Source organism: Camelus ferus, chromosome 14 (assembly GCF_009834535.1).
Source record: "Camelus ferus isolate YT-003-E chromosome 14, BCGSAC_Cfer_1.0, whole genome shotgun sequence".
NCBI lineage: Eukaryota > Metazoa > Chordata > Mammalia > Artiodactyla > Camelidae > Camelus > Camelus ferus.
The window spans coordinates 44,382,615-44,526,793 of record NC_045709.1 but is presented as its reverse complement, the minus strand read 5'-3'; positions in this window follow the sequence as shown (position 1 = coordinate 44,526,793).

Here is a 144,179-nt window from a genome sequence, read left to right as displayed (position 1 = left end):
CCTAATATAAAAACTTATGAAGTCTGGCCATAACAACAACAGTATTACCATCCATTCCATGAGCTATCCAGGACCTAACTTCAGACTCTTGAATTAATTGGCATACTTTCTCTTTTTTACACCATATCAATGGCTTTCATTATCTCCTTAGGGGAACCCGCTGGTCACATACTTGAGTGATAACGTCTCTTCCTTGCCAATCAAGCAATGATACCAGCTTTCTCTAGGAACTTATTTGTTGGTTTTATTTTTGACTAACTGTATTAGTTTTATATATTGAAAATCTTGGTAACAAAACAATCCACATTTGTTATCTCACAGTTACTATAATCAGGAATCCAAGGGTTTATTAGATGGGTCATTGCTTAAAGTCTCACAAGGATGAAATCAAGGTGTTTTCCAGAGTTGGTTTATAACCTGGAGGCTCAATCAGGGAAGAATCTGCTTCCCAGATCCCTTAGGGAAAAGAGATGGCAGAATTTATCATTTTTATGGATGTAGGAATCCTGTCAGTTTGCTTCTTTAAACCCAACCATACACAGGTAGAAACTACTATGAGTCAGCTAGCAAAATAGTCTTGTATAATGCAATCACAGGAGTGACATACCTTTATCATATCCTATTGATTAGAAGCAAGTCACAGATCTTTCTCACAATGGAGGGAAATAGATTACAGAAACGCATAAACAACAAAAGGCTGGTATCATGAGAGCCGCATTTTAGATCACCATACCAGTTAATAGCTTTTAGTGCTAAGTAACAATTACATCTCTTTGTTGCTGTCAGGAATCTTCTTTTAATTATTCCCTCTGAGTAATCAATGTTAAATCTTAAGGTACAATGATGAATTCACACTTCATAGTATGGCTGTAGCTGAGATATAATAATAATAATGTTAATAATGATAATTTATTGTTTTAATAAATCTTATTTTTTGTCTATTTTTATGTTTATATTTATTATAATAAATCTATATATTCCTGCTTTGGAGAAGAATGTACTTGATGGCTATTTTTTCTATGCTACACATTTTGAAATTCTTAACATGTTTATGTTTGGTTATATCATAAGTACAAAAACACAATTAATAGTTTATGTTGAAAACTTCAGGACAGGTATCATGTCATTTATTTTTCTAAAATGGCAGTATAGAATTACTCCTGCCTTGATAAAAAGCTAGCTCAGTTATTGACATTGTTAGAACAGAAGCTTTAATCAATATCCTAAGATATATGTGTATTCATTTTAGAATACTATACCTCATAGATCATTAAATATGAAAAATTTTCAATGTTTTCTAATCTAAGTAATATTCCATATTGTTTGATAATTTCAGCATTTGGTGTAGGCTTCAAACAATATATCTACATAAATTAGAAATAGTTATCAAAAGCCCATTAAGCTAATTTTTTTTAATTTAACTGTTTATTGGTTTTCCATGTATTTTTGTATTTTTCAGAAAATATTTATTTTCTATACTACCCAAATATAGCTATACATATAATATCAGTGAAATTAGATTTCTCATCTATGATCATAATTTTGGGAAAGTATTTATATAGTTTTGCTCTCTGCAAAGCTCATAAATGTTGATGCATTTATTAGAACTATTTCATGTATTTAAGTTTAGCAAATATTTGAAAGTCAAAAAGATTTCAGTATTTTAACTATCAAATAGGTCAACACACCCGCATGCCTATATTAAGAGAGAAGGGATCAATCATTCAGTATCATGCAATGATCAATGTTCCCATGTTTATTTACCACACTTATTCCCTATTTGTCTGGTTAAGTTGGATTTTGACAATTTCATATTTTTAATATTTCTCAAATAGTATTTCACCATAAAATTTTTCCATTTTGTTTGTTTGACAGGGCCAAAATTTAGCCTTTCAATTTACACCTAATTGAATGTGAATCTTGATTTAATATTGTCTTGCAAATAAATTAAATTGACTTTTATTTTACTCTTTAAAAGATAAGATGTTCATAAGGTTGCCAAATAATATATCACATACATTACTGCATTAGTCTTAAAGACAGTTAGATTTAATATTCTGAACTAGATTGGAAGTCATAGTTCACTAGAATTATAAGGCAGAATATTTAATACTTGCCTTCTCTTTTTCCATAAAGATCTGGTAATGAGCTTGGCCTATAAAAGAAAAATGATGCAATCCTGATGGTCTGAAAAATACAAATGAATCCTAACACTCCATTACATGTATTTTAGGTTGTTTTATATAAATTACGATAAATTTTCCTAGCTTTTAAAGTTTAATGTATCTATCTCCACACAAGCTGAAGAAAATAATGTTCAGTAATATGCATAGGACTGGAAAATTTAAAAAATCGTTACAGACAGTGTGACTTCTCTATTTATAAATTTGGAACAAGTCAAAATAATTGCTCTATGTTAGAGAGAAAAACATCTTTATAAAGATAATATGACTGGCTTTCTATTCAAATCAACACCCTGCTGATGTTGTTCCTTCGCTCTTCAAATGAATGTATTTCATATAGCCCCAGAGTGGAAAATGTATCAATGCATCAATATGACAGGATTGGATGCCAGCATTTTACCAAAATTTACTTTCAAACAAAAGACTTTTTATCATATTGTACCATAATCTGGATGCTAAACTAGTAAGTAATAAATAAAGCAAATTTTTTCTTTTTCAGTTGTATCATACCAATAACATTTATACCATTACCAGCAATATGATTACTTTATTAATTCTAAGAATTTTTGTTATTTTCTGCAATTTTACCTCAAATTATAGTACCTTTAAACACATATAGTCAAATTTTTGTCTTTTAAAGTGAATGAGAGTTATTTTTCCTCAGTTTTGTGTATGTGTGTATATATATACACATATAAATAGAATCTATCCTGTCTTCTAATTATATATATATATATGTATATACACACAATAGATTTTTCATCTTTAAATGTTCATTTTATAACATTATTTTACTCAATTCTTAAACTTTTTCATTGACTATTTTGGTTTCCCATATATGCAACCATCTCATAAAGATTAAATAAAGTTTTGTTTAATCCTTACCAGTTCTTATGCCTCTAATTCCTTTATTTTGTCCAACAGAATAAGCTAGTACCTCTAGCTCAATGTTAAATATTATTGAGGATTTAAAACAATTTAGTATTCTTCCTAACTTTACTTAACTTTAGTCACATAATGTGCGCTTGTGTTTCCCCATACAAAGCAATAATGACTTTGGGAGAGATATATATCTATATATAGATACAGAGATATATATCTATATATATGTATAACTACTAATGATGTAAGATACTATTCTTCAATCTTTATTATATTGAGGATTTTAATATGGATGTTTACTGAATTATATTGGATTATTTTTCTTTATTCTTATATATTCTATCATATAATTTTTTTCTTAGTCATAGTAATATGATGAATTATAATAATACAGAATGGGAATCAATCACAATTGGTCCTAAACTCATCAAATTTGAATGAAATGTTCTTGACTTTTTCCTATTAAGATTTTGCATGCATAAACATATATGTGTCTGTATGTGTATATGTGTGATCATGTGTGTCATAAATTTTATGAACGATACTTTATAGATTTTGTACTTTATAAATCTCTCTGATTTTTTTGTGATAATCCTCAGAATCTTTACTGTTGTGTTTCAATTTGTTGTCAGGATGATAACTTACATTTGGATTATGCTTTTTGTTTATTCAGAGTATGTGTGACAATGTTTTCTTATCCCTTAATTAGGAAAAAATGCAATCTTGAAAAAATAAGCATATGTCATAGGATATGCTTTTTTGTTAATGGCAGTAATCTTAGAGTGAAATAAAATAATGACAAGATAGCCAATTTGTAGAAAGATAGTCACCATAAGTTTGGAGAATGTGTATGTTTTAGGAAAAAAAATTAAGGTCTGGGCTATACAGATAATTTGGTTTATAATTCAGGTTGAATTAACAGTCTTAACTAATGGACACAATTTGTATTATTTTATTAATGGAGCAGTGACAAATTTGTCCTTATACTGATAGGGAAACAAGAATGTCTATGGTCTACTTTTCAAACATTGTTTTAATGAGTGCAAATATCTATAAATAAATTTGTTTCTGCTGTGAAAGTTATATATTAGAAAAGAGTCAATAAATACTATCTTTATAGTTATATGTTTTGATAAAATTCACTTTCTTTCACTTTAAAGAAAATAAAACCAATTTCTAATATGCTGCTTTGACTGCAGTCTAGGATATAATTTCAAAAAGTATTGAAAATGTTTTATAATAGTTGACTTGTTGGCATTCCTTAAGTTTTAATGTATTACTCACTTATCTTTCCTAAGCCCTTCTGTGTTATCTTCTTTAATTTTCATGCTACTAGTCATGGTTAGTGGGACAAATTAAATTTCAAATAAAAGTGGAAATAAAAGGAGATTTTAAAATCATAAATCTGAAGAATTAAAAATTTTGGCTTAAGCAAGTTAGTCTAAATCCATCTATTTTAACATAGAGAAGCACAGTATTTTGAATCTATATCTATGTTTAGATGTAATATATTTGTGAAGAACATATCTGTTTTTTCCCTAAATAATTCCATTTGCAACAGGCTCAACATTTAAACAATTTTTGATAATATATTTTATTTACATACTATATCCAATGTGTCATTTGACATTGTAATCAACATAAAAATCATTAAAAACGTATTTTGTATTTTTATGTACTATCTTTAAAATTCAGTGTGTATTTTGTACTTCCAGCATATCTCAATTCAGGCTAAATATATATATATTTTTTTTTTTTAAATTTCAGCTTTATTGAGGTGCAACTGATAAATAAAATTTTATATATTTAAACTGTATGATGTTATGTTTTGATATACATATACATTGTGAAATAATCACCATAATCAAGCTAATTAATATAGCCATCACTCCACATAAGTACCGTTTTCTTTTTTGGTTTTGTTCTTTTTTTTTTGTACTGAGTGTAATTAAGATTTGCCCCTCTAACAAATTTCAAGTATGCAATAGAATATTGTTAATTAAATGCACCAAGCTGTATGGTAACTTATTCATCCTCAATATCTTATTCATCCTGCCTAACTAAAACTTTGTATCCTTTGATCAACAATTTTCCACTTCCCCTATTCCCTAGCATCTGGAAACCACCATTATACTCTATCATTCTATGAATTTGACTCTTTTAGATTCCACATGTAAGTAAGATCATTTAGTATTTCTCTTTACATGTCTGACTTACTTTAGTTAGCCTGAGGCCCTCCAGGTTCATCCATGATGTCACAAATGGCAGAATTTCCTTTTTTTAAAAGGTTGAATAATATTCCATTATGTATGCAATGGACTATTATATTCATTATATATAATATGTCACATATTATATATACAGCATATCATTATATATGTGTGTGTGTATTATATATGTGTATATATATTTATATACTTCACATTTTCTTTATCCATTCATCATTTGAGACATTTAACTTATTTCCATATCTTGGCTACTATGAATAATGGTGCAATAAACAATGAACATGGGTTTGCATATATCTCTTTGAGAGACTGACTTTATATCCTTTGGATCTATATCCAGAAGTGAAATTGCTGGACCATGGACTAAGAATTATTAATTTATCTTGTTTTCTAGAGGTAAGCAATATAAATACATACGACTGCTGAAGAGAGCTACAATTAATGTTTATTTCTGTATGTTCTGTGTATGTATAAATGTTTTGGGGGAATCATTCATTCTCTAATTATTGAGTAACCACATCTAAAAAATGTAAGGAATATTGGGAATTACAAAATATTGAAATTTGTGAAGGTGAGGACATGGACATTAGGAATTGTGTCTTTTTTTTTTTTGGTATTCTCACTACCCAGGCTGAAAATGAATGCTCATTGGTTGTGATGTGAATTGATTTGAATAATTTGATCACTCAATTCAATCTGATCACGTAAGATAAGAAGAAATGTCATTTTTAATATTATTTCTAAATCTAAATCTATTTGAATATTATTTTATTTAATCAGAATTCTTAATTCTTGAACTAAAGGTTAAAAAATAATTTTATTGATGCTATTCTGAAAGTAAGATTTAGCCCATCAATCAGTCTATGATAGAAAAACATTTCCACATTTTGGAGAAAGGAGTTAATTCCAGATACTCATGACTGTGCAGTTTAAGCACTGTTAAAGATCTGCTTCCCAGAGCACCGACAGAATATAATTTTATTTCTGTTTTCATTTGGCAAGGAATTCTAGTAATTAAAATGGCAAATTACAAGTAAAAATCTTTTTTTAAACTTTGAAGTTTCTAGTAATTCAGGCTACAATTTTAATTCACTGTGAAACAGCTGGACCTGCCTGATTCTAGTTTTCAAATTAGTATCCTTGTTCAAAAAACAAAAAGCCAGGGTAGATTTTTTTTTAATGAGCATCTTATTTGTAATAATTAATGTTATTATATTTTCTTAAATTAGTCTGGGAAATAAGTAAAATATCTCATAAAAAGATATAGTTAGTTGCCTGACATATTTTTAATGCCATGTTTATAGAGGTTTTTATTCACCAGAATTTCTTATGACAAAAGTAGAAAAAGAAATGGATTTAATCCCCAGGGGAATGTTCATGGAGGGCAGCATCACATTAAAAGTGTGGACTTTTCTTTGAAAGCAGCTCGTAGCCAGAACAGGCGAAAGAGAATAAGAGTGATGTTAAAAGTGCTTTGAAAAGTGAAATGAAAAGGGAACATATTTGTATCAACTGTCATGGCTGTAATACTCTAAGAAAAGGACAGGAGACTGGAGAGGAATGTTATGAAAGGGGACTAGATGATGACCTGCTTTTCACTGTGCCTGCCATCCTTTCAAAACTCGACACGCTAATAATCTACAATAGTTATCTAAGCTTTTGTGACAGGATTTTCTGTTTAATTTCATGCGATGTTGAGGAAAATCAGTTTCAAAGGAATAACATTCAGGTACACATCATCTTGAACATTGAAATTAATGTGCCGTAATCACCTAGAATCTTATCATTAATACAGACCTGTAGTGTCCAATATGTTAGGCACTAGTCACATAGTTATTGGGTATTTAAAATGTAACTAGTGTAAACTGAAATGTAAAGTACACACTGGATTTTGAGGACAATATAAAAAAGTACAAACTCTCATTATTTCATATTGATTACATGTTGAAATTGTAATATTTTGGATAATGAGGTTACTTCACCTATTTCTTTTTAGCTTTTTAATATGACTACTAGCAAAGTTTAAACTGTATATTTGGATCAGTTATATTTCTATTCTCTTGTCCTGATCAAGATTTTAGCAGATGTAACCTCCCTGGTATGTTCTGACAATTGGATGCATAATACAAATGAGGGTTTATGATGAGACTTACGATATTATCATTCATTCAATAGCCTCTCAAAACAAAAAGATGATGAAGCTTGCTGAGATTAAAAGTGTAATTCAGTGAGCATAACCAGTTGGAAACTGACCATACCAAACTGAGAAATAAATCAATGCACTTAAAGAGTACTCACTAAAAAGAGGAAGCTCAAGAAACAGCCAAATGAAGTTGCTAATTAATTAGTAAACTCATCTGCCATAGATAACTATTTTCTTTAAAAAGGAAAGTCATTTATTGATGGAGAGACATGTTTAATAGTATACATTATTGGCTAAATGAAGGTTTTGGCCCTCTTCCATTAGTAGTGATTACAAAGCCTAGTCTTGGTAGCTGTTGTGGAATTTAAAATTCTCATGGTTTTAGAACAAACTTTGGTGTCTGTTTGTAACCAGAAACATGTAATACTTGCTGGTGGGTCTCAAGTTAAGGAAGACTATCTATCTATCTATTTATTTATGTATTTATTTAGGAAGATTATTAATCCTTACTGGATTCCACTAAAATACTGCAAGACTAGTAATTTGAGACATGTCATTTGTGTGAGATTATAAGTGATGTCCTTCATATGAATTCAGAACCAACAGAAGTGTTATCACCCTGCCCGTGTAACAGTTGAAGTTTGAGAATCAATTATTTGCACTCAAAAATTAAGGCTCAGTTGTTAAATACTGTTTTTTATAACTTTTATAAAACATCTCTCTTTTTCTTCATTAGTTACTTCCATTCCCTAAAAAGCTAAAAGCCAAAAAAAAAAAAAAAATTCTTGAAGTAATGTACTTTGGAGTAGAAAGTTTTACTCAATATTGAAAAAGTGATTTTTCACTTAGTATTTATAAGCAAACTCAAAAGAAAACATCATACAGTGGAAAATCATGAGGCTAAAAGTCCAATGAGTTAATTATGTCCTTGGCTTTACCACAAGCTAGCATGTGATATTTTGTATCAAACATATTTCTAAAAAACAATTGTCAGCTGAGGGAGGCTGACGTGGGGTTCTAGGAGGTGAGCGGCCCAAACAAAAAAATTCACGAGGAGTTGCCATACCGCCGGACAGACTTCAGCTGGAGACACCATGGGGTTAACAACACTTTATTGCCACAGGGAGGTGCGCACCTATGATGCACCTGTCCTGCTGTTTATCTGTTCTCTGCCAGCACATGCACAATCTGAGTTTCTTTGTTCATTAGGCTTACAGAATATCTCTAGCACATGCGTACTTCTATTTTCTTTGTTCTAAGTCTTAGATAGTTGATGCATGCGTATAGCAATTATTTACTGCATACAATAAACATGCTCTGATCGTGGCCTTGGGTCCCACAGCCTTAACTCAAGACCAGCTCACGACAATAAAAACAGAAAACAAATTCTATAAGGATAAATTTCTTCTACCTTTATAGTAAAGAAAGAAAGGAGAAATATTTAGGAAAACATATAATTAACTCAAACCAAAAACACAATGTATGCAGGCCTAATCATTGACCCAATTTCAAAAAAGGGAGTTGTGTTTATAGATATAAACAATTGCACAGGATTGTTTATCCTCATAATTTATCATAGTACTTTAGCCACATGAAATATAAAACTTATACATGTAGTTTTAGAATGCCCTTGACTGTCAATATTGAAATAATTTAAAAAACTCTAAAATAAGGGGAAAACTAGACAAACAAAAATAAACAATGACTAACAATAAAATTAAAGCAAAGCAAAAACATATGAATAAGAAGCAAAAAGTGTAAAGCAATGGCTTTCCTCAAAATGTCTGAGTAAAAACAAGAAACAGAATTCTTACTTCCAAGGATATATCAATCTAATTTTCTAAAGATTTAAATAACAAGCTGATTAAAATAATGTAATTTTCCCCATCGTATAATCATATTTAAAACTTCATTCCATCATGAATATATTTTATTTATGGAATTTTGACATCAGTATAAAAAAATGCATAGTTGGAAATGACTTTTTAAGTAAGAAAATTAATTCAAGTTAAATTTTAGAGGAGAGAATTGAATCTTGTTGTTATATTCGTTGCTTATTTCTCAGATAGCATTCATTAAATGATACATTTAAAAACTAAGAGACATTTACAGCTGAAAAGTCATTTAATATAATTTATGTTCATTACTTGATTTTATACATGAGGAGACTACTGCCCATACAGGTAAGTGTTTTGCATGAGATTTTGCTGTGTTTTCCCGTTGCATAAAGAGAATAATTTTCTCCACAATAATTCAAAATAGCCAATAATGGAAACAACCTATTTTTTGTGGGTGCTAGAACAGCTCACAGAACTTAGAGAAATATTTGACTTATTGTATTACTGGTTTATTATAAAAGGATATAATACAGATGACCATACAATGAAAGAGATTCATGTATTCGTCTTAATTTAGTGTTTGTACAGCTTCCATTTTTAAGTGCTTAGATGAATACTCTATTGCAATAAAAACATCACCATATAATTAACCAGCTATTAAAAACTCTACAGATTAAAAAAAAAAATGCACAGGGCAAAGTATGGGGAAAAGGCATAGAGCTTCCAAGCTCTTTCCAAGTTTGTCGCTCTCCCCGAATCTCCTTGTTTATATGAACCCAGAAACTCTCAGAACCCTGTCCTATTGGTCTTGTATGGAAGCTTCATTACATAAGCATGATTGAAAAAAAAATCATTGTCTTTGGCACTTGATTTAGCCTCCAACCTCTCTCCTTCCCCAGAGGTTAAGTATGGGACTGAAAGTTTTACCTCTCTAATCATCAGGGTACTTTTTTTTTTTCTTGTATTAGTTTGGCACCATAGACCAAATGTTTTTGTCGCCTCAAAATTTACATCTTGAGAACTAATCCCTAATGTGTTGGTATTAGAAGAAAGGATATTTGGTAAGTTTTTAGCTCATGGGGATGGAGCCTTCATGAATGGGATTAATGCCATTATAAACAATGCCATAGAGACCTCCCTGACTTCTGCTTGTGAGGACACAGTAAAAAGACAGTCCTCTGTGAACAATGAAGCAGGCTCTCACCAGACATCAAATGTGCCAGTGACTTAATCTGGGACTTCCCAGCTTCCAGAACTGTGAAAAATACATTTCTGTTGTTTATAAATCCCCTAGCCTACGTTATTTTGCTATAGTGGCCTTAACAGACATCATCATTATTATTATTATTATTATTATTATTATTATTATTATTATTATTATTATTATTATTATACTCTTATTATTGATCTCAAAGAATGTTTATGAGTCTTCAAATTTTCAGTGAAATAGCTACGCAAATTTGAAAACTGCAGGAAGAACATAGTTTAATAATGTATGTCTCTTCACACAGACTGAATTCAGTAAACATGATGTGCATAATAAAATAGTCTGGTTTGTGCATTTGTTAAAAGTGTCAAATAACAGTTTTACTGGTATTTTGAGTGTTCAGCTGCTTATTTTAGCATCCTCTATACGTTGTCAAAGTTTTAGATCATTTTGATATATTCTAATTCAGGATATCTCAAGTAGTTAGAACTTAGAGGCACCCATCATATTGATGTTCATACAAAGAGGCTTTTGCCTCTTTATATGAATGTTTAAGAATACCTTCAAGACCTATGAGAAGGTGAAAAATAAAGAACTAACTCTGTCAGCTTGACAATTTCAGAAATCCATTCTGCAAAGTAACCTTATACAAGAGACTGAACCAATTAGCCCTGTCACTCACAGACAGCTAAGTACAAAATGGATTTAAGGTTAGAACTCTGAGATATCAGATTTAATGCATGACTAAAACAGTATGTCTTGTGGCACAATGCTCCACAAGTGACTCTGGTGTCTTTGACACATTTCTGACAATGTGACTGATGATTGGCAATGAGCTATAAGAGGAACTTTGGGCATGGTAGAAATGGGTCAATGTTCAGTTTTGTTCCTCCACTCAAATAGAAAGAAACTCTAGAAAATTGTCGGAACTTAATTTTATTTTATTTTATTTCTCTTTTATAACTAAATCTTAGTTAAACCATATAGTAGCCATTTGATACTGATAAAGCTAGAAGAATGTGGTCTTCCAGGTAAAATGTCAAGACACAACTTTTCTTAAAAACTATAATGAAACAAAACATTTAATAAGGTCAGAATATCCTCACAGTCATAAACATGACAAACTACCTGTGTGCTGTGAAATGAGCAATAGTCATTATGTTCCCCATTTACAGAAATAGAAAAAGAAAATGACTAATCTCAAAGTTTCTTCCAATTAAAAAACAAAAATAAACAAACAAAAACTATTCATCATCTTAGTTGCCTGCTTCTGCAACTCCTGTTACTATAATACAAAGTGAACTTTCAACAAAGTATTTCATTTAGCTTAGTTTTAATTTATGTTTAAACCCATGAGCTGATTAGAGGGAATAATACAAACAATGAAAATATGATACATTAAAATGTTTATTTTCTTTGAGAACACAATAGCAAAGGTTTTTGTTTTTGTTTTTGTTTTAGAAAATGAAGATAAGTCATTATAAGTTTTCATGAGTTAGAGAATCTATTATAATATTTCACTTCTGAGAACTATCTCGAATTGTAATGAGAATTGTCCTTACAGTAAAAAAAACAAAAGTTAAAATATAAAATATATGAGCAGAATATATTTTCTTTTCATTCACAAGTAGTTTTACATAGTAAATTGAATTTTCAAGAACAACAGTCAGAATATACCAAAACACTAATTCACCTTAAGTTAAAGTGTAATGGTTTTCTTTAATCACAAGGGATCTGAATAGTTATTTATAAAACCTAATGGATTGGAAATCCACTCTAGATGAGGATGTTTAGACAACCCTTTCACCATAAAAATGAAAGTAATTGTTTTTGAAATTTAGATGTTCTGACTTAATCAAGTTTTAAATGAACTGTGACATGATTAAAGTATTGTAAAAATTGAAATAAAATTATATCATCTAGATATGCTACATGATTGAGGAGAAAATGTTATAATAATGATCAAATACAAAATTTATGTTATCAGCCAATAAGATACAACCTTTTGAGATTCAGAGATAATGAATTTTTACAGAGGATGATATAGTCAAATATGTATATATACACACACTATGTACAACTGAAAAGAATTCCTGTATGTTTAAATTAGGTAAAAATTAGAAGAGATTTTCAAAGGTAACATACAGAAGGGTCAATGATGATATAATGATAAGTGGAATATGGTCATTTATCATTTTATAATGAATTAACCACTACTTAGATTTAAAGTGTTATCATTTTTCTTTCTTTATATTTGTTTATTTGTTTTTCTGGGTACCTCCAAGCCCTTCTAATTTGTTTTGATATCCATCTTGTACATACTCAATTTCATACCTTGAATTTTTTTTGTAACTGTAATCACTTGGCTGTAGAAATCACTTTTTTTTTTTTTTGGCTTGAGTATTGTACACCATTGCACACAAAATAAAAATCAAACTCCTGTATCCTTGTTCATCATCAGTCTCCTACTTATCTTTTTAATCTTATCTCTTAACCATGTCCATACTCTAAGATATAACTATATTGAACTATTTTCAGTTCCCTGCCTACTATATATACTATATCTCTATTCTGTGTGGGTAATTACTTGCCTGTAAGATTTATTGACCCTGCATCTTTCTTAGATAAAATTTCCACTGTTGGTCTTAATTCCTCTAGAAGTACTCTCCAAATCGCCATTATCTTTCTTCTATAAAACTTACAACCAGCCCTATCAAATCAGTTGTTAAACACTGAATGTGAATTGACTGTTTTAGACTTCATAATTTGGAAGCATGTTTGCATATCTTTTCCCATTATCTACCCTAATGCTTCAGTCATAATAGGTGATAATAATATCAACTGGATATATATTAATGCTAGTCATTCACTACCTTCTGATATCGTGTATGTCAATGTCATCATACATAAAATGAGGAGAAGTTAATGCACAAGCAGTGATTGTAATGAAATAGATAATATACAAGAAAATATTTTTCCTGTTATAGAGCAATATATAGTTTGTTAGATTAATTGCTCAGATAGGTATAAATGTAAATATATACGACACACAGACATTTGTGTGTGTATTTAGTATATTAGGTTCTTTACCGTCAAGCATGACTGAAACATGTCTATATAATACTCTAAATTCTTATAGTAAATTCCTTCCCTAAGCTCTATCAAAGTGAGGGTTCCTGATATTGGAGCATTTTACAGGCCTTACTTTATTGAATCTATATGCTAATTTGATTAAGTGCCCCACAGTTCCAGTACAACAAACCATCCTAACTTATCATTTAACTCTTTTAGTCACTGATTTTGTCTGTGTGGCTACAAGCAGAATTTGAGTTTTACTGGAAATATTGGAGATCTAATCTTGATCCAAGAAATAATAGAATTATGAGTTTTCATTCAGATGTAACTACAAAAAAAAGCTTCAGCAAACTAGGAATAAGTTTTTCCTCTTTTTTATGAGCTTATACATCTTTGAATGTCCAGAAGATGTTGAACTTATGATCCTTGAAGTATAAAGACAGCAACTCATACTGATTTTACTATACACTGTCTTCTTGTTTTGAAGAAAACTTGTCTTAAAATACGAATATTAAATGTTTCTCACATGTGTCTTATAATTTTTATTTATCTGATAAACTTTCACTTAATTGTTCTATATCTTCTATATTGAGGTAAAAACAATATGTGAATTAATATTTTGACAAAAATGAGACAAAAACTACCCATTTCATTATTTCACTAAAAAACTTTTTAGCCAATGGTGTATGAAAATCATTTGAACAAGAAATGAAGAATAGGAAGCTTGATTTAATAATTTATATATCCATGGCACAGTTAAATAAAGTAAGTATATTCATTTGAAAAACACTTAGGGTATGAAATTCAGTTGTGAAATCAATTAAAAATGTACTCAAGAATTCTTGTTTTTGGTATAGGAGCTCAGAGGTCATCATCCTAATCTTCACAAGAGAAACACTAAAAACTGAAAGTCAGCAACTCGTAGATCCCTCAAAGAATTGAATAGTGGCCACAGGGAAAACTGCTGCCCCTAAATGTGAAGAGCTAGTCAGGCAAATACAGAGAATCACAGTTTACAAGAACAGAAACCCAGGAACAGAAACCATCTTTGGGGCAATTATGAGGGTAGGAAAACTTGAAATGTAATTGATGAAAATTTAAAGGCTTAGTGTGGACAAGCCTGAAAGTTAAAATTTCCAAGGGACTCAGTATTAGGTGAAGTCCCCTCAGTTTCATGAGTTTCACATCCAGGAGTCCAACCAGGGTCTCACAGTGAACATCCAGGGAAAATCTCATGCTCCTGGCTCGGGGAGGAGAAAATAGTCATCTTGAAATATATCCAGAGCACTCTTTTCCTCTTAATAAGGCCATCATTCAAGGGAGACTATTTACCAAAGCCCAGCATCCTGAGGAAGGGATATACCCAACTTTACTTCCCTCTAGCCTTCCTTGAGGAGAACTGGAAAAACGCAATTCCAGGTCCTTCTAGTCTTACTATCCAACATTAGGGAGGAACATAACTGAGAAAAGTACGTGAAAGGATAATAACTTAGGGGCACAGGCACAATAAAAGAATGAGAATAAATCATAGGACTATGTCTTGCACATCTCAGACTTCATTTAAGATGTCTTCAGGAAAACCCAAGGTCAAAAGGAAAGACAGAAACAGACACCAGAAACAATTTTAGCCTTTGACACCTACAACTATAGCAAACAGTAAACATAGCATAACTCCTAGCTAGCTAAATATAAAACCCTAGTGTAAAGGTCTGTTTACCTCAGTTCCTTTCACTGAGTATGTTTGGCTTTCAACAACAAATTACAGGGTATGCTAGAAAACAAACAAAACAAAAAAATCACAATTTGAAGACACAGAACAGCAGCAAAACTAGATCAGATATGGCAGAAATTTTATAATTTTTAGACTCGATATTTAAAATAACTATGGTTAATATGCTAAAATCTGAAATGGGGAAACTAAGTTGTCTTTAGAGTTATGCTTCAGGATTAGCTAAATAGGTTGCACATAACAACTATATTCATTCCAACACTTCTATTTCCTTGAGCTTTCGGACTCCTCCCTGTATGGCAAGTCAGGGAAGTTTCAGCATTGCAATTCTATTGTCCCTAGACCATCACTGAGTCCCATTTACCAACTTAGTAGACTATTAATATTCTTCTCAGTCAAATATTATATCTGGGTAAGTTCTCCTTAATCAGTGCACTTATACTAATCAAATACTTTGCATTTCATCCTTCTTGATCTAATATACTCAGAATGTGTTTGCATATTCTCTATGCCTTTGCCAACATAAATTGGTGACATCTTGCAGTATGTTCAGTGTCAGGCTATGTCCTCCTAGATGAGGTCTTAAGTGTCTCTATCTGGGATGTGCTGGAATGTAACTATTATTATCTGTATGGAGGACATGAATCGTGATCTGTTATGGGTTCTGAGGACACTCATTATCCTTAGTCATGCACTTGGTGTAGTTATTGAAGAGTTTATAAAAGAGAAGGCTGGTCTCTTAACAGAGTGGCTGCCTCTGTTGGTGAAAGAGAAGGATTTGGAGATTTAAAATTCTCAAATTCATCCATAAGTGTGCAAAATTTCCCAACCATTTGTCTGGATTTCATGTCCTACCCTCAGATGCCTTTACCTGACACCAAAACCACATTCAATCATGTTCTGGGCTTAATTTTCAACCTATCTTTTCTACAAATATGAGTTGAGGTACTTGTTTTAAAGTTTCCAGAAAGGATTTCTGATTTTCCAGTTGTGCTTTCTATTGGATATTTAAGCCCTTCATTTTTTTTTTTTTTGACCATATAAGCTTACAGTCACTATGGTTACCATAGCAATTATGTTCCACAGCTATGTGATACACACATGTCTTGCCCTAAACCTGCCCTTCATCCATTGCATTAGGAACTATACATCAATAATTTATTATTCTATCTTCCTTAGAATTCTAGTATTTTATTTCTTCAAACAAGAAAGAAATTTTTCTTTGCCTTAAATATGTGGATAACTTGAGCTCAGAATCCCATGTTCAGAGGCTGTTTCTGGAGCTACATTACCAATTACTGTGGTGGGTTTTTTTCTGTTGTTGGTGGTGGTTTTGGCCAGAAACAAGTGGCATAATCACACAGGAGAAGTTTAATAAAAAGACTGTCTTGAAAATTGCTGAGATGGTCAGGAATAATGTTGAAGCATCCCTGAACTAGCCACAGGGAGGGGCAAAGAGAAGGAAAATTTACTGGAATACAAAGAGAGTGTTTCTATTTGCAAGAGACTATTCCTGACCAGAACTATGGGTTTTGGTAGAGAGAGGCTACTAACCTGCAGAAGTGCTGAAAGGCAGGAGCTAGAGGAATAAATACTCCAGAATTACTTTCCTCATATCTTCTAATTTCAAAATCACATATGTAAGCCCTTTGGGGCAATAGATACAGGTTAGAACACATGGGGACACAGCAGGTTACTAAAACATAAGAGGAACTATGGACTGAAAAGTGAAAAAAATATATCGTATTTACCATTGTCTTCCATTATCAACTACTAGAACAGTACAAGATAGATATGCTATTTCTAGTTGATTAAGGTAATCTGAATATATAATAACTTTGTAAATTATATCAAATTTGGCCTATAATTCAGATTCAGTTATATAATCATTAGGGTATAAGCATGACTTCATTAATTTAAATGCATAAATGAACCATAAAGGAAGCAGAGAATTTTGACTGATAATAAAAATAGTTTATCATATATCTAAGTAGGATGTTTCTAGATTTTGACCTTTAAAGCTATAAAATTGTTATATTTAACATAACTTTACCAGATTCAAAAATGCCTACCTGATGGGATCTGAAACATAAGTTTCTCCAACTTGCTTAAGGCTGTAAAAATGAACATCACAGGTTGTTCAAATAACTATAAAATAAGCATTGTTAATCAATTACTTTATTCCCATTGCATTCACATTAAAAGTACAATTAGTTTTCTGAAATTCAGGCTACTTGTCTCCTAAATACACAGGTCAACATTTTATATATATATATATATATATATATTACTTCTTATCTTTGACAGAAAATGTTAATTACAGAAAATGTTAATTAAATAGTTATTACAATTTGTATCTTACCTGATAAGATGCTTGATACTTCTTATAATTTATATTAAAAGAAAATTCACAGTGCTTTTATCCTACTGTACTTGTTTCTTACGCGTTCATGAAACTTTGCTTGACCTTTAGATATGTCAACTAAATAATTTTATGCCAAAATTTCAGGTAGATGTTCTGACATATTTATAAAGTCTAGCTTGCCTATGTTTCATGCTAGCTTGTTAGTCAACATGCCTCCAAATGTGCATTCCTGCGATGTAAGAGAAGATGACATAGATACCATCAAATTCATTCATGACTGCAGAAGTGAAGGATTGTTCTCATGCTGTTAAGGAGTGACATCGAAAATATACAGTATTCATCCCTCACACTGAGCAGATTTAATTATATATTTTGATTCAACATTTCAAATGGATTAAAGTGGAACAGTCTTCCTTAAGTATGGGATTTAGCCTTGAAAATCCTGATGTGATGAACTCACTTCATTATATGTGAACACATTCTTAATACATAATCTCTAATTCTCCTGTTTTAAAAAGAAATGAAAAAGTCTAAAACAACCCTTCAAAAATCCACATCAATACATGTAAATAAATTTGTTATTATGTGAGTATGTAGGTTCATGCTCTTTATATTGCCTTTTGTTTTGAGCCAGTAGGTGAAAAGCTGCATTTTTATTACCACTGTACAATGTGCGTCACTGAATCTGATTTAAGTTGTTAAATATACCAGCAAATCTAAAAATAGAAAAGGGCTTCTTTCTTCTTTTAGAATATGGGAGAAAATTATTGGAAAGGTTCTAGCCTTTCAATGAAACAGGGTTATAGAAATCAAGGTTTTCTATCACTGTCGTAACTGATGTTTCCCTTTCTCTTCTTGAAAACCATAATTTAAGGCTTCTTAAAAAGTTAACATGATTGCACACAGTCTAACTGGATTTTATTTTGAAAATTAGAAAATCTACCTCTAAATTCGGAATTCAGTTATTTGATTGACACATTTTAAAATCGTGCAAACCTTGATGTATGTATGTAAACACAAATACAGCAGGAGAAACACACTGAAATATTTTTATTTAAAAGATTATCAATTTTCCCTCTCAAATGTAAACCCACATGGAAATATCCCTGAATACAAATATACAGTCATTCTTCATTACTAGAACTATATTTTAAAATTTTGTTTCATCAATAGCTTAGACTATTTTTCCATATCATTATGTTAATAGTGTTCTTTAATGGTTAGCATATATATTATTTTGTTTTTGTATTACTATTAATATTGTCTTTATTATTATTAGAGTCGTGATGTTTGTTAGCTATATTTGTTTAATCTTGGTAACATCCACTTCAAGCATTATCATCAATATTTTAAGACAAGTCTGGAAGTTTGGTGCCAATTATATTGTACAATAATTGCATATATAAGTAAATGGGGTAATACATGCACATACACACATTTTGTTTGTGTTATATATCATAAACTATTATAAGCAAGTTTTTTCCATAAATGTATAGATACACTCATTAATTGAAAGTACAGAATATTCTATTGCAACTTTTAAAATATTTTATATATTTACTCACTGATTTAAAATACTGTTTTTTAAGAAAAAATGCAGATTGTCTAATAACATAGGTTTTTAAAAAATTACAATACTTTTCTTCATGTTTTAAATCTTTCAAGATTTTCTACTCCCACATTTCCTTTTGTAACCAATATTGTTGTAACAATGTTAACAGGAGCAGAGTTAGTGATAAGAGAATGAATCCCTGAGAAAAACATGACTCAATTTCATGCATGAATGTTTACCTGAGAACTAACTTATTAAACCAGAATAGGTTAAAAAAACATTTTAAATGTTAAAGAAAAATAATTTAAAGGAAAAGATAAGATAAAAGGCAAATGTCTTCTCCTTAATAAGGTTTTTGGTGGGATAAATTAATCCCTTTGTGAAAATAATTTCAGTGAATAGAATTCTAAATGTTTAAATGGGGTAGATCCAGAGTATCATTTTCCTCTCCTATTATTTTCTAATATAACATAGTTAAGTTTTGACATTTGCATTTGAGTATTGTTTGGTTTGCATTATTTTGTTTGTTGCTGGGTTGGTTAGCTTTGTACTTTGATAAGATTTAATTACTTGTACTCCTCTGTTCATTGCAGTCATCATCAGTCTGGGCAAAGCCCCTCATAATTCCCATCCCCTCACAATGTTCCTTCTGATTGGCATACGCTTTTACGTGTTTTAACTAAGTCCTTGCATACATATTCATTTTAAAGAATGTAATGTTCATTTATGCATGTATGTGTTTTTAATTTACGTATATATTTTATGTAACTTCTCATTCTTACTCCTACGTTAAGCATCATATATTCTGAGAGATATCCAAGTTGCCATATTCATGTTTACTTCATTAATTCTGACTGCCACAAGTGATTCCAATGTGTGGAGTAGCCTCATTCCTCTTATCTATTCCCTAGTGATGACACCTAGATTCCTCTAGCTCCCTGTCTTTGTAAACATAATGTGAGAAGAATCCTTACACATATGTTTGTGAACTTTATATGAGTTTCTCTGGGAACATATATATCCAGAAATGATTTTATAGGATAATAAAGAATCAAGAATTTTCACATAGCGTAAGATTATTTTTTAGAACTGTGATTACACCTTCCATTTGTCTTGAACTGTATTTGAAAATGTCATCTTTCCCACTTACCTGCTTAATTTGGACTTATTTTCATATTGTAGAAATTAATTGCCATCTTTATGACATGGCATCAACCAACCCAGGACTGAATATGTCTCTCAATTTATTTATGACTTCTTTAACACAAATGATTAAAATTTCACAGTTTTCAAAAAATAGCTAGAGCATTCAGTAGTAGATGATTGATACTGTCTAAATTTTTTATGACATTGACAACCCACTTTTCTTAATATTATCTTCCCCAATTTGTTATTGTTGCAGGAGATGAGCTCCATCTTTTAAGTTGGTACTTTCTGCAGGTTAAGATCTCTGGAAACAGACAGATAGAGATGAGATGTGCAAGATGTTTGCTCAGTATCAACACCTGTGAAAGAAAGAAGGAGAAGGCAACATTGGGCAGAGGAAGAAGTAAAAGTGTGCTTCAGGACCCATAACGCCTTAGCCAACTTGGTGAAAAGCTGCAGTTTGAGTGCGCCCAAGAGATTTTTCAGTGTAGGGCCAAATGTCTAGGACTTTATATCCTTGCCTCCCTCAGTCAGCAAATTCCAGTTATCCTGGGAAAGTAGTCGTTCTGTACCAGTTCCCAACTTCAGGACTTAAAAGATCAATATTAATTTTTAAAACTTTTTCTCTGGGAGGCCCAAGGAACCATGTAAGAGATCCAACAACCTGAGTTTACCGTGCTGAAAATTCTATATGTAGGCCCTCTTATCAGAGAGAACTAAGTTCAGTTTTCCTGCCTTCTCTGCCGAGGTAGCAGACAGGCAAGGGGAACAATTTCAGACCTATTAGGCTAGTCCTTCTTCCAGCTGATTACCATTGAAAATGTCTTTATTTAATGCCATATGGAGCAAAAAATGGCTCACAGTTGACCATTGCTGAGTCTAGCCGTAAAAAGAAATTAGATATAATAAAATGGTTGCTTCAAGCCTCTAGAAGTGGGGACAATTTATGTAATGATAGACTATATCCACTCTATTCAAACATGTCCTGTTCATTTTTTCTGCTCCTATACCTACTGTTTCACTATAAGCACCACTTGTTCAACTTTGTCAGGTGCAAAGCTATTGTGTACAAATTTGTGTGTATTTACGTGTGTATGTGTCTCGTTAATCCATTTTTAAGCACAAATTTCAAGTACATTTTATAGTAAGAGAAACATTGACAAATACAGCACCAGATAAAGTATAAAATATCATGAATTTAAGAGAATTAAAAATACAAATTATGTTACTAGCACTTGAATAAATTAGGGATAATGAAAATTATATGTATAAATTTATTAAATAGATCACGTCACTTCACATGAGGAATGCTATTATAATAAATATTATATTTATTTTGCATGATTTTGGAGTGAACAGACTAGTACCAAAAATACGTATATCAAAATATTTCAAAGAAATGGAGCTGCGCCAAAGCAAATCAAGTTGCTTTGGGACCAGGGCATTCCTGACCAAAAGAGAAACAGATACTTTATCAAGTTTTGCAGAGTTGATACAATAACTTTATAGACTTGTCTAGTCTAACAATAATGTGCTTTGATAGTTTAAAAATAAATTTTTAATTTTGTTATATTACACATGAGCTCTACAGAGATGGGTTCCAACTGTACGTGTGTGTGTGTGCACGCACCTGCAGTGATATCACAGTGTAATATAAATGAGAAACTTTCTCTGCTGTACATTTCCCTATTTCCCCAGAACTAAATAACTGAATATCATTTAAAGACTGTCACCAGTCTTTCCATTTTGAAGGCAAAAAAATCGTGTGTCCTTATGTGTATGGATATCCTAGTTTTATGTGATGTGAAAATGTCTGATTGTGGCCCTCACTAATGTAGATAGACATATGAGTTGGATGAATACAAATCAAGCTGCCCTACACTGGACTATGACATTCTGCACTCTCAATTCTAGAGTATGAACAGCGAGTAAGTTTGATATTAGGCTCTTTTGCCTAGACTCAGATTGGAAAGGCAGATTGGAAAACAAAGAATAGACTCTCTGCTGCTTCTATTTTGAGGATATGATGTGTCATCTCTGCTTAGATATTCAAATAATATGAGGTTACAGTGTCTCCTTTCTTATCAAATAGCAATGGAACAGATAGAAGACAGACTTTCATCTTCTTTAAGAATTATGTGTATGTGAGTTCTCCATTTTCGTTTTCCCATTCCCCATTTCTTCATTTTTCATTTTAGCTTCTGGACCAGTTACATTTGTCTCATGTACCTTCATGTAAGAATGATAAAGAGGCCACTACAAAACTGTTACATATACGTGTGATGTTTATATATACTAACAAATTCTTCATTTACTATGCCAATGAAATATAAAATTAATTTTATATAAAATTAACTCATGCCTGTGATGATAAAATATTCAAATAGTAATACAATGTATACAATTTAAATATTCATAACAATTTCTATTCAATACTAAATCTACACATGCAGTATTTTTCTCTCTTCCTTCACTTTCTCTTCCCCCACGAGCCCCACACACAGAATGTTAGCACTCCTGAATAACATGGTGAAACTCTTAATGAATTGATGTTTTCCTCCATAATTTCTTTTTAAACTATTTCAAACACTTGCAAACCATATGTACAGGTCAGTGATCATGTACATAATGTCAAAAGTTTGAATGATATAACTCAAATGTAATAGGCTAGGAACTGGAAATTACTTCAGTTCACTTTTGACTTGTAAAAAGCATGATATTTAAAATATGCTACCATTAATGGAAATTGAAATACAAATCTGAGATACTTATTTACCAGTATGTGGCTTCTTTTTGGGCTTTCAGTGAATATGTATTTAATAATCTTAACATAACTTAATACTACAAAATATGTCAGAATGGTTTGATGGTTACATTGATAAATTACATTTTAATAATGGCACTTTAATTAGAGTAAGAGCTGTGTTGAATATGTTCACTGTATTAAATGTAAGTAGTTAAATATGTTAGAATTTATGATATAAGGAAGCATGAGTTTTTACATAGCAAAACAAATTTAAAAGGAAAGATATGCTTAGCCATTATTGTAATGACTATAATTTGTCATAGTAAAATAAAATAAAATAAAAATATGCTTTGTAGTGGCTGCAATTTGATACATTCAGACTGAATTAAGCATGTATATTAGGCAGTTGAATGTGGTAATACAAGGGGATGGATTTAGAATCAAGGTTAGTTTAGTTAAAAGTAGGATTTATAGCCATATATTGGCTATGTGAGTTTGGGAAACTTTATTTGATATCCTATATACATATACTAGACAGGATTGAGAATATAGGAAATAATGTTCTAAAGTTCATACATAATTACACCTCTTATTCAGTAAAATTACTTCTAAAAAAGAGGGTTTTTTTAATTCTTAAAATTTGCAATTACATTTTTCTCCATGGAATAAAAAAATATACTATAGAACTTTAAAGAAACATTCATTTCAGAAGTCTTCATGGAGGATTTCTCTCTTTATATGAGCTTTGAGAGATTAACAAAATCTTTCTCGGTAGGAAAATATTGCTTAATGCACAAAAGTAATTATGAACTTAGGCTGCATACCATAGTTTAATCAGTTAAGTGAAAATTATGACAAATAAAACTAATCCATCTCTTTCAAATCACGTATAAGACAATTGTAAGGTTTCTCAATTTGCAGTTATTGGCTTTAATATTGTGAGTCACAACCTTTTGTTAATGAGACTCGAGCGAGTTTTCCTTGTCTGTCTGGGTATCATCACAGATAGTTTATACTCCTAAATGGAAAGTAAAATGTAGAATAATAATGTAGTTAAACAAACATAGTCAAAATAGAATTGATCTTGTAAAGAAAGACATTATTTAGAAACGTTTTTTGTAATTTCTTTTAAACAATAATAAATTCAACAGTGAACCCACTCTGTTTTGTTATGTACCTTCCAAATCTTTTTTTCCTATATATTTTGTCTGTCAGGCTATATTTGACTTTTATTAATTTTTACCCTAACTCTTTCCAATTGTTTGAGTCCTGGAATAATTTTGGTAACATGTTTCATTTTCTGTATGATTTTGCACAGTAAAATTGTTAAAACACTGGCAAACTTGTCTGCCTGCTAAAGCTGGAAACTGTCACCCAGAATTGACATTCAGACAAGATTTTGTGAGTACTTACAGTATTGGGAAAAATTTTAAAGTATGCATAATAATACGATAAATTTCTCAAAATCAGCCCTGAATTCAGGACCTTTTATTCAGAACATTTTTTCTCTCAAAAATAGACTTTTAATAATTTTGGATGACAATTATCCTAAAATCTGTTTGAAACTACACTCACATTGCTGACTTGTACAGTCATAACTATACAATACCCATTTAGTAATACAACTTCTTCTATAAACAATTCATGGTATAGTTATATTCTATATACATATAGAATTTTACAGTTATTGAATAAATGAATTATTAGTATACCATATATTGAAAAATGGATAAGGAGTTTATTTTTTTAAATCCTAATAAACTGATAAACTCCAGAACAAGAAAACTTTAATCATAATATCAGAACCTGTTCACTTTTCAATTTTTTAATCATGGGCTATGCTTATTAATCTTTGTATGTATTTAATAAATTTTGGTTATAATAAATAACATAAAATGTAAAAAATACTTAATTTATGACATTTATTATTTTGTTTTAAAATCGTATATTCATTTTTAGAGTTAAAATAAATTTAATTGTAAAAAAAACTATGTAAAAGTGAGTTTAAAAGTAATGATTACTTGTAACTTAGCTGAATCAATTAAAACATAAATGCACAGAAAACAAAATGAAAATAGGAAAAAATAATCTTCCATCCAGTTTCGACTATGTGAAGACAATTACCCTGATGCCTGAATTTCTGGACTATTTTCCATTCATGTCTGTGTAACAGACAAATACAATTAGTAGAGAAGAAAAATGTTTCAAATATACTTATTGGATTGAAAAACATCTTTTGAAAATACACAGTGAGAGTTCACACTATGAAAAAGATAAATGCAACGCTATTTCCTTTAGATAGAGATAATATTGTTTAGTCCTGTGTGATATTAATGAATAAATGAAAATTAATCATATATTAAATGTATGGTTCCAAAACCTAACTCATATATGTATAATTATTTACAGATTTTACCACATTGTAGAAGAAAACAGATGCTAAATAATTATAAGGAAACTAAATATTTATAATAGATGCATAGAAAATAAGAAATCTCAGGATTCATATTTCTAAAAAGACATGCATACTTATCTCATTCTGAGGTTTCATGTTGAGTCTAGATTTAGAAGTTTCATCAAATCATTTATGGGAATAATTAAGAAGGTTACTATGGCCACATGATATTTTTTAAATATTTACTTAGTACTGATATAGATTTACTTCTCAGAATATGGTCAATTCTGGCCTATTCCTAAGAACAAATGACTAGAAACAGGGCATTTAATTATCCCTAGGCTTGGTTCAATTTCTAAATGTCATCAATTTCAAGAACTATCAATGTTATTTCCAGACAAGATGGCTGCCAAACCACATCATTATCAAATACATTGCATCTTGTAACTTTGTGTAAAAATACTTCACTTCTTCATTTATTAAACAAATATTTCTTTGTGCCAGCATTATGAATTACTTGTTATATTTAGCAATGAAAAAAGGCCTATGCTTTTATGGCAGAGGAGATAAGATAAATAATTTACAAACCTGAGTAGGTGGCTGAATATAATAAGTAATTTATCTGCAAATCTAGAAATAAGGTCTAGAAACTTGAATATAAAATATTTGATAACATATTTCTTTCCAGTACTCCATCACTTGGATCTATAAGAGTACCAGGCCTGATGAGTATGTGATGATATAATGTCATACATGTGTGATTAAAAAAAAATCCCAGTATAATAAAGAAGCAAAATAGTACTAACGGAGTAATCATTTGATTTTTTACATGTATAAAAAGATTCTAACAAATATATTTGTAATATAAAGTCCAGTTCAGGTAAGGAGAATATTAAAACTTTTAACAATGTAGAATAATTGTTTAGTCAAACTATTAAAACTATAGACATTTCAAATCCTTGAAATAAAATGTTATTAAGCAAAAGTTCAGAAAATTTAATTCACTGTTGTTATTAATTCTTAAACAAATCCAAAGGATATGTTTATTTAGATTATATTTTAATCCTGGAATATGCTTAATATTAGGGCTCTGAATAATTTCATATTCATTTGTTCATCTGGCTAGAGATATGTCTATAAAATGTAGTCCTCTCTTAATAATAATCAAACAATAATAATAATGCCAATAATAATCATAACTTTTATTTATATAAGTTTATTTATAAATTATTTCACTAATGTAGAGATTTTTACTTTGCTGTCAAGAAACTGAAAATCAAGGAAGTTATGTGGTAATTTAAGATCCCATGGCTACATGGAAGCAAACATGGACTCATAATCCACTGGTCACATTGAAGAAGTAATTTTTAAGGGGGCATTAGAACATTAGTCATATGCACTATTAAGGGATATTTTATTAGCCATCACAGTCACAACCATATTTGGAAATATGGCCTTATCATTATTCAAATCCAATTAAGTGAATTATAATTAGGTGCAGCCTTTGAGTACTTAGAAAGGATTCAAGTCCTTGGTGACTACATACACAGGGAGAGGGGCAGCCTTTACTGGTTTCTCTGAGTCTTTTTAGCCATGTTTTGTCTAGAACTTTTGCCTGGATCCTTACGCTCTTGCTTACTCCTCGAGTCAGCAAATCCCCTAGGGGAAAAGGCCACTGCAACTCATTGTTCTGTGGTGCTACTTTTCCAGAATTTTGTCCCATTAAATTCAGGTTGCTTCAGTGGTTCTCTGATGGCATGAAACAGTATATTTTCTGTCAAAATTTGATAGTTATCTTCTGCAGTAGATAAAAATCTGCTCGATTCAAGCAAATAAAAAAAATAGTAAAGTGGTAAATTGAAATGCTAATGTGAAACTCTCAGTGATTGTAGAATTACAATTATGTGCGTTGTCTTTCTTCATAAGGCAATGCAACTGGGAATATAAGGTTTAAATGTAGAGAGAAGATCAGTAAAATTTAAAGCAAATAAACACTACCAATCAAAATTTGGGAAATTCTATTTTTTTTAATTATTCAACATTTCTTTTAAAGCACATTTATAAAATTTAGAGCATCCTGTGTATGTGCCCAGACATACATTTCAACTTTTTTTTTTTTTAACTCAACGTATTTTTAACTAAGAAAACAAACATGGCCATACAGTTTCTATGAATGAACAGTTTAAGATCAATTACATAAAATGTTACAAAAATGAAGAATTTAAAAAAATTAATCATGATCTTTTCATCTAAATATGCGAGCACTTCCCATATCTTTTGCATGACCTCAGCTGAAAAATCTGTGTTAGCAAATATGCTAATTAGAGTTAGGAAAGAATTGAAGCATTATTCTTCATCCTTTTTTTTAATGGAGGTACTGGGGATTGACTTCAGGGCCTCGTGCATGCTAAGCATAAGATCCACTACTGAGCTGTACCTTCTGCCTTCTTCATATATTTTTTTTAATGACAAAAATAGACTAGAGGATTAAACAAATACCTTACTCAAAGTATTTAGTGCCCCTCCTCATCTTTTCTTTCTCCATTTCTGTCTCTGTCTTTGTCTCTCTCTGCTACTTGACTCACAAATAAACACAATCTGATAGAAAAACCAAGATATTTAATTTTGGTTTTACTAAGAATAATTTATGGAAAAGTTCTCTATGAATGTTTTTAAAAACTCAATATAGATGACTTCTGAACATCAAAATGAGTTTTTATTAATAGCATTCAGGAAAAGGATACTTTTGTTAAGTAAAATTGTTACTTCTTGATGTATAAATAAAAATTAATGTATTATAATTAAAAAGAGAGGGACTCACATACTCTTCAACGGTCCAAAACTTGTTTGTGTTGAGAAACACATTATTGGTTGATATACCTCTGAAATGGATAAACACATATGTATACTTCTTCACAGGAGATGAAATTCTGCTCCTTTTAGGATAGCATTTTTTAACATGTATGGCATATCTGCTAGGTACTAGACTTTAAAAATATGAAATAAGTAGATATGGCAAAAAGGGACAATTTTGATGTGTTCAACCTCAAATTTCTGGGTTGTTTTTAATAGTTGACCAATCCTGAAATTTATAGAACCCATGAGTTCCAATTTGTGACATCAACAGTATTATGAACTATATTACTTAATGGAAACCATAGTCAAAATTCTATTTAATATTAATAGTAAAAATTTATGAGTTGCTTTTCTATGCATTTGAAAGGAAGCTAAAGTTAAAGAATGCCATTTTCAGAAAAAAAAAGTCATTATTTTTAAAGTCAAAGATATCTCACTCTTCTCTATGTCTGGTTAAAATCATTTTTTTATGTTAAGAAAAAAACTATGTAGACAATGATTTAAAAAGGGAATAGTTCAAAATTGGCACTTTTTTGATGAAGTATGAGTCATACTTTAATTTGATATTAAAAGAATTTGTCTTTATGCCAATGCTATTTCAAAGAAGCTAAGTGGATATACTTAGCACATTTCAAAAAGGTATTTCACAAAATAAAGTTTATTTTGTACCGTGGTTTGACTTGAATCCAATTAAAATCATTTAGATTTTCATGCATAAAATCCAGCCATTTGTCTTTGAGGATGTTCTAGTACCTGTGTTCTTTCAGCTACTGTTTCTTTGGAGAACTTCTAAACTCATTTAACAATGAAAAATGTCATTTAACAGGAAGCACATGAATGAAGACATGCAAAGGCAAGTTTAGTACCTCTGCTTTTTCTCCATTTATGTTGATTTTATGTTACTTTAAAACATTTTATGAAGTTTTCTTATTGAAAAAATTAAAAATAATCTAGCATATTCTTAAAATAGTAAGTCAATGGAAAGCTCCTTTTTAAAAAAAAAAAAAAGCATAAAATCCCTCTGTATTATAGCCCAAAGAAATTAGGTATTTGAATATATTTTCCAGGAAAGCTATATATTGTACATCATCTTATCTGAAATAAAGAAAAAAAATCCTAACATTCTGAAAATCACAAAAGATAATTTAGGAATTAATTAATGAAGATAAGACTACATTTACTTTAAGTAAGTCATGTTCAAAATATTTCTTCAAATAAAGATAAATAACATATGCACAACTATAGAAAAAGTATATTGTGTTTTTCCACATAGATCACTAGTCTAGCCATCGCAATAGTATGTACTTAGGATAAAAAGCTGAATTTTATGTTATGACACCATGGATAAGTAATGTAATTCTCTCTTTGCATTGTCTAAACTTCAAAAATGATACACAGGCACTTAGCTCCCAGGATTAGGGAAAGTAAGTGAAATACTATACCTAGAGTATCTCTCAAAATATTTGGTATTTAAAGCACTATTATGTTATCTTTCTGGACAGAAATCACTTTATTTTTGTCTTTTTAATGCCAAAACTCTAAAACATACAATTTTCTCAATAAATATTTGTTAAATAAGGAATGCTGAATGTCCAAAATGTGTAAAACAATGTAATTCCATGAGAATATGAGATTGTAATTTACATAGTACTGCTCCACCATAGTTGACAGTTATGGTGAAGTAAGACTGATACAAATATAACCAAGACAAAGTATACTATATAAATAGAGAACAAGTGATACTATCCAAAAATGACAACAGTATTTAGGTGAACAAGATAGCCCAGTGTATAAATCACATCAGAGAATATTTTAAATGTGAGGGAACATTCAGACTTACAAACTGTGGATTTTGATGTGTAGAAAATTCAAGGGAGGTGTTGGGAATTGGTCTGAACAAAAGAAAGGAAATGGAGTTCAGAAACTGCCTCCCCTGCTCATCAAAATACTTTTCACACATGCCCCTCTATAGATGACAAAGTTATTCTCAGTAATAATTATGAAAGAAAATGAACAATAATGGTGGTCAGAAAAGAAATGTACGTAATAAAAAATATCACTGATGCTGTTTTGCATTGCTGGTGCATAGGATGATATCCAGGAGGCTGAATTTTAGTCTATTTCATTATTATTTAACATTTTCTACAGAAGTTCACCTTTTATTGCCTGACCTTGAGGCAGACCACTCCTGCAGTTTGCCCCGTGGCACATCACTGGCCTTGAGGATTCATAAGTGCAGAGGGAAAGTTTTCAGTTAATTTAATCTGATAAATATGTTCCATTCTATTTTTCCTAAACACATGCTCTATATCTCAATAAAAATAATGCATATTTCTCAGATTACTGAAGGAATAGCTCCTTGTTCTTTAAGAATGGAAAACTAGACAAGGAGCTAAAATCTCCTGATGATTGATTTTATACTTGGTACAATATTTTTGTTCATATATTATTTTGTATGTCTGTCACATATCTTCATATGATTTAATATTTGAGAAAGTAAAGAACTTCCTTTTTCTGCATACCTTATACAAAATCAATTTTATGGGTAACAGTAGGTTTATCACCATACTTAATCAAATTCATGCTAATGTAGACAAATAAAATATTCCTGTAGGAAGTAATCTGGATTATTCTTATATTGTTGGCTTTGAAGTTAGTTATAGCAAATAGAAGATGCTCAGTTGAACTAGGGAATCTTTAAGACACTTTCCTACTGTAAGATTATATATATTTTTTTTCATAATTAAGTGTCAACCTGATGTAAACATTACAAAGAAATAGATTATCGGCCCTCTTAAAACTATATCTATGCAATTATTTACTAGTATAAACAAATGATCTTTGTATATAGACTCATCAACATATAAATATGTATATTTCCTTATATAGTATATTAAAAATAAATACATGCTGTTATTTGATGGAAAATGGGAATATTTCTTTTGATAACTATTAAGATGAAATAAGGAGAGCAGAAAGCTGTGTGTCAGTGTATTTTTAAATGAAATTCTTCACATAGCCTCACATAACTGTGAATAACTCATATAACTTTAATAAAGACTTTTTTATTTACCAAAGCACTGTTAAAATTTCCATTAGGTTTACTTAATATATTTATTCCGAAGTTTACATGGCTGTTCTGTCCAAATCTTCTCTCTCCCACTGTATGTATGGTGTTTTTTCTTGAAGATAGGAGCTTCATCAGAAAATTGTAGGTTTGTTTTTGCCTTGGGCAAATTTTAATCACCTGCTAACAGTTGTACTCATTACATAGGTGTGTGAGTATGTGTGTATTCAGACATTCTGATGCTTTTATCTCTCAAAGTATAAATATACTCATTTAGAGCAGAATCTCAATGACTATAATAGATGATATACAGCAGATAGGTGGGTAGGTAGGTAGATGATAGGAATATATACTTAAGTTTAGAGGCACCAAAAAAGGGGGAAAGCTAGTAATTTTGAGTGTCATTTGATGAGACTTTGGGCATACACATAAACTGGCTTCTAGAAACTGTATTTTTATTCATGAACTTACATTCTGAAAGATTCAGGATACAAATGCTAGGATCAGATAAGAAAGGAAGACCCCATACACATAGCGCAAATGTGTATGGGGTTTTCACAGTAAACTGTAAGTGCAGCAGTACATGTTTGAATTGGGATAGCAACAGTACAACTGAATGAAAAAATGCATTTGGTTTAAAAAGTCTAATTTTCAATGGAGTATCACTAGAAGTAATTGGTAAAATTGTGAAACAGTTTTGCTGAAATTCTTCTAAAATATATTTTGTTCTTAAATGGCTGTATATTGTCTGAGTTTCCATATAATCAAACTCAAATGTTTCCTTGTAACATTCAGGACTTCAGAAAGGAAAAAAAAAAAATGTGTACTTTCATCAATTAGGACAAATAATCCTTATTCAAATGAAAAGATGCACATCTATATACTATATTAATGTTCTGTGAGTTTGACAATATACTAAATATCTCATCATATTTTTTCTATTTAGTTCCATCATACACTTCTGAATTAAAAGGTCCCGAGTTATATAACAATTTGTAATTCTCTAATTCAAAGGCAGATTTTCGTCTATAAATATTTTTTTGCTTAGTTTCTCTATTGTTAATAGCGTTTTTAAATTGACAAGGAAAAATCTACATTTGTAATTCTCATACAAGAAATAATTTCTCTTTACAACTTCTATTATTAAAAATAAATATATGGAATATTATATAGAGAAAATTGTTCTGTATAATATTTAATACCAAAAAATCCATATTGTGAAGCCTAACATGAATTTCATTCAAAAGCTACAAAACACAGGTAAAGATAAAGATTTTATAGTAATATATATTTTTATTTTCCAGTGTACATGATTTAAATGGAATTCACATTCACTGCGGCATATATTTTGAGTAGGAGTATTTTTAAACATATACAGAAGACTTAAAAATCAGTTTGAAATAAATCAATGGAGGCTAATTATCTCTAAGACCCCAAAACATGGTAAGAAAATACTAATATTTTTCCCTACATCTTCCAACATCATGAAGTGAAGCTGTTCTCACTCAGTGGAAGGTTCAAATACCTTCTTTCACTTCAAGAAGAAAAAATTAAAGTGAATAGGACTGGAAGCATGACACTGAAACTGAGAGACAGGGATCTCTAAAGTTGAGAAATTCAGGTGGCATAATGTCTCTATGCATTAACTTCAATTTAATCCAGCCTACATAATGGAAGCTATAGCAGAATGTATGCTTCCACATAGGAAAAAAAAAAGGTGTACTAGAAAAATAAAGGCTTCTAAGAGGAAAATTTTATGTTTTATATAAGATTATGAAGATGTATCCTCAAACTGGTTCTTAGTATATATTTAAATGGCTATGAACTACATTAATTGAAAATAAAATTCTAATATAACCAATCATTTCAATTTATTAATCATAAAACTATGTTCACACCATATACACTTTCTCTCACATAGAAAACCCCACATTTCAGGTGAAATCCAATTCATCAGATAACAATTTGCACATATATAGGAACATACATAAAAATACAAACACAGACACACAAAACTCTGAAGAATTCTATTAAATAAAAGCATGGAGTATTATTGGGAGATGGAAAAATCTCATATTTGGTAGTGCAGACTATAATTTATTTGTTATCAAATAATTAATGAACACTAGGATCCAAGGCATTTAAAAATCTTATTTAAAAGTATGTCATTATATTAAAGTTTATAGTTCCAAAGATTAATATAGAATTAAATAAAGAACTAATTTAGTAATATGTACCATATAATCATAGAATGAAAAAAAAAGATAGTGTTAATTCATTTTTTGAAAACAGTACCTATGCATATAAAAATAATTTTAAGTAGTATTAAAATGACATAATTATACCCATCTGGGTGGATCTGGTTGTTAATTGTATCTTAATTTTGTTCATCAGAAGTTTATTATTATATAGCAAACATTACCTTACATTTTCTTAAAGGAAAAGTATGCCTGCTTTTGATTATAGTCAACTGAATCTAATTCAAGTTTTGAAAAGTTTAAATATCGCTATAATTAATTATTTAGGTACAGTATTTGACAAATTGTTTCTTTATCTTACAGCCTAAAGTGCTATTCCTATGACTTCATAACTGTGTCTAAGAAAGAATACTTTTTTATTAGGAACATATTTTATGTCAATGCATATGCCCATTTGCTAATGTGATACTTTAGCGTTTGTCAGCTATTAGTGAAATGTTAATAGAACATGGGTGTAAACCAATGAGAGTTATGCAGATTTGTTTCCAAAATGCTATCTTCAGTCGAACACTTCTATTTTCTATTCATTTCAATTTATAACTGTCCACAATATTCAGTTGAAATGCATTTAGTAAATCGGTAATCACTATGTTTCAATTTCATATATTTTACATATTCTCTCAATTTCATTATTTATTAGGATAAATCAGCATTACTCCAGGAACCATAAAATAAATATTTCCCCTTTAAATAGTTGAGAATATTTACTTTTCTACTATTTCATTTATCTAAATTTAGTTATTATAATTATAAATTCCCAATATATTTTATAAACACTGTATATTTATACATTTTGAATTAAACTCAGTTTTATCCATAAATGGTTAAGGATAGGGAAATGCATTATTCTAATCACTCTTCTTTTAACCAGCATATTTGATTTAAGGAGAAAAGCTAGCCCTCTTTCTTTGGGGAAAAAGAAGAGAATATAAAGTTTTACTTTACTGCTTATATTTGCTTAGACCATGGTTTCTCAATTTCACCACTACTGAGCTTTTGGATCAGATAGTTCTTTGTTGTGAGGATTGTTCTGTTCATTGTTGGATATTTAGCAATGTCCCTGGCCTCAACCCACTAGATGAAGTCTAAATCCCTGTCGTAATCAAAACGTCTCCAAACATTTCTTAGGTCCCCTGGGGGCAAAATCGCCTCTTTAGCTTGAGAACCACTGGTTTAGACTCTTCAGTTTATAAGTAAATACAAGACCTCATTAATAAAAACACTATAATGTAATTAGCCCACTGCTTTATCCAGCCAGACGGTACATATCCAAAAACTCACATGCTGCATGAAAATAAAATAATGTAAATCAGATGTTATTTTAATAAGCCCCATGGGTGGTGTGTAGCCTGAGAACAGTCTGATTCTTATCTTTACTCTAAAAGATCAAAGTAAGTGAAAAAAACAAAAGGGAGGAAAGTTAAAAGTAGATATTTCCTTTCCTTTCTTAAAGATTTTTTTATTCTGTGTTAAAAATAAGAATTTATATACTTTAAAGGCTGATTGTTTAGAATGAGCTACATTTTCCTGCTCATTAATTACACAGGCTCCCCTATCCTCTAAATTGTGACTACTTTTGACTAGTTTAGCTTGATAGGTTAGAGTAGTTGATGCTTCCAAATTCATAAGACACTTTTCTGGTTAGAGTTTTAAAAGCCTTTGAAGTTTTAAGAAGTTGTTAATGCTTTGCCATAATATATTATTTATTCTCAAAGTCTTTTTGAAAGGTAGTAAACAGATTTAAATGGTGACTGTGATTAGTCTAATTTGGTTATGAATGAAGATTCCTGGTAAATATGTTTGCCTATACTTTTAAGAATCTTGATCTGTTAAGTTTCATCCATACCATGAACAGACATGGAGGACAGAGGTAACTGATAAACAGAAGACAGGTCCTCCAAAGCTGAGAAAAGCCTCTGATTATTTCCAAATTAAGACCTTTTTTTCCTGAGAAATTGAACATACCTTATCCATTATAGCTGAGTCCTCTAGCCTAAGAGATTGAAAATAGCAGTAGTTTCCTGGTCAATATAAAAGATTCATTCCCACCCTCTCTCTCTAAGAAGACACACACACACATATACACATTTATACATATATTTATATGTATAATAATACATGGACATATTAATGTATGTTATATATACTATAGATTAATATAGCCATATGTGTATATAAATATATATTTTATATATATGCATATACATATATGAAGAGAGTAAATACTTAATTGTTGATATGGTAATTATGAATTCTTTGCTAGGAATGACCTAAGTGCCTGAGCACAAACAACTTTGAGGTACTGCCTCTCAATACCTATAGAACACCTTCCTTTTGCATCTTTCATTTTAATACCTAGAATTCTAACAAGAGATTTCAACCTGAGCAAGAAGTGGAATCTTATGAGAACTTCAGCCTTGGGATGTAATCTGTAAATTTAATATTTAAATCTCATATTTATGAACCAAAGTCATATCATCTCCATTTATTAAATTTCTCAGAAAATATTGTATTTGAAAGGGAAAATCAGGCCATAAATCTTGCCTACTTTATTTAACAAATATTCTTCAGACTACTTCAGAAATGAGGGTGAGATATTACACTGAAAGTAATATTCCTAAATAATCACTCTAGTCAGTTCAAGAAAAGGAAATGATTGATTCGTTGAAAGGCTTATAAAGAACATATGTTCTAACATTGAAAATACATGTGTAAGTACACACCCATTTTTTTCTAAAGTTAAATCAGATTATAGAGACAACAACTTCAACTTTTACCAGAATATCTCAATGTGGTACTTGTATATATATATATATATATACAAAGAAAGATTTTTGAGATTAAATTGTATGATTTGAATAGGGAATGGTTCCCCTGCTGAAAAAAAAAAATTGTTGTCTTTCTTTCTTCTTTTTAGCCTGCAGAAGCTAATGGCATTCAAACTTTAGGGGTTTGAATCAAGGAAATTCTATTAAAATATTGGTGTAGTAAAAGCATAATTAAATCTTTAAATTTTATCATACACCAGATTATCTGGAATGAACTAGGTTATCACCTAGAAAAATCCCGTAGGAAAAGAATTTAGAAGATACCAATGGGGTGAGTTGGGAGGAAGGATGGGGACAGTAAGATCAAGAGCACATACTGGGAGAGCACCAGTGGTTTGAACATCAGTGGGAAACTTTGGTGACTGAGTGTGGCATGAGAGTAACAAATGCCTTTGATTCTGGTAATTCAGGGGAAGTTTATGAACAGTACTGGAGAGGGCAAAAAAGCCAATTTCAAAAATGTAACTCGAGTTGGCTCTGCTGCAGAAACAAATACCAGATGTAAAAACGTAATATGCGGCTCTTCAAAACTCATTTCTCAAATACAAATCAGGCCCCCTTTCTAAAAATAAAAAACACATTCTGTATTCAGCAGATACCTGAGACTTAGTTGGAATATATTTTTCATGTAGTGAGAAACCAAAGTATGGTAAACAACCAAAAATTCAGAGCAGAAAATTCTTTGTTTATGTGACATCAATAGCTTTGGTCTCATAGTTTGTGCTTTACAGAAACATTGTCTCTAATATAATATAAAAATTAAATTTAGTGGCAAAACCTTTAGTTTCCAATTAAAGTCTTACTAGGATGCATATTTCTGAAATACTCAATTCCTCCGCCTTAAAATAAACTAAACAGGAAATACTTAAACAGTCATCATGATTTTTAAAAATTAGTGTCAGGAAGACTGTACATAATTTCTGTCAACTGAAAAACGATAATATATATTAGAACACATTTAAAAAACTAATTATTCCCTTCAAATATCTGGTATTCACTACATTACAAATAAGTTACATACCACACTATGCAAGCAAGTTAAAACTAGTAAAGTAATAAATAGGACCAATATATCAGAATGTTACATAAGAATCAAAAGAAAAAATAATGCTTCAATAGGTACGTCTCATTTGAACATTTTTAAGCAAATTAAAATATACATTAATTGGTTGAATAGATATCTTTGCAACATTATTATGTGCCAGGTATTTTTCTAGGTACTGAACAAATAATAATAGAACATACAAAACATTACATAATGAAGTTTTTATTATAGTAGTAGAGGTCATAATACAAGCTAAAAGAAAGCTATAAGGCACAGAGCAGGGAAGGAGGATAAGAAATGTTTAAATGGGATGCTGAAAGTTTTCATAAGATTGTTAGGGAGTGCCTCTCTGCATGGCCACATTATGTGTTTGTGGGTTCAAAGCACTTTTCACTTAGGGACCCCTTTCTTTGTTAAATAGGCAAACACACACATCTATTTATGAGTATGTATATAATTTTATGACTGTTGCATAAAATCATAGTGTAAATATTACATGTTAAGATTTTACTTGACATAAAATTTTATTTTTTTCTCTTAGTTTTAAAATTAATTAAAATATTTTTGAGGAACCTTGAAAGTACTGTGTACATTTAGTATTGCACTTACTGGGCTTAGTGGATGCATTGGTCCTATCTCACTGAGAAGATGTCTTCTGGGGGAAAAAAGATAAATAAACTAATCAGAGATATCTGGGGGAAAGCATTAGAAAGAACAACCATTAAAATGTCTGCATGTGGGACCTTGCTTGTCATATGCAAGGAACAGCAGTAAGTCCAATGTGACTGGAGGCGAACAAGAAAAAGAAAATGTGAGGCCAAGTAGGAGATACAATGAGACGGTTGACAGAGGGTCCTTTGGTAGGGCCTTTAACTCATTCACTAAAGGCTTTGGGCTTCATCCTGAGCAAGAAGTGAAGCCATTGGTGGAGGTATTCAGCAGAGAAATGAAATGATCATAATTTCACTTTAACAGAATTACTTGGGGTGAAGGAGTTAAGGGCAGGTCTTCAGCTTCTTAAGACAGTGTCCAGGGTGTTCCTATTAAAATGTAAAGAGGAATATGTTACTATTCTTTTAAGCTGATGGTGTCTGGGACTGGGGTGATGCTTGGAGGTGGTAATATGTGAAATCAAGGCAAAGCTAAAAGTATTTGCTAGAAGGCCTTATGTAGAGTTAAGAGGAAAACAAAGGACCATAGGAATCTACAAGAATTTATTGTTGAGCAAATGAAATAATAGTATTAGCATTTATTGAAATGAGGAAGACTACAAGAGGAGTTGATATTGGAGTGAATATCTATAATTCAGTTTGGCATATGTTACATTTGTAAAAACTATCAGCTATACAAGTAGAAAACTCAAGCAGACATAGGATATTTGAACGTAGAGGTCAAAAGAGAACTAGGTTGAAGATTCAAATCCAGGAGGTAGCATTTATATGATATTTAAATCATCAGACTACATGAGATAGTTTAGCGAGTTAGGCTAGATAATTAAAGTAATGTCAAAGAGTCCAGGGGAACTTCCAAATTTAAGAATAATAGTGGTGTAGAGGAACTCAGGCGAAGGAAGTGTTTCAAGAAAAATAGTGATACACTGTATGAAATCCTCCTAAATAGCTGAAATAAGATTAATGAAATTTGGTCATTGAAATTGCCAACATGAAATTTATTGATGAGTTTGGAAAGAGGAATTTTAGTAGAATTTGTGGACAAGAACCAGTGGAAGGGGCCAGTATGTTCCAGCAATTACATTCTACACTTTCAAGAACCTGTTCTGTAGAGAGGAAATAAATGAAGCAGAAGCTAGAGGGGGAAATAGGATCAAACCAGGGACTTTATTAAGATGGAATAATTAGTTTATTTCTGTGCTGGCATGAATAACGCAAAGAGAGAATTAGTAATGGAAGAGGGGGGAGAATCAATGTAGCAATGCCCTTGAGCATGTGTGAGGGACTAAGATGTAAAGGCAAGGAGAGGTGTTGGCCTTAGCTAGGAGCATGACAGTCCATCTATTGTTATTCTTTATGCATAAAGAGTAAATTAGTTAATATAAATTTTCCTTAAGAATTCAACAAATAGAAACTAAAATAATTTTACTTTATATTCTTCATATCACAGGTCTATAAATATCTCTGGGCACTGGAATAGTTATAAATAGATGTTTTCTATTTTACTTTCCACCTGATCTTTATGGAGATTCTGTGGAGAATAAGAGAGATAGATATAGGTAGATAGATATGCATATACATATATAACAATGATTATATTAAAATATATTGTATTCATTTTTAACTGAAATTGAATAAGAATAAAGAGTAAATGATTAAAAATATATACTTTTTAAAAATTCTGTGAGGTGCTCTAAAAGTAAAACAGAACCCAGAGTGGCATGAAAACATAACATACTCTGATACTGAAAGCTCACACTCTGAGCTTTCAGCAAAGTGTCTGTTTATTTCTTTTTGGTTATAGGTATGAATATTTGTGGTATAACAGATTTTTTGTGTCTACCCACATGATATATCCCAGCCTCTTTATTTTCTGACCCAATTATTTGGGAACTTAGGCTCCTAATCCATCAAATTTAGGATTTTTCAATTACAACATGATTTTTAAGTAAATGAATAAAATGTGAATACATAATTTAGAAAAAAACTGTTACAATATTTGTCTCATTCAATATTTAAATGTGTTACTGATATTGAATTCTATTCAAACAGGGACAAACTATTGGAAAGTTTTAAAAAAATCTATAATCTAATCAAGAGTGTTCAAATTTGTTTAAAATTATATATACGCAAATGACAATAATACCTTAAACACTAAATGCAAAATAAGCTCAGTATGTTACTGCTGACCCCCATGTAGGGTTTGATCATTTTGTTGCATTGCTATTAAAATTCGGCAAAATTATAAGCAAATACATTACTTGTGCTTGAAATTCCATTTACACACACACATATACTATGTATATGTACACAAACACAATGTGTAAAACAAATTTTATAGATAGAAAGATATCCCCTATGCATAACTCATAAGATTCTACTTAATTTCCTTTGGCTAGTGTGTAAAGGAAGAAATACAAAAATGTACTTGTGTTTTAATAAGGCATCATAAATATATTGATATTCTTACAAAATAAATCTATTCATGAATAGTTATAGCCATATTTTGTCTGCACTTCTATGAATGCTCAGCTATTTCATGGCATAAGTTTTGAGCATATGGATACAAAGACTAAAAATGTCCGTTCAGGATTGGGATACAGACTCTAAGAAAGTGGAAGGAGTACTGGTAGATATTATTTGAAAATAGTAAGGACATTGTTAGAGGTTATAGCCTTGTACACAAAATTAGATAAAACTGCTTCCACACCCACCTGTCCCCAGTAAAATGTGAGGAGTAAACAAATTATTTGAAAATTTGACTGTGTTTCCAAATGGAAAACAACTTAAAGACATGAACTCATCTACCTAAGAACTCAAAGAAGATAAAAACAGAAGTAAATAAAAAATCCCAACATAGAGAGAAGTGGCATTATTAATGGTGAATCAATCAAAATCAGAAAGGAATAGAATTTGAATTAGCAACAGGAAAATAATATAAGAAAACCACAGGAAATACAGATAAAATATTTCATGACAGATTGCAACATTGGTCTGATCCGTTTGTCTTGTATTCACTCCTGAATTTGCAATTCCTCCCACTAAAGAGGCAGAAATTGTTTCCTACTCCTTGACTCAGAGGCAGGTTTAAGCACGTTTTCCCTTATCTTGCATGTTTAAAGTGTTTTGCTTATTTTGTATACCCTCTTGGGCTTCTTGACACCACCATAAACAGAAGATGGTTCATGTCCAACTAGTCTCAGGAGCAGGATAAGATGACTCAACCCAGACAAATGAACCTCCAGGCAACTCACAGAAGTATGAGCTAAAATGAACACTATTATATTTAATTAAGTTTTTATGGATCTCTTTAATGCAATAACAGGTAATAAATACACATTAAAATGCTAAATAGTATCAGAAAGACTATACTACATGTGGAGAAAAAAAACATGATCAAGGATAAGAATAACTAGTATTCTCACTTGAATTAGGCAACTTGATAAATAGAACAGATAATTTCCAAAGTTATAATACAAGAATATGATCCAGAGGTGTGGGTACAGATAGCTCAGTGGTAGAGCACATATTTAGCATGCATGAGGTCCTGGGTTCAATCCTCAGTACCTCCACTAAAAATAAATAAAAATTAAGACATTTAAAAAAATTTTTTAAGTAAAAAGTAAAAGTATCTAAAAAAAGCATGATTCAGATATGAAGTTTGTAATAATCCTAAAGATTGTGTGTGTGAATATATACAAATAATAATAAAAGTGGTGAGATGAAAGGATGCAGGAAGAAGTATGAGTGCCCTAAATCAGATTAACCATAAGTATCATATAAATTATATTTTATATGAATATTCAACAACATGGAATTCTTAGCTAAATTATTGGAATTCAAGAATGAAGAAAATATTGTTCAGCCATCCAGGAAAAATCATACAAACAGCTTGGGAAGGAGGGAAATTAGATTGGCATTACATTTCTTGCAAGTAACTTGAGTGCCAGAAACCATAGATACATATTTTCTTTTGATCTTCTAAAGAAAAGAATTGATTGTACAAAAATATAATATAAACCCTCCAGAATATTAGGCAATATGTTAAGGGACAGACATAAGGAAACATATTTAAACTTAGGAATACATCTCTCAGAAGCACTTCTTGGGAAAAGTCTGGGTAAAATGATAAGTTAAAAGGCAATGCCATTAATGTAAATGAATATTAATGGACAATTATGGGTATTATGCTAATTGTACAGAATGTAAATGTTGTCAAATTGTATTGTATAATAATATTAATATAGTTAACAATAGTGAAATTGAGAAAAGGGGGCTTAGGGGAATTAGGAAGAAATATGAGAGTATTAATGACCTCATCTTTTATATTATGTTTGTACTTGAATTCATCTAAAACTGAAACATTATTTATAAAATATAATGACTCTGTACTAATGTTGTTATTATCTCTGCTCTTAACCTGAGAGTGAGCTATTAAAAAACAATGTTTCTAGTTTTTAAAATGCATTTTTAAATTTTAGTAAATTTTTCAATACTATCACCCCATCAATTTGTTTCATTGAATGTAAGTAATATTTGTTCTAAATTGCATTTCATAAAAAGTGTTTCTTGGTTTATATCTGCATCTTTGGGCATGGTTACATGGGAATATGCCAAATAAAATTCTCTTAACTACATATTTAAGATTTTGTATTTCATTCTGTCTAATGTTTTCCTCAATATAAAAGTTTTAAAAAGTTATTATATCTTTTAAAAATATTTATCCTAATTGTACATTCATTTAATGTTTATGATTGTTAATCCTATGTAGATGGTTGTTAATTCTGAGTAGAGAGATTGTTTTTTTCTCCTTTTATTTTTGTTGTTTTCTGCATTCCCTAAACTTTTTGTTATAGACATGTCTTTTACACAACCGATAATGTACTTTGCATCTCAAGTATAGACATAAATAATGATAATAACTTGAACTGACAGTAAGACAGTAAAATAATGGTCACAGGAGTGACATGTTATGGAGTATCAAACAAAAAATAGATGACCATAAGTCAAATAGGAAAGACTGAACAGACAGTGATATCTTTAAGAGAATGGAAAAATGGTTCAGAATTTTATGAACATAAATATCAGGGAGATTATCTGAGTGAAGAGAGTTACACTATTTGTGAGTTCTTTAACAGAATAAAAATAGGTTTTTTGATCATATTGTGCTCAAAACTCTGTGGTGAGTAAACAGAAATATAAAATAATATATGCCCTAAAACTCCAAACTAAAGGTGATAGGGAAAGCCAGAGAGCCTCCATGAGAATATAGTTACTTCTTGAAACCAGAGGACAAAAGTAGCTGAGAATCAGTCCTATGACTCAATTACATGGTTAGCAGAGCTCCAAAAAAGGTTGAATTTTAACTCTAGCAAGTCACCTACACCGATGTTAGTGCCATGACTGAGAAGGAGTAGGACCCTGAGATTTGGGATGGGACATTTGAGTTGATTCATTTGGAAAATCTGAATCCTGATATTCCCCTAAACCCTCTGGATCTGCAGAGATATCTCCTACTCCTACCTATAAGAATTTAGAAACCACTTCTCCACTCAGGCGTGAAAACAATGCAGAGATCTTTACTTCCCAGGAAAGCATTTAACCTCCTCAGAGTCTCCTTTGTCATTTCTCTGGGACAATAGATTATATCATAACATAATCAAGTTTTGAAAGTGCTCGCTCTTGTAAAAAGGAAAGTAACTATATGCCAAAGGAGCTGCATAACTTACAAAACAAATGAACTTGCAAAGAGCCAAGGGAATGTATATGGAACTGGATATTAAGGAGATGAAAGAAGACAGACACAAATTTGAATAAGACAGTTTATCTATATTGGAGCATCCTATCTTGATACAAGATTTTAAACTCTGGGAGGGTCCTGGGGGATAGTGCTAAACTTGAGTGACTTTTGGAAGATTGAGTCATGGTCCACATAATGTGAAGTAGACAGGCCAGGATTTCAATCGGAAAGACTGGAGAAAGAAATCATAAGGTTTGAGAATTGGACATGTTAGGACAACGTAAATTCAGAAAACCTATCTGCTTACTATATTCTGTGGGAAGGTGCATTTACCAAAACAATATGGAATGCACCAATGCAAGCATCTTCGAGAAGTTCAGTGGTGGATATCTTTCGTAGGTATGAGCTGATCTCAAGTGATGTTGTGTTCATACTGCTATCCTGATAGTACTGACGTTAAGAGGATTACAAATCGTAGAAGCCAGGTAGCATTTAAAAATCAGAATAAAAATGTGGCAATTATAACGTGCAGCAGGTTCTCCCCGACATCCAGAAAGAGTCTGAACCTCCAAAAAACGAAAAGATAGGACAGAGGTGAAGGGCACCAACGAGAGTACTTGCTTAATTCATACAATCAAAACAAAATTCATGATGGATTATGAGAAGGCTGAGAGAAGCCATTCCAAGAAAAAGTGGCAATTTACTGTCCAATTTCTAGATGTGAGCCAGCTTTCAGATCTGATGTGCTAAAGGAGAGGCTAGTATTCAAGAAAGCATTACAAGTAAACATATTTATTATCAAAAAATACTTTAAAATATGAATAGATAAATATAGGCAAGTGATTGTCCAGCAAGTCTATTACCCTGTACCAAAGGGATTAACAGGGTTCCTTTTGAGGGGTATTAGAATCACCTGAGAGATCCTTGATACTGTTAACATACATTTTAGTTCATTCGAATTGCTATAAAATAGCACAGGCCAGGTAGCTTACAAACAGCATAAATGTATTGATTACAGTTCTGGAGGCTGGAAGTCTGAGACCAGGGTGCTGGGATTGGTTGGGTGATGATTTTCTTACTGGTGGAGGACTTTTTGTTCTATCCTCCTGTGGTGGAAGGGGCAAAAGAGCTCTCTTGGGGCTTCTTTTATAAAGACATTAATCTTATTCATGGAGGCTCTACTGTCCTGACCTAAGCACTTTCCAAAGCCCTACCTCCTAATACTGTTGAACATTTGAACTTTAACATATGAACTTTGGGGGACACAAACATTTACATCATAGCAGTGTTCCTTTGAGGGCTCTACTCTACATGACCAGGAAATCTTTATTTACTTTACTCCTGAAAGTAATAAAAAATGTCACAGAGAAACACGATAGAAGTGGCCAAAGAAATGGAACAAAAGAAATCCCAGGTGAAGCTGAACATTGCATATTACTACTACACTTTGAACAAGGGAAGCAAGCGAAAAGCTTAGGCTTTGCCACAGTCTCAGAAGAGCAACCTTGGCACAAACTTTTCATAGTAAGGATTCTAAATTTTCACTTGAGATACAGTGTTTGCTGATAACTAGGGAGATACCCTGAATCCCAGGGGTGAGCCAGAGACACAAAAGAAATAATGTAGAGTAAAATCTCAACAATAGCCCTCAGATAGCTGTAAGATTTCATCAACCTTCTTTGGGGAAAGACTAGTGGTTAGAAAGTACTATGCGTTAATATGGTAAAGAAGGAGGTTTTAGTGTAAATATACTGGGTTTTGAAACTCTGTCCCATCAATAAAGGGTGTGACCTTAAACAAGATAGTCTCATTTATGAAATATGATAATAACAATACATATCTGTAGAGGGCAGTTTTGAATGCCTACACAGCATCCAGTCACTCTTACCACTTTTCCAGTCAAACTTCAGGTTGAGTCTTCAGGGCCCATGGCCAATAGGGCAACTTGCTCATTCCCATCCCCAGGAGGATACAGTTTATTGGTTTAAGGATAATGTGATCTTTCTTGTTAACGATTAGTTGAGGATGGGGCATCAGACACAGTGTAGATGAAGAAATCAAGATGAGAAGCTTGTTGGATATGCCAGAATAAGAAAGACTCTCCTGGAATTCCTTGAAAAACTCTCCACCAAATCTCATTTCTCCTCTTATTTTCAGGATATATGATACTGAATTCACCTGAAGACATTTTGATATCAAGCTGACTTATGGAAAAGGACAAAATACCTGCACCTGTAAGCGGAGCTGAGAGCCTGGATTAATCCAATTCTGAAATATCTGGACTTTCAGATTTGTGAGTAAATGAATTTTCTTCTTGTTTAAGCCAGTTTGAAGGTTTTTTTTTTTCTTTTTCTTCTTGCAAGCAGCCAAAAATATCCTAAGGTAGCTTACAGGGTTATGAGTACCAAATGGGATAATGAATGTAGAAGAATTAGTGCCAGACACAAATTGGCACTCAATATGGGACAATCATGTATGTGTGTTCATCTCAGTCCAGTCACTAAACATGATACTTGCCTTTTACTTAACTTTAATTAAACTAACTATATTCTTATTAAACATTCAGAGTTATTTTTATTCATGTTGCCTTCAACATTTTTATTTTCCTATTGATTATTTTTGTACTAATGCATAGATTTGTATTATTCTAATATATTCACAGGGTTATGAGGACCAAAAATTATAATTAATTTAAAAGACTTTTAATAGTACTTGGTTCTTAATGAGTCCACAAGAAATTGAATATTATATAAATTAATGGATATATCCTATGATTTCCTCTCTTAATCAAATTTATTTAGAACTTTATTTTTTATTTTAAACTTATTTTGATGGACATTTTATGTTTTTTATTTCTAATTAATTTATTTATAACTAGTAAAATAGTATTTAGTAATATAATTATTTTTAATAATATAATTGTTGCAAATTTTAGAATTGCCTTGTGGTTGAGGAAAATCTCTCTTTTCATAACTATTTCACTGGTTTTTTAAAAAGTGAGTATTTTTTAAAGGGGTATTAAATTGTAATGTGTGTGTTCCCTCGTTAAGCCTTGAATTACTTTTTAATATTCATTTTATAGTTTCCATTCTACATCTAGATTCTGTACAGTCAAAATCTGCTACTTGTTATATTTATCACTCATTTTCAGTACCGTGAGTTTACTGAAGCATTTTGTAATTTTTGGTTAATATCATAAATCTCATTGAAAATTTCTCTTTGGGAACACTGTGCAGCCTGATATTAGGGCACACTGCTCTAGAATTTGAACACAATATATACATATAGCACTCTGAGAATAAAGAGTGAATCGGCACTTGATGATTCTTGTCACAGAAGCACCTACAAGTGGACTATAATGGGAAACTGGTTCCTAGATAATGTAAGAAAACTGCCTTTTAGAGATGGGGTCACCAGAAAAAAAGATAATTCATGGTTGTTGGGGTGTGTTGGGAAACACTGAACAATGGAAGTAGCCCATCTATCAATACTGGGGAAAGAGAGATAAAAATAATTTTCCTCAGGTAAGTGAACTCTTCTCTTTATTAACTTGCCATTTCATGATAAAGTATATACCTGATTATATGTATGTGTGTGTGTATACATACATTTGTATAAAGTGTACAATTCAGTGGTTTGTATTGTATTGACATAATTGGGTAGCCATCATCAGTTTCCAATTTTAGAATATTTTCATCCCCCCCCCCAAAAAAAGCCCGTACCCTTTAGCAGTCACTTTCAATTCCTCTCTATCTCTAGACCTCAGTAATCATGAATCTGCTTTCTGTCTCTACGGATTTGCTTATTCTAGAAATTTCATATAAATAGAATCATACAATATGTATTTTGGTGACTTAATTATTTCACCTATCATAATATTTTCAAGGTTCAAACACAATTTTAGAATTCATTAGCACTTTATTTCCCCTTTAATTCCTGAATAATATTCCATTGTATGGATATACCACATTTGTATATCTATTCACCAGTTGATAAACATCTGGATTTTTACCATTTTGGGGGGTATTATGAATAATTCTACGATAACTATTCATGTTCAAACTTTTGTGTGGATATATGCTTTGAACTATTTTGAGTATATCCTTTATATTGGAAGTGCTGGGTCATATGGTAACACAATATTTAACTTAGCAAATTATCAAACTGTTTTCTAAAGTGATTGCATCAATTTACATCTCCACCAGTAGTGTATGAATGTTCAAATATGTGTACCATTTTTTATATTTTTCTCTTTATCATTGATATGCAAGAATTTTTTTTGTATATTCTGTATACAACTTCCTTATCAGATATAGGACTTACAAATACTTCCTCCCATTCTGGGTTAATCCTTTCACTTTTTTTATGGTGTTCTTTAAAACACAAATTATTTAATTTTGATAAAGTCTAATTGATCTATTATACATATTTTCTCACTTGTGCTTTTGATGTCATATCTAAGAAACCATCATGTAACCTAAGATTATAAAAATTTATTTGTAAGTTTTCTTCTAAGAATTTAAAGGTTTTAGCTCTTACATTAACGCCTTAATCCCTTTTAAGTTAATTTTGGCATGTGGTATTAGAGAGAAATACAATTTCACTTTTTCAATTGTGTATATCAAATTGTCCTAGTACATTTTTTGAAAAGAATATAACTTCCCCAATGAGTTGTCTTGATATCCCTGATAAAATCAATTAATCATAAATGTAAAATTTTTTTTTGAACTCTCAGTTTTATTCCATTCATCTATATGTTTATTGGTATGCCAGTATAACACTCTTCCTAATTACTGTAGCTTTGTAATATGTTTTGAAATAACAAAGTATAAGTTTTCCAACTTTGTGTTTTTGTTTTTGTTTTTTCAAGATTGTTTGGCTATTGCATTTACATATAAATTTTAGAATCAGCTTGCCAATTTCTGCAAAATCAGCTGCTGAGTTTTTGAAAGGAGTTGTGGTCAATCTATAAATTTATTTGAGGAATAGTGCAATCTTATCAATACTAAGTCTTTTGTTCCATGAACTTGGGCAATTTCTATTTATTTAGTTTTGTAATTCCTTACAGCAATGATTTGGACTTTTCAGTGCATAAAAGTCAATATATTTTGTTAAATTTATTCCTAACATTTTAATATGTTTAATGCTATTATAAATGGAAATGTTTTCTAAATTTTGCCTTCGAAATGTTTATTACCAATCAATTGATACTTGTATATTGATACTGTGATTAACAATGGTGAACTTGTTTACTAATTCTAAAAGCTTTCCAATGGATTCTTTCCAATTTTCTACATATGTGATTGTCATTTAAAATTAGAGATATATTTACTTCTTCCTTTCCAGTTTAGGTGTGTTTTATTTCTTTCCCTTTTCTAATTGTTCTGGCTAGTACCTGAAGTACAATGTTCAATAGAAGTGGCAAACGTAGATCATTCTTGGCTTGTTCCTGATATTAAGGAGAGAGTTTTCAGTTCATTACCATTAAGTATGATGTTAACTGTGGGTTTTGAATAGATACCTTTTATCAAGTTGATGAAAGTCTCTGATATTCCTAGTTTGTTGAATTATTTCTCATAATAGTTTGATATTGTCAAAAGTTTTTCCTTCATGCATTGAAATGATTATGTGGTTGCTTTTATTCTAAATGTTATGTATTACATTGATTGGTTTTCATATATTAAACTAACCTTGCATTCCTGGGGTAGATTCAAATTGATCATAGTGTATAACTGTTTTCATATATTGCTGGATTTGCTTTGCTGGTAATTTATTAAGAACTTATTTTTTCATCTATTCATAAGTGATATTTTTCTTTAGTTTTCTTTTCTTGTGATGTTATTGTCTGGCTTTGATATGAAAGTAATGCTGGCCTCATAGGATGAGTTAGAAAATATTCTCTCCTGTTCTTTTCTTGAGGGGGGAAATTTTGAAAAGGACTGGCAGTACTTCGTTTTAAATCATCTTGTAGAATTTACCAATGAAGCAATATTACCCTGGAATTTTCTTTTAGGAAGTTTAAAAATTATTATTTTGTCTTCTTCAGTAGTTACAAGTCTATCCAAATGTTATATCGCTTCTTAGGTAGTTTCAGTACTTTTTGTCTTTCTGGAAATGCGTTCATTAAATCTGGATTATCTCATTTAGTGTTGTAAAACTATTCTTTTACATTATTAAATTAGAATTAGACCACTCTGGAAATCAGATCCCCCACAAGGCTTGTTATTGCTGTTTACTTTTATTTCTGTTGTTATGATTGTTGCTGCTGCTGCTGCTCTTTGCTATTTTAGTGACTTCCCTGAACTAACTCTACAGTCTGTATTCTTTGTCATGTATGGCTAGTAAAGTCTCTAACTCAGCTAATAATTGGTCAGAGATTTCCTTGAATGCTTTAAATTAATGTCTCCCACCCTTTGCCTAGAGTCTCTGGGTATTTGTTGAGGCAAACTTCAGTGCTCAGGCAGTTTCCAAATCTGCCTTATCACTTCACTTTCTGCTAGTACAGAACTTCAGTGTCTGTCAGAAGTGAGAAAATAGGGCCTCCTCAAGTCTTTCTGGATGTGCACACAACCCACCACATGCTTGTGATCTTCTGTATTCCCAGGAATATGTCAGAGCTTTTCATATCATTCTTCAGAATTTCCTTTATTTATTTATTTATTTATTTATTTATTTATTTATTTATTTATTTATTTATTTATTTATTTATTTTTGGCCAGCCTCTTGAGTACCACAACTGGTAATGCTGCCTTAGATAGCTGCAATGTTTAACAATGGCTGCTGATAATTTTATAAAAAAAGTCCTATAAATATGATTTTGCTCACTGAGTAGACTCTGAGTCAGATTTAATAAAGAACAAACTCTGTTAATTGGGCTATTCCCTAGAGCTTCTAGGCAAGTAGAAGGAAACATTATTTGGAAAATTCAGAAAACGTTCCAAACCTATTTTGGCTTCTTCAGTGGTCCTAGGTTGCTGGTTTTCAAGGATACTAAGGAACTCAGGGTGAAAGTGGGATGGACATATATCAAATTAAAATATCACAAAGCTTGCTGTAATTACTGAGGATTAACTGACATTGCTGTTATTATTAAGAATTAGCCATTGCCTTGAATGAATGTTCCTCAGGTTGTTAGAAACATGTGGTTAGTTCCCAAAATTCTGTAACAGTTGGATTTGATAGTATTTGCCAATGTTTTTACTGTTTTTACTGCTTTTATAGAAGACAAGATTTTGGAGGTCCTTACTCTTGACAATCCAGAAATTCTCCCCTTTCCTAAATTCTTTGAGATTTATAACAACAAGCTATGGTCTCTATGACTTCTAATTTATCAATAGTTAATAAAATTAGAAATGTGCTAGTTAAACAAGAAAAGATTCACAATTTTATAAATGCAAATAGGCTAAATAGTGACAGTTATATCACTACAATGAAGATCATCCAAATTAATATTTATAGATTAAAACTTCATGGTATAAAGGAACATGAAGCACTAGCAACCTTATTGGCTACTGGTTACTGAAGAGGAATATATCAATTTCTAGGGTTGGCCAAGATAAGAGATTTAAGTAAGAAATTTATTCTCATTTACTGCATTTGCTGCATATTTTCTCCTGGTGGCATTCAGACAGAGATTGAATTATTAATAATCTAATTAAGCACATGCTTAGGTCATCGTAACAAGATATAAAGCAATGGGCTATTAATCCTAGTGAGAACTGATACTTTTCTTTGCTTTTTGTAGACCTAGTTTATCATTTTGCATTATTTTCAACTACAAATGGAGAGTTTGTGAAGTATACAGTGTTTTCACTATGCAGTCCTCTGAATAGCTTCTTCCAGGCCTGCTCAAATAACTTAACAGATATTTATAATTTGGAGCTTATTCCTGAGAGAATGAGATAGATTGATCCTGACTTCATTAGCAGTTTTCTATACACCTATATTCTCTATCAGTGTCATCTGAAATACTCTGTTTCCAGTCTATATGAAACTAATGTCTTTGATCAGAGCATTTTTCAATTTTAAAAGTATAAAATACTTGAAAATATACATGTAAAAAATGAGCATTGTATGTTTGTTCTCCTAAAACTAGAGTTACAGTTGATTATTACATAAAGAAATAAATAGATAAATAATTAGGTTAAAATAAAAAGGAAAGGAAAACAATGTATTTTAGAAAACAACCAGTAACATAATTCTGTCTTCCAAAGAAAGCCATATGTCTGTTAAAAAAAGAAAATGCGTATATTTTATGTTAGAAGTAGAAAATGTATGCAGTTAGAAGGTGCTCTAACATAGATCACAGAAAATGTTTTACATTATGTGTAATGAAGGCTTGGAATCAATATAAAATTTTCTAAAAGAAAAATAACTATTTTATAACTCTAGCACATTTTGTAATTCCATAAGTGCGCACATACACAAAATGTATTTACAAAGATAGGCTTCTATTAAAACAATGAGAGCTCATGAAACATTTTAAATATCAAATTACCTGAGTAGGATTATCTTAATAATACTTTGTTGAGTATGTTGTTTTCTAATTCATAATGATTGTGATTTAAGTGCAATATGAAATGAAACAATTAACAGTTTGGTTTTTTATTAATAGTATGTTAATTTCTTGATTTTTAAAAGAATAATACACATATTGCATTTGAAAAGTAAATCCATGCTAATAAGAAAGCAAATATATACTTTTTTTGAAAATTAGTTGAAATATTTATAAACGAATAGGCATCTCCTTCTTTTGTCCATGTTAAAATATTTTCTGATCCATGTTAGATTTCTTTTTTGTTTCTTCCCATTATTAATATGTCTACACATGTAATTTGTATTCTATGAGTTGGTGACACTGTCATTGAAAATAAAATTTCAAATCCTATGATACAGAAAACTAAATATTGAATAAATCAGGTTAAATGATTAAACTTGTATAAATACAAGTCTACATTCACTGTTTAAACAACCCTAAATCAATCAATTGGAAACAAAATTTAAGTCAAATACACACAGATTTTGATCTGTCTTTTTATGACAGAAACCATCTAAGATATTGGCATAGTATGGATAATGGTTCACATTTTCCGTTTTCATCCAGATGCTTGCAATTGTAAATGCACAGCCTATGGGTGTTCAGCAAGTTACAGTTGTAGAAACAGTGTTAAATTTGTTATCCACTCCTGAATAAATTTACTCACCTTTTGTTGACTTACGTAGTATTTCAGAAGTGTGAAATCATTTAAAAATGTTTTAAAGAAAGTTATAAACCAGCTATACTCAAGTTCATATCCTGCATAGCATACTCAATATTTTATGGTTGTCAGTTCCTACCAATAGAGATTAACACTCTAAAGTTATAGTTTTATTACAGATTCCCCATTTTTCAGTTAATTTCAGCATGACAAACTGAGACATAGCTAGTCAGATCCCACTGGGCTCATTATTCATTTTGTTCAGCAGCCCTGCAGGACTGATTTGAACATAAAGATCACACTGGCTTTAAATAGAATTCCATGGAAGGCAAAATGAAATGAAAGCACATTGTATGCGTGGTGCTCAAAGGAAAATATTTTTTTATTATACCAAAATATTGTTTCTATTCCAATATCTTAAATAACAAAATATATATTTTCCAGGCTTAATCTGGATGGTTAAATTTATAAATTGGCAACTGCCCCATTTTATATAGTTTACTATTTAATATGGGGAGAGTGGGGGAGATTTGCACAAATAGATTTAAAACTTCAATTATTTTTTAAAAGATTAACTATTATGGAATAGTTTTAGCATATTAGAAAAGCTTTAAAAATAAACTTTTCTAATCCTGACATTTAGAAGGAGAGAAAACTGTGATACACGTATTTTAAATAATTTACATTTCAATGGCAACAATTTTTGTAGATATTTCTTTTATGGCCCCTCTGAAACATTTTATACATTTTATATCGTGTTCTATGATTCATATTATGTTCATTTTTTAGACATAAGAAAAAATTGTCTAATCCACAATACATTTTAATTTTTAGTTGTCTTTGCAAAACAAAGAATAATTTCTGTTTGAATTCCCTTATTATTTTTTGGGTATTTTCCCATTAGGAAAACAAAATAATTTTCAATATTGGCTTGAGGTTGATCTATTACAAATGCAAGTTGGATGTGAAAATCTATTTCAAGGATGTCCAGGTAAACATGAGAAAAATAATTGTTTAGAAAAATGATTACTTTAGCCTAGTTTTCTATCTATAATAGTAAATTGAATGAAGAGAAGAGACTGTGTACATTAAACTTAATTATATAACCCCAAAATAGCACATAATTACTCCCTTTCCCCCAAATTTCCTATTACAGTTCTTCCAACAATCACTTTTCCATTCATGCTATATTTTTTTGAATTATTTTTTCATAAATATACTGTCACTGGTGTTCAATTATGTCCACAATTTTGCATTACTGTTCACCTTTATGTCTTTTAAAATATATATGTAAAACTTCACATCTGAAAAACATGCAATAAAGTTTGAGTATCTTATCACATAATATAGGTTGATGGATTTCATATTAACTTGCAGGAACAGACAGGAAATATTTATGGATTATATTGAAAAGGCATTATACCTAGGAATGTATAAATGACTCCTCATTGGTAGACACATTCTATATTTGTAAGCTTGGGTCACCATTACAGGTTACCACAGACTGGGTGGCTAACAGAGTAGAAAATTATTTTCTCACAATCCTGGAGGATAGAAGTCCAGGAAGAAAGTAACAGAAGTTTCTGGTGAGGCATCTCACCAAGTTTCCGCCATTTTACTGTGTTCTCATATGACCTTTTCCTCTATGTATTTTCCTGGGATCTCTTCCTTTTCTGGGTAACTACCTCAGTCTTCTGAGATTAGGGCTTCTCCCTTATGACTTCATTTAACTTTAATTACTGCCTTAAAAATCCTGTCTTCAAATACGGGAACCTTGGGGATTAGAGCTTCAACATAAGAATTTTGGGAGGACACAATTCTGTCTATAACATCCTCCCTCCTCTAAAGAGGTATTAGCAATACTATCCAAAGTAGAAGAAATTCAGAAGTTTCTAAATTCATAAAGTCACTGTAGTGAAAGTAGGACTAATACATATTTGAAAAAGGTATAATTCTAACCAGAGTTTACAGTTTCTGTTTTATTCAACAAAAATGTAAGCATTTCAAATATGATGAGGTGAATTCTAAAGACTGCAAAGGATACTGAGTCTAAATATATAATACAAAAGATATATAGAAGTTATTGGCTTTAGGCAATATTCTGCATTGTCTTGATATTTTATTATTTATTATATAGGTTTCATAAAATTACCTTCATATTCCATATTTAATATTTGGTGTTATTTTCTCAGAATTATAAAGAAGTATTTGCATTTATTTATCCAGATATTTCCTGATTTTCCAAATATTTTCATTGGTTCAATTTTATTGATTACAAACTTAAAAAAAAACAATTCATAGTTGAATTCTAAACAAGATGGTAGTATCATCAACTTCTTAGAACATGGGTCATTTAATAAAAATGAGTAGATTAGAAAAAAAATTGACATCAACAGTACAATATTAGCCACAGGGCTAGATGCAGCTCTGATATTCAGGGCTATAAGAAGTAGAATCCATTTTTATTTTCTTTTGTTTGTTAGTTTGAAAGCTACCTCTAATGAGCCAGTGAAAAATAAACTAGAACTTGTCAAGCATGGAAAACTGAAGGCTTTTGAGCCATACACATATCAGGTAGTAATTCTAAGTAACATATTTTTCAGCTATTTTGAAGTTATGTAACCATCTAAAACTTCCACTTAGGTCTTTTAAGGAGCTAGTTACTGTCAATATTATTTCAAACGTCAGTCTATTTTGATATTCATTCAACAGTTAGGAAATTCTGGATTAATATTAGAAGTTGCTTATGAAATATATTTCTAGTTCATGCTTAAAACATAGCCATAAAGAAACTGTTATTTAATGTATACAAATTTTTAAGAACCCACAAATGCATCAAATGCCCTACAAAAATATTGAGACATGAAAAAAATCACTGACTGCACAACTAACAAAAACTGCAAAAGTGAAAATTAATAATGATTGCAATTGAAAAAAAATTAACATGCCTTCAACATTTTAATACTAAATATAGATTGAAATAGATTAATATTTTAATGAATGATGTAGTTTGGAGCATGTCACTTAAATAGATGATAGGGAGCATATCAAACACTATCAGCTATTTACAAATCAGTGTGAATTTGTCTATCAATATTTATGAATCCTAAATAAAAGAGAGCGTGACTAACTAAAAAGGAAATAGACATGCATTAAGAACACTAATGCCTCAGAGGAGGAAAGTGTCAATGACAAAACTATTGAAGGGAAGCTGGTAGGAAGACAAAAAAATCACAACCCTGCTAAAGGGTAGAGCCAAATCTGATGACAATATATCCTTCCAAATATTAATTTTACAAAATCAAAGTGCATCTTCTCTAAAAGAGTCAACAAGGAAGTGGTAGTTACCTGTATTTTTCAAAAGTTCTAAAAGAAAATTTAGAGATAAAAAAGGCTTTGACAACATAGGAATATGATATTTACATATTTTGCCATCAGCCAGCTGACTTAGATCACAGAATTGATACTAACAGAAAAAAATTTTACAAAAAGAAAGACATTTACAGATTGTGAAAATATTTTAAATAATCCAAGTAATGTGTTCAGAAATGAAATACTATTTGGGATAAATATATACTTACCTGTATATTAGACATTGTGCTTCTTCAAAAGAGGAAGAAAAAAACCAGGTCCTATTATCAGAAAAAAATAACTTAAATTGTAGTGTTAGGTCTCTCTCCTACTAAAACTATTTAAAGAACTCCACAAACATGATACTAATTTGAAACATTACTTGCTTTTAGATTACTCAATGAAGAGATTATTGTAGTGCATTATTTTGTCAGATGTGTGAGAAAAATAAGTTATTGTAGTGATGTAACTCAGTAAGTTGTATAATGATTTGTTGCACATCAACACATAACTGAATTATGTTTTCCTATTTTTCTACTATTATTTTATCTCCTACCAAAATAACTGCAATATCAATTTATTGAATCATGAAATATTATATACATTGATGCTTCAATTGTTAAATGTTTAACAATTATATTTACAACAAAAATAAAATAGTGAAATTGCTCAATTAATACCCATGATTTTTCTCATTTTATCTTATTTAAGTCTGTATACATTTATAATCCTCTCCTACCACTGAGGTACCACTTAGTCTTCAATCTTTTATTTTAATGGATCAGAAAAAAATTTTAAAAATAATACAAAGATATAGAAGGAAGCAGGAGTTGGGGGATTTTCTGGAACTTGTAGTCTTTGGAAGACCCAATATGAACATAAAGTGGAAACAGATTTTATGGAACGCAATGTTTAAAATTCAGAGATTGTAAGTAGAAGGAAAAAGTCTTCTCTCAAGGTGATTCTTTCTGCATGTGTGCCTTGGACGGTTTCCCAGAAAGGAGGAGCTAAAACACCCCATACTGCTCCAACGGTGTTGCATTTACTGATGGTGGAAAGGCTAAATGTCATGCACCAGCTGTGAAACAATGTTTTTCTGGACAATTATAAAGAGTTTTATAGTGCAGACAATAAAGCCTAAACTCAAAAACAGTTTCAGAGTGAAATTTTACTGAAGAGTAAGAGTAATGAAATATCAGTGATTCCAAATTAAGTGAATTTGTTACATTGAAGGATTCAGATTCTACAAGCAGAAGCTTTTTAATATATAATTTATGTTTTACATGGTATCTTATTATTATGGAATATTAAAATGAACATTTTGATTTTTTAGTATTATATTTTATATATCCAATGAAATCCTGGAAATTGAATTTCTTACAAAGTAGGAAAAATAAATTGCAAGTAAAGTAAAATATTTTATTTGATTAGCAAGTGATACTTCTCAAATAATTTTTTGTAAAAGTTAGTTTTATCATCTGCATTTTATACAGAGCAAATTGAGACTCAGAGATAAAATTATTTGAGTTCAGTAGCTTTCTATTTATTTTTTTAGTTATTGTTCTTTTTTAACTTATGTGGAGAATATCATATTCACATATATGGTCATTTTCTTTTTAATGAAAGATAAATAAACTTAATTAGAGTAGTTTTCCTCTTTATTTTACTTAACTCTTTTAATTCTTTAAAAATTCACTCAGTATTTCCTCCTGTTAAATAATTTGTACATATTAATTTTTTTCATAAGTGAAAAATATGAGTTTCCTTTTGGCATTTTGTCTTAATTTTGGCCTCTGCTATATAGGTTATTTAACTTTCTTTGCTCTAAACACTTTAAATTTCTCTCTAAACACTTTAAGATGTTATATAAATGACTACTCTTTGCAATTCCCCAATATTTAGTTATTCAAAGACTTGTCATATACATTCTAAATGTTAGACAAATAATAGTGTCCTTTACACAAAGAATAGACATTTTCACAGCTGATTGGATAACAAAAGAAGGAAGCATTGGAATAGAGATGGTTTTAAATCATAAACACAAACCCTCACCTCTCTAGATTTTACTTTCTATGTCCTTAGGGAAATTACTTACCATCTTGTAGCTTCAGTTTCCTCATCTATAGGTGGCAAAAAACAAACAACAACAAAATAGTGCCTACCTCAAAGAGTCTAGTAAGAGTAAGAGAGAGTGAATGTTAATTTACTTAAAACAAAGCACACTAACATAATGCTAAGCGGCAAAACTTAGTATGTATTACTTCATTGAATCTTCAGATTTCACGAAGTTGGTTCTATTATTATATTTCTTTTGCAGATGATGAAATAACTATATTGAGAACTTAAGTACATGGTCCAAGATTATACAAATAAGAGGTTGCCAAAACACAATTTGAACTCAGGCAATTTATATTCACAGTTTAAGCTCTTAATAATTTTTATAGCCTCAATAACTAGATGCATTATTATTATTATATTACTATACTTCTGAATATGACTGTGGAAGAATATAATTATTAGTACCATGGAATTCATGCACTGACTTCAGAGATTGGGTGAGAAAGAAATATTGAAGATTTTCCCTTTTCTATGGAACAATGAGATACAATTACCTCTATTGTTCAACTATAGATTTTATGAGAACATGCTGTAACACTAGGTCATATTATCTTATTAACATTGGTAGAGTTCCATCTCCTGCCTCCTCTTCTAAATTCTTCGTCTTCTCATTGAAAATTTATATGAAAATAAATGGAGAACACTCACAAAGTAGACTTATGCTGGCCTTATCAAATAGTTTCACCCTGATATCAAACAAGTTTCTTTTATGCTAAATGTAACTAGGTCAAGTTTGAATATGTGAGCCACTTTAGCATTAGAAATTAAGATAATCAACTAAGAAAATCAGGTCAGTGTGCATTCCTAAGCAGGACTGACGAAAGCTAAAATAGTTGTAAAGATCAAGAGATTATAGACTTAGATTTTAGCTTGTCTATGAAAATGGATACATGGATTGCAACTATAACTTCTCTGTAGTTTTTGATGTAACTTTCACTCCACAAATCAATTTGGCAGCATTTTTCTATTAATATTAATTGAAGAAGGAAATCTCCGATCTTCAGCTTTATGTGCTAAACAAAATTAAATAATACATAGAAAATGCATTCAATACTAACTGGCATCAAGAAAGAAACATTATTGGACCAAAGAAGCAATTATTTATTTAAAAAATATTTTATTTATAAGAAAAGTATTATTTAACATATTTATAATAACTGAAGAATAGACTTTATTATTGGAAGCCTTAATACATTGTTTTCAAACTACTGAAACACCATTCTGTAGAAACCAAATTTATTCAGATGTTGTGTTAATCCTTATCCTCGCCTAATACTTTAAGCAAGGAAAGCTAATCTGGATTTATGTCATCTAAATAATGTCCTATATTCAAACATGATGTAATCTCTTATTCTTTCTACTTGAAATCCCTATTTCCTTTTACTTTTGCTTTCAACTGTGTTCTTTTGTCTTTCTATGGATTCCATTAACTGCAGCCAAATAACCAGAAAATCAGGCAAAGAGGTTAAAAAACTAAAAGCACAGCAAATGAAATCATACTGGTTTCATCAGTGAACATTCATCAGAAAGCCCCTCCTGTTGGATTTTTACAGCCTTGTTTCGCATTCTATGCAAGAAATTACTGAAAGATAGTACAGTAAATACTTTCTTCCTTTAGCTGTAACACTTAAAAATTTAAAGACAAAATCATCTTGAATAATATTAAGCAATACCATGTGTTTTAGTCACATCAATTCTGAGCTGTGCATTTTCACAGGGTTTAGCTATTTAGCTATTGGTGGAAGTGGGGGGGATGAACTTTTGAGAAGTTATTATTATTATTACTAATTTGGCTTAAACTGAAAAGAACCATAATAAGTCTGTTAGTGGATACAATAAGGTTTTTGTTGATAGCAGAGGGTTAATACTACTACTTCATGACCAACAATCCTATGCTATTTTTTTGAAAGATTCCATAGAAGGGTTGGTGTCTGGGTCACAAATTACATTGGCTTATTACTAAATGTGCTATCAGTTTAGATAAAGTCAGAGAGATCTGTGTTCTGTCTGGTTAACTATGAATTGTAGTTCATTCCTTTTTAATGAATATTTTTTTTTATTTTTTAACATTCTATACAAATTTTCTGGGTATAGAAAGAGCAAATTACATTTGAGAGTTATATAATCTCAATTTTTTTACTATATGAATTTCCACTCATGTAGTGGAAAAATATTTCCATGCTTTTATCCCGTAATTATTATAATCTACGTTTTTTTGGAGGGGAGGAAAGTATTAAATACCATGGTCTAGAAATTCCTGTTGTCTGTTAAGAGACAATTATAATAGGACCTTAAGTGTTAGAAGCCACCAATGAAGCTGAATAAGGAACATAATTAAAATAAAACAGAACAAAATTAAGTCTCTTGTAAATTGCTTCACCCAACATATACTGAGTACTTTGATCAGTAACTCCTCAAGGTGCATAGATTAAGTATGTGTAATATTTTTGTATGTCAGTAATACCTCCACAAATCTAAAAAGTAAAATAAAATATAACAAAATCTGCATTGCAATTAGATATTAACAAAAAACACATGTTGAGCAATAAGTAAGTTATCCCTTTGTAAATCTTGGTTTAGTGGTACACTCCATTTTGGTCAATGAAATTTGAGAGATGTTTGTTCTTGGTTTTGAGAAGGTTATATTCAATCTCAAGGAAGAAGGACAAAAAGCAGAGATCCACTGACCTCCAGAATTGAATGATGAAGCTCACAACTTAGTAACTATTATAAACATTGAATTATAAACATGAAACTAGTGTATTACATAAATAAATTAATCCAATGAAAGACAGAAGAAAGAAATCTAAATAATCTTGTTTCCTTCTAAAGTTAATGACATTCTTAATTTATTTATTTTTTTCCTTGTTTTTTGCTTGTTTTCTGAGGAGTGAGTATTAAAAGTTTTATTCTAGGAGTTTCCATTATCTATGGGAGTTGCCCACTTTAGCCCCTAAAGTATTGGAAGCCACAAATAAAACTGAGTATGGTCCAACTCAAAGACATAATTCAACAAAATAGAACAAAATAAAAATACATAGTTTTTTAAAAATCCAACTTCATGTGATCAATTTCATCATGCTAAAATTTCAGTAGAGTTTCATAGGAAAAAAATTTAAAAAATAAAAGCTATAGTTTTACAAACTAAAAAATAGTATTTGCTTTAATAATAATAAAAAACTAATTATCAAATATGACATGTACAATGCTTAGGTTTAATTTTACTTACAATTATTTTATAAGTTAGTATGCTATGAACTTACACTTTGAAAAAATGATTAAAAGCCTCTAAAGGAAAGACCTTATAGAAATTGTTGCAACCAGTTTAGAAAATAATTTACCATTTTCTTCCAAATGTATATGAAGATATTATTCAAACTTTAAGTTTCTTTCCAGGTATCCAGTATGACAAGAAGTTTAAGGAAGATACCAAAGTTGAGGAAAGACATAAATGTGACAGACATAGATTTCAATTCTGTATTAAGTGCAAATATGTAAATTGATTTAAAGTGCAATGTAAAAATATAAACACAAGGGTAGATTTGTATACCTAACATTCTCATAACTTAAAACGTAGTGGTTGTCCAAATTTGAGACTACTTATAGTTTACAGAAGGATTAGTCACATCATCTGGTTTAAAACGGGACATGCCACAAGTAGAAACATATATTGGCCAGAAGTAGGTTCAATTAGATGGATTTATGAGTGTGAAGAAGATCATACCCTGTGAGAGTTGATTCAACAAATATCCAAACGCTACCAATATTAGATTGTTTTCAATTTTTTACTGTTTTTATTGGCTTTATTCTTTCCATTTGTGTTCTTCGACTTCTAGAAACCTATAGCTTGCTCAAGTTCCTATAGTAAATACTTTTCTATATCCCAATATGCCTTAACTTGGTAAAATATTATTCAGCTCATGTGAAAGTTTATACTGCATTGCCACATATTAGTTAATTTTGTACTTAATTTGCCAGTTGTATGTACAATGATATATATGCTCTTGCCTTTTAATTTCATAAACTGTTTATTTTGTACATATTTCAGATCTCTTTAGATTACATTGCTAAAAACTGAAGAAAAAGAACATTATTATTTTATTGGTTGTAGTTAATAGGAATTTTTGTACTATAATGGAAGAAAACTATACTTATAAATTAATTTTATAGTTAGGAGGGAAGAATCTGAGAAACATTTTAAAAAACATTCAAACAAGTCTACTACAGTTTATGTACATGGATGATATATTGTTAATGTTTTAAAAACAAAAGGTTCTATGAATTATTAGCTTAAATATCTGTGTTTTAAGTGAAATTTTGCATAATGTAGTTTTCTAAAATTTGAAAATATGCAAAGAACTTCAACAGCAGAAAAAAAAGTTTTGATTGAGTAGAGATTTCTGTTCTTAAAAATTTGAAATGAATCTTTTTTATGTATACTCTTAATAACACATTATATTGCATTATGCAGGTCCTGTTGTCTATTTATTTTTATTTATGTCAGCATCTTGAATCCAGGCAGGTAAATTCCAAAAATTTCAAGTAAAACATGATCTAGTTTTTGTTTTTGAGTGCCTCTGGGTATGACAATTACAAAACCTCTATAATACACAAACTCTTGGATTTTGAATATTTTATCATACATAACACAGAACTCTGTTAGAACCATGTTAGTCTAAATTTTCCCTAAGTTGAATTTAAATTTTTTATTCTAGATCAATTTTTCTAAGAATAGAAAAATTACTAAACTATTTATAACAATTCTTTATGTGTTAAAGACTTCTGCTAATTTTTTATTACCTAATTTTACAGATTTCTTAATGCTTCTCTGAAATGTTATTTGCCTTTTGTACTCTTCTGAAATAATAATTCATAACCTTTTAAACCTCTGGCCTATGTAGAAATGACTTAAGCCGAGTTTTTAGGGAATACTCTGTGAAGATTAAGAAAGGAAACCTCAACAAATTGGAGTTGGGAAGGCCTGTAGAGGGGCCTTTCATGCCCTGCAACTCAAGGTTAATTATCCCAAACAAGAAAATGTCAATTACCCCCATAAGAAAATATCAGTTACTGGCCCCAATTGGAAAAGATGTACCTTGTGCTCCCAAACAGGAAGTGCAACTACTTTACTATCCCAGCAAGAGGCAGAAAGTCTTCCTTCTTGCCCAGCAATACATCCAATCAATGTAAAGTGTCACAGCTCAGCTAAAGAGAAGCCATTGTCCCCTGAATTTTAACCTTCCTCCAGTAAACTTTTATTTTTTCCTTCCTGATGACTTTCATTCCCTGTCCCACCCTCCTCACTATAAAAGCCCTCTGTGTTGTCTAATCCCTCAGGAAATCAGTTTGCCAGATGAGATGCTGCCTGTTTCATTAATTGTTTAATAAAGCCAGCTAGATCTTAAAATTTACTCAGGCCTTAGTAAAAGATACACACAAACACATATGCACAATGGGTTTAGAAAAAAATTAACGAACTGCCCAAAACACTAGATAACTTGGGTTAAAAGTGGTAAACTCAATGATAGAAATTTAAAAATGTATCATTAAATGACACAAAATTGTAAGTTGACACATTTTACAACTTCTAATTATGACATATTAATCTACTAGTAATATTTTGATTTTTTATGTTGATATTAAATCAATATTTACCCAAACTGATGTTATAAAAATATAGGTTGGGCATCAACCTGAAGAAGAAACTGCAAGGTAAGGACATAGTATGTCTTTACTTTAAGCAAAAATGTCATTAATGATTAACAGAAATGGAAGAGTTTAAAAATACATGAATCAATCTCACCTCTTTTGATGGAAAGCTCTGTGTGTATGTGTTTTCTGCAGAATGGATTTTTCTTCTGATATTACCCTTAGAAGTAATGTTTGTCATGTAAAATTTTCTCAAAAAGATTTGACAAATACAGACAGGGGAAGTCATACATTGTTCCACTTTCTGTCACATGTTCAGCAACCTCATAAATCACAGAAGATAGATTTGACAAATTTTTCTGCATATTTATCTGCTTTTTAATATTATTCTATTTTTACTGATGTTATTTCTAAAACTATCCATAAAGTTAGTTACATTCCATACAGTTTACAGCTGTATAATTAATATGCTTATATAGTTATTTTAAGACTGTATGCATTCACATTCATATCCTTTGGTATTATTACCATAAAAATATATTTTGTTAACTAAATTTCTTCTGTGTTCAGAATATCTGCAAAATATTTTCTGTATCACTTTTGTCTTTGTTTTAAATACTTTTAATGATAAATTTTCTTTAAGAGCTCTTTTGTCTTTTAACTCTCTGTGTGCCATCTCTAATTGATTCCATTATTAAGTCCCATATGGCTAATTTAGAAAATATTTGTCTTCTTCCTGGTAAGCATATTAAGAAATAAGTTATTGTTAATGTATACTAATTTACCTATATTAAAATATTATTATATTTCAAACACAGATTTATGTTCATCGATAATGTAACACAAAATATATCTAAAATATTAGTTTGAATTTCTTATTCTGTTTTGGTATTTGGGGTAATCAACAATATTCATCATGTAATTTACAAAGATTATTGTTTATTTTGGATTCCCTTTCAAACACTTTGTGTCTCATTTTATGTTGCTAGCATTAGGCTACAGTTTCCAGCAAGCAAATTTGATTACAATACTTTACAAAGTTGCAGGTAATGTCTAGAAAAGAGAATTACAAACATGAGCAGCCTGATTCTAGAGTATGTGGCCATAATAACTGTATACTTTATATTGCCTCAACTTAAATGCATATTCCTGCTTGACAGGAAAGTAAGTTGTCTCTTCATTAAGTTGTTTTAATGTCATACATTAAGAAGAGGTACATATTAATACCATTGTATTCAGGTTTTTTGGACATAAAGCTCTAATTATCTTTGTGGGTTGACAAATTATGCCTCTGCTGGCCAAATGTTGCCTACAACCAATTTTGGTTTAAAAAAAAAAAAAAGAGGGACTGCAGGTCACACTCATTTATTTATTATTATTTACTATTCTTTATGCCTGCTTTCATGCTTCAATAATAGATTGGAGTGGTATCCAAAAAATATCATACAGCCATCAAAACTTAACATATTTACTGTCCAGTTTTCTTACTAGAAAAGTTTGCAAACCTCTGAGGTCTAAATTAACTGACTTATTAAAAACAAAAAAGCAATATACTAGGTTACTGAGAAAATGTCCATTTTTATTCCAACCATAAATAGATTTTTGCTTATATCTTGAATCCTTTAGTTAATTATGTGATTTATCAAAGTTTAATTGTTATTGTTGATCTAAAATAAATAGACTTCCAATTATTTCTCTGGAAAAATTTGCCTTATTCATGATCAGCAGATTTGCAATTCAGTGTCTGCAACCATGACAGGCCATGTTCAAATCCCTGTGCAGCAAGGGAAAGAGAACTCTTCTATAAAGGATAAAAGGAAGTTAGTTGAGAGGGCTATGGTTAAAAAAAGAAAAGGAGAAACAGAGAGAGAAAGTCCACAAGTTTTCATTGGTTGAGTTGTTACCAGGAAGAAGAGTAGTCTTTCTTCCTCTTATTGGGCATCCTGTGACTCTCTCAAAGTGTAAAAGTTTATGAATTCTAAATGGGGTGGATCTGAGATTTAGAAGAACTCATGGCAATGATTTTGGCCAAGATATTTGAAAGGTCTCTACAAATTTTGTCAACTGAGTTTTGATATGGTCTTAGTGTGTTTGTCTAAACCAGAGTATTGAGGGTGGGAAGCACCGTAAAAGTATTGTAGAACAGTCAAATAGCACAGGCTTGTTGAATTATCTGGCTAGTAAAATGGGTTCCTCAATCATTAAGAAGTTCAATGGAAATTCCTCAGGTAGGGATAATCTTTTCCAAAAGGACTCTAGTCACAGAAGAGGCACTAGCCTCTCTGCAAAGGAAGTCTTCAGTCTAGTATGAAAACATAGACCATGACTGAAATATTTCTATACCCATGAGACAGAGGAAGCTGTATAAAATCCATTTGCCTGACCTTGAATGGTCCATTGGACAGTTTAAAATCTCCAGTACAAACAAACTTCCCTGGGCTGTAGTTTGGACAAGTGAGACAAGTAAGGTAGGCACTTTCTGCGGTCTTAATAATGTTTCCCCACTAGTATTGATTCATGAAGGCTATAATTTTGTCAGTAGCCCAATGACTTAAAGCATGTACAGTGATGAGGAGTGGGTATTATAAACTCTCCAGTAGGACTGGGTTGTTATTTAGTTCAAATTAGAGCATTCTTTTTTTATTACACCAATAACTGTTGAATTTCCAGTCTTGTTTCTCTTTTTCTAAGGCCAATCATTGGGCATTGGGCTTGTCTAGCCAATTTTTCTAATTTTTCATTTGGGTAAATATTCCTTTGGACCATAACAGAGGTTTGGCTGCTACTAGTTCCTTTAAGAGCAGAGTATCTTGTGGAAATTTCAGCAAAGTGATTTTCCTTAGCTTCTAAAGAGTCAGGTTCAGAATATCTCAGAATCTTAATGATAGATAAGTGGCAGGTAAGATTATTGCATTTAATAATTCCTGAACATAGGGGCTATTTTAAATTTTATTTCTACTGAAAGTAAGGAAGCCGTGTTGTTTCCACAATATACCAAAATCATGAGCTACCCTGAAAGTATATTACTGTCATATAAATATTGACAGTCTTAACTCAGCCTGTTGTGCCAAAGTAGCCATAGGTAAAGATGCTAACTCAGCAACATCAAAAGAAGTTGTAATAGCATCCCCAGGACAATATTTGCCATCATCCACTTTTAAATAAGAATAGTCAGCAAACCATGAGATGCCATTATTACCCACTGGGATTTCCTGTAGGTTATCTTGAGGAATCAGAAGGTCGTCTGTCAGTGTAAGGCAGTCTTGAAGGCCTTCATTGGTGACTGACAGGACAAGAGTTATAGAGTTAAGATTATTACAGTAAAAAAAGAATTTTGTGAGGAGTTAACAAAAAGACTTCAAAGGAGGGGAGGTGGCTGACTGAAACATGTTGAGAATGAAAAGAATTCAGGAGGACTTCTGCTGCATAAGGTGCAAAAGTGGTTAAAGGGGATTCCACAACAGTTTCCTCAGTAGACTTAATGAAAAGGGCAGAGGCCATAATGGCTCTAAGGCAAGGGTTATGTCCTCATGCAATAGAGTCCTGTAGCTGGCTATAATATCCTGTGGGTTGATAATGATCCCTGTATTTGGGGGTGAGTACCCCAAGGACATGCCCTTCCTTTTCATATACAAAAAGGAAAAAGGGAATCTGATAATTGTGATTCCTAAGGAAAGTTGGGTTCAACAAACTCTTCTTTAAGACCTTGAAGGCTGTATTGTTTGGTTTTTCCCATAAAACCAGGGAAGGGGTTGTTGTTGCTCAGTTAAACAAACAGAAGTTTGGCCATAAGAGAGGAATTTGGAAACTAATTTTGGCAAGAACCAAATAGCTTAGGAAATCTCACAGTTGGCATTTAGTTTGGTGTTTTGAGAAACTTAGGACACCATGAAGTCTGCCTAGATCTAGGTATAACCCTTGCTCTGATATCAGATGCCCTAAATATTAATCCTGATTTTGGGCAAACTGCATATTTTCTTTGGCAATCTTATATCCCTTTAAGTCTAAAAGCTTTAGCAAGTGGATGCTGTTTTCCTGTGAGAAGATCAAAGAAGCAAATAATCCACACATTGCAATGAAGTAGAACCTCTTGGGAACTTTCTATCATCCAGATCAGCCATCAGGATTTGTGAGAAATTATCAGGACTCAGTAAAACCCTCAGGCATTACTATCCAGGTGAATTATTTTTCTTCCCAAGTGAAGGAAAAAAAAAAAAAGTATTGGCTGGCTTCATTAACTTGAGTACTAAAGAATGTACTGGATAATTTAATTAAATAAAAAGATTTGCTTCCAGTGTAAGTGGATGTTAGTAAAGTATGACGGTTAGGAACAAAAATGTGTCAAGGAATAACAGTGTTGTTTACTGCTTGGAGGTCCTAGACAGATCTCCCCCATTGGCCTTTAGATTTTCTCACCAGTAAAATGGGAGTGTTACAAGGACTAGACCAAGGGATAATGAAGCCTTAAGCTTTGCGGTCACTTATTATCCTAGAAGGGCTTCTTTACTTAGGGATATTGATTAATTCTGGAAAGAGGTTTTCAGGAGTCTACTTGAATCTTGATGAGAGGTATGCTGTAAACTTTGCTAACATCAGTTGGAGATTTTGCCTATAAGGAGGTATCTGATTCAACAGAGACAAATGATCAGTGTTTCCAGAATGGAACAATGGAACAGTGTTTCAGAGATGGAACAATTAAAACAATTCAGCAGGTTATTTATTTCACGTAGTTGGTTACTTTAATGGCTACTACCAAACTGAGGATTGGGAGGATGTTGGTAAACTGGTTACAAGGTTGAAGGTATCTGAAGTGCTTAAATTTGTAACAAACTCTTTTCCAATGTCCTGGTTCTTTGCAGTAATAGCAGAAACCAGGAGGGTTTTGGTTTCATTTAGGCACCTTCATTTGCTGGAGTTGAAGATTAAGGCTTTTTGCAGTCTTCCTTTTAGCTGTCTCATCTAGAAGTGTGAGGCAGCTGGTTTGCAGATTAACTAAATCTAGAGTGGACACAGTTTCCCGTTACTTTATGGTCCATTTTACTAGAAGGGAAAGGTTCAGCTCACTAAAAAACACGGAATTAAAAGCTACCTAGGTGGAATCAATATCTGAAGCAAAAACATAATTTCTTTAAAAATAATCAGATTCAGTTCTGGAAATCTTGGAGGTATTGTAGTCCAATACACAGTATTAAGAAAATTAAGTTTGGGGATTTTAGAAGTTCCTTATAATGGCCATAGTTATTCTAAACTGCCTTTGGTCAGGTCATTTCATTTAGTTAGTAGCATACATAAGGAAAGCCAGAGGTTTTTATACATAAAATTGGCCAGACTCCCCTGTGTGGGGCAATGCCCTCAAAATATTTAGATAACTGGGTTCCCATTTCTCAGAGGTTTTCCTCTAAAGTAAAATAACAATTTTCAAATAGCCTAAACAGCTTACGATTCAAACAGCTCTATTCAGGCAGCTTGCAACTCAAACAGCTTGCAGGCCTAATACCAGCCCATTCTAAGGGGACAGCTTGGCCCTGGAGGAGCCAGACTGGCTTGTCAGCCAGTTTCAGTTAAAACGGTCTGATCTCAAAATCAAACCAAAGTGTCGAAGGAGTACCTCTATACAGAACAAAGCCTTAACTAGGAAGGACAAAACCTTAAAATAGACCCTGAGTAAAGCCTGGGAGCTTCAAACTCAAAGGGTGAGGATTTGGATCTAGGAGAAATACGAATCCAAACTCCAGGTTTGGTGAGAAAAGCAGTGAGCAACAATGGGCTCAGTTGTGGGTTTCTCACCTCTTCGCTCATCAGCCCTGGAGCCGTGGTGGGCGAGTTTTCTCTGGTCCCCAAATGCGCGACAAAAAACATTGACCTAAAACAGATAGACTGGTACTTATTTCTCCAGCAAAAGATGAGTTTATTCATGATCAGCAGAGAACTGCAGTCTGGGGTCTGCAACCATGCCGAGCCATGGGCAAGTCTCTGCACTGCAAGGAAAGGAGAACTCTTATTATAGAGGGGAAAAGAAAATTGGGAGGACCATAGTAAACAAAGAGTAAATGACTTTTCATTAGCTGAGTTGCTCCCTCACCAAAAAAAAAAAAAAGTCTTTTTTGGTCACAGGATGAGAGAGTTCCTCTTTCTGGTCTCCTGACTATTTAATTGAGGTTTCTATTTATTAACTTTTTACAGTATACATTCTCCACCCACCCCCAAATATAGGATTTCCCCGTGACCTTTTAAATTGTGATTATTTAGTATTTTAATAATTGCTTTTTTTACTCATCCTTTTTTTTTTCTGTTTCGCTTCATTTTGATATCAGGGAGTTTTATTATGGTTAATGTGTATATGTGCCTTGACTTGCATTGTGGGTTTGTATTTCAAACAAAAATAATAATGATGAATTAAATGGATGTTATTTCCAAGGATAGAAATAGGATATTTTAAGCAATTTTCCAGAGAGTCCAAAAACTGTACAAAATTAGTTTATTTTTAAGCATTTCATTTAGACCAACTTAAAAAAATTGACAAGAAAACACATAAAAAGTTTAACATGTCATAAAATAAGAGTACATTAACTTCTTCTATAGGAAAAGACAAATATACACACACCATGCAGGAAGGCCTATCATAGTCCTTTGAGAATAACCTACAGTAGAAGTTATAGTTTACACAAGTAGAACAAATGTGTGATTTTTGGAAAATCTTGGCTACTCAGCAATCGCGTACACTTTTCTCATACTCACAATACCAAATATTAGCATCATTCAGCTATCTAACATATAGTTATTAATTCTTTCACTACTAGCACAACTGATGATTGTCTATCAAAAATGGATAGATTGAGTTTATTTAGGAAAATTCAAGAGGGAATAAAATATTTGGCAGAAATATGAAAGAAAACTTTTGAATAGTTTTTGGTTATTACAGTAAAAACCCAAGTAAAGACATTATTTGATTGGATATTGGGGTTGAGATTTTCCAAGAAAGATCATGTTTGACAGAACCATGTTATAAATCATCAACTGATATATATATATGTTAAATCTTTGCTAAAGACTTTTTTTTTTAAAGGAATATGAGTAAAGTAAGGAAGAAAACCAAGGGTCAATATTCAACATATTTTTAATTTATTTTACAAAAATGTTAGTAGCCTAAATTATGTTTACATTAATTTACATCATAATTTTCATTAACTACAGGTAGTGATCTTTGTAAAAGATATTAACATTTCACTTGGGTGTATGGTTTAGAAGAAACAACCATCTTCTCAGTGTCCCATAAAGGTGGTCCTCAGAGCCCTTTAATATGCAGGAGTCAAATGTATGATACTTATGAATCCTAACACTCAGCTTTATTTAGTCAAGATAACAAGATAACACACATAAATTTACCAAATTACTAGGTCATGGGATTTAAAACCATTAGTCATTTCCATGGTCACTATGATGACAGTAATATGGCCTATGATAATTCATTTAGGGGAGTTCTAACTCTAACAAAGGAAAAAGAGCAATTTTTGAATTTACAAATAAGTGATATAGTAATGAGAATTAAGAATAAGTATATTTCTATTTCTATAATATGATTTTCATTCAAAAGAATACCTTTCAAGTATCTGATCATACCTCAATTTATCTTGATGATAATAATTAACATTTAATAAAATTATTTCAATAATTTAAATAAATATTTAATAAAATTATTTTATTTATTCTTAAAAAAACTTTAAAAAGGCATTAACTTTTTAAATCTTATTTTGCAACACATTTACAGGATGAGGAATACACTAAAATTATGTAGGCTCAATATATTTTTTAGAGAATCATGGACTCATTGTGAAGTTGCAAGTTTTTCTAGACTGTGGCCTTCTGGCATTTATTTCATGGCATGCTTGATTGTCTGACCAAACGAAACTTTTTTAAATTGAAGTATAGCCAACTTACAATGTTGTGTTAACTTCTGGTGTACAGCATAGGGATTCAGTTTTATACATATACATTTCTTTTCATAGTTCTTTTTCATTATTGGCTATTACAAGGTATTGAACATAGTTACCTGTGCTATGCAGTAGGACCTTGTTGTTTATCTATTTTATATATTGTAGTTAGTATCTTCAAATCTCAAACTCCCAATTTATTCCTCTCCATCCCCTTCCTCCACTGGTAACCTTACGTTTATTTTCTATGTGTGTGAATCAAACCAAACTCTTTTGTAGTTGTTTCCTGCACACATTCTTCAGTAGTTGTCTCAATTGTATTAAGAGAGAGAGACAGAGGAGAACAATGCAATTCTTTTTAAAGGAAAGAAAAATCTGTATAAAATTAAAATGACAATAAATAATTACATGGTATGCAAAACTTGGTCTTTCGATAGATATCTCCTTGGCACTGACTTATTATTGCATAATGAGAGAAACTAGTGTTTATTTAGAGCATTCTACTCTTAGAATTTTTTCGGTTCAATTTAATTGCAGCTTTAGTTATTGTAACATACAAGAATTTAACTTGTTTACTAAATTCATTAGAATAATTACACAGATTTATGTTATATGCTTTAAAGATAAATGCCTGTGTCCCATCCTACTTCTTTTAAATTACTATAGTTTCACACTACTATTCTCTTTCATAAGCTTTAGTTCAGTTTAGGATGTGCAATCTTTTTCCTAAATTCATAAAAGCAACATAAAAGGAAGCCATTTTTGATTAACACCCTTGAGATGAATTTATATGTATAATTAATTTAGGTAAAAAATTAAAGTTCCTCTTGGCTTATTGTTAATTGCAATTGTTTTTACATAATGAAAATTAAGTTATCTTAATAGGAATATATTATTAGAGATGGTTATGCAATTTTCCAGAATTCAATGGTTAAAAGTTATTCAGGACCAAAAACACATAGCTGAGAAACAAATACTGGAAAATCTAAAATAATATTATCACTCTTATGGACTTTTAATTTAATAATAATGCTGTCCATTGCTATTTGGTTAAAAAAAAAGGAGAGAAAATAGTACTAAATATTGTTTCATGTTAAGTAAATAGATAGTTTGAATGGTTAAATACATATCAAAAATGAAACAATGATAAGAAAAGAAATTTGATTTACTAAACTTGATACTGCATCATTTAATAATTTAAACATCATGACATGTCATATGAATAAATGATGTTCTCTGAAATTCTAATAACTGTTTTAAAAATTAATATACTAAATTAAAAACAATTATAATATAAATTAACACTACAGAATGAGAATATTATGAACAATAGTAATTTACATTATCTTTAAAGCAATTTTTTATTTTAAATGTTTCTATTCTTATGATATTTGATCATAAGATGATAGATGATGACTTTTTGTAATAGTTTAGGACATCAGGACACCATCTGGATTGTATTTCAAATGATGTTTGTAGTTCTTGCACAGATTGTTTAGATAGTAGAATAGCTGGAATCATAAACAAATATGGCATGCAGAGTACACCATTCAGGAAAAGCTGGTTGTTATTCCCAGAATATGCATATTAACTCCTTCAAGCTACTTAATTTTATTAAATTTATTTTATTATACATATACATATAATCTTGCAGCTAAAGCAGAGTCATATTATGAAAAACAAACAAGGAAACGAACAAAAACTAAAGGTCTAGAGAATTAATGAGTCAATTTAAATAAGAAGCCTGGGGACCCTTTAGGACTGAGGATACTTTCTTGCATTTCCCTCAGAGTGTCTATGACCAAGATCCGAAAGCAGGAGAAAATAATAAAAATACCAAAGGGAACTCACAGGAAAGGAGTGAGTCTGAGGTGACACAAATTATAGAAAGGCCAAGAGAGACCCCAAAGAGATGTAGTTCATGCCATACGTGAAGCTACTTGTGAGTCTTCATTCTGGATAACTTGGAGGAATCGAGATCAATCTGTCTTGACTTGTTCCCTTCCTCCAGGAGTCTATAGATCAGTACAGGAGAACAGTGTGCACATTATTCTTAGATGAAGTAGAATGAGGTGTCCTAAGCAACCTGAGGCTCTCGAAAGGCCATTATGAAAGGGGTGGCACCATAGGATAGATAAGGTGTAAAAATGCACAGATGTTGTATAAAGTTATAATACTCAGGTTTTATATTTAAAAATATTTATATTTTTATATATATTAAATATATATATTTTATATTTATATTTTCCATTTCAATGGAAAATGTGTTCACAAGTTGCCAAGATAAAAGACAGTATTTCTAGAACTAATAAGAAGTGATTACTTGCATATTTTCAAACATCACTTTAAATCTGTTAGAACTTTTCTCCTTCCCTCCAACTATTTTTCCTATTTAATACTCTGTTACACATTTTTTATTTCCTAAAATCTGCTTTTAGGACCACATTTTAATTTTTTTTTAGAATGGTTTTATCTCTGTTGGAAATTTTTGTTCAGATGTTATTAATAGAATTTTCTATATTGAGATGTACTTTAACATTACTTCCTTATTCTCTGACCTATAGAGTAAGATCAATGAGGACGATTAACATTATTGGACTCCCGAACTGTCTCACTTTATTTGATTCTTTCATTATCTAGAATTAAATTCCACACAAAAAAAGGCAAACAAGTACAAATTTTTAACCCCACTCCACAGATAAGATCAGTAAAATTCAAAAAGTTTAAATACTTTCACAAATATTTGAGCCGAGTCTCCCTGATACCAAAGTCCTTGGCTACTAGATGGTCATGTCTCCGGGAGATCCAGCAGAACTACATACTGTGGCTTGACTTCTGGACCCTTGCATATTGTGTCAGCTTGACAGTATTTTAAAGCTGCAGGTACTCACCGTATACATTGAATAAATAGAGGAAGAACGGAATCTATTTTTACATATTACTCCATGAACATCAGAAGGTGAATCTGCCAAGGTATTACTTTTATAAGTTAAACAATGAGCTGAACTATTTAAATAAACACTTTGCTCTAGAGAGGTCAAAATACTGAAATAGATGACCCAGCAGGCCATCTCTCGTTTTCTTTTTTTTTCTTTCCCAAAGCACTTTGTGTTGTAATATATGTCCTTGGAGAAACTATGTGTTTAATATTTAGTCTACTTAATATTTTAACTCTGAACTATTGTTCACTGAGGCAGAAATTTGGATCTTGAAGTCATGCAGCTAAATCCTATTAGAAGGCTAAAGAATCTACTTAAAATTTCAAAATGTTGATCTGGGCCATTTGCAGTGCATTGCAACGAAGCAGAAAATACATTTTAGAGTTTGCTGTATTAGAGATAATGGAAGTACTTTGCCCAAGAATAGAGATAATTTAAATTTTTTTTTTGTTTCATATACAATCTCACTGTATGTTTTAGAGTGATTTACAAATACTTATCTCTGCTGTTTTAATGTGACTGTGACATTTCTTTAGCTTCAAATACCTGTTGCCCAGATTTACTGTTACACAACCCCCCATCCTCACCCCCATTTCCATGGAACTAGATTTCTTTTTTGTTGTTTTTCTGACTTCTGCCTGGAAGACAGTTCTTGACCTCTCACTGATGTGGCACTGCTTGGCTGAGACAACTGTCATATTTACAGCTCTGCTTTGAATGTCTTGTTTGTATAATATCTCTTTACTTCACCCTTTTCCATGTTTCTTATGGCATTATCTCAGCTTAATCCATTGGTGATATGAATCAAATTCATTTTACACCTACATGAAAAGGAGAAGTAAAGGGAAAAGACAGGATAAGCCAATGATGAGAGAAGTTTGAAGAATTATTGGTTGTGGATTCCCAAGGTAAAAATTACGAATTTTTTCAGAGCTGGGTTGATGGGATTTTTACATACCAATTATAGCACCATTTAGCTTTCTCATGCATCCAGTCTCAAGGATAGCACAGTTGACCTGAAATAAATAGACTGCCAGATAATTTGCCCAGCAAAGGTGGGTTTATTCAGGATCAGCAGAGAATTGCAATTCAGAGTCTGCAACCAAGGCAGCCATGTGCAAGTTCCCTCTGGGCAAGGAAAGGAGAATGCTTTTATAAAAGAGAAAAAGGAAGTTGGGAGGGCTGTAGCAAACAAAGAGTCCAGGTTTTTCATTGGCTGAGTCCTTGCCAGGAAAGAAGAGGAGTCTTTCTTCCTGTTGGGCTCTGCTGTTGTCAGAATTCTTGAGAGCTCCACTTTCTGGTCTCCCAACTCTATTTAATTGAGATTCCTCTGTATTAATATTTTTGCAGTACAGTAGCTTATAACCTGTACAATTATGCTTCTGAAGAATTTATAAACAATGATGAAACTATGGTTTCAATACCATAAAGTGAACAAATGGTCGTTCCTTTTTTATAAACAGAAAACCTGAGAAGAGATCAAAATATATTTTAAGATATTTTCTGAAATGTGCATTTGAAGTTTGTTTTGTTTTGTTTTTTATGTCATCCAGTCAATCAGTACATCTTTATGGAGCTCCCTTCATGATAATTTATATGAACAATCTAAAATTAACCTCTGATTCTGCATTCTACTCTGGTCACCAAGTGCATCTCGTATTCCCGTGAGGTAAACTAAACTTTATTCAAATGTGTTTGTAATGTGTGCATATGTGTGTCTGTGCTAAATTCAGTGAGTTATAAAAATTAACAAAAAAGAACCTCTGGCCTCAAGGATCCTACTATTTAGCAGAATATTTTGTTAGACTTTAATAAATTTTGTTTCTACGTTACTTGATGGTGCTTCTCAAAAATACCCATATATTTATTGTAGTCTGTACTTCTGTATTGTAACCTTCAGTTTTCCAAAATGTTTTCTCTTTTTATCATCAGAACTGAAACTAGATACTCCACCTAGCCTACATCTATCATTAGCATGACTTACTCACTTGCTGTCTTTACAAATACCATTCTACTATCTTCATCAACATGATTTATGACTACTATTCCAGACACTCTTGCCCAGGAGGATGACGGTTGTTCATTTTATTGCGTATTTCAGGAAATTTCCCAAACCTCATTTAAATAAATATCAAAGTGTTCAGCTTTTCCATGTATAGTATCAGATGATTATCTCTAAGGCTGTTCAAACCTTATCAAGTTGTTTAAGTATTATGTTTTGAAATCCAAGGTTTAACAATCTTAGAGGACCACAGAGAATCAATCAAGCTCTGTTTATCCCTAAAGCCCAAGACCTTTAACACAGAATAGCACTTCTCTTTGCAAGCCCCTGGGCATGTGGCTTGAGTGCCTCTTAGAACATTATGATTTTGGTTAATTTTTTTGGGTTCAAGTTTCAGTTTTGTTTCTTTGTTTAAAATCTCCTCAAATACTAAGTGAATTTTGTATCTTTGATTTAAAAAAAAAAAAGAAACAAAAAAAAGTTTTATAAAAAAGGATTTAGATTTAAAAAAAAACTTTAAAAAATACTTTGATTATCAGATAGATATGAAAGCTTCTTTGTGTAAAATACACTGTTACTGTTTCTCTCTGTCCTTATCCTTTTTGTTATTTGTCTATAAGAGAAAAGTATATAGAAAAGAAGATAGACCCACTTTTCAAGCCAAATTTGATGAATGAAAAATCTTATATCAAGATTCCTCAGTAAGACTTTACCTAAGTTCCCTTAGTAAAAATTTACACTTTTCATAATTTTGTTTTGTCTGGAAACATCTGAATCTGAGGTAGATCTCTGTAAAAATGCTTTCTTTCTGAAACAAAGTGAAAATTCCTTGAGTAAGCAGTTGAAAATGCCATTAGATTGAGGGTCTCAAGACAATTTTTATTTTTTCAGCAGCAGTTTAAATATGTCTATTTCAGTCTGAATTTTAGTCTGTGCCCCTTTTAGGACCAACTACTAATTTATAAATGGATTTTAACCTATATTTCTATACTTATCTTTTAAATGGCATAATATCACTATTGATAATATTATAATGGCCAATTTGAAAGAATTGATAGAAAGAAACTTTATTGTTTGAAAGGTGCCTTAAGAATTGAAAAGCAGCAAAATTTCCAATATTAAATATGTGTTTAATTTATTTAGGATAATTAACTGCATTATTTGAAATAAAAGTGTACAATATATTTTTATTAAATTCAGCATTGTAAAACCATCACCACAAAGTAAGTCTAGAAGATTTTCATCAGCCTCCACCCTAAATCCAAATACAGTATCTGTCACTCCTCTTCCTCCCCCTCCCCACCCACCACTGACTCTTCCAGCCCTTAGGCAAACATTAATCTACTTTTTATCTCAATAGGTTTGTCTCTTTTGGGCATTTTATAAAAATGAAATCATACGATGTGCTTTTGTTGCTACATGCTCTCCCATGTTTTCATGATTCATTTATTAGTACTTTATGTCTTTTTGCTAAATAATATTTCATTGTATGGGTAACCACAGTGTGTTTATCCATTCATCAGTTCTGTGTTGCTTCCACTTTTAGGCTATTAGTGAAATTTTGATATGGACATTTGTGTACAATTTTTTATATACACACATGTTTTAATTTATATTTAGATGTAGATCATATGGTAACTCTGTCTTTACCATTTTGAAGAACTGAAAAACTGTTTTCTAAACTGATTGAAGCCTTTTACATTTCCAATAGAAGTGCATGAGTGTTCCCATTTCTCTACACCCTCAATAGCACATGTTATGATCTATCTTTTTGATTATAGCCATCCAAATGTGTGTGAAATACCTTTTTATTGTGGTACAATTTGCATTTTCTTAGTGATAAATGAGCAAAAGCATCTTTTCATGTCTTTGCTCTTCGTATATAACTTCTTTCGAAAACTATTGTCGACTGAAATAAGAGCGCAGCCTAAAAGTTGAGAGTTATGTTTTATTTGGCGGGAGTACTTGAGCTGGGATGACAGCCTCTCAGATCGCTTTGAGGGACTGCTCTGAAGAGGTAGGGGAGGAGCTAGGATATATAGGAGCTGTACAACAAAGACCCAGTAGTTGGAACAATAAGAGATTACTTGTTATCTAAAGAAAACCAGGCATCTCAAGTTAAAGAATTTAGTGCTTTTCTATGCATGGGGGAAGCAAACATTTGGGCTCATTGAATTCATTCCTTTGACAAACATCTAGCAGCTATCTAGGGCCAGTATTTTGTCCTTTATTATTCTGAGTGCACCATTGTGAGTGGTTGCAGATGCTGGGCTGCAGGCTTGTCTTCACTGGGGTGTGGTGACAGTGGCTGATGACTTTATGGTTTCAGCATTCTTTGTTTACTGATATGGTTTGCATAATTTTTTGGTCACACAATCTATTCCAGTCATTTGTCCACTTTTATAAATGAGGTTATATATATTTTTGTATTATTAAATTATAAAAGTTCTTTATTAAAGGATCACTTAAGGGAACGATTCTAGAATCTGTGTTTCTTTCTTATAGTTTTGTTGTTGAATGCAAGTTCCTGTACCTGATGTGCAGTGAGGCCAAACAAACTGAAAGGCCAGAGTTTGGAGTGTTGCGGAAAAATGTGTTACAGCTCGGTGTTACAGCTCAGTTGTGACAGCAACCTGGATCCTGGTGAGAGACCAAGCAGCACTCGGAGAGTTGGAGAACTCAGGTTTATTATGCCAGCGGGCCCAGGGGAGTTAACACTCCAAGCTTCTGGACCCTGTCTGTAGGTTTACACAGGCCTTTATAGGCTGCCAGTTTTACACTTTGCAACATCATATGCAAATAAAGTATAACAGAAATTGGCCAACCAGGAACAAGCTTTGTAGAAATAGACCAGTCAGGAGTGAGAGAAAAAAACAATCAGGAGTGAGCTCCATGCAAATGAAGTACTACAAATGGACCAATCAGAAGTTAGAGAAGTGGACCAATCAGAAGTGAGATTAATAACCAATCAGGAGTGAAGGAAATAACCAATCAGAAGTGAACTCAGGGAACCAATAGAATTTTAGGGATAAGTAAGCCATTTCAGAGGCAAAAACCAAGATAGATACTCTGGGCCAGGGAACCGGATGGTGCCAGCATGTGAGTAGTGGCCCTGCTTGGGGGCCCTGCTGGTTTTTTTATGGGGCTTCCCGCCTCAGGAGCAGAGAAAATTTTATTGCAGGGCCAAGCAAGGGGAATGAGTGGCTCCTGCTCAAAAAACTTGAACTCCCCAATGGTTTTCAGAGAACAGTTTTTATTGGCAAAATTCGGGTAAGGGCTACAGATTGTTTTTTCTGATTGGTCGGTGGTGAGGTAACAGGGTCATGTTCCAGAAACCTTGTGCTCAGCCTGAAGTTACCATCCTCCACCTGGGTGGGGGCCTTAGTTCCTGCAGAAGAACTCAAAGATATTGTTATGTATATCCCTTGAGGAGGAATCAAGATTCTGCCCTATTGCTGTACTATTGTTTCTTGACAGCTCTTCCCTTTTTTCTGCATTACCTCACCTTCCTGATTAGCAATTGTTTGAGTCTGCCCTTTGGAACACAGAGAAGGTTAAGAAGGCTGAGCCTTTTTCCCACAAACAAGAAATGGGGAACATGGAAAGGGTTTTGCACCTGGGAGGGCTCCTACAGCATCCTGCTCAGTTACAGTTTTATACTCAAACTTAGAACTACATATTTTGCAATTGCAGATCTGATTTCTATAGTGTCCCTTTGTATTAAAATAGCTATATTCATTTGCTCTTTCCTGGATAAATCAATCTATATAGTCCAGGTGATCTACTGAGGTTCTCTCTTACATTGACAAGTTTTCAGCTGGGACCACCAGGACTTTAAATTTCCATCTGATTCTACTCTTATCCAGCAGGTGGATGATCTTTGTTATAGTCTAATAATGAGCTGAGCTTTAAGACTGATTCCATCTATCTACCTAATGTTTTAGCACCCATCGAGCATATGGTTTCCAAAGAAAAACTATAATTTTGTCAAAGTAAAATGGATCAATTGGGTAAGACTTATCCTAGGAAGTTCAAACCTTCTTGTGAAAGACCATGAGCTGTTTAAAACTTCCCCAGACCTGTAACTAAGGGGTAGTTAAGAGGATTCCTGTCTCTTAATGACTATTGCAGATAGTGAATTACCAAATAATACTAAATTATCACATCACTGTATGAATTAACCATGTTCTTAACAACTCCACCTCTTACCAGAGAACCCCAATACAAATAGTCCTTTAAAGCTAGAAATGAGCTCTTCAATTACTTTTTTCTCTACTTATCCTAAACATTATATACATAATACATAAACATCAGAAATATATCCACTGATCCCAAATTTTATCTTACCCTTCTTCCTGTCTAATTAAAAGCAGTGGTTAAGTACTTCAGTCACTCATAATATCCTGACCTCACTTGCCCCTTATTTCATTGTCCTCTGTGATAAAAATCCAAACATGGATCAATACACTCTTCTGTTTTTTCTCTGCTCCATTCAAGCAGCTGAGTTCTGTGGGAGTAAGTCACAATGTACGACAAACAGGTACTACTATTAATTCTTCATCACCAACATCAAAATGGTAAAAGAGCAAATCTATATTAATGGCCTAGTGAACAAAGAATGTCACCAGTCCTTTCAGTGTGTCAGCCATCAAGCCATCAGCTACTGTGGCCACCTGTGCACCCTGAAGGAATTCAGGATGGAGAAAAACAGGATACTGGCTCTAGATAGTTAACGTGTATATCAAAGGAACAATTTTAATAAGCCCAGACTCTTGTATCTTCCCACATATAGAAATGCACTAAAATCGTTAACTTGAGGTGTCTGTTTTGGGGTTTTTGTTTGTTTGTTTGTTTTGTGATTAGCAATAATCTTCTGATGTTCAATTACTTTTTTTTTTTTTTTTTTCGCTAAACACCTCTATAACCTGGTGTCTTCCTTGCATCTGGGGAATTGTCTCCTACAGCTATCTGAAAGACTCCTTTCTGGGGCTGTAGTCCTCAGTAAGATCATCTAATAAAACGTAATTCTCAACTTTTAGATTGTAATTTTTTTTTTTCAGTTGACAGCCTTCAGGAATTTTTACTTTCATACTTTACAGTAGTACTGTGAATAACCATAAAGTCCCTCAGTAATCTTTAGGTTAATGAATAAATTTTTCCCACATTTATAAAATTGCAAAAATATAATTTCTGGCATGTTGTATATTATATATAAGTTTTAAATAAAGTTTAATTAAAATTTTAGAGCAGCAGATTTATTTTGTTCAGTGTACAGAAATGTCCACCATATGAAGTAATTGGCAAGGCCAGCCTCCATAATCAAACCAACCAGCTAAATCACATTTACTTTCTGTCAGAAACTAACTTACTTCATTTTTCAATTCAAATAGAAATTTTAATAAGTACCTTCATGACAAGCACATTACTTCTGAATCCTGATTTTGATATAGCTATCCACTAGCTAATGCATAGAGTCTTGCCATGATTTTGTCATTTTTATGAAATCAATTAATATCCCCCTCAATATTTTTTTCTTTGCTCTAATGGGAATCTTATTTAGAAGCAAACTGTGTATGTGTGTGTGTATGTGTCCTAGAAAGCTCTAGAAATGCATCATATTAAGTTTGCTAATATGAGTATGGTGTGTTTCTTGCTTGTTTTTGTTTTGTTTTATTTTGTTTTTGTAGAATAAAAAGGGAGATTGTAAAAGAGGTGTTGGGAAATCAGAATCGAAAAGGTAACACTTCATGCAGATCTCTTTTAGAAAAGAGTACATATAGAAAAACTGAGATTCTAAACATTGATTCACTTGAAATGATCTCTGGCAACCTACTGCCATAAAGGTATTGGATTTATCTTGATGTCTGTGCCTTAAAGATCATAGCCATCCTACTACATTCCTTTGTTTATAGATTTGTTGATCCACCAACAATGATTTTTCTGAGGCTTTACTATCTTCAAACTTTTACTACCAATGGTGGTGACTCTTTTCTATGTAAATTTTATGTTAATTTAGTTTTAATATATTTATTTTTTTAATATAACAAAATAATAAAATATTTTTCTTAGGTAGAAATTGTAGTCTTTTAAAATTATATTTAAATATCTCTTCTGTTCTAATTATTTTGCAATTCAATCTCTAAAATAAATCTTTTTTTCTTTATTTGGAAATAATATCACCTTTACCTCTATAAAAATCAAAATACTATTTCATTGCATTTGACATTTTTCAGAATGCCTAGAAGAACATTATCTCCCTCTCAGGAAGTTACACTAAAAAAAGATTGAGATACAAGGTATTAAATGAGATATTAAACCATGTTTTCAGTGAAGGTAGAACTAAATGCACACAGATCAGATTCCTCTGCTGCAGCTCATTAAAAATTTTCGTCCTGTATCAAAAGAGGAATTTTCATAGTACATTTTAAAAATCTAATTATTAGCATTAAAGGATGGGTTAAAATTTATTGGCCAGAGTGGAAATTGTATTGACCTACTGAACTGAGTTGACATATTAGGAAGTCCCAAGACTATTAAAACATGAAGTATTCAATAGACCGTATTAAGAAAAATACTTAGAAAACTTTATATGAGCAAAAGAACAAATTCACTACACTAGTAATCAATTATAGACCTACAAAGATTTCAGTAAAGTCAAGCTTGAAATGGTCTTAATTATTTCAAGGAAAATATTTAATAAAGTGTATATATGTATTTTTATTGCTAACTTCTAAACCCCTTCATTGGAAATGGCTTAGTTAGGATATGACATCAACTGAGAGTTATAGAGACCCAACATAAGAGAAGTTAAAAACAGGAAACTAATTTCTCTGACACATAAAAATGTGAGCTAGTAAGACAGTCAGCTTCATGAAGTCATCTGGAGTCCAGTTCCCTCTGTATGTGACTTCACAATCTCTATGGAATGTCTCTCAATCACATAGTACATGATGGCTGACCACCTGGTTTTTATAGCAGCCAGCAGGAAGGCAAAAACAGAAATTAAAAGGCAGAGTCCTACCTACTAAGGAAACAATCAGGAAATTGTACACCTTAATTCCACTTATATCCCTTGCCAGAATATAGACAGAGCTTGCTACAAAACATACAAAAAGACATGAAGCATACATTACGTATTCTGAATAGGTTATGTGCCCAATATAAATGCAATGCTATGGAAAAGGAAGAAAACAGATTCGAGGGGTAAAACTAGCAGATTTTACAATGTGGAGGGTGTGAGAATAACTCTAGTTGACAAATCTAAAAGTCAGAAAAGTCATTGTGTGTTGAATATTTCTAAATATCATTTTGTACATTTATTTATATACTTTTGTATTTCTAAAAGATCTGTTTTTTTACTGAAAATTTTCTGAACATATACTACACCAAATATTCAGAAGCAAGAATAATTTAAACTCAGTAACAAATTCTGTTTTGCCATAGTGCTTACAGCTATTTGTAGTAGCTTGTGGAATGAGAAATCAGTTAAAATATCCAATTGATAGTACCATGTTTCCCATTGTAATCACATTTACATGCATACACTCAGCTAAGTAGAAAAAAAGTTCAGTCATATAATAACATAGTATTTTAAACATACAAGGTTAGTTTTGCCACAAAGTACTGACACAACAATGGATAGACAATAATACAATCAGGATCAACCCAGCAATATTTACTGGCAGTGAATATAGGCAAATTTGGATAAACTAAAACCAATACCACTACCAAAAATAAAAAAAACCCAAACAAACAAACAAATAAACAGACAAAATGCAACAGAATTTATAGATCTCAGCATATGTCTTTGGTTGCTTATTTTCTACAGATTAAAACAAATGTGAAGTTATAGTCAGATATAAAGTCTTGTTGTTCATCATCACTGTATTCACAATAAATAACAACATGATTTAAGCAAGACGTAAGTGCTAAAAACCAATATGTTGAGTGAACAAATGAATGGATCCTTGTTCCTTGCTTTGTCTTTAAATCACATTTAGTACAAATCAACATTCTTTATGAAAAAACTGTGAAGTGTTGCAGCAGTTTGGTGATTCTACAGATCATGCTGCAGGGGATGAGATTATCGTTCCTGTCTGTGACTTAGATTTACAAGTAGTAGCTTCCTGAGAAATCTCAGGTGAAAGTGCTGTCCCAGGACAAGAAGCCAAGTTTTCCTTGGCAACCTCCACCAAAGAAGAGAGCATTTCTACTCTCTCTCTATAAACGTGGAAACAGATAAAAAGAATTGCCCGATATGAAGGCTGTGATTAATTTACTTAAAATCATCTTTTTGCTTTACACTTCTATATAAGAATTCCCCAGCTTTAAAAATGTTTATACCAAATGATTATATAAGGTATCAATGCCCCTTAGTTTTCCTATAAATATATTTCTAACTAGTTAGTTCTTTCCCAAACCTTGTACGGTAGGCAAAATAATGGCTTCCCATAAATTTATATTCTAATCTCCAGACCTTCTGACAGTGTTATGTCACATGGCAAAGGGGGAGTAAAGGTTGTAGATGAAATTAAATTTGCTAATCTGCTGATTTTAAAATAGGATTATCCTGGATTATCCCAGTGGACCCAGTATAATCAGAAAGACTCTTAAATTTGGAAGGAGGCAGAATAGTCAGAATCAGAGAGAAGGCAGAAAAAAAGAACTCAGAGAAAATGACTCAGCCTCACCTTGCCAGTCTTGAAGGTGGAGAAATGTGGCTACAGCCAAGGAAAAGGGGGGCTGTAGATGCTGAAAAAGACAAGTTAACAAATTCTGCCCTAGAACCTTCTGAAAGAAATGCAGTCATATTTAAACCTATAAATTTTATAGATTTTTAATATCAGCAAAATCCAGTTTGAACTTCTGACATGAGATTTGTGAGAAAATTGTGTTATTTTAAGCTGCTGTGTCCGTGGTAATTTGATATAGCAGAAATAGGAAGCTAATACGTCTGCATAGGTTGTTCAATCTTAAAAATAATTTCTAAGTAATAAATAAATTTAATAAGTGTTAAATTGTAATGAGCATATTGACACCACTGAATTTTATTTCAATATTCTGAAGGAAAAAAAAAAGTGTGAATTTCAACGCATCCATGAAATGTATGCTGATACTTACAGTTAAGATGTTACAGTGAGTTCCTGCTCTGGTAATAACTCCCTCTGCTTCAACACATGACATTAACTAAACAAATATAATGGAGTAAAATCCCTAAGATAACTGAGCTACAGAAAAAGCAACATATCTGAAGATGAGAAAAAATCCCCAAGACAAGCAGAGATGGCATTTTAATTCACAGATAACTGAAGTGGTATTGTGCAGTGGTGGCACTGGTTTGCCTCCCATGGCAGGAAAGGGATTGGGGCCAGGTCTACTTTTTGAAACCTGGGCCTGCTGGGGGCCCAAAAATGTCTACATCATGAAAAGGAGTTGGGAAGATTCCTGCCACACAGCCCTCTTTTCAAATATCATTATGTACTGTGGTGAGCTATAGGCCTAGTGAAGAAGGAAGACACAGACACAAGATTTTTAAATTTAAACACTTCAGCTGCTCTGGGGATGGATCTACATTTCACCAATTTCATGTTGGAGCGGTGAACCTATAATAATAATAATAATAATAATTTTTATTATTTGCCAATTAGTAGTAGTATTTTAATTGGAAGCCTGATTGGCAGACACAAAACATCAGCCAATACAGTAAGGATCCTTGGGTTCTTACTCAGTTAAAACAACCAGATCACAGACTGGGAAACTTTGATAAAGCGAGAATACAAAAACTTTGAGGAAGTGCTCTGTAACACCACCTCTGCTACACAGCACAAATTTGTCCTGCAGCCATATATGTGGGTGACTATATACTAGAGAAAGGGACTGCTAGAACTGTTAGGCATTATTAAATGCTGACCCTGAATTTACACTAATCTTTAGAAATAAGTGGGCTTCTAATGAGAAGAGAAATTTTTGAAGGTTGGATGACAGATGAAGTCCTGACTTGAGTCTGGCAAGCAGTGATTATAGTAAGACTACAAATCACCCCTGTGGTTAATTATCCAGCCTCAGATTATATAGCATAATTAAATATATTTTGTATGTGGCAGATTCCTGTATTGATTTCTGACCTAGGAAGCAAATTTATCAGTATAGAGTGTGGTTATATGACAGACAAATAATGAATGAAGTCCCATGCCCAGCCAGCTTAGAGTAGTTGCGTTAGATCTACAGAACATAGTCCCTAGATGCATAATAGAACAAAGAAACCAGATAATCCATACAGCCCTGTGGTTTGGATCTTTGTTCTTTGGATTAAGGGCTAATATAGTGAGAATGGCTAAGTGGAAGCTTTCGAAATGGATTCCCTCCCCTGGTTAATATACTGAATCAAAACAATAATGAATGACAGAAATTGATTCCACCCGTAAATGCTAAAGGATGCAAGAGTGGTGGCTTCCGTGATATCTTCGTTTAATTTGCCAGCCTTGACTCCTGCAAAAACCTCAATGATCCTGAAGGATGAATGAAGTGGACTGTCATATGGTCAAACAAATAATAAGCTATAATTGCAGCCATTATGCCTGATGTGGTGTCTTTGCTATAGCTGATTAACAGGGTCTGCAGGACATGGTATGTGCCTATTCTATTGACTTAGTGAAAAATGTGCATTTGCCCCTGTTGCAAAAGAAACTGGGAAACGATTCTCATTCTCTTGGAATGAGTAGCAGTTTACAGGTATACTCTTGAGCTCGGGTGTTATTAAATGTCTCCCTTTCTGTCATAGTATGTTAAAGACCTGAATCACGTGCACCCCCTGAAATAGCACAATGGTCCACCACATTACTGTCACCCTGCTAATCAGAACAGATGAACAATATGTATATAGCATGTTAGAGCTAAGACACTGTTATGGCAGAGGATAGAGACACACTCCAGAAAGATCCAAGAACTCATCCATCAGTAGAAATTTTAGCAGTCCTGTTGACTAAAGTATATGCTCCAGGGAAACCCTCACACATATGTACAATGAGAAGTGAGAAAAAATAGTTTACACACAATTTTAATTGTGAAAACCAGGAAACGTAAATGCTGATCTGCAAGAAAATGCATAAGTAAGCTGCAGTATTTTCATACAATAATGTAATGGACATGAATTATCTAGAGCTGATTTAATGTTAATTAGATAAATTCAGAGCATAAATTTGAATGAAAAATCTTAAAAATGATATATCCATAACCATATTTTATATTTAAATATAAAAGTTGAAAAAGCAGCTTTTATAGAAACAGAGACACTAAAATTACAAAAGAACATACGTTAGAATGATACATCTGAAGTTGTGACAGTGGTCACTTCTGGAACAAAGGGGAGACATAGCAGAAATGGTATAGACACATGAGGAACTTCAAATATAAAATGTTATTTATTTAAAAATATATCTTGAATACTTATGAACATAATGGTCATATTTTAAGCTAGATTGTATGTATGCAAATATTTGATTATTTTCCATTTTACATATTCAAAATGTGTAATCATGAAGATAAAAAAATATTTTATATTTAAGAAACATGTTTTAGGTCAACTCTGGAAGCTCAGTATTGGGGTGCAAAGCAAGCTGGTTTTCAATTATTGATTCTGCAGCCTTCAGGCATGCTCTCTAATTCCTAAGGACTTTTGCTCAGCCTGTATCACTTCATGTGGTTACTAGACGACTGCCCCAATTCCTGATACTCTTTGACCTCCTGTAGTCTCAGAGTATCATAAAATTTTAGTATTGTAATAAATGATCACAGTATATTAACCACATTATGCAGAAGTAGAAGTAGTTTCAGTAATAGTTTAAATTATTCATTTTATGTCAAATGTCACAGATAATGGTAAATCAAAATATCATTTTCACTACATAGTTTCTCATCCCTTCAAACTATTTTTTTAAACTGTTCAAAATAAAACTACTTTGTTTTTAATTTTTATTGTTTTGTTTTCAATTATAGGTATATAGGTTTTGGTCTTTGTGAAATACTTTCATAAATCAACCTAATTTTTCCCTGGTTCCGGAATTCTAGATTCAATTTTAAGCATGACAGATTTAAATATATGAGAAAATATATGTTGCATGTAGAGTTAGAATCTATTTATGAAATGAAGCTAAGCTAGTATTTAAAATGCTGATCTCACAGAGTCAACATGCGGACATAATGTACGTGAAATGCCCTTCTTATAAATCTGATCACAATTTTGCTATATTATGTAGTGATATTTATGTATCCAAGAGCAAAAAGGAAATGATTATGGTACAAATAATTTATATTCCATCAATAAAATTAGGAAACAAGCTATAATCATATATATGCATATATATATAGGATCCTGGATTTTTTAAAAAATTGTTTATGCATTTCATGCAAGTTATTTTTATCTGAGGTGTTCACTTGAAAGCAGATGTGAAGATCATTTTCTGGAGCTGAAAAGTGTACTAGGATGATAATATGAGGGCATGTCATTTTCTAATATATAGTCACTGAGTCTCAAAGCATTGACTGAGGCCATTTAGTCATGCTGCTCCAACTTTGCAGATACTCTGTTTGTGATACATTTAAATCTGCTTCCTTTTTTGATTTCTTCCTCTACCAATTTCCTAATATTTGGCTGCCTGTGCCTACTCAAAATCTTCAACATGATGCCCATAGAACTTGCCATTCCAGTAAGTGATATAGATTTTAAAATCTGTTTACAACCTTAAAAAGTATCTTGCTTTTGGTACTGTTTTCTCATTAAGTTACAGGTGACTCAGTACAGCTATAAATTATGAAATATTGAAGTACTCTAGAAGGAGCTACTTGAAGTTTCTCACTCTATAAATAATAATTTTGATAGCCATAGATTTGCCCAAATGAGAGACAGTGATACTGGGAGAGAGTCTTTATCCAGGTCTTTTACTATGTATACTAGTAAAATACTGATGTAGATGATGAAACATACTATGAAATGGAAACACTATGCGTTTTTCTATTAATTTAAAACAAAATGTAAGTATTGGTAGTCCTATTACTGGCTAAGGAACTGGAAAAAGACCTCAGTTAGATGTAATTTGTAGAAATAGTCATTATTTTTTAATTGATTGTAAATGATGCATTGGATAAGGATTTCAGTTCTTATCTCCAGACTATACTCTGCTTGTCTTAGGTCAGTCTCTAATGTTTTGTTGCATCTGAGCCCCTAATTGAAAAAGATATTTATTTTTCACATTTACATTTGCTCAAATTTGACTTTAGTTACAAATGTTATATATGTCCTTGATATGAAAAATTTGTACTAAATCACACTAGCCAAGGTCCAAGTACCTTTATTCACAAAGGCTAAAATCCTGACTGACTGGGACACTGTTTTCTTTCTATCATTCCTGCAATCATTACCATTTCTTCAATTATTCCATAAATATACACTGAATACCGATCAGTGAGTAGGCATGTCACTGGTCCGGGGATATAAGTATTGATAGAGACAGTTGTTTCTCCCAATAACTCAAAGTTTGATTGGGTTCTGCGTGTGTGTGTGTGTGTGTGTGTGTGTCTGTGTGTGTGTAGTAATAAAAATTTCATTTCTTAAGCTCATAATATGTGTGTTAAGATCTTTAAAGCATATATTTATATATATTTTCTTAATTTTTACAAAATTTTATAAAGCTGGGTTTATTACTTACATTTCACAACTCAAGAATGTTTAACACAATGAGATTAAGTGTACTAAACTATTCTTGTTTCACTGATTACCTTAATCAAGCCAGTATTTATTTAGTCAGAGATGGTATATTTCTGTCCCTTGAGTGAAGTCCTCCTGGGCTTTATATTCAGCAACTTTGGGGCCTCTGACTCTTCATCCATGAAAGACTGAAAGAGCTTTCATTTTTTTTCTTTGGAGGTTTTGAGTTCAGCTCTAAAGTTCCTGCCTCAGGCAGCTTCAAACTGTGGCTAATGCCTTGACAGAAAGACTGGTCATGTGCTTGTGGCAGGATTCAAGCTCTCCAAGACTACAGGAAATATCACACCATCTATTGGCTTTCAACCAGATTCTCCACCTTCAGGCTAAACCATAGCCCAGGTTTTAGGCACAGGGAAATCTGATTACAAGTCTGACCTCCTGTTATCCATTTTGAAATGACAGTTCTGAATGACTGCCAAAAGCTTTATAGTTTTTCTTTCAGGTGGAGTCTGTTTGCCTGGACCCACTACATCAGCTCATGCCTAGAATGGCAAATGCTCCTAGGGAAGACATTTATCCAGCTTTTTTAGTTGCTGAAACAGAAGTGTTGTTAACACTTAATTCCTTTATTTTGACCCATGATGATTTCCTTTATATTCTTATGAGTTCTGTGGTATATTAATTGGCCCAAGGATCTGGAAAGGCATTACTTTCCCCCCTCTGGATTCATAATTTACTGTATTTCTGGATAAAAACATCCCCTTCTTTCCTCCCTTCTCCAATTGTGTCAAACCTTATTTCTTCATTTTTCTCTTCAGTCTGTCTTAGCTCACATCCTGTAACACTTCACCTACTTTCTAGACCATACTCTAAGCTAAAAAAAAATAATAATGATAAAAACTGTCATCCTTCACGACACACAAACTGTAACAATGTTCTGAAATCTAGGTCCTCAAAATGATTTGGAAAAATACAGACAAACAAAAGCCATTCCATCGTATGGATTGGCAAGGCATCAAGTGCATCTTTTCCCATCTCACCTTACTACATTTTAACTGCCAGTCTACTGGCTTCTTTCAGTCTTTTCTACATGTGTACCAAGATGAAAATTTCAATTTTTCTCTAGTTTTCCTCAAGTCCTTATGCTAATTTTATACCTGCTATTTATGGTAAATGTAGGTTTCTGGTACTCTCTCAAGTTAGTGTGTTCCCCTAAATAACTCAATCTGCATCCACTTTTTTCCTCTTCCTCACATCTCAGTTAGTGAAAAAATACTCTCTTTCTATTTAAGCCTAATCTTTTTGTTGCTTTACTGAATCAAAATTCTTCTCACTCCCTCAGAGACCTAGCTACATCTATTTAATTTCTTCTCCCAATAGTAATGTTCATTTCTGGATCTTTATGTTCAGGTTAAAAGCATTATAAAATTCCTCATTATGAAAACAATTTTTACTTCAAGGGCTATTTGCTATATATATATATATATATATATATATGTGTGTGTGTGTGTGTGTGTCAGAAGTTTAATTCTGTTCAATAATGAGGCAAATTGGCTAGTATGTACACCAAATCTGTTCTTCAAACAAAGGCTATAACCAAAAGAAAATTTACAAGGAAGAAAATAATAGAGCCATACTTTAAAAATCCAACAAAGGGCATAATCCAATACACGTTAATGTATCCATTCAATGTAGTAGTGACTCCTATTAAAACAGTAATGGCCCCGAAACCTTCTTACAAGTGTCTGGTTTCATAGCAGTATATATAATAGGTCCCCATGAATGTGTATCGGGAAAGGCATGCACAAATTATTAGGAGCACTTAAGTGTGGAATTAAGTATGGAATATAGAGTGATGTCTACTCTGTATGTTCTAAATTTCTAAAGCAACCATAAATTATTTATTCAATTTTTATAAGTACTAAAATACACCAAAGGAGAAAATAGAAATGCAAGAAATCTCTCACTGAAACCCGTGTCCTCCTCAAATATAACTTGACTTTTTATCCCTAACCCAAGATTTTTGTAATAAAAGGCATGACCCAAGGGAAACAACTGGCCAGACTTAGCACTGGACACTCTGGCCAACAATCAGCCCTATCTGCACATATTTTACTCTTTCTCTTGTGCCCCACATGGACACAAGCTGATAAGGAAGCCTGTATTTTTCATCCTTTGGCACTGGTGGAAAGCTCAAACCACGCTAAGCTCCTGCCCGCCCAAGTAGGGGAATCTCACCCTCAGCCCTACCTCCTAGCCATTAAAAAATACCCCAAGACAGTTTTCTTTCCTTGCTCTCTTAGGCCACTTTGGATCTGCAGGAGGGACTTGCCCTGCTCTCCCCAGAGACTTCAATTACATTCTTAATAAAGTTTTTCATACGCTTATGATGTGTGTATAGTGCCAACAATCTCAGCATCTGAACCACATTTTGGTTGTGTGGGAGGTCCATCCTGCTCTCCAGAATGGTCACATCACATCAGGATAAAAACAGAATGGCATGCGTATTAGATGAGTTAAAATATTTGAAGCATTTAGGACAGTGTCTGGCCCATAGTGAATATTCACCATGTTAGCTATTAGTAAATGCTGTGTATCAATTCCTCTCCCAGTGTGCTGACATCTGAAATATCTTATTAAAGTGAGCATGGTATTTAGTCAAAAGTGTAAGCATTTAAAAAATTATTTCTTGAACTTAGAGGAGGAGAATCACTCTTGAGAAAATATCAGTATAAATGGTGGAGACTGCAGTAGAAGCAATAAGAACATATCTTTCCTGTATTATCCTAATACTTGTTTGAAAAGCATTAACACTGGGATCATGCATATGTGCAGACTTGTGGCTCATTCAGAAGAGTCACATCTCTGGCTTTCCAGTATTCCAAATTTGTGACATCAGACCTGGTCATCATATACATTACAGGAACAGGGTATTTATCCTTTCAAGTGTGAAAAACACTGAAGTATAGAACATTTTCTTCTACCTACTGTGAGAGTGTCTCTCCTTCCACATTCTGCAGTCCCTAAGCAAGGCTATAACAACAGAGAAGCTCACTTTGATGTGATGCTGACAAATCAGCCTGAACTATTTGTAAATCGACTCAATATGCTGTTTTCTTTTAATCTTTTTTTTTTTTTCTTTTTCCTTTAGTGACTAGATAAAGCAGATCATTTAGACTGGTTTGTTCCCAATTCCTTTTAACTCTCATCCAGCATGTTACAATTCTCGATATAATTTATTTTCTATGGAGAAATTTCATTGACATGTGATGTTGGTTTGTTACTGAGCCATGGAGGGAGTAAACGAAAGCAAAACGCTTCAGTCTCACCGATGTGAATCAGGTCACCAAGGATATGATTTTCAGTCTAGTAGCTATTGTGGCACCTTCTTATCTCAACAGGTAGCTTTTATATTTGTTAGCTTCTTACTCAAGACAGGCTCCTCTAACTCCCTGAAAGCTCTTCTGTAATGTGGCAATGGAAGAAGTTTCTGCAAATTCAGTTTAGGGTCTGTCCTTCTACTCAGGTCTGTCAACATTATTTTAACTATTAAACATATAATAAAAATTACTTTCTCCTTTAATTAACTATAGTGGATTCTTTAATCATAGTGTAATTGCACAGAGCTACTACAAGCAACAGATACTCGAGGGGAAAATAATCTGGAATTGTTTTTCAGAGTTGGGAAATTTTGAAAGCAGCAGGAATCTTGTTAACATTGGTAGATGACTACTGCTAGTCATTACTAGGTGCTGATGTGTTAGCTATTTAGGTTAGCTGTATTGCCTATGGTCACCTGAAGTTAAGGGTATAATAAACAACACTTTGATAAATTGTGTGGCTTCTGCAATAAAGCATTTTTCAAGAAAAAAGTGGATATGAGGTCTGTGAGATGGGTTGTGATTTACAACACATACAGGCGCTTAAAGGAAGAAAACAACAAACTCATGATTTTAAATTTTCAGCTCAAGAATGGTCACTTAATTACAAACCCTCTATGACTTCCTTTGATGGTTTAGCTATGACCCATATAGTTAAAAATCAGATACAGAAGCTGCTCCTTCAGATTTCTGAATTACAGCCTAGTCTGATTTTGCAGCCTCGCTACAGTTGTTATGTTGATATTAAGCTATTAATTGAAAAATTATGATACATTGAGAATTAGAATAGGGTTGTCAGGGTACATTGGGAAGACTCTGAATAGTGCAAAACCTAAAATCCCTCTGAGCCTTTTTTTTGCCAGCTTCAAGCAGATCTATTTCCTTTGTATGATGTACAGGTTGTCGTATTTTACAGACCTAATAATGTCCTTAGCAAGAGAAATGTCTTGTAAGAGGATTTCTAAATGCTTCACCATTTCTACTGTATTAGTCAAATTTCAGAGATAATAATGGAACCACATTGTGGCAGAAGCCAAATGACAGCACTTAATTATGAGGCAAGATGGTCCTGGGTACCATAATAGGCAGAAAAGCTAGAGTGGTAATAAGAATGGGTTACCCAGATGTTTTCTTGGTTGTGACTGGGAATGGAATACATGATCTATTTGATTGATACCGTTAAGATGGCCAATCATGTAGCTACTTTTACTCCTCCTTATAACTCACAAATAAAACATGGTAAATATATTAAAACCTGTAAGAAAGGCAAGAACAAGAGAGGTGACAATGGAAAGCAAATTTGCAAGATGGAGTAAAGACAATGAATACCTAGATAACTGAGTATTATGATAGTAGTGGTCAAAGCTGCAAACCCAATTCACAATAGAGAGTCCTTAGAAGGTTCCAGAACTTACATCATCAGTTATCTGTGCTACTGGAGCTAAAGGGAAGGTGATTAAGGAAGGAGACTTGAGTGCAAGATGATTAAAAAGCAGTCGGATTCATATATTGCGTTTTCCATCTATGACATTTGATGATTATATCCCAATACAACATTCTGGAAGTTTACTTTCTAAGAGGTTAATAGAGGAAATCTTTGGAACAGTTAAGACCTTGAACAGTTGAGAACAGAGTTGCTCTACTGAAAACAAATGCTGTTGTGTAAATTTCATAAAAATGTCATAACCTATGTCCCTTTTCTTCTTCCCAGTTCCCATATCCTCAACCTCACAAATAAAATTGACCAGAAAGGCTCAAGGTGAAAAAGCTAAAGCTACTGGTATTCCCACACTGACCTTTCCATTTCATTTAAAATTAAGCACAATGTCAGTTCCTTTTCCAAATCCATGCTTTCAGAATTTCGAATCAAAATGTTAACCCTTACTATTTACAATAAACAAATAACCAGGAACTGAGAGGCATCTGAATAGGGCTTATAACAACAACGACAAAAAATTGGAAGGTGGAGTATAAAAACAAAGACAGAGAAAGAGAGAGAGAAAAAAAAAGCATGCAGACAAACAAACCCTGGGGAAAGAGAAACTATATAAGGAAGGAAAAACTTTAAAAAAAAAAACTTTAATGTAAAATCTATTATTAATGTCCTCAGATCTAAGAAAAGATTTCTATCTTTATAACACAAATATGTAAATGAGATGATACTTAAAAAAAAAAAAAAAAGAGTATTCCAGAGAGCAGATCTGAGAATAAAACATTGTAGTAAAAATTATACAAGAAGAAGAGCAATAATTAGAAGAAATGGAAGATAATGGAAGATTAAAAGACCTTCCAGGAAATAGAGCAAAGAAAAATAAATAAAAAATATAAGAGAAAACATGAGATAATTATAGCATCAATCTAAGAGACCCAATCTTAAAGGAATCTAATAATTCTGGATAAAGAGAAGATACAAAATAAAAGAGAGGAAGGAGAGAAAGTAAGAGGGTAGATAGTACCTATGAATAATTCAGGAAAGTCCTTTAAGTATAATAAAAATAATAGTTTTCATTTCAAAAAGATACAAATAGTTCAAAGCGCAATGGATGAAAAGTGACCAGAGCAAAACATGTTACTTTAGAATAGTATTTTTGAACAGAGACAAGATCTGAAAGGCCCCAAAGAGAAAAAAGTAAGTAGGAGTAAAATGAATCAAGATGATTTCAGAACTTTTAATAACAACATTGAAAGCAAGAAAACACTGGAGCAGTACCTTTAAAGTCTAAGGGAAGAGTGGCATCAGCAAGATGGCAGACTAGGAAGCTACAGGCCCTACTTTTCTTGCAGAGATATCAAGTTAACAGCAATATATGGAGCAGAAAACCTTCATGAGAACTCTAGAGACCAACTGAAAATTGACAACGTGCAAGCTATTGGGGAACCAAGAAGGTATTCCAGTGAAAAGGACAGGGAAATTCATGGCATTTGGTGTACTCGTTCATAGAATAGTACAAAGCAACAAGGAGGAAATACCCTATACTAGGGTTCCTCGGGAACAAAAGAGTGTACCATGACTCCAATATTCTGGTTTATAGGGGGCTGCCGGAGGAAATGGTTTCTGTCTCACCTCACTCTGAGCATTAATGGAATCAGAGCCTTAGTAGGAAATCTGCTAAAAGCAGAAGTGATCAGCACATTAAAGCTGCAGTTCTGCTGGCAAACACAAGGAGGAGAAATAGATCATAGAAGATCTGAGAGGTTCTAAAATCTTCAGCCCAGCTTGTAAAGATCTTGCCCTACATGAAGCCAGTATGCAAAAACTGGGAAAGGTAATGTTTGTTTGTTTGTTTTTGTTTTTAAATGCTCAAATTTCAACAAGAAATTTTACAAGTTATACAAAAAACTAGAAAATGTGGCTCAAATATGGCACAAAGGAACAAAATAAAACTCCAGAAACTACTTTTATATGTAATTGGAGATGTTGTCAGTTAAAAATAGAATACTATAATGTTAAAATATTTTATGTAATTGCAATGATAATAACACAGAAAATATATGTAGAGTATACATAAAAGGAAAAGGGAAGGGAACCAAAGCATATTACTAAAAAAAAAAAAAAAGAAAAAGAAAAAGAAAAAAAATCAAGAAACCAAAAGGAAGGCAATAAGAGGGGAACCAAAAAGCTACAAGACATACTGAAAACAGTAGCAATAATAAGTCCTTTCCAAACAGAAAGATACCTTTATGATAATTTTTTGAGACATTAGATTTAAGGGCACATGTAGGCTGAAAGGAAAAGGATGAAAAAAGAAAAGAATTCCATGCAAATGCAAATGGTAATCAAATAAGATCAGCAGTGACTATATTAATATTAGTTAAAATAGACTTTAAGTAAAAAACTGGTCAAGAGACAAAGAAAGACATACGATGATAAAGATGTCAATTACACGAGAAGGTATAACAACTATAAATGTTTACATACCAATCCTCAAAGTTTCTAAATATATGAAGCAAAATTTTACAGAATTGACAGGAGAAATAAACAGCAGTACAGTAATAGTAGGAGAATTCAATACTCCATTTTCAACAGTGGGTGGAAAGGAACTGACAGATCAAGAAGAAAATGGGGCACTTGAATAACACACACTGTAGAACATTGGACCTGACAGACACACACAGAACACTCAGTCCCAAAATAGCGGAATATACATTCTGTTCAAGTGAACATGGAATCTTCTCCATGGTAGATCACATGCTTGGGCCAGAAAAAAGTCTTAATAAATTCTACAAGACTGAAATCATACAAAGTACCTTCTGTTATGACAATGGAATTAATACAGAAATCAATAACAAGAAGAAAACTGAAAAATCTATAAATAAGTGGGAATTAAACCACATGCTTCTAAACAACAAAGGGATCAAAGAAGAAGTTAAAATTAGAAAAAAATTTTGAGACAAATGAAAACAAAAATACGACATGCCAAAATTTATGAGATGAAGCAAGAGTGCTGAAAGGAAAGTTTATAGCTATAAATGCAAACATCAAAAAAATATGAAAGATCTCAAATCAACAATCCTAATTTTACATCTTTAAAATAAAAAATGAGAAACAAACTAAATCCAAAGTTAGCAGAAGAAAAAATAATAATTAAGTTTAGAACAGAGATAAAATTGAAACAAAATATAAAATATAAAATTGAAAACAATAGAAAATCAAAACATTAAGATTTGGTTATTTGAAAGTTGGCAACATTGAACAACATTTAGCTAGATTAGTTTAGAAAAAGGAATAGATTAAGATAACAAAAATCAGAAATGAAAGAGGGAGAAATACAACCAATGCCTCAGAAATAAAAAGGATTACAAGAGATACTATGACAATTGTACACCAATAAACTGAATAACCTAGAAGAAATAAATTCCTAGGAATACCCAACCTACCAAGGTTAACTCAGGTTAGAAAATCTGAACAGATCAATAAGTAATACCTGAATCAGTAATCAAAAACATCTGAACAAAAGAAGCTCAGGACCAGATGGCTTCACTGAAGAATTCTACCATTTAAAGAAGAATTAATACCAATCCTCTTGAAATTCTTCTAAAATTTTAAGAGAGGATACTTTCAAGCTCATTCTCTGAGGTTAGCATTATCTTCATACCAAAGCAAGACAAAGAAACTATAAGAGAAAATTGTAGACAAATATCTCTGATGAATACTGATTCAAAAACTTTAACAAAATACTAAAAAACTGAATTCACTAGCACATCAAAGGATTATACACCATACCCAAGTATGATTTATTCCTGAGATGGAAGAATAATGCAATGTATTCAAATCAATATAATGCACCACATTAACAGAATAAATGCCAAAAGCACATGATAATCTCAATTGATACAGAAAAAAAATTGGCAATATTCAAAAACTTTTTATGATAAAAAACAAAACAAAAAACTAGGAACAGAAGTCCTTTTATATAAAGCCGACAGAGGACATCTTACTTAATGGTGAGAGAAAGCTTTTTCTCTAAGTTAGGAACAAGATGAGGATACCTACTCTCTCCACTTCCATTCAACATAGTATTGGAAAGCCAGCCACAGTAATTAGGTAAGACAAATAACTAAAAGGCATCCAAATTAGAAATAAAAAGTAACATTTACCTTTGTCACAGATAATGTGGTCTTATAAGTTGAAAATCCTGAAGATTCCACACACACAGAAAAAACTGTTAGAACAATGAATAAATTCAGCAAAGTTGCCATACACAAAGTCAACACATAAAAATACACAACTCTATACACCAACAATGAACAATCTGAAAAATAAATTAAGAAGATAATTCAATTTACAACAACATCAAAAATAAATAATTTGAGGAAAATGAAAACCTAACCAAGAAGGCAAAGGACTAATATACTGAAAACTGCAAAATACTGCTAAAAGAAATAAGACACAAATATATGGAAAGACAACATGTGTTCTAGGAAAGACACACTTAATATTGTTAAGAAGTCCATATTACCCAGAGCAATCTATAGATTCAACACAAGCCCTATCAAATTCCCATTGGCATTTTTGCAGAGATAGAAAAATTCATAGTAAAAGTCATGTAGAACTCAACAGACTCCAAAGAACCAAAACAATTTTAAAAAAGAGCCAAGTTGATAAACTAGCACTTTGTAAATTCAAGACATATAACAAAGCTACAGTCATCAAAACAATATGGTACTGGTATAAAGACAGACAAATAGGCCAATAGAATAGAATAAAGATTCCAGAAGTATGTTTTTCATATATTGTCAAATGATTTTTGACAAGGATGCCAAGATAACTCAACAGAAAAAGGGAAGTCTCTTCAACAAATAGTTGGGAAAACTTAATACACACACACAGAAGACTGAAGTTGGATCCTTATCTTACACCACACACAAAAATTAACACAAAATCGATGAAGGACCTAAATATAACACCTAAAATTATAAAACTAGAAGAAAACTTAGGGAAAAGCTTCAGGACATTGGACTTTGTAATTAATGATTTCTTGGATATGATGCCAAAAGCAGAGGCAATAGAAGCAATGGGACTAAATCAAATTTTAAAACTTTTTACATCAAAGGACAAATTCAACAGAGTTAAATACAACCTAGGAATTGGAGAAAATATTTAGCAATCATATATCTAATAAGAGGTGAACATTCAAAATATATATTTTTTTAAAAACTCTTACATCTCAACAGTAAAAATTCAAATAACCTAATTAAAAAACATGCTGAGGACTTAAACAGGTTTTTTCCAAAGATGATACACAAATGACCAACAAGTATATGAAAAAATGATCAACATCACTAATTATCAGAGAAATACAAATCAAAAGCACAATAGAACAGCACCTTACACCCTTTAGGGTGGCTCCTTTGGGGTCGGAAGGTAAAGAGACAGAAAATAGCAAATATTTTCAGTGATGTGGAGAAATAGAAATATAATTCAGCCTTAAGAAAGAAGGAAATCCTGTCACATGCTACAACATAAATAAACCTTGAGGACATTATGCTACTTTAAATAAACCATTCACAAAAAGACAAATACTTTATAATTGCATTTATTTGAGTTATCTGAAGTAGTCAAATTAATAAAAACAAAGTAGAATGTGATTGCCAACTAGGAGAAAGGGGAAAAGGGAAGTTGTTTTTTAATAGTTTCTGGTTTGCAAGATGGAAGAATTCTGGAGATGTTTCATTACAATGTGAATTTATTTAACACTACTGAAGTGTACACTTAAAAATGGTGAAGATGTTCAATTTTATATTATTTATTTTTATCACAAAGAATCTGAAAGAAACATTTTTTCACATTAAAATTCTAAATCCGTCTATACTTTGAGTCAGGTGGGCATATAGAATATGGACATTTTTCAGGCATGTTTGATCACAATCAAATTATTTCAAATGGATCCCTTCAGAGCAAACTCCTGGAAGACTTATTTTCCAAAACTGGGGAGGAATATATGTCATGAATGCAGAATTCACAAGACCCAGGGAATGGGCCCTCCAAAACAGGAGTTGGATAAAGGGAATTTTCAATATGATAAAGAAGGGATATGATATCATTAAAGCTAACTGTATAGATTATAGCAGCCCAAAACTTTGTTGTCAAAATCAACACACAGCTCACAGGATGTTGCCTCTAGTTTGTCCAACAATGAGCTACACTGACTATATCCAGGATGGAGATTTGAGATGGTCCAGATTTGTGTGAGCATTTGAAATAGAAAAGAAATAGTAAGAAATAAAATTTAGGCAAATTTATTTTGAAGGAATATATACTGAAGTAGTCGTGAATACTGAAAAAACACCAAATTCATAAGAAAGATAGTAAGTGTGAATCCACTTTCCACCAATAAAGTGCTTTTGAGAGAGAGAGGAAGAACTTCAACATAAATTTGTGATCAAAATAAATACTTACTGCATTAAAAGAAAATACACATTTTTGTTAGCACTTTTGTATGAATAGAATACAAAAAATAAGAACTGAAGTAGACACCCTGAGTCAACCAAAGTATGATGCACCACAATTTTCTGGGCCTTGGCCAAATGGGACAAGATATCTCAATCCTTTATGAGTTCAATGCTGAAACTGGTTCACACATCACATTCAGGACCAGCTTATTTGCTGACTCCACAGACATCAACAGGTATTAAGATTGGTAATATTTGACTAATTCTTTTTGAATATGCAATCTACAGATTTTTGTTACAGTTGTTATTGTCAGTAGTGCTTTTTAAAAAGTATGTATATTTTAGGCCTATATCCAAAAGTATAACTTAGTGATGGTAAGCTGAGAATTGAGTTTAAAAAGAAAGAGAGAAAACATCTTGATAAGCACTGAAGCCAGTAATTTAATTAGTGTCATTATCTTTTGTTTGTTAGAAATTTGCCATAAAAATATCATAGTAGCTAATATTAAATTCAACTGATAATAAAAGGTCTCATTTATGAGCTGCATAAAGACTATTTTGGCACTTACCTCTCTCATGCTTTTCCCTTCAAAAATTTTCTTCTTGAGCTTATTTTAATAAGACAGATGGCATATTGTGATCTGTTTCCAACTCTAAGCTTCAGCAGAAAGCTGGCTTGCAGCTGGAATTTGTAATGTGGTGATGTATCCCAGGACTTTCTTTAGTTACATGTGGCACTTCAAAGAATGTTCAAAGGGACCAATAGAGAAATCCTGGGACAGCCTCAGAATGGCAAAGGCATCAACATGTGAGGTACTGTCTTTGAAGAACCACATGCAGCAGCAGACGTCAGAGCTTTGGTACATGTGGTATATTTTACTTGAAGAACCAACTTAATGTACAAAAAGGAACCTGGGAAGAATTAAAGCCCCAATGAGCCTGCTTCACTTAGATGGAAAATAACTTTCTTTGTTATTTAAATACACAAAAGAACTTCTTATGACATTTAAATTTAGGAAACACAGCAAAGAAAGAAGGAAAGTAGAGGAGGAAATTCTGGAAAAATAGCTCTGGGCATTTACTGTTCACTTACTAATTTTTAGGCTAAAATAAAATATATAATCCCATATAATCCGAAGAGTAGCTTTATTATTTACATAAAAATAAAATACCATGGTCTTTATTCCCTATGACATCTACATTAATTATTTAATGGGGAAAAAGATTCATTAACCCTTTCAGGTCATTAACCAGCATCCCACCTGTAAAATCTAAATATTGTTTATCCATTTGCATCTCATTGCCTGACACATGTTAATTATGCTATGTCTGCAGAACACCGTAACAACCAATCCCCTCCAGAAGAGATGCTCTCAAACCTATTGCTGGGCTTTGAGATCTGTTGCTGGGCTTCAGAGTAAATGTTAAGTTGTGCTAAGTAGAAGGAGCCCAAGTTGAAACACCAGAATTTAATTTCTGTCAGTCGTCTCTGGAACTGTATTTAAAATTATCAGAAGACTCTCTTTATCCAAATAAAAAGAATAAAAATAGGACATTTATGAAGAAAATATTATGATTGCAAAGCTATACAATAACTTGATGAAAATCAGAATGTCGCAGATGAAGTGCCAACAAAGAAAGGAAAGAAGCCTCAAGACGAAAGAAATCCCTGGGCTTCTCAGCACCTTAAAAGCATTGGGCATTGTTGGAGAAAGACCTGTGGCAATGTTCAACACTTTAGTACCCTACTTAGATCAGGTTCAGGTCCTTATAATTGCTAACCACATCAAAACCTTTATTTTTTTCAGTTTTTAAAAAATTTGAAATATATGATATAGATATAGATATATGTCAATGTACATTAGGTTTGAGTCCTTACACCTCCCCAGACTGAAATATATTCTCTAATTCTTTTATTTTTTGCATTCTCTCTACTTCTTTTTTTCTCTATTTTAATGATTTAATAAAATTGTATATATTTAGATGTACAATAATGATTGATTATATATATGTGTATATATAGTGAAATGATTACTATAGTCAGCCTAATTGATATAACCAAATCTATTCTCTTAGCAAGCTTCCAGTATGCATATCATGTTATTAACTATAGTCATATTGCTGTATACTATATCTCTAGATTTTTTTCATCCTGCACAACTGTAACTGTACCTTCTAACCAACATCTCCCCATTTCCGTCACCTTCCCACCTCTAGTAACCACTTGTCTGCTCTCTGCTTTGAAATTTTTAGATTCCATATAGAAGTGAGATCATGTAGTATTTTCTATCTCTTTGGCTTATTTCACTTGGTATAATGTCCTCCAGGTTCATCCATGATCCATGTTGTTGCAAATGATAAGGTCACCTATTTTTTTTAAGGCTTAGTTATATTCAATTGTATGCATATACCACAGTTTCTTTATCATTCATCCACTGACAGATACTTAGATCGTTTCCATATCTTGATTATTGTGAATGATGCTGTAATGAACATGGGAGCATGGATATCTCTTCAAGATGCTAATTTTACTTCCTTGGTGGACAAAGGACAAGAATATAGACTTCTTCACCCCAAATACATACATACAAATAACGAACATGTATTTTAAAAGGTGCTCAAGATCACTAATCATTAGGAAAATGCAAATCAACACCATAATAATACATTACCTTACCTGTTCAGATGACTTTTATCAAAAAGATAAAAGGTGAGAAAAGTTGGTGAGGATGTGGAGAAAAGGAAACTTTTGTGTAGTATCAGTGGAAATGTAAATCTGTACAGCCATTATGGAAAATAGAGGTTCTTAAGAAAACTAAAAATATATCTCTCTACTTTTTAATCTCTTTAAACTATACAAGTTAATATAATTTGGCTTCTTTTCCCTCAATGTATATATGTACACTTATATACATATATATATAACACATACATATATAAATAACATATGTGCACATATAAATATGCATATATGTAATATATAAGTATATGTGTATATATCACAATTATTCTAATTATTGTTATCACAATTATCCTGATATATTTAAATGAAATTAATATTCTCAGAAGTCCCCAAAGGACAGCCCAAATTTCTGCCTTAGATTTCTAATACACTTTCACATTTAACATTTCCACACTTACTGACCCTTCACACTGTCTCAGAGATGCATTCCCTGATCACCTTAAGAAAGTTTCTATAGTCATATAGCACAATCTAACAAATATCAATTATAGCTTTATACTATTTACATTTATGGTGTATGGCTTTTGTTAATATTTTTATTACCATGAGTTCAGGAAACATCTGTCTTGTTCAATATTGCATCTCCTGTGCACATTACTAGCAGATAATGGATGTTTCATAAATGTCTGTCAAATGATAAATATTTGTGAAGAAGTATATCAGTAAATATTAGCAAGACAATTTAGTATCTTCATATTTAACAAAATATCTCAGAAATATTCATTTTTATAAAATCTTAAAATATGCTACACTTAAAACAATTGATTTTGTTCATTAGGGTTTTTTAATACATTGAATATTTGTAAGATTATTTTTAAGTTGTGGGACTCCAAAGAAATTAATTTATCTTAGCTGATACTCTCATTATTGAAAAATTTATGTAAATGTAGAAGTCAGCTATAATATTTTGTTATATAAAAGTTACCTTTTATCACTAGATTTCCTTACTTGCTATTTTAAAAATCATATACTTAATTTTGTGTAATAGTAGCAATTAGATTTAATAGCTAATTGTAACGTCATATATTTTCACATTTTCCTAGTTAATTGAAAATAACAATCTGCTTAAGCCTTCACGGTGGATATGCATATTTTATATGTGTATAATATATATAAATATACATAGAAAACATATACACATACACCTGACTGAAGTACTTTTAAAAGCTATTTGTAAACATAAATCAAACTAAATCTGGTTATTTTTTTTAAGAAAAAACAGTTCTAATTTGACTGAAATATTCAGATGAAATCAAGTGAGAGTATTTATACCAAAGGAAAGAAAGAATAAAGTCTTTCCCAGTTATTCTGCATTCCAGAGAGAAGAGGGCAGTTGATATCATCAGCGTATTACAGATTTATGAATTCCACATTTTCTCTACAAATGCTTTCTTACTTTGAATTTTCATAGACAACTTTGTCAAAAGGATGGTCCAAAGATAGAAAAAAATGAATAACATGTAAAAATTATTTTATAAGTAATAAAATATGAACATATAAACTAATAATGGTTAAAAAACAATAGGTAATATACATAGGATCTTAGATTTCAGATGATAAGGATATCCTCAAATATAGTTTACATTTGGAGGAGTACATATCCAAAGGTTTCTGATGAAAATGCACATTTATTCACAATAGTATTTTCCTGTTACATCCTTAAAAGTTACTATTCTGTATGTAAACAACTGCTCTTAAAAATGCAGTATATATTTTCTGTATGAACTGTTTATGGAAACATACAGAATTTGTATACAAAAATATCTCAGAAAAATAAAATTACAGAAGAAATATTAAAATTTAATCATAAATAAGCTCTTTTTAAAGTTTTTTTCTTCACTAGGAAAGGAGCTATTTTTTAGATTTATTTGTAGTACTTTTCTGCATGGAATCCCTGAATGAAATTATAAAATCAAATCAAATTCTGTATGTATAAGCATGAGACAGAAAAAAAAGAGAATATGTGTCTGTTAGTGTTTCTATGTGAGTGTGTGTGTGATCTACTTTCCATTTCAATTTTGTTTTCTTTTTTTTTTTTGGTGAAGGAAAACACTGTGGTTAGATCCATGCTGCAAATAATCAACCAACAAGCCACAGTTCCCTGGGGCAATCGTCTGAAATATTTAAACTCAATTTTTGTGTATAAACCAAGCCCTCTAGATAGACCTGTATTTACAAAGTGGTCAATTTTGCTTACTACATTGCTTGCAAGATGTTTTCTTAAATTTAGCATTCCTCTATGAAGTTTCTCAAACATTTTTCACGGATGTATCCCAGACGGTAAAAGGGGAAGAAAAGTTAGAAACAATTCAATATGGTCCACTTCATCGGCCTCTAGTGCAAAGTCAAAACATACTTAAATATTCATAATTTATTCTTAAAATGTATGCCAATTGTACACACTGTACTATATCTTTCTTTATTTTAATATTCATTGTTTCTCCTCAAAATCTTTAAGTAAACAATGTTCTGAAAAACTATGTCACAATAAATTTTATATAATCCCAATGTGATATTATTTACCTTCAGCAAATTTACCCGTGGCTCTGTGGCCATTCCAATGAAAGATATTTTAATGAAAACTTGAAATGCTGATAGATTTTTGTAATATTTGCTTAAAAGAGGTGATTTCTTCCCCTAGATAGTAAAGGAAGAAACACCACACTTTAGTGTTAACTATTACTTGTTCTCTTCCAAATGAAATAATGCTATCTTTAAGTGCTATAGTCTAAATGTTTTTGTCTCCCCAAAATTCGTATGTTGAAATTCTAATCTCCAAAGTGATGGCACCATGAGGTAGGGCCTTTTGGAGGTGATTAGGTCATGAAGGCAGAGGCCACATGGTAGGAATTAGTGCCCTTACGAAAGAGGCTCCACAGAGCTCCCTAGCCCCTCCCACCCAGTCTGCTGTATTTTGCTAAAGCAGCCAGAATCAACTAAGGCAAGTAGCTGCTTCTGTGTTATAATTAATTTTGTCATTATTCAGTGTAAGGTACAAAAATTTTGAGGCAGCTTAAAGTAGTACACGCATACTATGTACCCAGTACTTTTGTTAGTTGACAGCTTTAATGTAGAACATTTACGTACACTCTAGCTCCAAATGGTGCAAATTGCCTAAGCGAAGATAGAGGAGTAGTCTGGGCACAAGGGAGTGCTGGTCACAATGAGTGCTAGAATGTGCAGAGGTCATCACTCTCCGTGCAGCTATTACATGAACTTATCTTTTCAACAGAGTGGATTTTCACACTGCTAGATATGTTTGGCATAGAAAATATTCATTTTTTTAAAAGCACCAAGTAAGTCACTGAAAATTTACCAAAATTTACTAAAATAAAAAGAAACAAAAAAAAATATAAACCCAAAAAGCCTCAAATACTTTTTTCTTTTCAAATTTCTGTTTTCATTCAGCCACAATCACTTAGGTTGTAAATCACTTCCTAGTGTGTTTTGTCACTTGCAAGGACACACATTTATGCCTTCTGGCAGTAATATTTAAAATGCTACTATTATAACCTGAAAATGTTGAGAACCATGCATGTTAACTCATTCCCTTATACATAAGCTTAAACATGTCATCTGTAGGGATTCATGCTTCTCTACATTCATATGTTTTGACACCATTTATAACAAATTAAGCACAATGCAATGGAGGAGTTGACGAATGTGAGGAAAGGGCACTGCCTAATTTACATGATGAAACTTGTATATTTAAAATATCATTCTGGCTTCAGAAGGTAATATGGACTGGAAAAGTTTACCAATCAAAATAACAGACTGTTGAGATGTTTATGATGAGCTTAAACCCAAAACAAAAACTGTGGCCGTAAGAGTGGAGAAAATCAACTTATTTGAGACCATTTTTGCATCAGGACATGTGATTTTTCTCTACATTTGTCATGAGGTTCTGACATAAATCAAATCTTGGATAACAGAATAGGGCATTTGGTAAATGCCCTAATTTTCTGTGAGGGACACAGAAAATTAAATACATAGATGTTTAAACTAGAGTCCATGAGCTCTCATGAGATCCATGGATGAAACTGAATATCAGTAACTTGGATATTAAGTAAAGTAAAATCTTCGGTTTCACTGACTTCAAACTGAAACAGCATTTTATTCATTATGTATTTAGGAAACTCACAACATTAGTTTTAGCTGTGCCAGTGAGTTTTTCAGCAATATAAATTACATGTATTTTATATTACATTGCAGTCATTACAGCTTTGTCTAAGTATCTCTTCTACTTCTACTTCTTTGCCTTTTGTTGAAAGAACTAGCAAATTGTACTTAAGGGACCTTGGTACACATAATAATACTGATGGTTACCTGTAGGTAGTTGCCTTAAGCCTACTGAGTCAACTGGAAATCATCTAGTAAGCTGCTGAATCAGATGGATCATGAGAACTACTTATTCTTTTTAGTGTCAGCCTCCATTTAATCCTGTAAGAGAGTAATCTAAAACCAGCTTAATGATAAAAAAAAAAAAAGGCTGCTGTTTAATGCTAAAGAGGTATTTTCTTCTCCTTGCTTGTCATGAAAAAAAAAATATGGAGAGATTCCAAGATCCATGGGTTTGTCTTTTTTTATTTTTGCTCTTCATTTGATGAAATTTGTTTCTTACTGTACTAACATGACTTCCTTGAAAAAGGATTCCATCCATTAGAAAGAATAGTGATAATGTCTATGATCAGTTCTAGGGAAATTATTACCAAATAGACAACAGCATTAGCCAAGTGGTGGGGGAACTCCAGCAGAACCCAGTTACACTTCACTGCCTGTACCTCTAGCAGTGGGAGTGTTGGCCACTGTGACTTACCTTTACGGTAGGTCCTAGAATCAACTTCTCTAGTTATTCTAGTCCTAGATTTTATCATGATTTATCTGAGCATCAAGTAGCTGATGGGGTGGTGGGGGTAGCTATACAGATGTTGAGATAAATCATCAAACTTGGAAAAGAAAGACAAGACAAAACACTGACTAGATTTTTTCAAATGGAAACCCATCATCTAAGATTTTGTTTGCTGTGTTTCATGGAGAGATGGTCTCTTGCCATAAAGAACTTGACAGTCATATTTTGATGGAACTATTGTGCAGTCATATTTGATGGAACTAAGAAGCACTATTGTTATGTTCCATTGCAAAAGGAAATAAAAACACAGTTGACTTAAAAAATAAAAACGATAACTCTCTCCCTCAGAATTTCAATATAATCTGTTTTACAAACACAGGAAACTGTTGCTAAATAGCAAAGTATAAGCAAATCCTCATAGAACAAAGCTTTCAAATGTATGTAGAATGTGTGTTTTAGAGAGAAAAATAAAATCATTATGTGGGAGACATGAAGGTGATAAATTATTAGAAGGTAAAGAAGTGAAACTTGGGAGTTGTGTTTTCTTGACTGGCAATCAGCATGACTATTGGTTATTGAATAAACTGTTTATTCTTCCTTTTGCTCTTCCCCTCCCCAACTAAGGATACAACATACAATATATATAAACTATTTATAGTATTTCAAAATAGTTTTGATTTTAATTAAAATCCACAATAATCTAATTATTATTATTTATGTGTTAAAAATGAAGACACTGAAGTTACTACTCTTTGTAGGTCCCAAAATTAGCTAGGGAAAAGCCTGTCTTGGAATCTAGGTCAGCATACTTAAAAACTAGTTTATTTTCCCTTGAGAAGGAAAAAAAGTAGCCAGACATTTTCATCACTTACTCATTCATTTATTCATCTAACAAATATTTATTGAGCCACAAGTATGACCCAGACATATTTCTGGTCATTTGGGGAAGACATTAATAAACAAAATGATTAAGTTCACTGCCTTGTAAAGTTTATATTCTAATATGAGAGACATCAAATAAATAATAAGCATAAAACATAAGTGATATGTTTAGTGAAGTAGAGTTTCAGGAGTTGAGGAGGGGTGAAAAAAAGGAAAGAGAATAAGAGGTGCACAGAGCGTTACAGAGATAGCACTGCAGTGGATGTGGGTTTTGGGGCACCTTATGGTACCGGATATAAACTGTGGCAAACAAAAAAAGACATTAATGAGTCACAGTGACTTCCACTCTGATATTGGGGGCAAGGCTTTGTGTGCTGGGAAGCAGAGAAGGTTGTTTCCTGGGACTCTTCTCATTTGATGATAGAGGCAGAAGATCTGGTAAAGGCCTTATGTCAATACACAAACCCTCTCTCGACCCCATGATGGTGGATGGCCTAGAGTTTTTGTCGTTTTATACTCAGAACATGTTCAGACTTATTTTTTTACTCCATTTGGGATATTGGTGACCTTCAATTGAGTGTTTTTCCTTTATTTTGACCACTTTTCATAGGTTAGTGGAATTCTATTGAAATAGTTTGTTATACCAAGAGCAAGGGTCTAACCTTCACCTGAGGCCCACTTTATCCATAAAGCCTCATAGTGTTGAGAGTATGTTTCATTATCTACCATGATGTTTGGAAACAGGTGAAATAATTAGACTATAGTCTGGATAACTCAGGCTTGAACAATTCAATTGCCACTATTATAGGACCTAGCAGAATATGGCTACTTTCTTTCTTGGAAAACATTATTAGCCCCTAAAATCATGAGGTATTGTATTCCATTCCTAAGGGTGCTATAACAAGTCACCACAAATATGGCATTTAAAACAAAAGACATCCGTTTTCCTATAGTTATGGAGGCCAGATGTCCAACATTCAGCATGCCCATGCTGTGTCTGGGGTCTCTTTTAGTGGCTGTCCTGGAATTCTTAGGTTTGTAGGCTCAACTCTCCAATCTCAGCCTCCATCTTCATACTGGCTTTTCTTCTGTGTGTGTTTGTGTGAAATCTCACTTTGCTCTTTCTCTCAAGGTTCTTAACTTAATCACATCTTTTAGCGTGTAAGATAACATTCACAGGTTCTAAGGATTTGACATTGTGAAAGAACTTCAATCTAAAATTGAACTGGAGGGTATAAAATGATAATCTCACACATGTGCCTTCAGAAAAATAAAACCTAAGGACTGAGAGACTAATTTCCCATAAATGCCTGATTTACAGAGAACTGCTAATGTTGGGATTTTCTTAAATAATGATGAGTTGGTCAGGGGTTACCTTCACATCAACCTTGGAAATTTTGCTTATGTTCCCAGAGACAGTGAGCAAGAAATGACCCAGGTCGGGTTGGTCTTGCAGAGCAAGCTGAATTGAGCTTTGTTTGTATGACTGAATTAGATTTGTCTGTTTAGGGAATTTTCAATCTCCATTTGTTTTGATTTTAACAGATTCTTAGTGAACTTTCTCCTCCTTACATTCCCTGCCCATAAATGCAGTCTACCCCAAACCCTCAGTGTACTCTTCTGTAGCTTGCTCCAGCTTGCATGTTCCAAATTGCAATTTCTCTGCTATTTCTGAAAAAATTCATCTCTTTGAGTTTGCCTGAGTTTACCTCTTTATTTAGGTCTACAACATGGGGTATCTTTTCTACCTACTAAACATATAATAAGTTAAGATAAAAAACACTTACTGGATGAAACTTAGATCTTATTGAAAGCATGGTGACTTCCCTGAAAAGAAAGAAATTGTCTTGAAAATGCTGACTTACAAAACTCATTGTAGCCCTAAATCACTCCCTATACCTTCTCCCTGTTCTAAGTTCCTCCTGGCATAGTACAAAGCAGGAGGTATTGAGGAACTGTGCAGCAAAGAGGCTACCACTGTTCTTCTGCTGTTTGTATCGACTCTGCTATTTTTTTCTTTACCAGCTTTTGGAATTTTATATTTATAGTATTTTATAAATACTTATAGTATTTTATATTATATATACATATAAATACACACACATGAAATATATGTAATTATATATATATTATTCACATAGTTATATATGCTTATATATATAATATGTATATTATTCACATAATTATATATACATTATATATTATCAGACCATAAACCATTAAGAATCCTGTAAATGACATATTTTTCACACTTGATGCCACATTATAAAAGTACTAAATATTTTAGGGTTTCATTGTTTTCTATTACAGGGTAAAATTATTATTTTTCACAATTTTAAGTCTAATATAATTATTTATGAGCTCAGTACAATTAAGTTTGTTATAAGTATATTCCATTAGAGTATTTTAACAAAATATGCTAATATATTTTGAGACATGTGCTAGACACTGTTCTTAGGAACTTTGTATGGTAATCCACTAAATATGCTCAAATACTCTGTGAGAAATGATGTTATTACTCCATGTTACAGATGAGGATTCTGAGATGTAAAGATACTTGGTGATGGAAGGTAATCGTACATTCAGGTCAATTTGTTCAAATTTCTACAGGATCTGAACTCAACCTCTTTGGCTCCTGAATCTGCCCTCTTAACCATTTTTCTAAAGTAAGGGTAATGTTACTGAGGCTAGTAAAATGAGATATATTTAACATAAATATTTTAAGTTATTTATTTGGAAATGGAAGGATACAGCGAGAAGGTTATGTTGATTATTCATTCAAGACATCTTGCTTCCCTAATCCTACAGAGTGAATAAACCTTTTAGTCCTTTTGCTTCCTTAAGTATTACTACTGAGTCTATACCAAAGAGATAATGTTAATCATTATAATTTTATACTTACTATTCATTACATTTTTACTTCAGTATTTTGCAGCACCCATCAAATCATCTAAGTACTTTAAAAATTTAGAATGTACTGTATTAATTTTAAAAGCTGATTTGAGTTTTAAATTTTCAGAATATTAATTATTTTTATAATACGCAACTTTGTAAACATCAAAAATCATGGTTATGAAATAATCATATGATATGTGCAACTATATGTGGAAAGGAAGAAAATTAATCTTTATTGGGTTCCTATTATATACCAGGCACTTTTCACTTCAAGGCACTTTATTTTTTATCTATCTGATTTTCACTGCAGCATTCCCCCTAACTGCAGAGCAAAAGAGGCACTATTTTTTTTTTAAGGAATACTCTCTATTTACATATAGTTAAAAGGAATAGAGAGAGAAAGAGAGAGAGAGAGAGATAAAATGGATATGATTAAGACACAGTGAAAGAGATTAAATTATACATATAGTCGACATACACACATAACATATTCCAACTGAGAACAAATAACAATCAAGTGATTTGCTTACATTCACTAAACTATAAATAATACAACTAATGAATGGTGAAGTTGGGCTCTCATTTAAATTTCAATAGCTAAATAGTCTATTTTTATTCAATACATGAATACAAACCATTCTTAGGGTTGTAAATCAAGCTATTTTGATAGAAATTATTTTTCTTAAGTTTTGTTTTCCACTAGATCTAGTTGTTTCTTTACTTGGAATTTATATTTAATAGTTCCTTATTTTCTATCTATTTATGTTTGAACATAATTCAGAGAAGACTTAAATTAGCCTTATCTAAGAAACTTTATTATATCTATATGATTTCTATAGCAAGCTTGCTAGTTGTATCAGTTAAGAATCTCCAGAGAAACAGAAGAGAAACAATAGACTATATATATATAGTCTATATATATATATATACACACACATACACATACATGCATGCACATATAACCATATGTGTGTGTTGTGTGTGTGTCTGTGTGTCTCTGTCTGTGTCTGTGTTTGGAGAGAGAGAGATTAGGAGAGAGACTGATTATTTTGTGAAGGCTGGCAAATTCAAAGTCTGTAGATCAAAATCCAGCAGGCTGGATACTCAACCTCAGTCAGCTACTGATGTTGCAGCATTTCTTCTTCAGGGAAACCTCAGTTTTGTTCTTAAGGCCTTTTAACTGATTGGATAAGTTACACACATTATCCAGGCAATCTCCTTTACTTAAAATCAACTGACTGTAGATGTTAAACATATCTAAAAATATCTCACAGCAACATCTGGATTAGTGTTAGATGGAATACATGGATACTATAGATTCACCAGCTTGACACATAGAAAGACATACAAGTAACCACTACATTCATTTGTCTTAATATGAAGGAAATATATTAGGCATTTAAAATTATGTGCTGCTTCTGACATGGTATTCCCCACCACACCTTTCCTACTCACTGAAAAAAATGGTGACATACTTGTATCAATTAGTGTCAGCCTTCCATTCTGTTTCATACTATGCTTTTCTGACTTTTTAAATGTCATTTCTTCTCTTTCTTATTTTAAGCGCAATGTCTTACCAATCAAAGCTTGCTTGTTCTGTTAGAAGAACTAAGCCTCAGTAATCCTTTTGTAATTCAATGAAAAAACAGCAAGGATTTGACAATTGTCAAAGGAACGTATTGCATCTTGTTCTTGCATCTTTATTTTTTCCTCCTTAGATTAAACATAATTGGGATTTTGTTGCCTTAAAACATGGTTTTCTTGTCTTACAACATCCAGGACTTGTCTGCTATCTTTGTTCAGCAAGCTTTAAACATGCAGAGAAGATATGAGATGCGATCAGGTACCCTAATGACTAATTTTAACAATGAACAGTAGGGGGGTTAAATATAGGCATCAGCATGCCATTATATATAATCAGTAACAGTGGGTACAGTAAGAGCACGGAAAATAGCTAGAGGATAGGTTTTTTTATAAGCATCATGGCTTGAACAAAGCAGAGAAAAGAATGTAATGTTTTGACTGATGGAGTCTCTTTTTAAAACGCCTATGGAGAGAAAAAAGCTAAATTAGTTTCAATCTTGTCTACATCTTTAGTTACCCATGCACATAGCTTTGGGCTTTGCCACAATAGAAAACAAAAGAAGATGCAACTTTCTAAATGTTACAAATGAAACTGTTTATTTGCAAGGCAAATAAATAAGCTATTAATGTTTGAACACCATGTCTTTGAAGCAGCAATGTCTGAATAATATTCACAACCAAGAACAGTCATTCCCAGATTATGTTCGTCTAAGTTACTTTTCTTTGTCCTTTCATTTGCTTCAAAAGGATTGGATTCTCTTTAAATCTTTCTTGGAAAATAATTGACTAGCATTTCTAAAATGTATAAGAATTCATGGTAAGTTTTACTTATGTTTTTCTTTTCCTCAAAAAAAGAAATCACAAAACTTAACCTCCAAAGTTAAGGTTATATAACTGAAGGAAAAAAAAAAAAAAAAAAAAAAAACCTTGTGGATTTCTTTCATCTGCTGTTGCCAGACTCTCAGACAGTTCTGGTTCTCCATACATGTTACCTTTCCTCTTCTTAGCCCTTCTAAACTCAATGAAGACAAGGGAGAAAACTGATTTCCAATTTACCTCCCAAGTTTACTGAATAGGATCTTTCCCTTTGAATGGAATTTTGTGCTAAAATTATGTTTTCAGGAATTCAGACTGTCTTGAACGTCTTTCTTTAACATCTCTTTAGCCATGCAACCTGGAGAAAATTATTTAAACACCCTCTGCCTCATATGTCATCACCTATAAAAATGGGAGAACTTATAAACTCTACCCACATGGAGTTTTTCTAAGGATGATGTTCTTCTTGCCTTAAAATTGTTCTAATATAAGTTCCTTTAAGATATGAAATAAATAGGTTTTTAAAAGCAATTGTAAATTCCTAGGAAAGTTGGTAAATCTTAAGTCATTAAGTAGGACCAATGAAATAAGTGGCTTACTTAAGTTTAGCTCTTTTCAAATTTGTGGATTAGGCCATTTTTAAATTAGAGTCCTATCAGGTATTTTTTTTTCCTCTGGCCATGATAACTCCCCTTTTTCACCATATTGTTAAAATAATAGCTGTTATTTTCTGACACTTAATATGTTATTTTCTGACACTCTTGTAAGTATTTGTTTGACCCTCATAATTACCATGTGCATAAATATCACCATTATGGCTCTTTCACAGATGAGCAATCTAATGCTGATAGGCTACTTGTCTGAAGTCACGTAGCTACAAAGGGGGAGGAACAGTATTTTAGATTGTTATAATTGTCCCAGTCTTTGGGGAGAAAAAAAAACCACAAGAAAATAAATTGAGAGACCATAAAAGTTGAAAGGATAGTTAAGACTTATAAAAACAAGAAGAGAAAAGAAAAATACTGACTGAGACTATATATAGTTGTTTTAGAGCAAGGGTCAGCAAATTCATTGGAAAGAAAGTCACTGATGATGGGACTATGTTGTCAGCTCATAATTTTTTAAAGTTTTTAAGTTGCCAAATTTGGAAAATATAAGTGTCCAAGCAATATGAAACGTAAATGAAATTAAAAGCATGAAAATATTTTCAAAACCAAGGACTATGATAAGTAGAATAAAAGACAGTACATTCCTGTCCATTTAATAGTCGATTTAGTTAATTAAAAGTATGTGCATTTACTCCTGTGTTTACATTTGGTAACTGTTTTTGAACATCTGTAAAACATTAAATAGTCTTCATTAAGTTTGACATGTTTTATAAATAGCTATGCTTGTAAGCTTACAGATAATTTCTATAACTCTACTAAAGCATGCTTACTGATTGTACATAAACTGTGGAAATACCTAAGAGAAATCGGAGTAATTTGCTCTCAGTTAGCTCTTTGTCTATACGTTGTGTCATTGAATACTAACAATAACTCTGTGAGGTCAGTAAGATTAACTTTATTTCTGAGTTGAAACCGAGACTCGAGTGGTAACATTAAGTCCTGAGTCAGGAATATAGCTGGTAATAGGAACAGAGATCTTCAATCTGCATTTCTGGCCTTTGCTTCCTTACACATGATACTTGTTGAATGACATTTTCATCATCTCGTGTCTTAAAGTACTTGCACTAAGGCAGCAAAATATTTTTACAAGAAACAAAGAGTAAGGTCAAATGCACATAATTTTTACACTGTCCACTAATTCACTAGTTCTCAACATTTTCAATAATGGACACCCCATCATGGCATGAGAAGGATGTTTTGTTAGAGAAAATAGAAATTTGCAAAAACCTATTTTTATTCAGTTAAGTTTAAAATAGATTTATATTTTTCAAACTCACCAAAAAGTATTTTTATTAAAGAGAGTAATAAAATATTCAATGTATTAAAACATATGAATGTTTACACAGTGATAGAACATGAGATTTTGGTAATGAACACACTCTCCAGTCACTGCCCTTTATTGGAACACACACACATATTTCACAAAAGTAAATTCACCTAGTGTAATGTGGTACAAACTTTACCAGGGTTAAGAATTATGAACGAGTGTTAAAACTGACTTTTCTTCCTCTCTCCCCTCCATCTTTCTTTCTTTCTTTCTCCCTTTCTCCCTTTCTTTCTTTCTTTCTTTCTTTCTTTCTTTCTTTCTTTCTTTAAGAATGATAATTCAAAAAAGCAAATTCATTGCTTCCATTTGTTACTTTAAATTTTTTATAACTTCCTTAAAATAAAATACATTTTATAATATTTCTTCTCATATATAAATTTTAATTAGATAAAACAGAAGTAAAAAAAAATCAACTCTAATCTCATCACCCATAGATGAACATTTTATATGTCTGTAAAGAGAGAGATGGATGAACAGATACATAGACAGACACTAATGAACATAGTGTCATACATTATGTAACTGCTTTGTCATTTGTTTTTATTTTTATATCATTAAACATTATTCTAAATATAACTTTAAGTGACAAAAATAAATTATAGTGTATAGTCATAATATAATTTAAGCAATGGATATTGAAAATTCAAGCTATTTCCTCTGTTAGTTTTATCAAGTTTGTAATGATCATTATTATAATTAGATATTTGAGCACATACATTCTTATTTCTTTAAAGAAATCTTCGATCAGATTATAATAGAATATCATTTTATGCATTCATATTCAGATTTTTTTGTTAGTAGTTAGTTTGCTATTTCAGAAACTAGTGAAATGTTTTTTGTGAAGTTATACATCTGTCAGATGGCAAGAAGTTTCCTTTTGTTTCCTATTTCTTTTAACTTTTGCACTTTCCAATGACTACAATATTTTTTCTAGAAAATTTACGTTCTGGCTGAATTATATTTTGATGGTTTGTATTCAGTTTTTAACATTGCTACATATCAGTTTCACTGGGAAACTTTTTTTTTAACTTGTTTATTTAAAAATATTCCTGTTTATCACCCCCTGAAGATTCCTATTTCATATTTTGAAGACAGGACATGAGAAACATAATTTTGAAGCAGTGTCATGGTTGATCTTATTTGGAACTAGGCTTAAAAAAAGCTTTTTAGTTGATAGTGGTTGTTACTAGCTCAGGTTCTGGAATCAGAAACAGGAGAAAAGTTGTACAATGAAGTTGATGATGGATTTAGAGAAAGTTACTTACACTAAAAGAATGTGCAAAAGCACAGGCATGTTAACTCATTTTAATCTTGGTGAAAATTTTTAAGCAGAAGATTTATATGGCAGGCTCAATTAAATTTTTCTCTTTTGTGAATAGACTGAAAAAATGGCAAGGGTGAAAGCAGGGAGAGCTCTTAGAAGACCACTACAATAACGCAGGGGAAAATTCAGTGTAGCTTTGATCAAGGCAATAGTAATGGAAGCAGTGAGAATTTCTCCATTTAAAAAACCATTTTGAAGATAGACTGTATATTCTGTTGATGAATCAGTCAAATGTACAGTGGGAGAGAGAGAAGTCAAGAGTATCCTAAGAGTTAAAGCACCATTCTAAAGGTATGAAATTGTCTTAGATGCCCAGAGGAGATGCATTTAGTATAATTAGGTTTGTGTTGCTATAGAATTGGGAAACATTCAGCCTGTACATTTGAGCTAGGAGATGAAATGCGTAACAAACTAGTTTATATGCTAGCGTGTGTTCATTGGCTCTTCATTAGATTTGGAAATTCATAAACTACAAAAGGCATCAGATTTTCATTAAAGATTGATGAGCACTCTTTATCTGGATAGTGTCAGTTATTTCCATGACATTAAATGAAATTATATGTAGAACTCCCTAATTTATATACATATATAATATATATATATACATGTATATATATAATCTCAGCACTTTCTCCAAGCTTAAAACTGGAGAATCATCTTTGATTCATTTATGTTTTTATACAAATATAAAGGCCACTCATAAGGCATGCAATTCTTACCTTCAAAATACCTTCTCCACATCCCTTGCCACATCCTGGCCCACTATCCTATTGTATCTTGTGCATAACAGTGCAATAGATTCCAGAGTATACTCCCTGACTTTGTTCCTTTTCCACAGAAGCTGGAGTGATTTTCTTTTAAATGTTAATAAAATCATATCCTTTGTTAAAAAGTATGTAACTTTCCCTTTTACCTGAATTAAATCCAAAGATTTTAATAATGAACTACAAAAGCACAACACAACTTCCCTTCCTCTCCAAATAAAACATGACCCTACTGGTCTTCTCAGATATTTTGGTGTTTTTCTCAGTTCCTACAACATAGAAAACCTTCCTTCTTTAGGGTTTTTAGGTTTTGTTTTGTTATTTTGCTTCTGCCTGGGGTTTTCTACAATGTCTGTTAGGTATATGTAATTTTTTTCATCTTTAGACCACAATCAAAAGCTTATTTCTTAAGAGACACCTTTTATGACCAGCTGATCTAAATAATAACCCATTGGTCCCTCCTTTAGTTCTCCGGTTCTCAGATTTGTTGAAATCTTGGGTTAACAATAGACAATACCAGACTGTTGGTTCAGCACTAACTTCTCTGAGAGAGCGACCATCTTTAAGAGGCTAGCCTGAGGCAGAGGAAGATTTGTGCTGAGAGGGGGGCATGTGTATTTCTTACAGAAAGTCTTCTGGAGAAAGAGCTAAACTGAGCTTTCTGCCTGAAATTTGATTCTGATATTTCTAAAATATTAATACTTTGATGTTTGGACAAATTCATGTATTATTTAAAATCTACTAGCCAACTTTCTGGTTACTAAAAAATAAAGACTAAATTCTTCTTTAAGGAAATACTTATGCTTCTGGACGGTATTAAATAAAAGAATGTAAAACAAGCTAAACTAATGAATTTTTATATGCAAACTAAATTTTATTTTCTGTATCTAAAAAAGTCTAGTCAATGAAAAGATAAGGAAAAAATATGTTTACTTTATTTTAGGAGAAATTCCTATCTGAGATTATATTTGTTAAATATGGAGTTTGAGTTGTGAAATTGGGAAAAGAATTGATTTTCTCTCTTCTTGATTGTAGGATTTGGAGCCAGAATTTTAGATAGGAGGGAACTAGGTGAAGATAATACTGTCAGCAAAGGCTACAGAGACAGGAGGGTGAAAGAAACCCTCGATGGGTAGTTTGAGACAGGTATCACTCAGAATCATAATGACCTTAATCACTCCCTATCAATATGTTGTAATATCTTTATTACCAAACTTTAGCAAAGTTTTGAAAATGTTACAATTTCATATAAGATGTCCTTTGGAGGGTTAACAGATGCCTATGAATGCTGTAAAAAGCTTTAGGGAGAGATAAAGCAGTTTATAAATTCTAATCCTGTGATCTCTGTGAAATACACAGAGGAATTGTAGGCATCAAGTGCCTGTCCACTGGCTAAGGTGACAGGCAGACCTGCAGGACAGCTGTGTGATGCATGTAAGCATAGTTTAAAGGTCCCACATGTATATGGGCAATTTACCTGGGAGAAGAGTTGAATTCTTCAGATCAAGAAACATGATTAACAGACTAGTATTACTTAGGTAATTTTAAAAGGGAAATGTAAATTCTAGAATTATCAGAGACTGACAGCTTAAAGAAGGAATTGTGAACTTGATTTCTTTGGTATGAGGGTGTAATTATTAATTCAATAGTTTTTGGTGATTTTGTTCTTAGTGTTTATTCTTACATCATTGTATTAAACTATGAAAATATGTATTAAATATCACACATCAATTAAATTTCTTAAATTTTCACTTTCAACACAGTACTTTTTGTCCAATATCTTAGCTCCATTCTTTAGGGTAATCTTAATAGACTGAAGCTTTACCATCTCTCCTCTTCAAACTCCTTGGCTCTCTGACATTTTGCCAAATTATATATACAATTAATAATCTCTTGTGAAAACAAAGCAGCCACACTTTTTAGCATTTGTCTATTAGGACTATCCTTTAAATGATGTAGTCCATTCATCGACTTGCCTAATTTTTGTGCAGCCCATTTATGGATATAATTAAGGAGAAAATTATGACAGGAAGGGAGAATAGAGGAGGGATTTCTGGCTACTTCACAGATCTCTTCTATTTTTGTGGAGGGTTTTATATCTGACAAATATTATAGATCTCTGTTCCTAGAAGTAGACAGTTCAGGAGGGTGAAAGTGTCTCTCCTGTCTACTTTCAGATTTGACATTTTTCCTCTGATTGAGAGGGTGTGTAGGACACTGAACATTATTCTCAATATGACGTCATTGGCTGTGTAGTAGGAGCTCATTAACATAGGTCTAGCATGAGATTGTACACCAGCTGCTTTTTCAGAGTAATAAGGTTTAATTTAATATATCGATATTTCAGTGGAAATTTGTTGGTCTATTATCAGATAATATTTTAAACCAGAATTGTATAGGTTCCTTATGAGAAAAAAAAATTCACTTAGACTAGAATCTTACAGTCCCCCAAATTTATTCAATGTTGTGTTCAATGTTGTGCTAATTCTACATGCAACGAATATGATGATATTCTTATAGCAAAAGTCATTTATAGTTGCTTAATTCAATTTTTATCATATAGAGTGTAAATTGTCATCAAAATTGTTGTTATAATTGCAATCTTGTATACAGCCTGTTGTATCTAATTTCACAAAAGCCAAAACAATTAAAAATAATAAATTGTGTACAAAAATGAGAAAATACATATATAAAGTTAATGTCATTTGATACTCATGAAATTTTTTATTTTAGTTTTTTGCTTTGTTTTCCCCATTACATTTATTGATTGATGTATGTGTTTATATTATATCTAAGTACAATATTTCATTTTGAGTTGGAAACCTGTCTTCATATATTTTTATACATGACAGACTCTTGAGGGTCACCATCTTTTGATGGATTTTATCCTGGAAAATAATGTATAGGTAAACAGAATTAATGCTTTGAGTATGTTATGTATGTAGATGGATAGCAAATATCAGAAAGAAGTTTTAGGATACTTAAAGGTAGGTACTGAAGATCTCATACTGCTTCTAAGACAGATAGATGACATAACTATGCCTTTTATAAATTTCCCTAATAGTAATTTAAAGTTCCTTTTTCCATAGTAGCATTCCCTTGTCCCAGCTGCTATCTTTGAAGTGTCTATTCAGTGAAATTTCCTTGAAATCTCTCCCTTCCCCCCTTTTCATTTTTTGCCCTTGCAATTTATATTCTCTAAAGATTTAGAGCAGTGAACATGATGATTTCTTCTCCTGAAATATTCTTGCTAATGGATATTGTCCAAGCAATTTGTGTAACACTACAAGCCCACTCATGTAAGAGTGTGTTTGTTTTTCTGCTCCAGTTCGTTGTAGAACATACCCAAAATCAATAAAAAGTGTGGAGAAATACTGCCTTAGGGAAAATAGCTATGTTTAGCAATGTTTGGGTATATGTTTCTTGAAAGAAGAGTCCATAAAAAAGTGAATATTATGTTTGGTTTTGAAAGTTTAAAGCTCATACCAGGCAAAGACTAGGTCACACAAACATGACTCTAAAAGGAATTCTCATTGAAATAGGAGTTATTTATTACCTTGATTATAAAAATTCTGTTTCTAATTATAGGTGTTTAAGTGAAAAATATTCATCTTTTAAAGGTTCACTTTCATTTTGAAACTTAAACAAAGTTACTAGTCTTTAATGTATTATCCCTGAAACTGTAACAATCAGATGCAACATATCTTGCTGCTTAATTAAGTAAGTCATTTGATTTTGTATATTATTTTCTACTAAATCACATGATAAATCACATCTCTATATTGTTTCTGTTCATTTCCTTATAAGATTTTTCTGCCACATGTTTAAAATTTAATATTCAAGAGACTATGAAAAAAAATTTTTGTGTACTCTGAGTATATAATTAATGGTGAGATATATCTCCAGGATTCTGACATGTCAATAAAAATAATAACAACATATATATCATGACTAGTATCATTAGCTATTATAAAATTGTATACATAGGTTACTTATTTAATCATATCAACAATCTTGTGAAGAATGTTTCCTCTTCATGTTACACATGAGGTAATAAAGTTAGAAGAAATTTAGAGAGCAGTAATTAGAATCAGAGGATTTATCATCAACATTTTTCATCACTTGGGAATTTACTCATCAATATGTTTTCCAAATCACTTGTCAAAAATCCGGAAACAACAGAATTAAAACCACCAAATCAATAAATGAATACCATTTAGTAAAAGGTTTAGTGTGCATAGGAGAATAGCTCACGAACTGAGAGCTTTCAAATTTTACTGGGGGAAACCATTGGAAAATTCAAATATGCAAAGCCTCTATCTTTTTAGGGGCTAGAGATATGTGGAGAAGTGGATTATCATTGCCTTCTTCGGTTTCTACCACAGTGTAAAAACCATATCTCTATCAGGCACCCATTCACTGTTCTGAATTGGAATAACAGGCAGTGTCAACCTATGGGCAGCTGTAGATTGTCATGTACTGTTTGCACTGATTAGTATATCTAGAATGACCTTGATTAATTTTTTCAGTATCTGACTTTTTCTTATAGATTTGACTGAATTAACAACATCGCTGCAGTTCATATTAAAAATTTTAAGTTTCAAAAGTTAGCTATTATTTAGTTGAGTAAACCAGAATTCAGTAGTTCACAGCTCATAGTCAGATGCCCAAAGTATCTGTAATAATGAATCATCTGAGTACATCATTACTTTTGGCATTTGACTTTAGAACCAATTATAACTTTTTAAACTAATCTTGAAAATATAAGAAACTTAACACTCTTCCCAAAGTTGCTTATCTGTAAAATCAATCGCTAGTATATTACTTCATGAAGCCCAGTTAGCCCTGTCTATCTTTTCTGTGTGAGGAGATACTAATCTGGTGTGTCTGTCACCAATGGAACATTAAAGACTCAAAACAGTTGTCAAACATTATATTTTCCTCATCTGGTTAGGCATTGTGGAGCAATCAGCATTAGAGATCGTAGATCATTTCTCTTGTTTTTTAGCATTAATCTGGGATAACATTCTTGATTGACAGTCTTATAATTGCTAACCATGTTCTCATTTTTCTTCCTACCAGTAGAATCACATGACTGTGTTACAGATATTGGGCATATCACTTACCTTGTAGACTTTGTCAAATATCATTAATGCTTCAAATATAAGATTTCTACAGCCAATTTCCTTGTAATCCCTGGGATGTACCCCATCTGGCCTCCCATATTTTAGCCATACAATATTGTACTATCAAGTAACTCTCCTTCTTATATCTCAGTGTCTGTAACAGACATATGCCACTACGCCTTTCCTATTGTACCGACCGAGTATATTTAGTAAAACTTTATATATGATTTTTTCTTAGAATTAAAATAGGGCTATATATCATTTAAAGTATTAAAATAATAATTTCTATGTGAGAAATTTTAAATGTCATTTGAACATTACCATTTTGTATTCAATCTTGGGCTTATTCTTCCTCAATTGTCCTACCTCTTGTACATTTTCTAGCAAAAGTTAAGTCTAAGTCATTATTCTCATGGTATGCCATACTATAATGGACACTAATTTGAGAAATTGTGTGCAAGTTTAATTGGTCAATTTTTCTCATAAGATTACTGTTTGGATGAAAAAACAAAACAAAACATAACAAAAAAAAAATCTCCTGGAGCCAAAATAAGATACAGCTGGAAAAAACATCAATCTTGTCAATGTTATCGTATTAGTAGAGTGTCCAGTTTTATCCCTAATTATTGTGACTCTTGGATTGGATTTGTGTGAAAATTGTGCACTGCCAAATAAAACATTCTAAATAATTCAGTTCATGTTTTAATAGAAAGAGATTGAACAGTAGTAATAATAAATAAAGGATTGAAATTCTGAGTCTTATCATATTGCTAAGTTGGGCATATTTTTAAATCTTAGGATATACAGTCATAAAAAATTTATAATATTGAGACATTTCTTATTTAGTATAAAACCATTGGATCACTACTCTAGAAATTTGGACCCCAGTGCTGGAAAATCTGCATGATTTAACATTGAACAAAGATATTGTATGGAATGAAATAATAGAGTACAAGGAAAGAATATGAGAGAACATGAATAATGAAGATTTGGATGAAATAAAATGAATAAGTGGTACAATTACATTAAATAATTACATTAAATTGGAAATGTACTCTCAAAACTAATGTTAGAATATAGCTGGCTTAAAAGATTTTAAATAATTTTAAATATGTTCTTATTATTTAAAAAAAAGTAATATACATTAGTACTATTTTTGCAACTCAGAGCTCCTCCAGCCAGGAAAAGGATTTCCCTTCCAATGGCTGGCTGTGAAAAAAATAATTGGAACATGTCTGTCAGGGCTCAGCAGGAAAGAGATTATGCACTCAAACAGGATTTTGATTAAAGTTTAATAAAGAGACTAATTATTAGATGTAGGCAGAATTTAGGAAACCCAAAAGTTTAAGTGCAGCTGGGAACTACGCAGATATGAAGGGAAAGAAATGGTAACTCAGAGAAGTAGTTGTATTGAGAGGGCCCCCTGGAAGCTGTGACCTTTGGTAGAGGTTGCAGTCAGCCACAAATAACTTGGAATTAGTAAGCTAAACAATTAACAGCCTGAACTTCCTTGTCCCCATCCTGGTATCTCATACAAACACCTCCCATTGACCAAAACCAGTCAGAAGTCCTAAAGCCTCTTATATAGTCTAAATAGATCAGTCTATCCGAGCACAGAACAGAGCAGAGAATGGATATGGTGAGACACATTGAAGATTTTTAAACAGTAGAAATATCATGCACTATAGCAGTTGTGTGAAAGGCAAAAGCAGAATATCTTCCAAGCAAAAATAAGCTACAGCTGGACATATAGTTTATGTCTGTAATGTACAGTAATCAGAATAATGAGCTTATATCTAAGCTTTCAGTTACAAACATATTTAATAAATTTTAGTCTATGATTCTGTATTTCTATTTTATGTTACCTAAAATTAAGTAATTTCAAACTTTATGCAAGCTCTGTAAGTGGCTGCCACATTTCATAGGGCTTGACATAACTGATGAGGAAGATACTGTACAATAGTCAAAAGTAGTTTGAAACTCAGTGATTTGCTTTCACTATTTCATTTGAGAAATGTCTAATACATGTTAGCATGTTTAACTTTAGTGATGCATTTCTGTGATGTGATTATAGAATAATACATTTTAAATGCATGCGTGTAACATCAACTGTATTTAACCTGAGAGCTGGAAAGAAGGAAAATTTAAATAATGTTGACTAATCTGTGTCACATTTATTACAATGGCTGCTGGACCCTTGGTCAATGGAAAACATAAATGTGATTCCTTAGTCAGTATTAGCCCCTATAACATCTCTCCTTGAGTGGGTATCTTGACTAACATCCTTGGAAGTCTAGAATTAATTGTAACATTCAGTTGTCATGCATCTTGATTTAATACCTAGACATGTACTTTACCTGATGTCCAATCCAAGAAATACAGAAAAATATAGCTATGTTGCCATCAGTGAAGAGAATACACACACACACACACACACACACACACACTCATACACATTTACATATGTATGCATACATGTGTCTGCACTGTCAATTTAAGAAATGTTCAAGCTAAATTTGATAAAATTTAATGCTTGCTTTAACCATAGGTTTAAAACTGAACTTTCGTGTATATTTTAATTGCAGTAACCATATTTTCTAAGGCAAAATGAGATTAGATGTCAGAAATTAAAACTTTGTATTTGAAGCTGTACTGTCTAGAAAACCTAGTGTGCAGTCCTTATCAGTATCATGCTTTCCAACACCATTTACATGTTAATTAATATAAAAGCTGTTTCTAATTATAGGTTGTGTTTATTTTAAGGGAATGCATAAAGATGGGACATTCATAAGCTAAAATAGTAGTGGAAACTTATCACAATTCTGTGACAGTTTCAGAAATAAACATGAGATCAATATGAGGCTTTGGCATTTTACATGCTGATAATCAAAATGCTCTTAAGCTTAGGAATTCATTTTTGAAAAAATAATTTTATTTTCTAAGTAATTTTAAGGAAGCATATTTTCTATTGATTTTGCTTATGGTATTTTCCACATCTCACTAAAGTAAATGCATGGTGACAATTCAGGTCCTTTATTCTTTATATTTATAGACTTACACAAATCTTAGACTTTGGAATAAGGAAAAAGCAAAATTAGACATAAATGTTTGAGTTTTTTTTTAGAAGTGACTGTCCATCTTAATGCCACTTCATAATTACAGTATAGCACATACTTTAGAGCAAATCATGTCAAAGATGAATTTCATTTATTTTTAATATAAACTTAAATATTTATTTGCACTGCTATACTATACTATATACAAGGAGATGCAACAGCGGAGCTAGAATAAATCTTTGTATTAATCTGATGGATGATTAAATTCTCATTTTTTAGTCAATAATTCATGATATGAGGTCTAAAAATATTATGATAAATATTACTACAATAAAGACAGTAATGAGAATTATATGTGCTTTTTTTTCCAAAGTCCCCATAGTCAACAAATTTTCATCATTGATGTACTCTGATGCTAGTGGAAGGGGGACTGTATTGGGTTGAATTACATCCCCAAGAAAGATATGTTGAAGTCCTAATCACAAGTACCAATGAATGTGACCTTATTTGGAAATAGGATCATTGAGTTGTAATTAAGATATAAGTTAAGACGAGGACATACTGGAGTAGAGTGGGCATTTAATCTGATTAAACTAGTGTTTTTTTTATAAGAAAAGGAAGAGACATGCAGACGACACACGCAGACAGAAGAACCCCATGTAAAGACACAGATACAGAGAGGGAAGAGGGCCATATGATTACTGGGACAGAGATTAGAATTATGCAGTTGCAAACCAAGAAATGCCAAAGATTGCAGGCAACCAACAGAAGCTAGGAGTGAAAGGATGACCCTGACGATGTCTTGATTTTGGACTTGTAGCATCCAGACTGTGAGAAGCTAAATTTTCGTTGTTTTAAGCTACTCAGTTTTTTTAAGTAGTTTGTTAGCGCTGCCCTAGCAAACTAATACAGTACCCTGGTACCATCCAAGTCAAAGTCAATCTCTGTGGTCACATATCCTGTTACCCTTAATATGAGCTACATGAACCAGTTCATCAAATGCTAAAGTCAAAGCAGATGCAATACAAATGGAGAGCAATGTACCAGTCTCCTGAAAATGTGTGCTGTTTAAAAAAGTTCTGGACTCTCCTCCTGAATTTCTTCTTCCCTAGACCCTGACTCTTGGATCTGTAAGTTCAGACAAGTCAGAGGGAAATATGATCACATGCTATTTTTAAGTACTTAAGGATGACTGGGCCAGCTTGCCCTTTAGGGCCCTTGATTAGAGAAGAAAACGTGATTGGTGGGTATGAGTATAGCTCCACAGGCTGTTTGCTTTATTCTTTATGGAGTTGCTTCCTCTGAGCATGTGCATACATAAACATAAACACGAGATTTATGGTTAAATTGCTATACCTGTTTTCATAAGGAAGTGCCTTATGCAATATATGTTTATAGTCCAGTATTACTTAGCTCAATGACCTCATCACACAGTAAACAATTAGTGATGGCCTATGAGTCTGAGTAAAATGTGTTTCTGTCAAATTCAGGGTAGTGTACTTCATGGCTAAGAACTACACCTCAGTTCCAGTTCAGTGCTTAGAGCCTTGTGCAGTCGGCGAGCAGTAGTTTACCAGCTTTACAGCAGATAGCTTGACATTAATTCGGATTTCCCAGGCTTTCTTTTTGTGGGACAAGTCTTATAGAAAAGGGCTACACTTTAGCCAGTAGTTTGAATGTAGGGTAAATCTCTGTATGTAATACATGGACAGCCAACTGGCAATAAAAGTGGCTAAATTATATTAGATATTTTTTTTTCTTAATTGAAAATGCCATTTCTGTATCATAGTGGAAATCCTGAGAGCTTGTCTCACCTTAAATTCAGTTCAGACAAGTCCACTTGCAGAATAATTATGAAAGGTTGAAGGAGCATGCCTTTTTTTTTCCTTAGCATAATAGTAAAATAATCTGTTTCCATTTGTTCCCACAAATGGGGTAGGCATTTATATTTAACAGTTGGAGAGGAATTCCTTTAATACCAGTGATCAGTGTGCTTTTGGGTATCAGTTAGAGTTTCTAGTCCCAATAGGATCTTCTCACCAAAGATTTAATTTAGATATGAAATTAGTCATGGATTTTTTTAATTCCATGGGGCCTTGAGAGGGTAGAGTTTTTCATGTCAAGGCTTGCTTTATTGCTACCTTCACCATTTTTATAATTTCCTTATATAAAGATTCCCAGTCAGTTTTGGATGTTTGTCAAATGCTTGGGACAGTAGCCAGAGTGAAATTCTCTTATGTAAGATGTCCAATATTTATAAAGGCAAGTCAGCACTAAGAATTCTTTATTGTAGTTGGTAAATGCAGATCAAATTTGCTTTTACTAGGCGATGAAATGTCTCTCTGTGTTACAGGATACATAGATCTCAAGATGGGCCTGGAGGGGCAAAGGCATTGATGGTATCTTCATTTTAGTTCCACTGGGTAATAGACAAAAGTAGTATGCAACACAGGCAAGTTTTTTTTTTTTTTTCAGTGCAAACTCAGGAAAATATCATTATTGTAAACAAAATATTCACATGTTATCAATAGTTCACATTAAGTTACAACTAGTTCAACTGACAGATGAGTATCCCTGGCGTATTCAGGAGAGTAGGAGCATACTGAACGCTTTGCTTTAGGGATATAATAAGGTGGCATTAGCAGCATCCAAGGCTGCATACAAATCTAATACTGATATATTCCTATGAAGTTAAGCATTTTTGAAACATTATTGGCATTTTTCATGTTTAAACTTCAAGTATCTACATTACTTTAAGGCTCTAAGTACACCTGGCTTCCACAGAGAAGGCTAGGTTATTAAATTTGCCTGTATAAAAAAATTATGAAATAACCAAGTAATGTGTCTTCCCCTGTTCTACAAACTAGTTTCAATTTTCAGATTTTGGGAAAATTTAGGATTAGAAGCTGTTTGGGGCCATATATTTGGCTGAGATTTATATAAGCCAAAATCAGAGGTGCCAAAGAATTCATCCCAATCTATATTTCCATGTAATGGACTACTCAGAACACCTTCATAAACCATAGGATTGACAAAAGAACAGTAAGTGCAGTCCAGACACAAAACACAAAATCACAGCCATGTAAGTTCTCTCTCTATTAAGTTCAGGGATCCTTGGCTTCCATCTTGGAATCAAAAGATACAGGCCCAAATCTTATCTTTGCCTTGGTTTGTCTTGTTTCCTTAATTCTTTCTGCATTTCTTCTAGGTTAACAGTCACATATCACTTCATTGACTCACCTAAGCCTTTGCTGCACAAAAGCTTTAAAATCCCTTCCAATTTTTTGCATCAGCTCATCTACTTGGTTGATGATCAGAGCTATCCCCTAAGCTAACAGTGTTTACTTCTTTAATTAGATTAGTTCCTGGCTTTCAGCCATAAAACTTACGTATTCTTGCTATTTGTTTCTTTTCCCATCCTCCTAAAAACCTAGGATCTTTTATGTAGGTAACAGCCAGCCTTACTATCTGTTCTCCTTGCTACCTTACTATCTTTATATCTTCATTCAGTATAAATGCACTTCTCTTTCATATTCCTTGCTTGTTTGGCGATTTGGCGGTGATAGACTCCTCTGCTACTGCCCCATGCGTATAGGCCTGGAGCAGACATTTCTAGGACCTCACTGGATCCTGTCCCACTAAAGTCATAAATCTGGAGGATTCAGCTACTGGACTCCTCCAGCCACACTTCCTCATGATAGGAGTTTCCCTGTCGCTGTCCCCAGAGAATGTTTCCAACTGGTGATATGACCCAGTTTAACTCTCTCAAAACACAGAGCGTTGGATCTTAAACATTCTCACCACCAAAAAAAAAAAAAAAAAAAAAAAAAGAAAAGAAAGAGAGAAAAATTATGTGACATGATAGAAGTGTTAGCCTAAGCTACAGTAGTAATAATCATACTGCAATATATCAATGTATCAAATCATGACCTTGCACACCTTAAACTTGTACAACTTTGTATGTCAGTTATAGTTCTGTTAAAAAATACAGAGCATTGCTCATTATCCACTGAGGATATAGGTAACTAGAAAGAGTGATTCTCCTGCCCTTATTTTAAAAAGTCAGTAAACCTACAAGTTTAGAAATTGTCTTGGATTCAACCAGCTGAGTGTCACAGGGTAACAGAGCAGCCATATCTAAGGAAAGATGCATATTTGTAGTAAGTGATAGGTGATACATTTGCTTATGTAAGGCCAACATTTAAAAAAATGTTTTGCATTTCGTATGCTAAATACTATTTCTATACTTCTAACTTCTAGTTTGATTTTCCCTTTTACTATAAGCTGTTTAGAAGTGCTTCTTGTTTACTGAATCGAATTTCTCTAATTTAATGTGTGACTTAATTCCTCTGTGATCAGAAATGGGTTGTGTATAATAATAATCCCTTATAATTTGATTGAGATTGATTTATAAGGAAATATGTGCTTATTTTCATAAATGTTCTTGGCATGTTTATTTAAAAAAAAAATCTATGTAGTCTTACTTCTATGACACATCTTTCTGTATGTTTCCTTAAATCAAACTTACTAACTGAATATGTCAAATCTTACAGATTCTTACTGATATTTTACATTTCATCTACTAAATAATTAAAGATTTTCAATTATATATGCACATATGGCAATATATCTTAAATATGCATATATGCTATAAATTGTGCATATTTGAGGATATACTATTAGATCTGTAAAATTTTATATTTGTAGTGTATGTCTGCTGAATTAAATAGTAAATTATTTTGTAATCTTCTTTCCTCTAAGTGTAGTGTTTTATCTAATGTTGAAATTGTTACATTCATTTTATGTGCTTATTGCTTGGAATTCTCCTGAGATCTTTGACTTTTATTTATTTATTATTTTGGTGTCCCATTAAAATAGATAGATTTTTTGAAGTTCTTTTTAAAAAAATCTGCATGATATTTCATTCCTACTGTATTACTACTCCACTTATATTTGTTTAAATTACTGATATTTGTGATTAACAACCATTTTATCCTTTACTTCTTATTTCTCACTCATTTTCTGTTTGTTTCTCCCCCTTCCCACCCCTTTACTTATCCTTTCTTCTGAGTTGGTTGATTTTCTTTCAAATGTATTTTGTGCAATTTCTTTTTTTTTTCCGATTTCTTTTAACTACATGAAAAAACCTCTTTGTATTATTTTATTGGTTAACCTAGAAATTTTGGTGCAGGTATTTAAATTATCAAAATATGTAATGCAGTTACTAACTTTGCTTTCTTCCCAAACAATCTAAAAAACTTAGGACACTTTTTCCACTCACCTGTTCACTTTGATATTGTTGTTGCTAGTTATTTTCTTTCTATCTTATTTTGATCATGAACTAGTTCATTGTTATCATGTAAACAGTTAATGCTTTTCCATGTTTTGAGAAAAGTGTGAAACTAAAGAAAGCCGAACAGCAGATTTTCTTATTAAATTATTAATGTAAAAGAAAATTCCAAGGCTTACCATAAAATTCAACTCCCTTTTATCATGTTTACCACAAGAAGTCAATTGAAAATCACATGTGTAGGAAATAACATTATTGTTACTAAAAGAGCAATAGTTTAAGTTATTGAACATTCTGGCACTTCTCAAAATCTAATGTGCATTGGGGTCAGGGCACATCTTGTTAAAATGTAGATTCTGAATCAGTTGGTCTGGCATGGGACATGGTATTCTGCATTTCACAGACAGGAGTAGATGATGCTAGTGGTCAGGATCTATGAATCACACATTAATATAAAGGGGATGACCCATTTAAGCAGTGTAATACTAACATATTCCATACAGAGGATGAAGTGGAACCTACTATTACTTTCTCCACTTAAAAAAATGTTGACAAATATTTTTTCTTTAAAAAAGCAAGTAGAATATAGTCTCTCGATTATTAAGTTTAATAAACATGAACTTATCCTTTGACTGTTAATATACCCCAAAAAGGATGTGAAATGAAAACATAAACTGTTTCTCTTCTCCCAGTTACTCATTTGACATGTGGATGTCATGAATAAAGAGATGAAAATATTCTGTTTTAATGTATACTTTTAGCAATAATTAATCAACACTCTGATTAAATTTGTCACAAAAATAAACGTGTTAAAAATGTATGTAAATATTTGTAGTGCTTTCTGTTATAAATATTTTTAAATTTATGTTACATAAGCTCTGGTAATTTTCAAAAAAATTTGTCACAACAAATGTTGGTAAAATGAAAATAACAAATTAAATTAGTGATATGCCATTAATAACATAATTCTGAAATTAAATCACTTCACAAATAATAAATACATATTTATATATTAGGTATATAATTACAACTTTATATTGAATGTCTTTAAACCATGAGTTAATCTTCTGTTTTTGGTTCTTAATTTTCCCAAATTAGAAATAATTGCATCACTTTAGCTACATATCACTCATGAGGTGTTATATATTAGTTATTTGCCAAATTAAGAAAAAAACTCTTTAGATAACTTTTCAACTATCATTCCCATTTGGTTAGCAACTATTTTATTCTAATTCATTTATTTCAGAAGAAAGTTGAATTTCTGTTTAGCCTAAATTGTCTAATATTCTGATTTATTGTGTTTTAACTTAATATCTTCATTATTTGTATACTTTACTGATTTCTATGCTCACAAAATCTATGCTCACAAATCTCAAATGTATGCCTTCTTAATTTATTGATTATTCTCAATATTTTCCCAAGGCTAGAGGACATATTTATTCAAATTATATCCTAAATATGCCATTTAAGTTTCGTAACTGTGAACTTTAATTTTTGAAGAAAACATATTTTATGTATAAGGTTAGTTAATGGACAGCCTTGTCTACAAAAAGGAGAGGGCACAAAAAAAGGATGTGTAAATTCATATGAGATATTTGGTTTTGAAGAGAGATCAGGCTGAGTTTTTAAAAGTATGTTTATGCAAAAGTAATCTTGACTCATTATTACCTTTGGTTATTTATTTGGCATGATACAATCTACTAATTTGTCTCTATACTATTATAAGAAAATAAATAGGAAGTAACTAGATTCAATCAGAATATGTTACAGAATAACATGTGTAGCAGCAACGTATCAGCAGTGTATGCCAAATATATGGTAGCTTTAAAAAAATATATGGTTTCATTTGAAATTATACACCTAAAGGCTTCTGTTTAAAAAGAATTAAAAATATTTATTATCATACTTAATCTCCATCTCTACTGTCTTGTCTGAACTGGAAATAAAAGCCTCACTAATGAAGATTAGAAATTCATATTTCTAATTTTATTTTTATTGGGAAAAAATCTAAAGGTAATTTTATAATGATTATATTACTTTACAAGTTAAAAAGCTTTTCTTTATTATTTATTGGTTTATAGGTTTAATTATAAGCCTGTCTGTTTATATTGAACTGTCCTTATATGTAAACTGCCATAATTCATATTAGGCACACCCATTGTAGAGCATAAAGTCATATGTTATCGAGAGTCCATACTGATCAGAGGAAACATATGGGATTTTAATGAACCAATGCATATATTTGTATATCAGCAAATCTAGAACAAAGAATTCTAAAATTTATATGGAAACATAAAATCCCCTAAACAGTTAATATAATCTGGAGAAAGAACAAAACTGGAGGTAACACATGCACTGGTTTCAAATTATACCTCAAAGCTACAGTAATCAAAACAATATGTTAGTAGCACAAAAACAGACACAGAGATCAGAGAAACAGAATAGAAAGCCCAGAAATTAACCCACACTTATACGGGCAATTATTCTACAACAAAGGAGGCAAGAATATACAATGGGGAAAAGACAGTCTCTTCAATAAATGGTGTTGGAAAAACTAGACAGCTACATGCAAAATAATCAAATTGGACCACTTTCTCAAGCCATATGCAAAAATAAACTCCAAATGGATTAAAGATTTATTTGTAAGACTTGAAACCGTAAAACTTCTAGAAGAAAACATAGGCAGTGAGCTCTTTGATGGTGAACTTAGCAATATTTTTGGGGGTGTATATGTCTCCTCAAGCAAGGGAAATAAAATGAAAAATAAACAAATGAGACCACATCAAACTAAGAAGCTTTTGCACAGTGAAGAAAATGATCAACAAAACAAAAAGGCTGCCTACCAAATGGGAGAAGATTATTTGCAAAGGTTATAGTCTGATAGGAGTTAATATCCAAAATATGCAAAGAATTTAAACAACTCAACATCCAAAAAAAAAAAAAAAACAAAAAACAATTAGAAATGGACAGAGGACTTGAACAGCCATTTTTTCAAAGAATGCATACAGATGGCCAACAGGCACATGAAAAGATGTTCAACATCATTAATCTTAGGGAAATGCAAGTCAAAACCACAGTGAGATAACCTTACACCTGTCAGAATCCAAAAGACAACAAATAACAAATGTTGACAAGATGTGGAGAAAAGAGAACTCTTGTACACTGTTGGTGGAAACGTAAACTAGTGCAGCCACCAATATGGCAAATATTATGGAGGTTCCTAAAAAAATAAAAAATAAAACTACCATACAATCCAACAATTCCACCCCTGAGTATTTATCTAAAGAAAATAAAAATACCAATTAGAGAAGATATATACATCTCTATGTTTATTGTAGCATTATTTACAATAGTTAAGATATTGAAGCAACCTAAGTACCTATCAATAGATAAATGGATAAATTGTGTTGTATATATATACACACACACATATATATACACACATATGTGTATGTATATGGTATATATAAATACACACACATATATGTACACACGTGTTTGTGTGTATATGTGAGAGTGTGTGTGTGTGTGTACACACAGTGGAATGTTATATAAATAAGAATGAAACCTTGCCATTTGCAGGACTATCGATGGATCTGAAATAAGACAGACAGAAAAAGACAAATACTGTATGATTCCACATATATGTTTTTCTATCTAAAAGACAAAATGAATGAACAAACTTAACAAAACAGAAACAGAGTCATAGATACAGGTGGTTGCCAGAGAGCAGGGGCTGGGGGATGAGAGAAATATGTAAACAGTCATAGATACAGGTGGTTGCCAGAGAGCAGGGGCTGGGGGATGAGAGAAATATGTAAGGGAGATTAAGAGGTACAACTTCCAGTTACAAAATAAATGAGTGACAAGTATGAAATGTACAGTGTGGGAAAATAGCCATCAATAATGTAATGTCCTTGTATGGTGACCAAAAAAATGAGAAATCCTTGGAACAAGAACAGACATTGTATTGGGCAAGAACAATAACAGCCAATATTTTAGTATTACTGTGTGTTCTAAGTACTTTCTTATTTATTAGTTCCTTTATTTTTCACAACTCTACAATGCATATAAGAAAATGGAGGCACAGAGAAATTGTATGACTTAACTCCACAGAAATGTTAAGTGAAAGAAATGAAATACCAACTTGGGCAATACTATGAATTGAATTTTGTCCTGCTAAAAATATGTGTTGAAGTCTTAATCACAGTTCCTCCAAATGTGACCTTGTTTGGAATTAGAGTCTTTCTTTGACATTTAACCAGGTTAAGATGAGGTCATTAGGGTGAGCCCTAATCCAATATGAATGATGTACTTATAGACTGGGGAGATTTGGACACAGACCCACCCAGAGGGAAGATGATGTGAAGACAAACAAGTAGAACCACACAGAGTGGGAAGATTGGAGTGATGTATCTACAAGTGAAGGAATGCCTGAGGCAATGCCAGAAACTAGAGAAGAAGCATGGAACAGTTTCTTTCCTAGTGCCTTTAGAGGGGGGTGGTCCTCAGGACACTTTTCAGACAATCAACTTCTGTTATCATTCACTCAGTGTATGGTATTTTGTTACAGCAGCCCTAGGAAACTAACAGAGGGCAAAACTGTGCATCAAGGCTTTGATCTTTGCATACAATTTCATATTTTAAATTTAAATTTTAAAAGTCACATAGTAACATTGATTACATATGAGACATATAGCCTTACTTGAGGCTGATAAAAGAAAATTGCATCAAACATTTTGGATAAAGTTAATATATATTAAAGGATGAAAAACAGGAAACCAAGAAACAAGAGTAAAAACCTTTTGACTTCATTGGCTTTAAAATTAATATCATTTAAAATGTTACCTTGTAAGACATTTAAAAAATATACTATTATTAAAAATAGAAGTTTTAATCAAACTTACAAAGGAAAGATTGTACTGTTTTCCAAGCACAAAAAAAAGGGCTTCTCCTAAAGTCAATTGAAAAAACTAACACATAAATCATTGAACCAGATACTTTGAAACTTGCTATTTGCTGCTGCATTGTAATCACTCATGTTTAACTGTTGTTATCCTGTCAAATTAAAAATAAATTTTGTGTAGTTTATCAGTAATTAGTTCTTGCTTTGAAGCAAAATCTATTACTTTACCAACTAAATGTCTTTTCTCTAATGCATGTGGGTCAGCAGTAGACCTTTGTATTATAGACTGTCAAGACAGATGGCTTGAGATTGTCATTACATTAGAGTTAAACACTATACCCCTCAGTTTGTCTGATGTATTCTGAATGCTAGCTAGAATCTTCCTTGTGCTGATTACACAATCTACAGCATCTACCCATTTTCTGTTTTATTGTACTTTGTCAAAAATAGTCATTTTATTTTCCAGTATAATTGCCAATGAGAAGCATACTGAAGCTATAGTTCATGCGCATTACTGGAATGTCTGTCAGCCTTCCTTGGAAAATGTGAATGTACCATAAATTTCTGACTCTAATCCTAGCAGTTTTGCACAATGGGATGGCTCATTGCATTTCAAGAAAATAATATATAAAGATTAACATATTAAGGTTGTGCTTTACTGAATGGCATTTACTTTTATCAAGTGGAACCATCCCAATTAGTTCTTATAGTCTAAGGATTTTACTATTTTTTTAAATTGTTGCACAAGTCTTCAAAATGCAATGCATCAGCAAGACACATGAAAAATCATAAATTGTTTTACAATGCTTATATTTTAAATGTAAATGGTAAAAAAGAAAGAGAAGCTTTATTAAGTTATCTGTGTCTAACTTTTTTTTTTTTTTTTAAGTTTAGGCACCAGATCAAAGTAAGATTTTGAATAAGGCTGAGTTGACTAAAAAATAGATGATATAATCAATTTGAAGCAGGGGAAAAAGAACTTGGCTGAACGTTAAATTGCAGATTAGTCTTAATGATGATTAGGCTAAGCAGAGAGAGTAAGAATATGTGCAGGGGAGATTAAAAGATAACAGAAAGTTGTAGAAGATTAAAGATAACAAACTTGGATTGTATGAATATGATTAACAGAGAGCTATGGTTGTGAACATTTGGAGCCAATATTGTCAAATTGAGTAACAGATATCCATGAGTTTAAAAAAAAATCAAAATAAGGGTATTACTTATTGAGAGAGATTAAACTAATAGGTATGTGCCATACACTATTCAAAGTGGTTGGAATACACTGAGGAACGAAATGGACCTGTTGCCATACTGCTTATCTACTAGAGGATAGAGAGAGTGGATAATAAAAAAATGATATTAAGGTATGGGAACAAAGATAAGAAGTGGTGAAAGCAAAACGACCTGTTCTGAAGCTGATGCTGTAATCCAGGTGACAGATACAAGTGACTTGACAACTAAATGTAATATGGTATCCTAGGTAGGATCCTGGAACAGAAAAAGGACGTTAAGTAAAAACTAAGGAGATATGAATAAAGTAAGGACTTTAGTTAGTAACAATGCATCAGTATAGGTTCATAAATTCCACAAATGCATCCTACTAATATAAGATGTTACCAATAGAGAAAAGGGTTGGGGGGTATATAGGAACCCTCAGCAATTTTTCTGTAAATCTAAAACTGCTCAAAAAATTAGGCTATTATTAATAAAAATAATAAAAATGATGTTTTAACTTTTAACACTTTAATATTTAATATATTATAAATATATGTACATTTCATATAAAAATAAAAATAAAAAAATAATGTAATATTATAATAATAGTAATCCAAAGAAGCTTAGTCTTATCTTTGCTGTCCTCCGTGTCTGTCTTCCTTTCCACTCTTCACTTTGCTAACCAGAGGTCTGCTGGTATCTGGTTATCATTTTCTTCTGGCCACTATTTTTTTTTTTTTAACCCTACCCTAGAAACTGTAGTACCCAGGCCTTCTGAAATTTCACAAGACTGTTATGCTTCCTTTTTTTTTTTTTAAGTCAGTATATCTCAGTGTGCTCTTATGTGACAACATCTGACTATGTTTATTCAAAGACTTTTCTCCTATTAGTTATTCAGTTATTTCCCTCCCACCTCCCTGTCTATTGAATCTACTTATTTTAGCACTCTTCTGTGAGGGGAATTTTCCTTTTGTTATTTATTCTCCAGTGCTTTTGCTTTAAATAATTGTCTCATCTTCTATCTTTATCATTTCCTTTTATGTTAAAGGATTTCATTTATTTCATAATTAATATCAAAAAACAAAACCTGAAAACTTATTCCTGAGTAGTTTACTTTCAGTCTGACCATTGAAAATTGTCCTAGCAGTAAATGTATTTTAATTTTCACAAGCGATTTATTGTTTTCTGTTTTCACCCTAGTTAAATGCAAATTGCCACCTTCTCCATATTCTTAAAAGAGCTGCTGAATTAGACAGGGAAAGGCCCATAGTCATGCAGATTTTATCAATTTAAATGTTTGACCACAAACATCAAGTGGGTCCTTGGCCTTGCCTGGAAATCTACTACTGTATCTCTGCTTAATTATTTCTTCGCCTCTTAAGCATATTTTTCACACCTCCTTTATTTTTTAATAGGCACAATCTCTTTACTCTCAGTTTATGAGCTTTTTATTTCACTTAAAAAAATTAGAATAGAATGTCCTAATCCTACCTCATCTATGCCCCCTCTAATGACAATTTCTGTTCCCCATTTTAGCAAATGTCGTCAAAATAGTATTCTCAAGTCACTGATCCACTTCAATGTTGTTAGTAAACTAGGATATTATTCCCAGTATTCATTTTAATATTTCAGTTCTCACCTTGGCGGACCCTCACCTTCACTGTGGTTAGCTGATTAACTTCTCCTTGAAGTACTCATTTTACTATGATTTCACTATTTTTCTTCTTTCCCTTCTATTTGGCTGGCTCCTTCTTTAAGATAGCCTTTTGTTAAATCTTTATCTTCTATATCACTGGATGTTGGAAATGTTAAGAAAAGCTTTAAGGCTGTTTTCTAGGAGTGATTCGTTACTCTGTAAGTAAAAAGAAGGGGTTTGGGAATGTAGCAGAGTTGTGGAAAGAAAACAGTGGAGTTGTGAAAGTGGGAAGACACTTCCTTAGTGTGCAGGTAATTTGATTCTGAGTAATAGAGTTAAAAGGGATTGAAGTTCAGTAAATAATTTGTTTAAACTTGACTCATTTTCCTCCACTTCTGCTTATTTTACTATCCGGTAAACAGGTAATACCTTCTCTGCGCTCCCATACCATTTAACATACGTCAAGATTAATTTTTCTTTCACTAAACTCTTAAAGGTCTCATTCTCTCCCTTTAGTCCCTGCAAAATATGAAAGCTAATTGTCAGAATTAAGATAATCTGTTTCATATAAACTCTTCCTGCAAATATAAGAAGATTGAATATGTGACTTTGAAGACTCAAATCAAAGAATTTGTATCTTTTGAGGGCCTGGTCCTGAATGCAAAGGAGGCAGAGCACTCTGGGACATGCTCATTCTCAGAGTCGGCTTGATGGGAATGGAAAAGCAGTTTTCATTCTTCCACATTCCGTTTCTTTACTAGTGAACAATGGAATTATTTAATGATAAACTCTACCCCTTCATATTCCACTCTCTTGAATTTGTGATCAAGTCCCATTTATATACTCCTACTATAGAGCTCAATCAATTATTTTATATTGCCTGTTTATGTGATTTTATTTTTCTTCTAGTTGAAAAGCATTTTTAGGGAAGTGTTGAAAGGACTTCCTAGAATAGATTTTCTTATGATTCTTTTGTAATAACAATGTGATGGAAAGTTCTAGAAACTGAAGAGGAACAAACTTGTACTCCATTGGTTGTATTAAAATATTTTTAATGTTATTTTCAGTCTTCTTCCTGGAGGCAAGATTTTAAATCACTTGAATATTCAGGCACAGAAGTAGTGCTCATTATTTGGTAATTTAGTATCCGACAAGAGCGAGTTTGTCTGTTCTCCCAAAGCAGTCTCTGCAGATTGTACATGACCAGCATCCTAGTAGAGGGAGGGATCCACACAATGTTTTACTACTCTCAATGGGCAGAAATTTGGAGTCCATTGTGGAATTTAGTCACAACTGCTTTTTGCTTTATGTTAGCTAAAAAGGTATCAAAATCATGACTATATGTCAGAAACTCTCAGTCTTATTTGGAGACTGCTGACAGATTGTTCAATAACTAGCAGGAATTGAAATCAATCATCTTTTCTGTATCCATTGCTAAATACAGCATGGAGACATAGGCATTAATAAATATTCTGTTAACTGAATAAATAAATGGCTAAAAAATTAACTATTACAAACTGGACAACAGCCACAGGATACATACATTCTCTCGCAAAGTAATTCATGATATATTACATGTACTTCTGCATGCATATTTAAGCTTATAGTCATGCTTAATAAAACAGAAGATAGATGATAGATAATAAATTAACCAACTCTCTACCAAGCACAGTGGAAAGCTACTAAATTTTATTAAGCATATTTAAAATTCAACATTATTTAAGCAACAATTAAATTATTACTTACACATTTAAATCATAAAAATTTTTATTAAATACTTTAGATTATGAGGCATTCAAAAGTACAGGATTTTATTTTATTTTATTTTATTTTTGCTTTTAGAATATGAAATTAGAGTGTAAAATTCCAGGAAACAATAACACATTCATACTTTCAAAGTGGACTTTATGAAAATGTTCCCAAAGTGGAATTTTATTATTTGATTTATCACAAGCTTCTTTTTAAAATATATATATTTATGTGATATCTATCTTCTTTGACTGCTGTACTGGCTACTTGAGGGACTAGTTGGTATCTAAGAAATAGTACTGAGTGAAAGTCCAGGGTTGGGGTACAACTAGGCATATGTTCTCCTAGTTTGTAGCTTTGACCATTCTGGGATTACATGTGTTAATCATGTATTACAGGAAGCTATGTAAATATTGAGACTTTTTTCAGTTCTGTCATTATATAATGGAAATTGTTTCATATCTTATACTGCCAAAGTAATACAAAAATAGGAAGATACTTTATATAATATAAAACTGGTCTCTAATTTTTTAAAATTTCACTGGCATACTAATCAGAGCATCTAGAATAGCTGACTCTTTAAAAAATGTTTTTAAACAACTTAAATTTAATGAGTTGTATCCAAATTAAACAAAATATATATGCTTTTTTTATTTTCTTTTTTTTTAACATTTTTTGTTGATTTATAATCATTTTACAATGTTGTGTCAAATTCCAGTGTTCAGCACAATTTTTCAGTTATTCATGGACATATACACACTCATTGTCACATTTTTTTCTCTGTGAGTTATCATAACATTTTGTGTATATTTCCCTGTGCTATACAGTGTAGTCTATTCTACAATTTTGAAATCCCAGTCTATCCCTTCCCACCCTCTGCCCCCCTGGTAACCACAAGTCTGTATTCTCTGTCTGTGAGTCTATTTCTGTCCTTTATTTACGCTTTGTTTTTGTTTGTTTGTTTGTTTTTGTTTTTGTTTTTTAGATTCCACATATGAGCGATCTCATATGGTATTTTTCTTTCTCTTTCTGGCTTACTTCACTTAGAATGACATTCTCCAGGAGCATCCATGTTGCTGCAAATGGCATTATGTTGTCGGGTTTTATGGCTGAGTAGTATTCCATTGTATAAATATACCACCTCTTCTTTATCCAGTCACCTGTTGATGGACATTTAGGCTGTTTCCATGTTTTGGCTATTGTAAATAGTGCTGCTAAAAACATTGGGGTGCA